Here is a 144179-nt window from a genome sequence, read left to right as displayed (position 1 = left end):
TGTAGGATTAACTGAGGGAGAGGCAAATAAAAGACAGTGTGCCATAGCGTAGTGTCGGTGTAGGATTGTCAGGGCTGTGAATAATTGAGGAGCCGCCAGGACAGACAGAGAGTAATGGCTGCAGCATAAACAACACCTCCGAAGTGGCGGCGGTCCTTTGGCCGTCTGGCGAGGGTCTCCCAGACTCTGAAAGCAGGTCCCAGGAACCGCGTGCGTCAGCACAGACGGATGCCGCGAACTCTCTCTGAACACGGAAAATAGTGGGATGGAAAGTCAGATCTTCTCCCAGTTTCCTTGCAAGTGACCAACTAAGAATCACTGCTCCTAATGCAGAATGTTCCAGCAACAACTGCATGATTTTCTGCATGGCAGATTTATTTCTCCCATCTTCAACTGGAAACACATGCAAATGTTTCCAGCGTTTGTAGGAGCAGCATGAAAATAATGTATAAAAACTATTTTGTGCAACAAAGTATTAGCAAGTATAAAAACATTTTTTTTACAAGTAAGAAAAAATGATTTGGAAAAAAATAAGAAAAATCATTTACTTTAACTTAAAAAAATAATTCGTAAATAGGAAAAAAAAATTCTGCAAGTAAAAAAACGTGTTAGCAATTATAAAAAAAAATATTTGAAAGGTAAAAACAGCTATTACCAATTAGGGAAAACAATTCTGCATATAAAAAAAAATTATTCGCAAGTATAACAACAATTTTCTGCAAGTAAAAACAGGATTTACAGGTGAAAAAAACATTTTTGCAAGTAAAAAAAAAAACGATTCGCAAGAAAATGTTCTGCTATTAGAAAATTATTAGCAATTATAAAAACATTTTTACAAGTAAAACCAAAATTTGCAAGTAAAATAAAACAATTTACTTTAATTTAAAAAAAAAAATTCTTAAGTAGGAAAAAACTATTTTCTGCAGGTAAAAAAACAATTTGCAAAATAATATTTTCTGCAAAGGAAAAAATTATTAGCAATTATAAAAAAAAAATATTTGAAAGGTAAAAACAACTATTACCAATTGGGGAAAAAAAATTCTGCCTATAAAAAAAATTGATTCGCAAGTATTACAACAATTTTCTGCAAGTAAAAACAGGATTTACAGCTGAAAAAACAATTTTTGCAAGTAAAAAAACAACAATTTACTTTATTTAAAAAAAAATTATTCTTAAGTAGGAAAAAAATATTTTCTGCAGGTAAAAAAACAATTAGCAAAATATTTTTTTCTGCAAAGGAAAAAATTATTAGCAACTATAAAAAAAAAATATTTGAAAGGTAAAAACAACTATTACCAATTAGGGGGAAAAAAATTCTGCTTATAAAAAAAATGTATTCGCAAGTATAACAACAATTTTCTGCAAGTAAAAACAGGATTTACAGGTGAAAAAAAATGTTTGCAAGTAAAAAAAAAATGATTCGCAAGAGAAAGAAAATTTATTAGCAATTATAAAAACATTTTTTACAAGTAAAACCAAAATTTGCAAGTAAAATAAAACAATTTACTTTAATTTAAATTTTTTTTATTCTTAAGTAGGAAAAAACTATTTTCTGCAGGTAAAAAAACAATTTGCAAAATAATATTTTCTGCAAAGGAAAAAATTATTAGCAATTATAAAAAAAAATATTTGAAAGGTAAAGACAACTATTACCAATTAGGGGAAAAACAAAATTCTGCTTATAAAAAAAATTTATTCGCAAGTATAACAACAATTTTCTGCAAGTAAAAACAGGATTTACAGGTGAAAAAAAATTTTTGCAAGTAAAAAAAAAATGATTCGCAAGAGAAAGAAAATTTATTAGCAATTATAAAAACATTTTTTACAAGTAAAACCAAAATTTGCAAGTAAAATAAAACAATTTACTTTAATTTAAAAAAAAAAAGATTCTTAAGTAGGAAAAAACTATTTTCTGCAGGTAAAAAAACAATTTGCAAAATAATATTTTCTGCAAAGGAAAAAATTATTAGCATTTATAAAAAAAAATATTTGAAAGGTAAAAACAACTATTACCAATTAGGGGAAAAAAATTCTGCTTATAAAAAAAATTGATTCGCAAGTATAATAACAATTTTCTGCAAGTAAAAACAGGATTTACAGGTGAAAAAAAAAAGTTTGCAAGTAAAAGAAAAAAAACGATTCGCAAGAAAATGTTCTGCTATTAAGAAAATTATTAGCAATTATAAAAACATTTTTTACAACTAAAACCAAAATTTGCAAGTAAAATAAATTAATTTACTTTAATTAAAAAAAAAAAGATTCTTAAGTAGGAAAAAACTATTTTCTGCAGGTAAAAAAAACAATTTGCAAAATAATATTTTCTGCAAAGGAAAAAATTATTAGCAATTATAAAAAAAAATATTTGAAAGGTAAAAACAACTATTACTAATTAGGGGAAAAAAATTCTGCTTATAAAAAAAATTGATTTGCAAGTATAACAACAATTTTCTGCAAGTAAAAACAGGATTTACAGGTGAAAAAAAAAAGTTTGCAAGTAAAAAAAAAAAACGATTCGCAAGAAAATGTTCTGCTATTAAGAAAATTATTAGCAATTATAAAAACATTTTTTACAACTAAAACCAAAATTTGCAAGTAAAATAAAACAATTTACTTTAATTAAAAAAAAAAAGATTCTTAAGTAGGAAAAAACTATTTTCTGCAGGTAAAAAAACAATTTGCAAAATAATATTTTCTGCAAAGGAAAAAATTATTAGCAATTATAAAAAAAAATATTTGAAAGGTAAAAACAACTATTACCAAATAGGGGAAAAAAATTCTGCTTATAAAAAAAATTTATTCGCAAGTATAACAACAATTTTCTGCAAGTAAAAACAGGATTAACAGGTGAAAAAAAATGTTTGCAAGTAAAAAAAAAACGATTCGCAAGAGAAAGAAAATTTATTAGCAATTATAAAAACATTTTTTACAAGTAAAACCAAAATTTGCAAGTAAAATAAAACAATTTACTTTAATTTAAAAAAAAAAGATTCTTAAGTAGGAAAAAACTATTTTCTGCAGGTAAAAAAACAATTTGCAAAATAATATTTTCTGCAAAGGAAAAAATTATTAGCAATTATAAAAAAAAATATTTGAAAGGTAAAAACAACTATTACCAATTAGGAGAAAAAATTCTGCCTATAAAAAAAATTGATTCGCAAGTATAACAACAATTTTCTGCAAGTAAAAACAGGATTTACAGGTGAAAAAAAATGTTTGCAAGTAAAAAAAAAACAATTCGCAAGAAAATGTTCTGCTATTAAGAAAATTATTAGCAATTATAAAAACATTTTTTACAACTAAAACCAAAATTTGCAAGTAAAATAAAACAATTTACTTTAATTAAAAAAAAAAAAGATTCTTAAGTAGGAAAAAACTATTTTCTGCAGGTAAAAAAAACAATTTGCAAAATAATATTTTCTGCAAAGGAAAAAATTATTAGCAATTATAAAAAAAAATATTTGAAAGGTAAAAACAACTATTACTAATTAGGGTAAAAAAATTCTGCTTATAAAAAAAATTGATTTGCAAGTATAACAACAATTTTCTGCAAGTAAAAACAGGATTTACAGGTGAAAAAAAAAAGTTTGCAAGTAAAAAAAAAAAAACGATTCGCAAGAAAATGTTCTGCTATTAAAACAATTATTAGCAATTATAAAAAAAAATTTACAAGTAAAACCAAAATTTGCAAGTAAAATAAAACAATTTACTTTAATTTAGAAAAAAATATTCTTAAGTAGGAAAAAACTATTTTCTGCAGGTAAAAAAACAATTTGCAAAATAATATTTTCTGCAACGGAAAAAATTATTAGCAATTATAAAAAAAAATATTTGAAAGGTAAAAACAACTATTACCAAATAGGGAAAAAAAATTCTGCTTATAAAAAAAATTGATTCGCAAGTATAACAACAATTTTCTGCAAGTAAAAACAGGATTTACAGGTGAAAAAAAATGTTTGCAAGTAAAAAAAACAACGATTCGCAAGAAACTGTTCTGCTATTAAGAAAATTATTAGCAATTCTAAAAACATTTTTACAACTAAAACCAAAATTTGCAAGTAAAATAAAACAATTTACTTTAATTTAAAAAAAAAAGATTCTTAAGTAGGAAAAAACAATTTTCTGCAGGTAAAAAAACAATTTGCAAAATAATATTTTCTGCAAAGGAAAAAATTATTAGCAATTATAAAAAAAAAATATTTGAAAGGTAAAAACAACTATTACCAATTAGGGGAAAAAAAAATTCTGCTTATAAAAAAAAATTGATTCGCAAGTATAACAACAATTTTCTGCAAGTAAAAACAGGATTTGCAGGTGAAAAAATTTTTTTGCAAGTAAAAAAAAAACGATTCGCAAGAAAATGTTCTGCTGTTAAGAAAAATATTAGCAATTATAAAAACATTTTTTACAAGTAAAACCAAAATTTGCAAGTAAAATAAAACAATTTACTTTAATTTAAAAAAAAAAATTCTTAAGTAGGAAAAAACTATTTTCTGCAGGTAAAAAAACAATTTGCAAAATAATATTTTCTGCAAAGGAAAAAATTATTAGCAATTATAAAAAAAAAATATTTGAAAGGTAAAAACAACTATTACCAATTAGGGAAAAAAAAATTCTGCTTATAAAAAAAATTGATTTGCAAGTATAACAACAATTTTCTGCAAGTAAAAACAGGATTTACAGGTGAAAAAAAATGTTTGCAAGTAAAAAAAAAAACGATTCGCAAGAAAATGTTCTGCTATTAACAAAATTATTAGCAATTATAAAAACATTTTTTACAAGTAAAACCAAAATTTGCAAGTAAAATAAAACAATTTACTTTAATTTAAAAAAAAAAATTCTTAAGTAGGAAAAAAAACTATTTTCTGCAGGTAAAAAAACAATTTGCAAAATAATATTTTCTGCAAAGGAAAAAATTATTAGCAATTATAAAAAAAAATATTTGAAAGGTAAAACAACTATTACCAATTAGGGAAAAAAATTCTGCCTATAAAAAAAATTGATTCGCAAGTATAACAACAATTTTCTGCAAGTAAAAACAGGATTTACAGGTGAAAAAATTTTTTTGCAAGTAAAAAAAAAACAATTCGCAAGAAAATGTTCTGCTATTAAGAAAAATATTAGCAATTATAAAAAAATTTTTACAAGTAAAACCAAAATTTGCAAGTAAAATAAAACAATTTACTTTAACTAAAAAAAAAAGATTCTTAAGTAGGAATAAACTATTTTCTGCAGGTAAAAAAACAATTTGCAAAATAATATTTTCTGCAACGGAAAAAATTATTAGCAATTATAAAAACTTTTTTTTACAACTAAAACCAAAATTTGCAAGTAAAATTAAAACAATTTACTTTAAAATTCTGGCCCAAGTTGTTAACTGTATTTTAAAATCTTCAAATGATGAAAATATGTAAATATTACATTATTGTTATATAATGTTACTACATGACATATATACTTACATCATGTATATATTACATGTTATTATGAATGTTACTACATGACATATATACTTACATCATGTATATATTACATGTTATTATGAATGTTACTACATGACATATATACTTACATCATGTATATATTACATGTTATTATGAATGTTACTAGATACTACATATATACTTACATCATGTATATATTACATGTTATTATGAATGTTACTACATGACATATATACTTACATCATGTATATATTACATGTTATTATGAATGTTACTACATGACATTTCCTTACATCATGTATATATTACATGTTATTATGAATGTTACTACATGACATATATACTTACATCATGTATATATTACATGTTATTATGAATGTTACTACATGACATATATACTTACATCATGTATATATTACCTGAATGTTACTACATGACATATATACTTACATCATGTATATATTACATGTTATTATGAATGTTACTACATGACATATATACTTACATCATGTATATATTACATGTTATTATGAATGTTACTACATGACATATATACTTACATCATGTATATATTACATGTTATTATGAATGTTACTACATGACATATATACTTACATCATGTATATATTACCTGAATGTTACTACATGACATATATACTTACATCATGTATATATTACATGTTATTATGAATGTTACCACATGACATATATACTTACATCATGTATATATTACATGTTGTTATGAATGTTACTACATGACATATATACTTACATCATGTATATATTACATGTTATTATGAATGTTACTACATGACATATATACTTACATCATGTATATATTACATGTTATTATGAATGTTACTACATGACATATATACTTACATCATGTATATATTACATGTTATTATGAATGTTACTACATGACATATATACTTACATCATGTATATATTACATGTTATTATGAATGTTACTACATGACATATATACTTACATCATGTATATATTACATGTTATTATGAATGTTACTACATGACATATATACTTACATCATGTATATATTACATGTTATTATGAATGTTACTACATGACATATATACTTACAGCATGTATATATTACATGTTATTATGAATGTTACTAGATACTACAAATATACTTACATCATGTATATATTACATGTTATTATGAATGTTACTACATGACATATATACTTACATCATGTATATATTACATGTTATTATGAATGTTACTACATGACATATATACTTACATCATGTATATATTACATGTTATTATGAATGTTACTAGATACTACATATATACTTACATCATGTATATATTACATGTTATTATGAATGTTACTACATGACATATATACTTACATCATGTATATATTACATGTTATTATAAATGTTGCTACATGACATATATACTTACATCATGTATATATGACATGTTATTATGAATGTTACTACATGACATATATACTTACATCATGTATATATTACATGTTATTATGAATGTTACTACATGACATATATACTTACATCATGTATATATTACATGTTATTATGAATGTTACTACATGACATATATACTTACATCATGTATATATTACATGTTATTATGAATGTTACTACATGACATATATACTTACATCATGTATATATTACATGTTATTATAAATGTTACTACATGACATATATACTTACATCATGTATATATTACATGTTATTATGAATGTTACTACATGACATATATACTTACATCATGTATATATTACATGTTATTATGAATGTTACTACATGACATATATACTTACATCATGTATATATTACCTGAATGTTACTACATGACATATATACTTACATCATGTATATATTACATGTTATTATGAATGTTACTACATGACATATATACTTACATCATGTATATATTACATGTTATTATGAATGTTACTACATGACATATATACTTACATCATGTATATATTACATGTTATTATGAATGTTACTACATGACATATATACTTACATCATGTATATATTACATGTTATTATGAATGTTACTACATGACATATATACTTACATCATGTATATATTACATGTTATTATGAATGTTACTACATGACATATATACTTACATCATGTATATATTACATGTTATTGTGAATGTTACTAGATACTACATATATACTTACATCATGTATATATTACATGTTATTATGAATGTTACTACATGACTTTTTTACTTACATCATGTATATATTACATGTTATATAATGTTACTACATGACATAAATACTTACATCATGTATATATTACATGTTATTATGAATGTTACTAGATACTACATATATACTTACATCATGTATATATTACATGTTATTATGAATGTTACTACATGACATATGTACTTACATCATGTATATATTACATGTTATTGTGAATGTTACTAGATACTACATATATACTTACATCATGTATATATTACATGTTATTATGAATGTTACTACATGACATATATACTTACATCATGTATATATTACATGTTATTATGAATGTTACTAGATACTACATATATACTTACATCATGTATATATTACATGTTATTATGAATGTTACTACATGACATATATACTTACATCATGTATATACTACCTGAATGTTACTACATGACATATATACTTACATCATGTATATATTACATGTTATTATGAATGTTACTAGATACTACATATATACTTACATCATGTATATATTACCTGAATGTTACTACATGACATATATACTTACATCATGTATATATTACATGTTATTATGAATGTTACTACATGACATATATACTTACATCATGTATATATTACATGTTATTTTGAATGTTACTACATGACATACATACTTACATCATGTATATATTACATGTTATTATGAATGTTACTACATGACATATATACTAACAGTGTGTATATAAAACCTTGATGGATGTTTTTAGAGTGCTTTATAGGCGGAATTGTTAGCTGACTTTTGCTCGCTTATATTGACGATTTAGAATGCATACTAAAAAGAGAAACATTTGTGTTCTTCTCCTACAAGAGGATGGTCAAAATCCCCTCCAAAAGCCTGAGTTTGTTGTTGTTTGTGGTGACAAAGATGTCAGCCAAATGAAAACATTTTGCTCTTCGGTAGAAAGGGAAAGTCCTCGTCTACATTAAAGGATCATGCTGCTCCCTGAAAATGACTATTGATCCTCTTAGGTGCAGCGTGGTTGAGGAGATTAATGTGAGAAGTGTTTGCGCTGCATAGTGCTCCACTCCGACCACAGGATCATCTTTGTGGGCCTGCGGGGGAGGGGGAGGAGGGGGCTGCACATCTAAAGTAGTGTAGACCATCTGGGCTGCCGGCTAACAGCATCCTCTGTGTGGAGGGATTTTACTGACACGACTCCACAAACACACACAAATGCCAGGTAAAACAAAAAAAAAAAACGGTTTGCAAGTAAAAAAGAAAAAAATCTCAAATAAAAAATAAAATTTTCAAGTAAAAATAACATCCATCCATCCATTTTCTACCGCTTATTCCCTTCGGGGTCGCGGGGGGTGCTGGAGCCTATCTCAGCTACAATCGGGCGGAAGGCGGGGTACACCCTGGACAAGTCGCCACCTCATCGCAGGGCCAACACAGATAGACAGACAACATTCACACTCACATTCACACACTAGGGACCATTTTCTTCAATTAAAACAACAATTTGAGGGTTAAGAAAGCATTTTTTCAATTACAAAAACGATTCCCAAGTAAAAAAAAAAGTTTTCTTTAATGATAAAAAGTATTAATAAGTAAATAAACTGTTTCATTCAATTATAAAAACGATTCCCAAGTTTAAAAAAAAAACTACTAAAAAAATGATTCGTAAATAAACAAACTTTTTCCTTGTAATTATAAAAAGAAAAACTATTTTAGAATCAGAATCAGAATCAGAATCAGCTTTATTGTCATTACGCAAGGTAACGAGATTGAGGCCATTCCATACAGTGCGATGTGTGCATGCTAGAAAAACAATGTGCAAATATATAAAAATATAAAAAATTTAGAAGTGCAATGAATATGGTGTGAAATGAATATATACATGAAAAAAACCAAACAAAAAAAACAGGGTGGTTGGTGGAATGGGTTATTGCACCGAAGAGAAGGCAGTTATGAGGGACAATAGGGCAGTCCGTTCAGGATGGTTATGGCCCTGGGGAAGAAGCTGTTCTTTAGCCTGTTTGTTTTGGTTTTAATGCACCTGTAGCGCTTCCCAGAGGGCAGCAGGTGGAACAGGTCAGAGCCAGGGTGGGTGCTGTCCTTGATGATGGCACTGGCTCTGTTGAGGCAGCGGGAGGTGTAGATGTCCGTCAGAGAGGGGAGAGGGCGGCCGATGATCTTCTGAGCCGTCTTGACCACTCTTTGCAGCCTCTCCCTGTCTGCTGCAGTGCAGCTGCCGTACCATACCGTAACACAGTAGGTCAGCAGGCTCTCGATGGACGAGCGGTAGAAGGTCAGCAGCAGGTCAGGCTTCAGGTTGTACTTCCCGAGGACTCTAAGGAAGTGTAGCCGCTGCTGAGCCTTCTTGATGATTGATGTGGTGTTGACTGTCCAGGAGAAGTCATTAGAGATGTGGACTCCAAGGTACCTGAAGGTGTGGACCCTCTCTACACGCTCGCCGTTGATGTAGAGGGGGACAGGGTCGGTGCTGCTCCTCCTGAAGTCGACGATGATCTCTCTGGTCTTGCTGGTGTTGAGAGCGAGGTTGTTCTCCGAAGACCAGGCCGTCAGCTTCAGGACCTCCTCTCTGTAGGCAGCCTCGTCACCCCTGGAGATGAGCCCGACCACTGTGGTATCGTCGGCGAACTTGACGGTAAGGTTGTCACTGTGGGCCGGACTGCAGTCATGGGTGTAAAGGCAGTAGAGGAGGGGGCTCAGCACACAGCCCTGTGGGGAGCCGATGCTCAGCGTGCGGGAGGATGAGAGGTGCGGGCCAAGTCTCACATTCTGGGGTCGGTCCGTTAGGAAGTCCCTTATCCAGGCGTTTGTGAGAGGGGGGAGGCCAAGAGTGTCCAGTTTATTGCAGAGTCTGTCCGGGATTATTGTATTGAAGGCAGAGCTATAGTCCACAGAGAGCATCCGGACGTAGCTCTGCTGCTGCTCCAGGTGGTTCAGAGCAGAGTGGAGAGCAACAGCGATGGCGTCCTCTGTGGACCTGTTCGCCCGGTATGCGAACTGGTGGGGGTCGAAGTCTGGAGGGATATGGTCCTTGATGTGCTGGAGAACAAGTCGCTCGAAGCACTTCATGATTACCAAAGTGAGGGCCACTGGTCGGTAATCATTCAGGCTGGTGATGGGAGACTTCTTCGGCACCGGGATTATTGTAGATGACTTCAGGCAGGATGGGATGACTGCCTGAGCCAGGGAGAGGTTGAAGATCCTGGTGAGTTTATTCAATTAAACAACGATTCGAGGGTGAAGAGAACATTGCTTCATTTTTAAAAACGATTCCCAAGTTAAAAAACTGTTTTCTTTAATTAATAAAAATGATTAATAAGCAAACAACCCATCGTATTCAATACAAAAATGATTCGTTAGTCATAAAAAATGTTTTCCTCAATTATAAAAACGATTCCCGAGTTAAAAAAAAAACTACTAAAAAAATGGTTCGTAAATAAACAAACTTTTTCCTTGTAATTATAAAAAGAAAAACTATTTTATTCAATTAAACAACAATTCGAGGGTGAAGAGAACATTGTTTCTTTTTTAAAAACGATTCCCAAGTTAAAAAACTGTTTTCTTTCATTAATAAAAATGATTAATAAGCAAACAACCCATCGTATTCAATACAAAAATGATTCGTTAGTCATAAAAAATGTTTTCCTCAATTATAAAAAACGATTCCCGAGTAAAAAAAAATCTATTTTCTTCAGTTTTAAAAAGATTCGCAAGTAAGAAAAAATATTTTCTGCAATTAAAAATATGATTCACATGAATGAAAACAATTATTTAAATAAAACAACGATTTGAGGGTTAAGAAAACATTACTTCATTTTTTAAAACGATTCCAAAGTTAAAAAACTATTTGATTTAATTATAAAAATTATTAATAAGTAAACAAACTATTTTCTTCTATTAAAAAACGATTCGCAAGTCAAAAAAACTATTTTCTTCAATTGTAAAAACAATTTTCTGTAAATAAAAAAACAAGACACATGTATGAAAACAATTATTTCAATTGAAATAACGATTCGAGGGTCAAGAGAACATTTTTTCATTTTTAAAAACGATTCCCAAGTTAAAAAACTATTTTCTTTGAGTATAAAATTATTAATAAATTAAAAAAAAAAATTTTTTTAATTATAAAAACGTTTCCCAAGTTTAAAAAACTATTTGATTTAATTATAAAAATGATTAATAAGTAAACAAACATGTTTCCTCAGTTATAAAATTGATTCCCAAGTTAAAAATTTTTTTTTTCTTCAATTTAAAAAATGATTCGTAAGTAAACAAACTATTTTCTTCAATTGTAAAAAAAATTTGCAATTAAGAATTTTTTTTCTGCAAATAAAAACGAGTCACATGTATGAAATTTTTTTTCAATAAAACAACAATTGGAGGGTTAAGAAAACATTTCTTCATTTTTAAAAATGATTCCCAAGTTAAAAAAATATTTTCTTTAATTATAAAAAATATTAATAAGTAAACAGACATTTTTCCTCAATTATAAAAACGATTCCCAAGTTTAAAATAACTATTTTCTTCAATTTAAAAAATGAATCGTAAGTAAACAAATTATTTTCTTCAATTGTAAAAAAACATTTGTGAGTAAGAAAAACTATTTTCTGCAATTAAAAAAAAACATTCACATGTATGAAAACAATTATTTCAATAAAACAACGATTGGAGGGTTAAGAAAATATTTCTTCATTTTAACAACGATTCCCAAGTTTAAAGAATATTTTCTTTAATTATAAAAATGATTAATAAGTAAACAAACATTTTTCCTCAATTATAAAACGACTTGCAATTTAAAAAATATATATTTTCTTTAATTAAAAAAATGATTCGCAAGTAAACAAACTTTTTTCTTCAGTTATAAAAAGATTTGCAAGTAAGAAAAACAATTTTCTGTTATTGAACAAAATTATTCACATGTATGGAAACAATTTTCTTCAATTAAAAAAATTTTTTTTGCAAGTACAAAAACAATTTTCTTCCATTAAAAAATGGATTCCCATGTAAACATTTTTTTCATGTTTTCAATTATAAAACAATTAGCCAGTAAAAAAAAAAAAAAAAATATATATATATATATATATTTGGAAGTCAAAAAAAAAAAAATTCAGCAAATAAAAAAGATATTCTGAAGTAAAAAAAATATATATTTATATAAGTTAAAAAAAAAATTCCGAAGTAAAAAATAAACATTTCTGCAAGTAAAAAAAAATACTCAGAAGTAAAAAAAAAAAAGAGTTTTCTGCAAGTAAAAAAAATTATTCGGAAGTTAAAAAAAAAACTGTTTTCTGCAAGTAAAAAAATAATTTGGAAGTAAAAAAAACAACAATTTGCCTATTTGAAAAATTTATTTTATTCAAGTTAACACTTTTGGCAGTAATATTCCACCCTGCGTGATCCACACCCTTGTACTCAGAGCAGCCGTAATTCACATTCTCCTTCAACAGGTGGTGCTGCTGAGTCTATTTAAGGTCGTCAGAGCTACTGTTATTCGCGCATGGTGCCTTCCACCGTAAATAAAGAAGAAGAAGCACAGGGTGCTCTGAGTGTGTGGATCGCTCAGGGTGGAATATTCCTGCCAAAAGTTTTAACTTGAAGATTGTTTTTATACTTGCGAATTGTTTTCTTAACTGAAGAAGATTACTGTACCTGCAAATCGTTTTTTTACTTGCAGAAAATTGTTTTTTTTACTTCCGAATAATTTTTTTACTAGCAGAAAATTCTTCTTTTTTTTTTTTTTTACTTCTGAATAGTTTTTTTACTTGCAGAAATGTTTATTTTTTACTTTGGAATTTTTTTTTTACTTCCGAATATTTTTTTTACTAGCAGAAAATTCTTCTTTTTTTTTACTTCTGACCTTCGTATTGTGAGGCAGACGCTCTAACCCTCTGCAACAATTTTCTTCACTTAAAACAACAATTTGAGGGTTAAGAAAACATTTTTTCAATTACAAAAACGATTCCCAAGTAAAAAAAAAAGTTTTCTTTAATTATAAAAAGTATTAATAAGTAAATAAACTGTTTCATTCAATTATAAAAACGATTCCCAAGTTTTTTTTAAAAACTACTAAAAAAATGATTCGTAAATAAACAAACTTTTTCCTTTCAATTATAAAAAGAAAAACTATTTTTTTCAATTAAACAACGATTCGAGGGTGAAGAGAACATTGCTTCATTTTTAAAAACGATTCCCAAGTTAAAAAACTGTTTTCTTTAATTAATAAAAATAATTAATATTCGCATAATTAATTAATAATAACATTTTTTTACTTGCAGAATTTTTTTTTTTTTTTCACTTACAAATAATTTTTTTACTTGCAGAATTTTTTTTTTTTTGCTTGAAAATATTTTTTTTACTTGCAGAAAGTGTTTTTTTTTCACTTCCGAATAGTTTTTTTTACTTGCAGAAAATTTTTCTTTTTTTTACTTCCAAATAATTTTTTTACTTGCAGAATTTTTTTTTTTTTTTTTTGCTTACAAATTATTTTTTTACTTGCAGAAAACTGTTTTTTTTTTTTTTACTTCTGAATAGTTTTTTACTTGCAGAACTTTTTTTTTTTTACTTCCGATTAATTTTTTTACTTATATAATTTTTTTTTTCCCTTCCGAATATTATTTTTACTTGCAGAAAATTTGTTTTTTTTCACTTCCAAATAATGTTTTTCTTGCAGAAAAATAAAAAAATGTCACTTCCAAATTATTTTCTTACTTGCAGAAATTTTTTTATTTTTTTTGCTTACAAATTATTTTTTTACTTGCAGAAAATTGTTATTTTTTTACTTCCGAATAGTTTTTTTACTTGCAGAAAATTGTTCTTTTTTTTTACTTCCGAATTATTTTTTTACTTGCAGAAAACTGATTTTTTTTAAACTTCTGAATAGTTTTTTTTCTTACATAAATTGTTTTTTTTTTACTTCTGAATATTTTTTTTTCACTTCCAAATTATTTTTTTACTTGCAGAAAATTGTTTTTTTTTGCTTACAAAATATTTTTTTACTTGCAGAATTTTTTTTTTTTTTTTTAAATCCGAATTGTTTTTTTTACTTGCAAAATTTTTTATTTTTTTTTACTTCCGAATTTTTTTTTTACGTGCAGAAAACTGTTTTTTTTAACTTCTGAATATTTTATTTACTTGCAGAAATTTGTTTTTTTTACTTCCGAATAATTTTTTTTACTAGCAGAAAACTCTTCTTCTTTTTTTTTTTAACTTCTGTATAGTTTTTTTACTTGCAGAAATGATTATTTTTTACTTTGGAAAATTGTTGTTTTTTTTTCACTTCCAAATACTTTTTTTACTGCAGAAAATTGTTGTTTTTTTGCTTACAAATAATTTTTTTACTTCTGAATTATTTTTTTACTTGCAGAGAACTGTTTTTTTTTTTACTTCAATAGTTTTTTTACTTGCAGAAATTTGTTTTTTTTACTTCCGAATAAATTTTTTACTTATATAATTTTATTTTTTTTACTTCCGAATATTTTTTTTACTTGCAGAAAATTGTTTTTTTTTCACTTCCAAATCATTTTTTTCTTGCAGAAAAAAAAAAAGTTCACTTCCAAATTATTTTTTTACTTGCAGAAAATTGTTTTTTTTTTTGCTTACAAATTATTTTTTTACTTGCAGAAAATTGTTTTGTTTTTTACTTCTGAATAGTTTTTTTACTTACATAATTCTTTTTTTTTTTACTTCCGAATTTATTTTTTTTCACTTCCAAATTTTTTGTTTTACTTGCAGAAAATTGTTTTTTTTTTTTTGCTTACAAATTATTTTTTTACTTGCAGAAAATTGTTTTTTTTTTAAATCCAAATTGTTTTTTTACTTGCAAAATTTTTTTTTTTTTTACTTCCGAATTTTTTTTTTACGTGCAGAAAACTTTTTTTAACTTCTGAATATTTTTTTTACTGGGAGAAATTTTTTTTTTTTACTTCCGAATAATTTTTTTACTTATATGATTTTTTTTTACTTGCAGAATTTTTTTTTTTTACTTCTGAATAGTTTTTTTACTTGCAGAAATTTTTTTTTTTCTTCCGAATAATTTTTTTACTTGCAGAAAACTGTTTTTTTTACTTCCGAATATTTTTTTTACTTGCAGAAAATGGTTTTTTTTTAACTTCTGAATAGTTTTTTTTCCTTCCGAATAATTTTTTTACTTACAATTTTTTTTAATTTTTTTTTACATCTGAATTTTTTTTTTTACTTGCAGAAAATTGTTTTTTTTTTTTACTTCCGAATAGTTTTTTTTAACTCGTGGAAAAATGTTTTTTTTTACTAGCAAATGGTTGGGCGTGTGTGTGGACTTTAGGCAGTATTTACAGAGCGCGTGGAATAGAAGGTGCCATGACACTACCATGACTACTCTCCTTCTCACTTGTGTTGCCAGTTATTTCCACATCTCACAGTGTAGGTGGCACTCGTGCACCCTCTGATCATGATGCTACCGCCAATATGCGAGACGGTTTGAACTTGTTACTCAGTTACGTAGCCGGATAATTGGAGAATAATGGCCGCACAGAGCCTGGATGAAGTGGTCGTACACCAACTTGTGTGTCGCAGGGAGGAATGAAGGTCAGCGAGCGGAGGAAATGAGAGTAGAAAAGAGGAAGAGAAAGCGGGTAAAAAGGAGAGATAAAGGTACACTCTGCTCCTGATAGAAAGAAGGAACTTGAAGCAGACACACTAAGACTGTTTTCCATACTTATTTCATACTTTTTGCACATACAAATATCAGGATGAGCTGCCAAGGAGTAAATAAACATTGAAAAAAGAACAGCGCTGTTCTATAACCTCAGTATATCATATCTAATAATAACATATCTCATAGCACAAAGAACAGAAGACAGTCATTTATTGATGTCAAACTCTGAAGTAGATTGAGGTGAATAACAAGAAAGCCAAGCTAATACAACAGGAAAAAACAAGAGGACAAAAACATACAAAGTACACAAATTATGTTTCCAACCATTCAAAGAAGTGAGATAAAAAAAGGTTGAAATTAAGTTCAGTAGAATTTAATATAACAGCTCAAACTGAATTTAATAAACAAGAAAGCAAAAAGTAGTGCAGCTGGGAGTGCACAGGAAGCACAGTTACAGGACAGGTAAGAGTTACAAGTTGAGGACAGGTAAGAGTTACAATTAGTGGACAGGGAAGAGTAACAGTTAGAGGACAGGTAAGAGTTACAATTAGAGGACAGGTAAGAGTTACAGTTAGCAGACAGGTGAGAGTTACAGTTAGCGGACAGGTAAGAGTTCCAGTTAGCAGGTACGAGTTACAGTTAGCGGACAGGTGAGAGTTACAGTTAGCAAACAGTTAAGAGTTACAATTAGTGTACAAGTAAGAATTACAATTAGTGGACAGGTAAGAGCGACAGTTAGCGGACAGGTGAGTGTTACAGTTAGCAAACAGATAAGGTTTAGAGTTAGCGGACAGGTAAGAGTTACATTTAGCGAACAGGCAAGAGTTACAGTTAGTGTACAAGTAAGAATTACAGTTAGCAAACAGGTAAGAGTTACAGTTAGAGGACAGGTAAGAGTTACAGTTAGCAAACAAACAAGAGTTACAGTTAGCAGACAGGTGAGAGTTACAGTTAGCGGACAGACAACAGTTACAGTTAGCGGACAGGTAAGAGTTACAATTAGAGGACAGGTAAGAGTTACAGTTAGAGGACAGGTAAGAGTTACAGTTAGAGGACAGGTAAGAGTTACAATTAGAGGACAGGTAAGAGTTACAGTTAGCAAACAGGTACGAGTTACAGTTAACAGACAGGTGAGAGTTACAGTTAGCAAACAGGCAAGAGTTACAATTAGTGTACAAGTAAGAGTTACAGTTAGCGGACAGGTAAGAGTTACAGTTAGAGGACAGGTAAGAGTTACAGTTAGAGGACAGGTAAGAGTTACAATTAGAGGACAGGTAAGATTTACAGTTAGCGGACAGGTAAGAGTTCGAGTTAGCAAACAGGTAAGGTTTAGAGTTAGCGGACAGGCAACAGTTACAGTTAGCGGACAGGTAAGAGTTACAGTTAGCGGACAGTAAGAGTTACAGTTAGCAAACAGGTACGAGTTACAGTTAACAGACAGGTGAGAGTTACAGTTAGCAAACAGGCAAGAGTTACAATTAGTGTACAAGTAAGAGTTACAGTTAGCGGACAGGTAAGAGTTACAGTTAGAGGACAGGTAAGAGTTACAATTAGAGGACAGGTAAGATTTACAGTTAGCGGACAGGTAAGAGTTCGAGTTAGCAAACAGGTAAGGTTTAGAGTTAGCGGACAGGCAACAGTTACAGTTAGCGGACAGGTAAGAGTTACAGTTAGCGGACAGTAAGAGTTACAGTTAGCAAACAGGTAAGAGTTTCACTTAGCGGACAGGTAAGAGTTACAGTTAGAGGACAGGTAAGAGTTACAATTAGAGGACAGGTAAGATTTACAGTTAGCGGACAGGTAAGAGTTCGAGTTAGCAAACAGGTAAGGTTTAGAGTTAGCGGACAGGCAACAGTTACAGTTAGCGGACAGGTAAGAGTTACAGTTAGCGGACAGTAAGAGTTACAGTTAGCAAACAGGTACGAGTTACAGTTAACAGACAGGTGAGAGTTACAGTTAGCAAACAGGCAAGAGTTACAATTAGTGTACAAGTAAGAGTTACAGTTAGCGGACAGGTAAGAGTTACAGTTAGAGGACAGGTAAGAGTTACAATTAGAGGACAGGTAAGATTTACAGTTAGCGGACAGGTAAGAGTTCGAGTTAGCAAACAGGTAAGGTTTAGAGTTAGCGGACAGGCAACAGTTACAGTTAGCGGACAGGTAAGAGTTACAGTTAGCGGACAGTAAGAGTTACAGTTAGCAAACAGGTAAGAGTTTCACTTAGCGGACAGGTAAGAGTTACAGTTAGAGGACAGGTAAGAGTTACAATTAGAGGACAGGTAAGATTTACAGTTAGCGGACAGGTAAGAGTTCGAGTTAGCAAACAGGTAAGGTTTAGAGTTAGCGGACAGGCAACAGTTACAGTTAGCGGACAGGTAAGAGTTACAGTTAGCGGACAGTAAGAGTTACAGTTAGCAAACAGGTACGAGTTACAGTTAACAGACAGGTGAGAGTTACAGTTAGCAAACAGGCAAGAGTTACAATTAGTGTACAAGTAAGAGTTACAGTTAGCGGACAGGTAAGAGTTACAGTTAGAGGACAGGTAAGAGTTACAATTAGAGGACAGGTAAGATTTACAGTTAGTGGACAGGTAAGAGTTCGAGTTAGCAAACAGGTAAGGTTTAGAGTTAGCGGACAGGCAACAGTTACAGTTAGCGGACAGGTAAGAGTTACAGTTAGCGGACAGTAAGAGTTACAATTAGAGGACAGGTAAGAGTTTCACTTAGCGGACAGGTAAGTGTTACAGTTAGAGGACAGGTGAGAGTTCCAGTTAGCAAACAGGCAAGAGTTACAATTAGAGGACAGGTAAGAGTTACCTGTAAACACACACACACACGCACACACACACACGCATACACACGCACACAAACACACACACACACACACACACATGCATACACACACGCACACTAACACACACACGCATACACACACAACAAAGTAGCATGAATGCTTTTTAGTGGCACACACACACACACACACACACATACACGCATGCACACAAACACGCACACACGCCTACACACACACATACACACACATCCAAAGTAGCATGAATGCATTTTAGTGGCACACACACACACATACACATACACGCACACACACGCGGACGCACACACACACACACATGCATACACACGCACACACATACAAACCCACACACACACTTACATACACACACACTTACACTTACACACACACACACTGCTGTCAGAAGGGATAAAGAGTGTGCAGTGAGAGTGTGTAACAGGACAAGACGTGAAGACCCTCAGGCTGACACTGCTAAACTAACAACACTTCACTGGCCAAGCAGCGCCATGACAACACTTTCACCTGTGGACTCTCACTGCACCCCTGTGGACCCTCACTGCACCCCTGTGGACCCTCACTGCACCCCTGTGGACTCTCACTGCACCCCTGTGGACCCTCACTGCACCCCTGTGGACCCTCACTGCACCCCTGTGGACCCTCACTGCACCCCTGTGGACTCTCACTGTACCCCTGTGGACCCTCACTGCACCCCTGTGGACTCTCACTGCACCCCTATAGACCCTCATTGCACCCCTGTGGACTCTCACTGCACCCCTATAGACCCTCATTGCACCCCTGTGGACTCTCACTGCACCCCTGTGGACCCTCATTGCACCCCTGTGGACCCTCACTGTACCCCTGTGGACTCTCACTGCACCCCTGTGGACTCTCACTGCACCCATGTGGACTCTCACTGCACCCCTGTGGACCCTCACTGCACCCATGTGGACCCTCACTGTACCCCTGTGGACTCTCACTGCACCCCTGTGGACCCTCACTGTACCCCTGTGGACTCTCACTGCACCCCTGTGGACTCTCACTGCACCCATGTGGACTCTCACTGCACCCCTGTGGACTCTCACTGCACCCCTGTGGACCCTCACTGTACCCCTGTGGACTCTCACTGCACCCCTGTGGACTCTCACTGCACCCATGTGGACTCTCACTGCACCCCTGTGGACCCTCACTGCACCCCTGTGGACTCTCACTGCACCCCTGTGGACCCTCACTGCACCCCTGTGGACCCTCACCGCACCCCTGCGACACCCCACCATCCTTACTGCTGCACCCATGAAATACTGCAGTGAGTACAAGACATGTACTTCTCTCTGACGCACGTCTTTACAGACTAAATAAACCAAAATTGTTGACGACCAGAGGTGCGCGTTTCCTATTGCAGTGTCAATACAGCTAGTGAGTGCTCCACACGCTCTCGTGGGCCTCATTTACCCAACACCTCATTAGTTTTGTCCATAACACCAAGCTAAGGTGTTTTGTTCAGATACGTTAATGTTTTTTTTTTTTTTTTTTGATCTTTAGCGTACAAAATGTTGCTTTCTTCAAGTTTGGAAAGATTTTGGACACGTCTGATGATGTATTTTCTTTTAATTATTACATTTTATTAATAATTTAAATACTTTAATTTCTCCACAATGAATTTTCAGCATTTTGGGATGAATAATCCTTTACAAATGTTTTTCTGTTTTGTATTCATGTAAAACGATCTTTATAGTTTTTTTTTTAGTTTTTTTATCAAAATTGAAATTATTTTGATGCATGTTTTGTATTAAAACTAATTCATGGGGAAGACATTGTACAATAATTGTTGTGTGCACAATAAGACTGTTTACAAGCCGAACACGAACGCAGCACACGTTACTTTTTTTTTTATTTTATTTATTTTTTTTTTTTTTTAGCAGCATAATCTAACTCGATGTTTTTCAACCACTGTGCCGTGGCACACTAGCGTGCCGTGAGATACAGTCTGGTGTGCCGTCTGGAGCTCGGCAGACTTACCACGTTATACTCTTCCATATCAGTAGGTGGCAGCAGGTAGCTAATTGCTTTGTAGATGTCAGAAACAGCGGGAGGCAGGGTGCAGGTAAAAAAGTGTCTAATGCTTAAACCAAAAATAAACAAAAGGTGAGTGCCCCTAAGAAAAGGCATTGAAGCTTAGGGAAGGCTATGCAGAACGAAACTAAAACTGAACTGGCTACAAAATAAACAAAAACATAATGCTGGACGACAGCAAAGACTTACTGTGGAGCAAAGACGGCGTCCACAAAGTACATCTGAACATGACATGACAATCAACAATGTCCCCACAAAGAAGGATAAAAACAACTGGAATATTCTTGATGGCTAAAACAAAGTAGATGCAGGAAATATCGCTCAAAGGAAGACATGAAACTGCTACAGGAAAATAAAGAGAAAAAGCCACCAAAATAGGAGCGCAAGACAAGAAGTAAAACACTACACACAGGAAAACAGTTAAAAAAAGTCCAAATAAGTCAGGGTGTGATGTGACAGGTGGTGACAGTACACCTACTTTGAGACAAGAGCTATAGTGGTGCATGCTTGGTTATGCTTTAAAGTCCATCCATCCATTCATCCATCCATCCATCCATCTTCTTCCGCTTATCTGAGGTCGGGTCGCGGGGGCAGCAGCCTAAGCAAGGAAGCCCAGACTTCCCTCTCCCCAGCCACTTCGTCCAGCTCCTCCCGGGTGATCCCGAGGCGTTCCCAGGCCAGCCGGGAGAGATAGTCTTCCCAGCGTGTCCTGGGTCTTCCCCGTGGCCTCCTACCGGTCGGACGTGCCCGAAACACCTTCCTAGGGAGGCGTTCGGGTGGCATCCTGACCAGATGCCCGAACCACCTCATCTGGCTCCTCTCCATGTGGAGGAGCAGCGGCTTTACTTTGAGCTCCCCCCGGATGACAGAGCTTCTCACCCTATCTCTAAGGGAGAGACCTGCCACTCGGCGGAGGAAACTCATTTGGGCCGCTTGTACCCGTGATCTTGTCCTTTCGGTCAAAACCCAAAGCTCATGACCATAGGTGAGGATGGGAACGTAGATCGACCGGTAAATCGAGAGCTTTGCCTTCCGGCTCAGCTCCTTCTTCACCACAACGGATCGATACAGCGTCCGCATTACTGAAGACGCCGCACCGATCCGCCTGTCGATCTCACGATCCACTCTTCCCTCACTCGTGAACAAGACTCCGAGGTACTTGAACTCCTCCACTTGGGGCAAGATCTCCTCCCCTACCCGGAGATGGCACTCCACCCTTTTCCGGGAGAGAACCATGGACTCGGACTTGGAGGTGCTGATTCCCATCCCAGTCGCTTCACACTCGGCTGCGAACCGATCCAGTGAGAGCTGAAGATCTTGGCCGGAGGAAGCCATCAGGACCACATCATCTGCAAATAGCAGTGACCTAATCCTGCAGCCACCAAACCAGATCCCCTCAACGCCCTGACTGCGCCTAGAAATTCTGTCCATAAAGGTTATGAACAGAATCGGTGACAAAGGGCAGCCTTGGCGGAGTCCAACCCTCACTGGAAACGTGTCCGACTTACTACCGGCAATGCGGACCAAGCTCTGACACTGATCGTACAGGGAGCGAACTGCCACAATAAGACAGTCCGTTACCCCGTACTCTCTGAGCACTCCCCACAGGACTTCCCGGGGTACACGGTCGAATGCCTTCTCCAAGTCCACAAAGCACATGTAGACTGGTTGGGCAAACTCCCATGCACCCTCAAGGACCCTGCCGAGAGTATAGAGCTGGTCCACAGTTCCACGACCAGGACGAAAACCACACTGTTCCTCCTGAATCCGAGGTTCGACTATCCGGCGTAGCCTCCTCTCCAGTACACCTGAATAGACCTTACCGGGAAGGCTGAGGAGTGTGATCCCACGATAGTTAGAACACACCCTCCGGTTCCCCTTCTTAAAGAGAGGAACCACCACCCCGGTCTGCCAATCCAGAGGTACCGCCCCCGATGTCCACGCGATGTTGCAGAGTCTTGTCAACCAAGACAGCCCCACAACATCCAGAGCCTTAAGGAACTCCGGGCGGATCTCATCCACCCCCGGGGCCTTGCCACCGAGGAGCTTTTTAACTACCTCGGCAACCTCAGCCCCAGAAATAGGAGAGCCCACCACAGATTCCCCAGGCCCTGCTTCCTCATAGGAAGACGTGCTGGTAGGATTGAGGAGGTCTTCGAAGTATTCTCTCCACCGATCCACAACATCCGCAGTCGAGGTCAGCAGAACACCATCCTCACCATACACGGTGTTGACACTGCACTGCTTCCCCTTCCTGAGGCGGCGGATGGTGGTCCAGAATTGCTTCGAAGCCGTCCGGAAGTCGTTTTCCATGGCCTCCCCGAACTCCTCCCATGTCCGAGTTTTTGCCTCCGCGACCGCTGAAGCCGCACACCGCTTGGCCTGTCGGTACCTGTCCGCTGCCTCAGGAGTCCTATGAGCCAAAAGAACCCGATAGGACTCCTTCTTCCTGCTTTAAAGTCATATCCAACAATTGCGACAACGACTTTTTACTGTCAACTGAGTTTCGTTTTTTAATGATTTCTGCTGGTGGTGTGCCTCCGCATTTTTTCAATGACACAAATGTGCCTTGGCTCAAAAAAGGTTGAAAAACACTGATCTAACTAAACAAGACTAAACAAGAACATTTTTAAAAAAAATACAACTTGACTAATAATTATCACTTTAAATGCACATGGTAAAACATGCTTTATAAATATATGCTGTAATAAAATATCCCGTATAAATATGCTGTGTAAATACATGCTATGTGAGTATCTGTGAAATATCATGTACAGGTAAAAGCCAGTAAATTAGAATATTTTGAAAAACTTGATTTATTTCAGTAATTGCATTCAAAAGGTGTAACTTGTACATTATATTTATTCATTGCACACAGACTGATGCATTCAAATGTTTATTTCATTTAATTTTGATGATTTGAAGTGGCAACAAATGAAAATCCAAAATTCCGTGTGTCACAAAATTAGAATATTACTTAAGGCTAATACAAAAAAGGGATTTTTAGAAATGTTGGCCAACTGAAAAATATGAGCATGTACAATACTCAATACTTGGTTGGAGCTCCTTTTGCCTCGATTACTGCATTAATGCGGCGTGGCATGGAGTCGATGAGTTTCTGGCACTGCTCAGGTGTTATGAGAGCCCAGGTTGCTCTGATAGTGGCCTTCAACTCTTCTGCGTTTTTGGGTCTGGCATTCTGCATCTTCCTTTTCACAATACCCCACAGATTTTCTATGGGGCTAAGGTCAGGGGAGTTGGCGGGCCAATTTAGAACAGAAATACCATGGTCCGTAAACCAGGCACGGGTAGATTTTGCGCTGTGTGCAGGCGCCAAGTCCTGTTGGAACTTGAAATCTCCATCTCCATAGAGCAGGTCAGCAGCAGGAAGCATGAAGTGCTCTAAATCTTGCTGGTAGACGGCTGCGTTGACCCTGGATCTCAGGAAACAGAGTGGACCGACACCAGCAGATGACATGGCACCCCAAACCATCACCCAACCATGCAAATTTTGCATTTCCTTTGGAAATTGAGGTCCCAGAGTCTGGAGGAAGACAGGAGAGGCACAGGATCCACGTTGCCTGAAGTCTAGTGTAAAGTTTCCACCATCAGTGATGGTTTGGGGTGCCATGTCATCTGCTGGTGTCGGTCCACTCTGTTTCCTGAGATCCAGGGTCAACGCAGCCGTCTACCAGCAAGTTTTAGAGCACTTCATGCTTCCTGCTGCTGACCTGCTCTATGGAGATGGAGATTTCAAGTTCCAACAGGACTTGGCGCCTGCACACAGCGCAAAATCTACCCGTGCCTGGTTTACAGACCATGATATTTCTGTTCTAAATTGGCCCGCCAACTCCCCTGACCTTAGCCCCATAGAAAATCTGTGGGCTATTGTGAAAAGGAAGATGCAGAATGCCAGACCCAAAAACGCAGAAGAGTTGAAGGCCACTATCAGAGCAACCTGGGCTCTCATAACACCTGAGCAGTGCCAGAAACTCATCGACTCCATGCCACGCCGCATTAACGCACTAATTGAGGCAAAAGGAGCTCCAACCAAGTATTGAGTATTGTACATGCTCATATTTTTCATTTTCATACTTTTCAGTTGGCCAACATTTCTAAAAATCCCTTTTTTGTATTAGCCTTACACAATATTCTAATTTTGTGACACACGGAATTTTGGATTTTCATTTGTTGCCACTTCAAATCATTAAAATTAAATGAAATAAACATTTGAATGCATCAGTCTGTGTGCAATGAATAAATATAATGTACAAGTTACACCCTTTGAATGCAATTACTGAAATAAATCAAGTTTTTCAAAATATTCTAATTTACTGGCTTTTACCTGTATGTTAAGCGTTAAAGCATATATATCCTACATAAAAGTGGAGTGTCTGAACGCATCACTGTTTTCTTTGGGAGCGTCACGTGACAGCAGCACAGCGGACGCTGATTGGTTGAAGCCTCAGCGTAGACGGACCGTACCATTTCCTCCTACGGGGGTCAGTAGTGGACGGAAGTGGCTATAAAGTATAATTTATGGACTTCTCTGACGTAATACAGGACTTCTTGACAAAATGTAAGAATTTTAATTTCACTTATAAAACGTATAGGAGCCAGTTTATTCATATTCCTCTAAAATAAATATATCTTAATCATATAAACAGCCCGATGAATGGCATTGAAGAGTTGGCCCAAAATGATGCAGGAGCTAAACAGAGATGAAAATGGAGGATTTATTTGCAAGTTTACTGGGAAATGATGCTGCTTAAAGAGTGAAGGCGTCCTCTCCGGCCGTCTGGAGCAGCAGGTGAGACTTTATCACACGAAGTCACGGCGCCCGCTGCCTTGTAAGCCGCGCTAAACGACGCCAAAGCGGGGCTAGTTTGCAGTGTTGTGGCCTTAGCTTCTCCGTGTTAGCTTCCATGTCTCACTTCCTGTTGCGAGTCAACGTCGTCAAAGGACACACACTACAGCGCCGCCGCCGGAAGTGCACACGCAGCAACCTCCTCGTCGGCCGGTGCTGCCAAAGTTAGCGTGTACACTTCGTGCAGGCCTGGTACACAAGCACATACGTCATCCGGGCAGGATTCCCGCGCGAAGCAGCCAAGAAGTGATGTCATTGATGTGACGTCACTGAAGTGGCAGGGCACTTGTTTACAACTTAAGCTAAAATTTTGCAGCCGAACACCTCGGAGTCACATAACTTAGTACTTGACACATGCTAACTGTTAGCATGCTGACGCTAACATGCTAGCGTCCTAACATGGGCATGCTAACATTTTTAAATGTGTATGCTTAACAGTCACCTGACGTGGTCCTTGACACATTCTAACTGTTAGCATGCTAACGCTAACATGCTAGCATAGCAACATAAGCATGTTAACTGTTTGCATGCTAACGCTAACATGCTAGCATAGCAACATAAGCATGTTAACATTTCGCCTAATATTACAACGATTTTGCAGCCAAACACCTCGGAGTCACATAACTTGGTACTTGACACACGCTAACTGTTAGCATGCTAACGCTAACATGCTAGCGTACTAACATGGGCATGCTAACTTTTTTACATGCGTATGCTTAACAGTCACCTGACGTGGTCCTTGACACCTTCTAACGGTTAGCATGCTAACGCTAACATGTTAGCATACTAACATAAGCATTTTAACTGTTAGCATGCTAACGCTAACATGCTAGCATGGCAACATAAGCATGTTAACTTTTCGCCTAATATTACAACGATTTTGCAGCCAAACACCTCGGAGTCACATAACTTGGTACTTGACACATGCTAACTGTTAGCATGCTAATGCTAACATGCTAGCGTACTAACATGGCATGCTAACTTTTTTACATGCGTATGCTTAACAGTCACCCGACGTGGTCCTTGACACCTAACAGTTAGCATGCTAACGCTAACATGCTAGCATAGCAACATAAGCATGTTAACTTTTCGCCTAATATTACAACGATTTTGCAGCCAAACACCTCGGAGTCACATAACTTGGTCCTTGACACATGCTAACTGTTAGCATGCTAATGCTCACATGCTAGCGTACTAACATGGGCATGCTAACTTTTTTACATGCGTATGCTTAACAGTCACCCGACGTGGTCCTTGACACCTTCTAACGGTTAGCATGCTAATGCTAACATGCTAGCATACTAACATAAGCATTTTAACTGTTAGCATGCTGATGCTAACATGCTAGCGTACTAACATGGGCATGCTAACGTGTGTGAATGTGAGTGTGAATGTTGTCTGTCTATCTGTGTTGGCCCTGCGATGAGGAGGCGACTTGTCCAGGGTGTACCCCGCCTTCCGCCCGATTGTAGCTGAGATAGGCTCCAGCGCCCCCCGTGACCCCAAAAGGGAATAAGCGGTAGAAAATGGATGGATGGATGCTTAACAGTCACCCGACGTGGTCCTTGACACATTCTAACTGTTAGCATGCTAACGCTAACATGCTAGCATAGCAACATAAGCATGTTAACTTTTCGCCTAATTTTACAACGATTTTGCAGCCGAACACCTCGGGAGTCACATAACTTAGTACTTGACACATGCTAACTGTTAGCATGCTAACTGTTAGCATGCTAACGCTAACATGCTAGTGTACTAACATGGGCATGCTAACTTTTTTAAATGTGTATGCTTAACAGTCACCCGACGTGGTCTTTAACACCTAACTGTTAGCATGCTAACGCTAACATGCCAGCATAGCAACATAAGCATGTTAACTGTTAGCATGCTAACGCTAACATGCTAGCATAGCAACATAAACACGTTAACTTTTCGCCTAATATTACAACGATTTTGCAGCCAAACACCTCGGAGTCACATAACTTGGTACTTGACACACGCTAACTGTTAGCATGCTAACGCTAACATGCTAGCGTACTAACATGGGCATGCTAACTTGTTTAAATGTGTATGCTTAACAGTCACCTGACGTGGTCCTTGACACCTTCTAACTGTTAGCATACTAACATAAGCATGTTAACTGTTAGCATGCAAACGCTGACATGCTAGCATAGCAACATAAGCATGTTAACTTTTCGCCTAATTTTACAACGATTTTGCATCCGAACACCTCGGAGTCACATAATTTAGTACTTGACACACGCTAACTGTTAGCATGCTAAGGCTAACATGCAAGCATGCTAACATGTGCATGCTAACTTTTTTTACATGCGTATGCTTAACAGTCACCCGACGTGGTCCTTGACACTTTCTAACTGTTAGCATGCTAACGCTAACATGCTAGCATAGCAACATAAGCATGTTAACTGTTAGCATGCTGATGCTAACATGCTAGCGTACTAACATGGGCATGCTAACTTTTTTAAATGTGTATGCTTAACAGTCACCTGACGTGGTCCTTGACACCTTCTAACTGTTAGCATACTAACATAAGCATTTTAACTGTTAGCATGCTAACATGCTAGCATAGCAACATAAGCACGTTAACTTTTCGCCTAATATTACAACGATTTTGCAGCCAAACACCTCGGAGTCACATAACTTGCTACTTGACACACGCTAACTGTTAGCATGCTAAGGCTAACATGCAAGCATGCTAACATGTGCATGCTAACTTTTTTTACATGCGTATGCTTAACAGTCACCCGACGTGGTCCTTGACACCTTCTAACAGTTAGCATGCTAATGCTAACATGCTAGCATACTAACATAAGCATTTTAACTGTTAGCATGCTAACGCTAACATGCTAGCATAGCAACATAAGCATGTTAACTTTTCGCCTAATATTACAACGATTTTGCAGCCGAACACCTCGGGAGTCACATAACTTAGTACTTGACACACGCTAACTGTTAGCATGCTAACGCTAACATGCTAGCGTACTAACATGGGCATGCTAACATTTTTACATGCGTATGCTTAACAGTCACCCGACGTGGTCCTTGACACCTTCTAACGGTTAGCATGCTAATGCTAACATGCTAGCTTAGCAACATAAGCATGTTAACTGTTAGCATGCAAACGCTGACATGCTAGCATAGCAACATAAGCATGTTAACTTTTCGCCTAATATTACAACGATTTTGCAGCCAAACACCTTGGAGTCACATAACTTGGTACTTGACACACGCTAACTGTTAGCATGCTAAGGCTAACATGCAAGCATGCTAACATGTGCATGCTAACTTTTTTTACATGCTTAACAGTCACCCGACGTGGTCCTTGACACCTTCTAACTGTTAGCATGCTAACGCTAACATGTTAGCATACTAACATAAGCATTTTAACTGTTAGCATGCTAACGCTAACATGCTAGCATGGCAACATAAGCATGTTAACTTTTCGCCTAATATTACAACGATTTTGCAGCCAAACACCTCGGGAGTCACATACCTTGGTACTTGACACACGCTAACTGTTAGCATGCTGATGCTAACATGCTAGCGTCCTAACATGGGCATGCTAACATTTTTAAATGTGTATGCTTAACAGTCACCTGACGTGGTCCTTGACACATTCTAACTGTTAGCATGCTAACGCTAACATGCTAGCATAGCAACATAAGCATGTTAACTTTTCGCCTAATTTTACAACGATTTTGCAGCCGAACACCTTGGAGTCACATAACTTAGTCCTTGACACACGCTAACTGTTAGCATGCTGATGCTAACATGCTAGCGTACTAACATGGGCATGCTAACTTTTTTAAATGCGTATGCTTAACAGTCACCTGACGTGGTCCTTAACACCTAACTGTTAGCATGCTAACGCTAACATGCCAGCATAGCAACATAAGCATGTTAACTGTTAGCATGCTAACGCTAACATGCTAGCATAGCAACATAAGCACGTTAACTTTTCGCCTAATATTACAACGATTTTGCAGCCGAACACCTCGGGAGTCACATAACTTAGTACTTGACACATGCTAACTGTTAGCATGCTAAGGCTAACATGCAAGCATGCTAACATGTGCATGCTAACTTTTTTTACATGCGTATGCTTAACAGTCACCCGACGTGGTCCTTGACACCTAACTGTTAGCATGCTAACGCTAACATGCTAGCATAGCAACATAAGCATGTTAACTGTTAGCATGCTAACGCTAACATGCTAGCATAGCAACATAAGCATGTTAACTTTTCGCCTAATTTCACAACGATTTTGCAGCCGAACACCTCGGAGTCACATAACTTAGTCCTTGACACACGCTAACTGTTAGCATGCTGATGCTAACATGCTAGCGTACTAACATGGGCATGCTAACATTTTTAAATGCGTATGCTTAACAGTCACCCGACGTGGTCCTTGACACCTTCTAACCTTTAAAGGGCAACTGCACGTTTTTTTGGAATTTTTGTCTATCATTCACAATCCTACTGTAAGACAACAACACTTGGGTTTTTGATTTTTTTATGCATTCTAAGTTGTAAAATATGGCAAGTACGAGGTGGCTAACGGAGTACACTTAAAGCCCTCTAAAAAATGCCATTCAGATCTGATTTGATTGATTGATTGAAACTTGTATTAGTAGATTGCACAGTACAGTACATAATCCGTACAATTGACCACTAAATGGTAACACTCCAATAAGTTTTTACACTTGTTTAAGTCGGGGTCCACGTTAATCAATTCCTGGTAACTTTAATGTGGGGATCGAACCCACGACCCTGAGATTAAGAGTCTCATGCTCTACCGACTGAGCTAACCGGGCCAATGATGACCTGAATATTAACCAAGTATTAGCATTATTGTTATTATTGACATACTGAGCTGCTGCATCGCCTCTGAGTTGGTGAAAGTTAAGTCTAGATTCCATACATCCATCCATTTTCTACCGCTTATTCCTTTATTCAAGCACGTGAAATTTCCGCATTTTTAAACATTAATTTTAGCGTCAAAATATGACTTTTGTGGCTTTAAAAAAATAATAAAAAATTCACACTAATTTTGTTGAACGCTCGCCTCGGATTTTGAAAAAAACAACAACAATTCCTTTTATATTTGTATGAATTTTGCGACATTCAAGTTGAACTGACTTGTAATTTAAATAATTTTGATTGTATGCATAAGTAATGCATTCAAAAAATAAGAAACAAAATACATTGTCATAATTATTGCAGCAATACAGAAAATGGAGAATATGCCATAAACGACTTGCTTGTGTCGTAATGTTTGGTGCTCATAATTCTGTGGGTTCATGAATGCACCTTGCTCTTCACAACTGTCTTTTGGTGCAGAATGAGGAAGTGCTGTGTCGTCGTCGTGGCGACTAGGGCTGCAGCTAACGATTATTTTTCTATCGATTAATCTATAGATTATTTTTTTCGATTAATCGGTTAATCTATAGATTATTTTTTCGATTAATCTATAGATTATTGTTCCTTTTACCGATTATTTTTTTTATTTAAAATGAAGAGGAAAAAATAAATGTAGGCCAGTTTTTTCAAAAGGCATGGCTTTTATTTACAAAAAAAAAAGTATGGCCACTCAGTCAACATTGACAACAACATGACAAAATATTCTGTAACAATGTAAACATTTAAAACTTTTAACATTTAACAAAATTAAAAGTAGCTTATTTGCTTTTTAATGTGCAAATATAAAAGTAAACATCCAGTGCAAATCTTAATATTCTGGAATAGTATAAGCATTTAAGAAGTAAAAGTATTGCTTATTTTGCTTTAAAATGTGCAAAAATAAAGATAAACATCCAATACAAAAAAGTGCAAAACGGAAATATTCTGTAACAAGTGTAAACATTTCAACAAAAGTAAAAGTATTGCTTATTTGCTAAAATGTGCAAAAATAAAGCTAAACATCCAATGCAAAAAAGTGTACAGTGTAAACATTTCAACAAAAGTAAAAGTATTGCTTATTTTGCTTAATAACACAACAATGATAGTATGATTAAAGTGAAAGTTAATTGTTGGTTTGTACATAGTATATGTAACTGTTAATGTTGTAAAAGGTATTTGCACAACTAATTAACGTTAGCGTTTGTGACACGTCTTGTGCCGTGGGGTTCTTTCAGGACCGACAGACTGAACGCCAGACGGCTTTGCCAGGTTTACAATCTTTTAATTTTACACAAAGTCTTTTCTCTTCCAACTCTTTTCTCTTTCTTTCCTCGCTTTTCAGCTCCTCTTCCTCGCTCGCTCGTCGTCCCCTGTCTCTTGCGGCGTCGCTCCCGGCGCGCCCCGCCTCGCCGCTCGCTCGCCGCCGCCGCCTCTCCACAGCGTTAAAGAGGAGCGCGTCTTTGTAAACACTGAACAGGCACGCCAAACGCGCCTCTCAGAGCGAAACGGTGCTTTAGTTTATGAATTTACAACGCAGATACAAATGACACATTCATGTTTTTGTGTAATGATGACAACGTATACGCACGCGGACGATTGACTTGTTGATGGTGATGGCAAGAACGCTGTCGGGGGTTTTCTTTTCAAATGTTCGTTCATAGCCGTTGTGCTGCTATGATAGGCCATTTCCGCTCGACACAGTGTGCATACAACAACATTATTAGGCCGTTTATTGAAATACTCCCACACTTTTGACGACTTTTGGCGTGCTTTTTTCCCCTCGCTCGCATCGTCTGCTTTGCGCTCCGCCATGACAGTAGTGTGACGTAAATATGCGACGCGCCGACGCACAAAAACGGCGTCGACGTAATTACGTAACCGATGACGTCGACGCGTCGTTTCAGCCTTAGTGGCGACCAATGAGCGCAACACGTATCAATTGTCACTATTACACGGAAGAACAATATAATGTATAAATTCATTAAAAGGAATAGGCGATAGATGATCAATTATTCACTTTAATAGTAAAAGCATGCAATTAACCACGTTAGTGCCGCATAAATTATTGTGTCGCTACTGGTCCCGTGTTTAAAATAAAAAATAATGGTGCCAAAAGCCTTGTCCAACTGACAAACTGTTCATGTTTAAATTCATTTTACTCAGTTATCAGCCTCCTTGACTACTACCGTATTTCCCGGGCTATAGAGTGTACTATTTAAGCTGCACACACCAAATTTCAGAAAAATAAACAGGTATACATATTAAGGCTGAAACGACGCGTCGACGTAGTCGACGTCATCGGTTACGTAAATACGTCGACGTCGTTTTTATGCTTCGACGCGTCGCATATTTACGTCACACTGCCGTCATGGCGGAGCGCAAAGCAGACGATGCGAGCGGTGCGAGCGAGGGGAAAAAAAGCACGCCAAAAGTCGTCAAAAGTGTGGGAGTATTTCAATAAACAAATGTATATAATTCGGCATTATTTCGGCCAGTCGGCTTATAAAATCAGAGCCGATCAGTTTACGTTCGCGCGCAGGTATAACGCGGCGCGCTCCCGTCTCATCTGCTGGTGCGCGAGCCCGGTAATTAGACCGCTGTGTCAAATCAAGGAGTACAAAAGACGCCAGCGCAGAGTGGAAAAAGGTTTAGTTCATTACAGATAACCCAGAGTTGTGCCAAAAGTATGTAAGATTTAATATTTTTACACACGCGGCGATTGAAATACGGACACAGATATTTTTTTTTTTTTTTTTTTTTTTTTTTTTTTTTACACACGTGGCGATTGAAATACAGACAGATATATTTACAGAATTTTTTTTTGTACACACGCGGCGATCGAAATACATATTTATATCAAATTTTTTTTTTTTTTTTTTTTTTTTTTTTTTACACACGCGGCGATTGAAATACGGAGACATATATTTATATATATATATATATTTTTTACACACGCGGCGATCGAAATACGGACACAGATATATTTATAAAAATGTTCTTTTTTTTTTTTTTACACATGCGGCGATTGAAATACGGACACAGATATACATATATATTTTTTTTTTACACAAGCGGCGATTGAAATACGGAGACAGATATATTTATATATATATTTTTTTTTTTACACACGCGGCGATCGAAATACGGACACAGATATATTTATATACATTTTTTTTTTTTTTTTTTTTTTACACACGTGGCGATTGAAATACGGACACAGATATATATTTTTTTGTTACACACGCGGCGATCAAAATACGGACACAGATATATTTATATACATTTTTTTACACACGCGGCGATTGAAATACAGACAGATATATTTATAGAATTTTTTTTTTTACACACGCGGCGATTGAAATAAGGACAGATATATTTATATCAATTTTTTTTTTTTTTTTTTTTTACACACGCGGCGATCGAAATACGGACACAGATATATTTATAAAAATGTTCTTTTTTTTTTTTTTTACACATGCGGCGATTGAAATACGGACACAGATATACATATATATTTTTTTTTTACACACGCGGCGATTGAAATACAGACAGATATATTTATATAATTAATTTTTTTTTTTTTTTTTACACGCGGCGATTGAAATACGGACACAGATATATTTATATATTTTTTTTATTTGTATTTTTACACACGCGGCGATTGAAATACGGACACAGATATATATATATATATTTTTTTTTACACACGTGGCGATTGAAATACAGACAGATATATTTACAGAATTTTTTTTTGTACACACGCGGCGATCGAAATACGGACACATATTTATATCAATTTTTTTTTTTTTTTTTTTTTTACACACGCGGCGATTGAAATACGGAGACATATATTTATATATATATATTTTTTTTTACACACGCGGCGATCGAAATACGGACACAGATATATTTATATAAATTTTTTTATTTATTTTTTTTACACACGTGGCGATTGAAATACGGACACAGATATATATTTTTTTTTAAATTTTTTTTTTACACACGCGGCGATCGAAATACGGACATAGATATATTTATATAAATTTTTTTACACACGCGGCGATTGAAATACAGACAGATATATTTATAGAATTTTTTTTTTACACACGCGGCGATTGAAATAAGGACAGATTTATTTATATCAATTTTTTTTTTTTTTTTTTACACACGCGGCGATTGAAATACGGACACAGGGGGGGGGGGGTTGTGTGCATGTAGCGTGCTTAGTCTGGAGGCTAAATACACACAGTGTGTTATGTAACTGTTGTTTAGTGTTGATATTCTTTGCTTAGTTTGATAAATGTTGGAGCAGTTTGCTTCATCAGGAGGGTGAAGTCGCTCAATTTAAAGTGTTGGATTTAACTGTTGGTGAGGGCGTAGAAAAAGGGGCATTTTTCTACCAGTAGACAGCGTTTAAGATTGAGTGTTTCACTGCTAAATTAATAATATATTTATATTGAATATGGATTTTAAATATGTATCTAAATAGGTGGTTAATTGGTTAGGTATTTATGTATTTGCATATTGGGTTTTCTGCTGCATTTATCTATTGTGTTTCTGGTGTTAAATGTATTTTATATGTATCTTGGTGCAATTATGTTGAGACAATTTATTTAAAATCTGTTTTAACGTAAAGGGAAAAGATGTGTCCATTTTCTTGCACTTGTTTAATGGTTAAGAGTTTGATAGCCTAATTAATAATTGTAAATTATGGTATTGATAATTGATTGATTTTTTTACAGCATGTTAATCTTGTGGTGTTTTGTCCTTAAAGGTTTTTCACCTACTAAAGAAGCTAAAGGCTACTAAAGGCTACTAATGACAGCTAAAGAAACTAAAGTCTACTAACACTGCTAAAGACTGCTAAAAAGACTAAAGAAGAAAAAAGAAGCTGTTTCTTCATTGGATAAACTGTTGCAAACTAAAGGAAAATAAAAGGAATAAGTAACTACGGTCTGGTCTTTTGAGTGAAATCCAGAAGCCACATTCAGCATTGGTACATCCCTTCAAGTGTGGGATAAGCACAGCGAAAAAAGCAAAACACTTGACAGTTGTTGTATGCACACTGTGTCGAGCGGAAATGGCCTATCATAGCAGCACGACGGCTATGAAGGAACATTTGAAAAGAAAACACCCGACAGCGTTCTTGCCATCACCATCAACTAGTCAATCGTCCGCGTGAGTATACGTTGTCATCATTACACAAAAACATGAATGTGTCATTTGTATCTGCGTTGTAAATTCATAAACTAAAACACTGTTTCGCTCTGAGAGGCGCGTTTGGCGTGCCTGTTCAGTGTTTACAAAGACGCGCTCCTCTTTAACGCTAACGTTAACTAGTTGTGCAAATACCTTTTACAACATTAACAGTTACATATACTATGTACAAACCAACAATTAACTTTCACTTTAATCATACTATCATTGTTGCGTTATTAAGCAAAATAAGCAATACTTTTACTTTTGTTGAAATGTTTACACTGTTACAGAATATTTCCTTTTGCACTTTTTTGTATTGGATGTTTATCTTTATTTTTGCACATTTTAAAGCAAAATAAGCAATGCTTTTACTTTTTAAATGCTTATACTATTGCAGAATATTAAGATTTGCACTGGATGTTTACTTTTATATTTGCACATTAAAAAGCAAATAAGCTACTTTTAATTTTGTTAAATGTTAAAAGTTTTAAATGTTTACATTGTTACAGAATATTTTGTCATGTTGTTGTCAATGTTGACTGAGTGGCCATACTTTTTTTTTTGTAAATAAAAGTCATGCCTTTTGAAAAAACTGGCCAACATTTATTTTTTCATCTTCATTTTAAATTAAAAAAAAAATCGGTAAAAGGAAAAATAATCTATAGATTAATAGAAAAAATAATCTATAGATTAACCGATTAATCGAAAAAATAATCTATAGATTAATCGATAGAAAAATAATCGTTAGCTGCAGCCTTAATTACGGAATTCCTGGAATTTCGGGAAAACCGGGAATTTTTCCAGTTCAAAAACAACTTTGTTTGTTTGTCCTGATTAAGAGGAATGTTTTGACGGTAGGACGGTTGAAGTGGGTTGAAAAATGTGGAAGGAGTAGTCGCCAGAAAAAAGGGTGGAAATAGAGCTTTGGAAAACCAGGAATTCTGGAAAATCCTGGAATTTTTTTTAACTCGGAAAAGGGGTACTTTGAGTTTCCAGAATGGTGGAATGGTTTGAATAGGTTGAAAATGTGGAACTATTGAAAGTTAGAAAAATGGGCAATTCATTTTGAATGGGAAAAATGTCCCGGAATTTGGGGAAATCTGGGAATTTTTGGAACTTGTCAATGGAAAGCCCGCAATTCCCAAACAAGCTGAACAGTTTGTCCATATTTGGAGCATTCACGCAATAATAAATAGATGAATTTTGTAGAAAAACATGTGTGAATGTTTTGAGCATTGACACAATGAAGATGTTTCATGAAAGTAGTGCCGCAGAGACGACACACTGACAGGAGAAGATGTGGGGCTTTAGTTTTCCTTTCCAGGTACAAAATATCATTCTCACTGCTGCCAGGAAGCCACTTTTTTGTCACATTAGCGAAGCTGTAAAGGTCAGCAAACCCCGCATGTTGCAACTCCTGCAGGAAGTTTGCATTTCACACCCTTCAGACCTTCTGAGCACTTTCCAACTGACTGGCTGGCTGTCATGGCGTGTTGACCCAAAGATGGTGAATTTAACCTGCACTTGCCCCAAATGGCGTGCAGGACACCCACCGCTGTCAGCCATTTTTATACTCTGGCTGATGGAGCACAAAGAACTGGAGAATTCTTCACCTCCTTCTTGAAAATAATGTACACATTCAAAAAACAAAAACAGTACAACTGTATTTTCCGGACTATCTATTACATTTTAGAAGAAATAAAAATATGTTCCATATATAAGCCGCACCGGACTATAAGTGGCAGATATATACGTTGTGAAATAAGTTATTTATACTAAGGCTGCAGCTAACGATTATTTTTCTATCGATTAATCTATAGATTATTTTTTCGATTAATCGGTTAATCTATAGATTATTTTTTCGATTAATCTATAGATTATTTTTCCTTTTACCGATTTTTTTTTAAATTTAAAATGAAGAGGAAAAAATAAATGTAGGCCAGTTTTTTCAAAAGGCATGGCTTTTATTTACAAAAAAAAAAGTATGGCCACTAGTCAGTCAACATTGACAACAACATGACAAAATATTCTGTAACAATGTAAACATTTAAAACTTTTAACATTTAACAAAATTAAAAGTAGCTTATTTGCTTTTTAATGTGCAAATATAAAAGTAAACATCCAGTGCAAATCTTAATATTCTGCAATAGTATAAGCATTTAAAAAGTAAAAGTATTGCTTATTTTGCTTTAAAATGTGCAAAAATAAAGATAAACATCCAATACAAAAAAGTGCAAAACGGAAATATTCTGTAACAAGTGTAAACATTTCAACAAAAGTAAAAGTATTGCTTATTTGCTAAAATGTGCAAAAATAAAGCTAAACATCCAATACAAAAAAGTGTACAGTGTAAACATTTCAACAAAAGTAAAAGTATTGCTTATTTTGCTTAATAACACAACAATGATAGTATGATTAAAGTGAAAGTTAATTGTTGGTTTGTACATAGTATATGTAACTGTTAATGTTGTAAAAGGTATTTGCACAACTAATTAACGTTAGCGTTTGTGACACGTCTTGTGCCGTGGGGTTCTTTCAGGACCGACAGACTGAACGCCAGACGGCTTTGCCAGGTTTACAATCTTTTAATTTTACACAAAGTCTTTTCTCTTCCAACTGCGCCGATCGCGCACCTGGGCACGATTGCGGCGTCGCTCCCGGCGCGCCCCGCCTCGCCGCTCGCTCGCCGCCGCCGCCTCTCCACAGCGTTAAAGAGGAGCGCGTCTTTGTAAACACTGAACAGGCACGCCAAACGCGCCTCTCAGAGCGAAACGGTGCTTTAGTTTATGAATTTACAACGCAGATACAAATGACACATTCATGTTTTTGTGTAATGATGACAACGTATACGCACGCGGACGATTGACTTGTTGATGGTGATGGCAAGAACGCTGTCGGGGGTTTTCTTTTCAAATGTTCGTTCATAGCCGTTGTGCTGCTATGATAGGCCATTTCCGCTCGACACAGTGTGCATACAACAACATTATTAGGCCGTTTATTGAAATACTCCCACACTTTTGACGACTTTTGGAGTGCTTTTTTCCCCTCGCTCGCATCGTCTGCTTTGCGCTCCGCCATGACAGTAAAGTAGTGTGACGTAAATATGCGACGCGCCGACGCACAAAAACGGCGTCGACGTATTTACGTAACCGATGACGTCGACTATGTCGACGCGTCGTTTCAGCCTTATTTACAAGTATGTTATGAAACCCGCGGGCCGCACTAACATTCAATTTATATATTAAGGTGTGGGCCGTGTGTCTGAAACCCTTGGTTTATACATAGCACAAAGCTAAAAAAAACTTTGTATGCAGTGTTATTTCATTTTAAAATTCAAAAGATTTTTGTGGCTCCCATTGTTTTCTTTGATTTGTGAAACTGGTCAAAATGGCTCTTTGACTGGTAAAGGTTGCCGACCCCTGGTCTAGTCTTTTACGTGAATGAGATCAATAATATTATTTCATATTTTACGCTAATGTGTTCATCATTTCACACATAAGTCGCTCCTGAGTATAAGTCGCACCCCTGGCCAAACTATGAAAAAAAACTGCGACTTATAGTCCAAAAAAATACGGTACCTTAATTGTTTCTAAACGGTGTCTGTAACAAGGCAGTAAAACGGCTGATCAAACAAAACAGAAGTCATGGTCATGGACCCACTAGCTGCGCAAGCTAGCTCTCCAATCAGCTAAACAGACTCAATAACTCCACGGTGACGTTTTGGTGAATTTACAAAAGTGAAACAATAACAAAAGAATGCCATTGTAAGTTAATAATACTAACACAGACACTTGTAAACCTGTTAGCATATTATGTATTGAAATACTTTTTGGTACCAGTACCAAAATATTGGTATCGGTACAACCTTACTGTACAGTACTGTAAACAAAACAAAAACATTAAAACAACAACCTGTAAACGGAAAAACATGCACAGTAAATGAAAAAAAAAAAAGTCCTGTAAATGAACAAAAACACAGATGAACGATGAGAAAAAACAACTTCTACTACACCAGTGGTTCTCAAACTTTTTTTGTCATCCCCCACTTTGGACAAGGGGGAGTTTTCAAGCCCCACCTGCCCCCATCGCCCCAACAGAGCGCTAATGCCAAGCTTTAACATTTTCAAATTTATTGAACATCAAGTTGTATACATTCAAACTCAATAACATAAAATAACATCAAGTTCAATAATAAATAAAATAACTTCCATCCAGTTCAATGATAAATAAAACAAAAGTGTTATAACTTGCATCAAGTTCAATAATAAATCAAAAAAGTGGTATAACTTGCATCAAGTTCAATAATAAATCAAAAAAAGTGTTATAACTTGCATCACGTTCAATAATAAATAAAAAAAAGTGTTATAACTTGCATCAAGTTCAATAATAAATCAAATAAAAGTGTTATAACTTGCATCAAGTTCAATAATAAATCAAAAAAAGTGTTATAACTTGCATCAAGTTCAATATTATAATATTAATATTATATAATATTATATATATTATATTATATATATTATATTATATATATTATATAATATTATATATATATATATATATATATATATATATATATATATATATATATATATATATATATATATAATAATATATAATAATATTATATTAATATTAATATAAAGCCTACAGTAAAAATAAGTACCGGTAATTTCCATTTATTTATATAGCGGATTTCACAGACAGAATCACAAAGTGATTTACAGTGTGTATAGAAAATGAAAGCATAGTAAAAAAAATAATCTAAGAATATAATAATAAAAAAAAAATTTAAAGTGAAATTTCCTCCCGTTCCTCGCGCCCCACCTGTCATGTCTCTATTCCCCACCAGTGGGGCGCGCCCCACACTTTGAGAAACACTGTACTACACAGATTTGACTTAAAGCGGGTCTTTTTTGTAACGTAACCCCCGCGTTAAAGGAGGGAACACTACTTTATTTACAATAACATTTACTCATGGATTTGACAAAGAAGTGATTACTGCCTCCACCTCCACGCCTCACACTACTTAATACATATCATCCACGGCCTGGCCAGGCACAGGACTCTCCACTTCTCCCACTACTTCAGAATCAGAATCAGAATCAGCTTTATTGTCATTACGCAAGGTAACGAGATTGAGGCCATTCCATACAGTGCGATGTGTGCATGCTAGAAAAACAATGTGCAAATATATAAAAATTTAAAAAAATGTAGAAGTGCAATGAATATGGTGTGAAATGAATATATACATGAAAAAACAAAACAAAAACAGGGTGGTTGGTGGAATGGGTTATTGCACCGATGAGAAGGCAGTTATGAGGGACAATGGGGCAGTCCGTTCAGGATGGTTATGGCCCTGGGGAAGAAGCTGTTCTTTAGCCTGTTTGTTTTGGTTTTTAATGCACCTGTAGCGCTTCCCAGAGGGCAGCAGGTGGAACAGGTCAGAGCCAGGGTGGGTGCTGTCTTTGATGATGGCACTGGCTCTGTTGAGGCAGCGGGAGGTGTAGATGTCCGTCAGAGAGGGGAGAGGGCGGCCGATGATCTTCTGAGATAGATATCTGAATAGATATCATCCACGGCCTGGCCAGGCACAGGACTCGCCACTTCTCCCACTACTTAATAGATATCATCCACGGCCTGGCCAGGCACAGGACTCGCCACTCCTCCCACTACTTAATACATATCATCCACGGCCTGGCCAGGCACAGGACTCGCCACTCCTCCCACTACTTAATACGTATCATCCACGGCCTGGCCAGGCACAGGACTCGCCACTCCTCCCACTACTTAATACATATCATCCACGGCCTGGCCAGGCACAGGACTCGCCACCTTCCCAAGAGTTCCTGATGGCAGCAAACATCCCCCGAACTCCTGCTTCTTGTCCAGAAAATCTTGCCAACTGAGTTGAGTCAATTTGATGAATATTTGGGTGCAAAAGGGAGGCAAGAAGCAAAGCAGGAGAGATCAGGGAGAGGGAAAGGAATGTGACCGCCTTCGCTGAGAGCCAGAGTGCTAAGTAAAAGTGTATTGTTGTTACTGCTCACTGAGACATGGAGGAGTGCGTCACAGTTGGACGGTGACAACATCGTTCATCATGTGTGCTCCCGCCTCTCAGGGGCGCGTCATGCACGATTGCTGTAAGCCAAGAGCCCCTCCCCTGTGTCACACTTTCATCCATGACTAAGGCTTGGCGTGTAACCGCGGCACCGTGCGTAAACATAACGGGGCGCCGCGCAGCTGCTTGTGATGTTGACTCTGGCTGGAGAGCAGCTACACCGCCACGTGTCATGTGGCGAGATGAGGACGGCAACTTTGATGATTGCCTTGTTTCCGCTCAGTCGTTACCAGCATCATGTTACCACCATCATGTTACCGCCATCATGTTACCACCATCATGTTACCGCCATCACGTTACCGCCATCACGTTACCGCCATCATGTTACCGCCATCATGTTACCGCCATCATGTTACCACCATCATGTTACCGCCATCATGTTACCAGCATCATGTTACCGCCATCACGTTACCGCCATCACGTTACAAGCATCATGTTACCGCCATCACGTTACCGCCATCATGTTACCACCATCATGTTACCACCATCACGTTACAAGCATCATGTTACCACCTTCATGTTACCACCATCATGTTACAAGCATCATGTTACCACCATCATGTTACCACCATCATGTTACAAGCATCATGTTACAAGCATCATGTTACCACCATCATGTTACCGCCATCATGTTACCGCCATCATGTTACCACCATCACGTTACAAGCATCATGTTACCACCTTCATGTTACCACCATCATGTTACAAGCATCATGTTACCACCATCATGTTACCACCATCATGTTACCAGCATCATGTTACAAGCATCATGTTACAAGCATCATGTTACCACCATCATGTTACCACCATCATGTTACCACCATCATGTTACCACCATCATGTTACAAGCATCATGTTACAAGCATCATGTTACAAGCATCATGTTACCGCCATCATGTTACCGCCATCATGTTACCGCCATCATGTTACCAGCATCATGTTACCGCCATCATGTTACCGCCATCATGTTACCGCCATCATGTTACCGCCATCATGTTACCGCCATCATGTTACCACCATCATGTTACCAGCATCATGTCACCAGCATCACGTCTCCACCATCATGTTACCGCCATCATGTTAGAAGCATCATGTTACACCATTATGTTACCAGCATCATGTTACCAGCATCATGTTACCAGCATCATGTTACCGCCATCATGTTACCACCATCATGTTACCACCATCATGTAACCAGCATCATGTTACCGCGATCATGTTACCGCCATCATGTTACACCATCATGTTACCGCCATCATATTACCCCCATCATGTTACCCCCATCATGTTACCAGCATCATGTTTCCGCCATCATGTTACCCCCATCATGTTACCGCCATCATGTTACCCCCATCATGTTACCAGCATCATGTTACCACCATCATGTTACCGCCATCACGTTACCACCATCACGTTACAAGCATCATGTTACCACCTTCATGTTACCACCATCATGTTACAAGCATCATGTTACCACCATCATGTTACCGTTATCATGTTACCACCATCACGTTACCACCATCACGTTACCGCCATCATGTTACCACCATCATGTTACCGCCATCACATTACCGCCATCACGTTACCGCCATCATGTTACCACCATCACGTTACCGCCATCACATTACCGCCATCACGTTACCACCATCATGTTACCACCATCATGTTACCACCATCATGTTACCACCATCATGTTACCATCATCATGTTAGAAGCATTATGTTACACCATTATGTTACCACCATCATGTTACCACCATCATGTTACAAGCATCATGTTACAAGCATCATGTTACCACCATCATGTTACCGCCATCATGTTACCGCCATCATGTTACCGCCATCATGTTACCACCATCACGTTACCACCATCATGTTACCGCCATCATGTTACCGCCATCACATTACCGCCATCACGTTACCACCATCATGTTACCAGCATCATGTTACCAGCATCATGTTACCGCCATCATGTTACCGCCATCATGTTACCACCATCATGTTACCACATCATGTTACTGCCATCATTTTACCGCCATCATGTTACCGCCATCATGTTACCACCATCATGTTACCATCATCACGTTACCACCATCACGTTACCACCATCACTTTACCGCCATCATGTTACCGCCCTCATGTTACCACCTTCATGTTACCAGCATCATGTTGCCGTTATCATGTTACCGTCATCATGTTACCACCATCATGTTACCACCATCATGTTACAGTTATCATGTTACCGCCATCATGTTACAAGCATCATGTTACCACCATCACGTTACCGCCATCATGTAACTGCCATCATGTTATCACCATCATGTTACCAGCATCATGTTACCACCATCATGTTACCACCATCATGTTACCACCATCATGTTACCGCCATCACGTTACCACCATCATGTTACCGCCATCATGTTACCACCATCATGTTACCACCATCATGTTACCACCATCATGTTACCACCATCATGTTACCGCCATCACGTTACCACCATCATGTTACCAGCATCATGTTACCACCATCATGTTACCACCATCATGTTACCACCATCACGTTACCGCCATCATGTAACTGCCATCATGTTATCACCATCATGTTACCAGCATCATGTTACCACCATCATGTTACCACCATCATGTTACCGCCATCATGTTACCGCCATCATGTTATCGCCATCATGATACCACCATCATGTTACCACCATCATGTTACCGCCATCACGTTACCGCCATCACGTTACCGCCATCATGTTACCACCATCATGTTACCGCCATCACATTACCGTTATCACGTTACCGTTATCATGTTACCGTTATCATGTTACCGCCATCATGTTACCACCATCATGTTACCAGCATCATGTTACCACCATCATGTTAATGTTATCATGTTACCACCATCATATTACCGTTATCATGTTACTGTTATTATGTTACTGTTATCATGTTACTGTTATCATGTTACAGTTATCATGTTACAGTTATCATGTTACTGTTATCATGTTACTGTTATCATGTTACCGCCATCATGTTACCAGCATCATGTTATTGCCATCATGTTACCACCATCATGTTACCGCCATCATGTTACCACCATCATGTATCATGTTATCGTTATGTTACCGTTATCATGTTACCGCCATCATGTTACCACCATCATGTTATCGCCATCACGTTAGACTGCCTACAATATTGTGTAGACTGCCTACAATATTGTGTAGACTGCCTACAATATTGTGTAGACTGCCTACAATATTGTGTAGACTGCCTACAATATTGTGTAGACTGTCTACAATATTGTGTAGACTGTCTACAATATTGTGTAGACTGCCTACAATATTGTGTAGACTGTCTACAATATTGTGTAGACTGCCTACAATATTGTGTAGACTGCCTACAATATTGTGTAGACTGCCTACAATATTGTGTAGACTGTCTACAATATTGTGTAGACTGTCTACAATATTGTGTAGACTGCCTACAATATTGTGTAGAACATTGCATGAGAAAACTGAATCAAACTTTAATTTCCAGACAAAATCTCTCTTTTGCAACTTGGGGAAGACAAGATGAAAAGTGATATCAAGTTTGCATGCTCTTTACTCTCCAATTGGTCCAAACTATTGAAGTAGTTAAAAATTTAAAAAAAAATGTATGTACTTTTTGTGTGAGTGAGTGTGTGCTGACGGTTAAGTGCTGCTGAAAGACGAGTGTGTGGAGTGCTGAAGTTGAACAAGGAAAGCACATCTGAAGTGTGAATAATGAATGGAGAGCATATGGTGGATGGAAAGAGGAGTCTGAGGTCTGCTAACAAACTAACACCACTTCATGTTTGAGGCCTAAACATAGACTTGACTGCAGTCATTTTATTGTCTTCATGCTTTGACATGTTGGTGCCTTTTGGGAACTCACTTTATTGTTTGTGTCGTAAATAGGGCTGCAGCTAACGATTATTTTTCTATCGATTAATCTATAGATTATTTTTTTTTCGATTAATCGGTTAATCTATAGATTATTTTTTCGATTAATCTATAGATTATTTTTCCTTTTACCGATTTTTTTTTAAATTTAAAATGAAGAGGAAAAAATAAATGTAGGCCAGTTTTTTCAAAAGGCATGGCTTTTATTTACAAAAAAAAAAAGTATGGCCACTCAGTCAACATTGACAACAACATGACAAAATATTCTGTAACAATGTAAACATTTAAAACTTTTAACATTTAACAAAATTAAAAGTAGCTTATTTGCTTTTTAATGTGCAAATATAAAAGTAAACATCCAGTGCAAATCTTAATATTCTGGAATAGTATAAGCATTTCAAAAGTAAAAGTATTGCTTATTTTGCTTTAAAATGTGCAAAAATAAAGATAAACATCCAATACAAAAAAGTGCAAAACGGAAATATTCTGTAACAAGTGTAAACATTTCAACAAAAGTAAAAGTATTGCTTATTTGCTAAAATGTGCAAAAAATAAAGCTAAACATCCAATACAAAAAAGTGTACAGTGTAAACATTTCAACAAAAGTAAAAGTATTGCTTATTTTGCTTAATAACACAACAATGATAGTATGATTAAAGTGAAAGTTAATTGTTGGTTTGTACATAGTATATGTAACTGTTAATGTTGTAAAAGGTATTTGCACAACTAATTAACGTTAGCGTTTGTGACACGTCTTGTGCCGTGGGGTTCTTTCAGGACCGACAGACTGAACGCCAGACGGCTTTGCCAGGTTTACAATCTTTTAATTTTACACAAAGTCTTTTCTCTTCCAACTGCGCGGATCGCGCACCTGGGCACGATTGCGGCGTCGCTCCCGGCGCGCCCCGCCTCGCCGCTCGCTCGCCGCCGCCGCCTCTCCACAGCGTTAAAGAGGAGCGCGTCTTTGTAAACACTGAACAGGCACACCAAACGCGCCTCTCAGAGCGAAACGGTGCTTTAGTTTATGAATTTACAACGCAGATACAAATGACACATTCATGTTTTTGTGTAATGATGACAACGTATACGCACGCGGACGATTGACTTGTTGATGGTGATGGCAAGAACGCTGTCGGGGGTTTTCTTTTCAAATGTTCGTTCATAGCCGTTGTGCTGCTATGATAGGCCATTTCCGCTCGACACAGTGTGCATACAACAACATTATTATGCCGTTTATTGAAATACTCCCACACTTTTGACGACTTTTGGCGTGCTTTTTTCCCCTCGCTCGCATCGTCTGCTTTGCGCTCCGCCATGACAGTAGTGTGACGTAAATATGCGACGCGCCGACGCACAAAAACGGCGTCGACGTATTTACGTAACCGATGACGTCGACTACGTCGACGCGTCGTTTCAGCCTTAATCGTAAATCTTCTGCAGCATTTAAGTTATGCACAATAGGTTTTTTTATGCATCCAACTACTAATACTCCGCTTATAAGAAAGTGATTCATGTGTTTTTGAAAAACTTGCTCAGGTGTCCTTGAACAAACTAATGTTGTTGACTGGCAAACATCTCCAAGCACAAACTTTTTAAGACCACTAAAAAACCCCCAAATATGACAATTACAGTTGATTTGTTCCAAGGAATTCCAAGCATCATGTAATCATCCCGACAACTCTTCTTGTACGCCATCGTCCTCCATCTAAAGCATGTTGTTTCAATTGAATATTGGTTTGATAATGACAACATTTCAACGGTCAAATCAACGTCAGAACCTGACATTGATTAAACGCTGTCAACAAACATGTTGTTTCAACGTTGTATTTGTGTTGTAGACAGAGGTGGGTAGTAACGCGCTACATTTACTCCGTTACATCTACTTGAGTAACTTTTGGGATAAATTGTACTTCTAAGAGTAGTTTTAATGCAACATACTTTTACTTTTACTTGAGTATATTTATAGAGAAGAAACGCTACTTTTACTCCGCTACTTTTATCTACATTCAGCTCGCTACTCGCTACTAATTTTTATCGATCTGTTAATGCACGCTTTGTTTGTTTTGGTCTGTCAGACAGACCTTCATAGTGCCTGCGTTTCAACAAATACAGTCACTGGTGACGTTCACTCCGTTCCACCAATCAGATGCAGTCACTGGTGACGTTGGACCAATCAAACAGAGCCAGTGGTCACATGACCCGACCTAAACAAGTTGAAAAACTTATTGGGGTGTTACCATTTAGTGGTCAATTGTACGGAATATGTACTGTACTGTGCAATCTACTAATAAAAGTTCCAATCAATCAATCAAAAATGTGAATGAAAAAAGACAATTTTTTTATTTCAACCGTACATCCCGTCAAAAGCCTAAAGACTGACCGCACAGTTCCTGTCTTCACAATAAAAGTGCCGCTCCATCGCGCCTGCGCTTTCAAAACAAGAGTCTCCGAAAGCCAGCGCAAACAAGCTAGCAAGCTACGGAGTTTGCCGCCAATGTATTTCTTGTAAAGTGTATAAAAACGAATATGGAAGCTGGACAAATAAGATGCCAAAAACCAACCACTTTCATGTGGTATTAGACAGAAAGGAGGAACTTTTACTTAATACTTAATACACCAACTTATATTCTTGTCTTCATGAAAGAAAGGAATCTATATGTGTTAAACATGCATGTATATTCATTAAAACACCTTTAACATGTAAACAAAAACGGCAAAATAAATAAATATAAATTATATACTATATATATATATATATGTGTGTATATACATATATTTATATATGTATATGTATATATATATAAATGTGTGTACATATATATATATATATATATATATATATATATATATATATATATATATGTGTGTGTATATATATATATATATGTGTGTATGTATATATATATGTGTGTGTGTGTATATATATATATATATATATATATATATGTGTGTGTATATATATATATATATATGTGTGTATGTATATATATATATATATATATGATATGTGTGTGTATGTTACTCATCAGTTACTCAGTACTTGAGTAGTTTTTTCACAACATACTTTTTACTTTTACTCAAGTAAATATTTGGGTGACTACTCCTTACTTTTACTTGAGTAATACATCTCTAAAGTAACAGTACTCTTACTTGAGTACAATTTCTGGCTACTCTACCCACCTCTGCTAGTAGTTGACTGGGAGGTGTTTATTATCATTTGGGGAGAGTCCGCTGCCTGATGATTACCTGCTAAATGCTAAGCACTGACTACATGCGCTCTGAATACACACTGCTGATTGGCTGTTACCGCTCTGTGTGTAACCAATCAGATGGTTGTGTGGGTGTGACAATGCTGGGTGTGTGTAGAGGACTGACAGAGACAGAGGCAGAAGGAAGCGGAGGCGGCTAATTAATATGTTCGTGTGGAAACTCGTTCGGTACACCTCCGAACCGAACCGAAACCCCCGGTTCAATACAAATACACGTACCGTTACACCCTTAGTAATTAGTTAATCAAGGTAATCTCTTCTTTGATTTCACCTAAAAATTGCTGAGAAAAGTTCTCAATATGTAGTACCGTATTTTCCGCACCATAAGCCGCCCTGGGTTATAAGCCGCGCCTTCAATGAACGGCATATTTCAAAACTTTGTCCACCTATAAGCCGCCCCGTGTTATAAGCCGCATCTAACTGCGCTAAAGGAATGTCAAAAAAACAGTCAGATAGGTCAGTCAAACTTTAATAATATATTAAAAACCAGCGTGATGTGGGCGCGCATGGAGTCGTATATCAACATGGACGGAGCTGCGTGAAAAAAGCCACCCGGCCTCTTCGCGTAAACTTAAACTTACCTTAACCACTCGCTCATCTTTTCTTCATCCATCCATCCCTTCGAGTTAGCTTTTATGATGACGCCGGCTGGAAAGGTCTCTTTTGGCAAGGTCTTCCTTTTGAATATCACCATGGGTGGAAGTTTCTGGCCATTAGCATGGCAAGCTAGAACCACAGTGAAGGATGACTTCTCATTCCCTGTGGTGCGAATATTCACCGTACGTGCTCCCGTTGTATCCACAGTGCGGTTCACAGGAATATCAAAAGTCAGTGGAACCTCGTCCATGTTGATAATGTTCTCTGGCCGGATCTTTTTTTCAGCTATCTTGTTTTTACAATATGCACAGAAAGTAGCCAGCTTTTCTTGAAAGTCTTTAGGCAGTTGCTGTGAAATAGTAGTCCGTGTGCGGATGGAGAGATTGCGTCTTTTCATGAACCGGAAACCTGTCGCTTAGTAGGAGCCATTTTGTGGTCTTTACAGATGTAAACACACAAAGGAAATGAAACGTAATATCCGCGCGCTTCTTCTTCTTCTTCTACGCGGGCGGGTGGTTGCTTACAGTAGAAGAAGAAGCGCTTCCTGTTCTATGGGGGCGGGTGCTTACCTTGGCGGTTGCTTGCGTAGAAGAAGAAGCACTTCCTCTTCTACGGGGAAAAAAGATGGCGGCTGTTTACCGTAGTTGCGAGACCGAAACTTTATGAAAATGAATCTTAATATTAATCCATATATAAAGCGCACCGGGTTATAAGCCGCACTGTCAGCTTTTGAGTAAATTTGTGGTTTTTTGGTGCGGCTAATAGTGCGGAAAATACGGTATTTTCTTTGAAATGTTTTACATTATCAGATCAAAGGTAGATTTTGTAAAGTTTGTAAGGTTTTCTACCACAAAAGTGTGACAAATTTACTGAGGGATTTGTGAAAGCGAAACAATACAAAAAGAATGTCATTGTAAGTTGACAATACTAACGCAGACACTCGTAAACGTGTTAGCATATTAGCTAACGCTAATGACGCTAGCTTGATTACATTACGATAGCACGAGCAAGTATGCCTGAAAACACTCCTACAGACATCACACACGGGACGCTTTATTTAGTAAGTAAGAATAGTTTTAGTTATATTGTAAAACTTACAAACGTCGCTTGGAGGGATGAATGAAGAATCCATACCAGTAGAAACGCTATGGTCGGCTAGAAGACAGAACGTCACTTCTACTTCCGGTTGAAAGCTCAGTGGGCAATGCAGCACATGCATTATTAGGCAAACTCGTCCAAAAGCTGGCGCCATAGCACAAACAAAACCTTTTTTTAAAAAACGATTTGCAATCCAGTAGTACCGGGGGCGGTACCACTGGATTGACAGACCGGGGTGGTGGTTCCTCTCTTTAAGAAGGGGAACCGGAGGGTGTGTTCTAACTATCGTGGGATCACACTCCTCAGCCTTCCCGGTAAGGTCTATTCAGGTGTACTGGAGAGGAGGCTACGCCGGATAGTCGAACCTCGGATTCAGGAGGAACAGTGTGGTTTTCGTCCTGGTCGTGGAACTGTGGACCAGCTCTATACTCTGGGCAGGGTCCTTGAGGGTGCATGGGAGTTTGCCCAACCAGTCTACATGTGCTTTGTGGACTTGGAGAAGGCATTCGACCGTGTACCCCGGGAAGTCCTGTGGGGAGTGCTCAGAGAGTATGGGGTATCGGACTGTCTGATTGTGGCAGTCCGCTCCCTGTATGATCAGTGCCAGAACTTGGTCCGCATTGCCGGCAGTAAGTCGGACACGTTTCCAGTGAGGGTTGGACTCCGCCAAGGCTGCCCTTTGTCACCCATTCTGTTCATAACTTTTATGGACAGAATTTCTAGGCGCAGTCAAGGCGTTGAGGGGATCTGGTTTGGTGGCTGCAGGATTAGGTCTCTGCTTTTTGCAGATGATGTGGTCCTGATGGCTTCATCTGGCCAGGATCTTCAGCTCTCACTGGATCGGTTCGCAGCCGAGTGTGAAGCGACTGGGATGAGAATCAGCACCTCCAAGTCCGAGTCCATGGTTGTCGCCCGGAAAAGGGTGGAGTGCCATCTCCTGGTTGGGGAGGAGATCTTGCCCCAAGTGGAGGAGTTCAAGTACCTCGGAGTCTTGTTCACGAGTGAGGGAAGAGTGGATGGTGAGATCGACAGGCGGATCGGTACGGCGTCTTCAGTAATGCGGACGCTGTATCGATCCGTTGTGGTGAAGCAGGAGCTGAGCCGGAAGGCAAAGCTCTCAATTTACCGGTCGATCTACGTTCCCATCCTCACCTATGGTCATGAGCTTTGGGTTATGACCGAAAGGACAAGATCACGGGTACAAGCGGCCGAAATGAGTTTCCTCCGCCGGGTGGCGGGGCTCTCCCTTAGAGATAGGGTGAGAAGCTCTGCCATCCGGGAGGAGCTCAAAGTAAAGCCGCTGCTCCTCCGCATGGAGAGGAGCCAGATGAGGTGGTTCGGGCATCTGGTCAGGATGCCAACCGAACGCCTCCCTAGGGAGGTGTTTAGGGCACGTCCGACCGGTAGGAGGCCGCGGGGAAGACCCAGGACACGTTGGGAAGACTATGTCTCCCGGCTGGCCTGGGAACGCCTCGGGGTCCCACAGGAAGAGCTGGACGAAGTGGCTGGGGAGAGGGAAGTCTGGGCTTCCCTGCTTAGGCTGCTGCCCCCGCGACCCGACCTCGGATAAGCGGAAGAAGATGGATGGATGGATTTGCATTATGACCCATCGGTGAAGACAAATCCCTGAATTAGCTGCGCTATTTTATAAGCCGCAGGGTTCAAAGTGTAGGAAAAAAAGTCCGGAATTTACGGTTATGTTTAAAAAAAAAAAATGGTGACATTGAAGAATAGGGCTGGGTGAGAAAACAATATCAAGTTATATCGAAATAGACACGTACACTCCTACAGACAGTACGGTTTAGTAAGTCAGAATTGTTGTAGTTATATTGTAAAACTTACAAACGTGGCTTGGAGTGATGAATCCATACGAGTAGAAACGCTATGGATGGAACGGCACTTGTATTTCCGGTTCACAGCAGAAAACACTTGTTGCTATTCACCCCGTGGCAACTGCAATGAGCAAGCCCGTCCACAAGATGGCACCACTTTAGGCAAGGCAACTTTATTTATATAGCACGTTTACAACAATTTTAAAATTGGACCAAAGTGCTTTACAGGTTAAAAAGCATAGAGCAAAAAACAAAAAAAAACAAAGATCATAAACAATGCATAAGCTAAACAAGAAGAAGTACGGTGAAAGGGTCCGGATAAAAAGTAAAATAGCAAGATAAAAAATAATGAAATAATTAAAGCTGCAAGCAGCATTGGTCGGGCCCGCATATTTGGCAGGTGCTAGTCCTAAGTGACCCAATACTTTTGTCTACTTTTAGTCTGAAGTGTCCCAAGACTTTTGTCTAGTGTACCTACCTTGTCTGCATTGTGTGGGCACGTTGGTGCTTCCTGCTTTTAAGCAGCCATCTTAAAAAAACAGCAGCGCAGCAGCATCAGCGCAGCGGTTCTTTGAAGGCTCATAAAATCAAAACCGGAGCAGTTATAAAAAAAGCGCTTTTGTCGTTGTAATCACAAGGGTTCAATCTCTCTCCTGTGTTAGTTTGAAGGCGAAACGACAAACGCGCTCAGAGGAGATCGTTTTTGAAGGAAGGTGACCGGTTTTTACAAAAATTTGTTTTGAAGGGGGAATAGCAAACTTCCTGTTGATTTTTGCTGGGGGTTGTCAATTTATGAAATGTAGGAGAGGTTTTTGTTTCATGTCTCTCCGACCTTCCCAGTGGGAGTTACAGGCAGTTTTGTCATTTTTTTTCTTCCGAGGAGCAGTTTTTTCTCCGTTTTATTCAAAAATTGCTGTAGAGCGCAATTTTTAAATTTGGGGTTAGGTTTTTTTATTAGATCGCAATTTTTGCCAGTCCTGATGTGTGCGTTCAGTTCGGTGAGTTTTGAAGCGTGTTAAGGGGGTCAAATTACAGCTCAAAGAGGCAAAAGTGACTGTTTTTTGTCTTGAAGGGGGAATTGCCAACTTCCTGTTGATTTCTGCCCGATGATAGACAATTATGAAAACTAGGTCTAAGTCAGACCTACATACAGGTTTTTGTTTCATGTCTCTCCGATCTTCCTAGTGGGAGGTATAGGCAGTCTAGTTTTTTTTTTTCCTAGGGGGCGCTAAAGCGCAATTTTGAGTTTTGGGGTTCGTTTTTTTTTTAAAAAAAGGTAATTTTCGCAGGTCCTGGTGTGTGGGTCAAATATGGTGAGTTTTGAAGCATGTTAAGTGGGTCAAATTACAGTTTGTTGTGGCGGCGGAAGAATAAAGAATAATAATTAAAGCTGCAAGCAGCGTTGTTCGGGCCCGCGTATTTGGCAGGTGCTAGTCCTAAGTGTCCCAATACTTTTGTCTACTTTTAGTCTGAAGTGTCCCAAGACTTTTGTCTAGTGTACCTACCTTGTCTGCATTGTGTGGGCACGTTGGTGCTTCCTGCTTTTGAGCAGCCTTCTTAAAAAAACAGCAGCGCAGCAGCATCAGCGCAGCGGGTCTTTGAAGGCTCATAAAATCAAAACCGGAGCAGTTAGAAAAAAAGCGCTTCTGTCATTGTAATCACAAGGGTTCAATCTCTCTCCTGTGTTAGTTTGAAGGCGAAACGACAAACGCGCTCAGAGGAGATCGTTTTTGAAGGAAGGTGACCGGTTTTTACAAAAATTTGTTTTGAAGGGGGAATAGCAAACTTCCTGTTGATTTTTGCTGGGGGTTGTCAATTTATGAAATGTAGGAGAGGTTTTTGTTTCATGTCTCTCCGACCTTCCCAGTGGGAGTTACAGGCAGTTTTGTCATTTTTTTCTTCAGAGGAGCAGTTTTTTTTCCGTTTTATTCAAAAATTGCTCTAGAGCGCAATTTTTAAATTTGGGGTTAGGTTTTTTTATTAGATCGCAATTTTTGCCAGTCCTGATGTGTGCGTTCAGTTCGGTGAGTTTTGAAGCATGTTAAGGGGGTCAAATTACAGCTCAAAGAGGCAAAAGTGACTGTTTTTTTGTCTTGAAGGGGGAATTGCCAACTTCCTGTTGATTTCTGCCCGATGATATACAATTATGAAAACTAGGTCTAAGTCAGACCTAGTGGGAGATATAGGCAGTCTAGTTTTTTTTTTTCCCTAGGGGGCGCTAAAGCGCAATTTTGAGTTTTGGGGTTCGTTTTTTTTTTTTTAAAAAAGGTAATTTTCGCAGGTCCTGATGTGTGGGTCAAATATGGTGAGTTTTGAAGCATGTTAAGTGGGTCAAATTACAGTTTGTTGTGGCGGCGGAAGAATAAAGAATAATAATTAAAGCTGCAAGCAGCGTTGGTCGGGCCCGCGTATTTGGCAGGTGCTAGTCCTAAGTGTCCCAATACTTTTGTCTACTTTTAGTCTGAAGTGTCACAAGACTTTTGTCTAGTGTACCTACCTTGTCTGCATTGTGTTGGTGCTTCCTGCTTTTAAGCAGCCATCTTAAAAAAACAGCAGCGCAGCGGGTCTTTGAAGGGTCATAAAATCAAAACCGGAGCAGTTAGAAAAAAAGCGTTTCTGTCATTGTAATCACAAGGGTTCAATCTCTCTCCTGTGTTAGTTTGAAGGCGAAACGACAAACGCGCTCAGAGGAGATTGTTTTTGAAGGAAGCTGACCGGTTTTTACAAAAATTTGTTTTGAAGGGGGAATAGCAAACTTCCTGTTGATTTTTGCTGGGGGTTGTCAATTTATGAAATGTAGGAGAGGTTTTTGTTTCATGTCTCTCCGACCTTCCCAGTGGGAGTTACAGGCAGTTTTGTCATTTTTTTCTTCCGAGGAGCAGTTTTTTCTCCGTTTTATTCAAAAATTGCTGTAGAGCGCAATTTTTAAATTTGGGGTTAGGTTTTTTTATTAGATCGCAATTTTTGCCAGTCCAAGTTCAGTTCGGTGAGTTTTGAAGCGTGTTAAGGGGGTCAAATTACAGCTCAAAGAGGCAAAAGTGACTGTTTTTTTGTCTTGAAGGGGGAATTGCCAACTTCCTGTTGATTTCTGCCCGATGATATACAATTATGAAAACTAGGTCTAAGTCAGACCTACATACAGGTTTTTGTTTCATGTCTCTCCGATCTTCCTAGTGGGAGATATAGGCAGTCTAGTTTTTTTTTCCTAGGGGGCGCTAAAGCGCAATTTTGAGTTTTGGGGTTCGGTTTTTTTTTTTAAAAAAAGGTAATTTTCGCAGGTCCTGATGTGTGGGTCAAATATGGTGAGTTTTGAAGCATGTTAAGTGGGTCAAATTACAGCTCAAAGAGGCAAAAGTGACTGTTTTTAGTACATTTTTGTCTTGAAGGGGGAATTGCCAACTTCCTGTTGATTTCTGCCCGATGATATACAATTATGAAAACTAGGTCTAAGTCAGACCTACATACAGGTTTTTGTTTCATGTCTCTCCGATCTTCCTAGTGGGAGATATAGGCAGTCTAGTTTTTTTTTTCCCTAGGGGGCGCTAAAGCGCAATTTTGAGTTTTGGGGTTCGGTTTTTTTTTTTTAAAAAAAGGTAATTTTCGCAGGTCCTGATGTGTGGGTCAAATATGGTGAGTTTTGAAGCATGTTAAGTGGGTCAAATTACAGCTCAAAGAGGCAAAAGTGACTGTTTTTAGTACATTTTTGTCTTGAAGGGGGAATTGCCAACTTCCTGTTGATTTCTGCCCGATGACATACAATTATGAAAACTAGGTCTAAGTCAGACCTACATACAGGTTTTTGTTTCATGTCTCTCCGATCTTCCTAGTGGGAGATATAGGCAGTCTAGTTGTTTTTTTCCCCCTAGGGGGCGCTAAAGCGCAATTTTGAGTTTTGGGGTTCGGTTTTTTTTTTTTAAAAAAAAGGTAATTTTCGCAGGTCCTGATGTGTGGGTCAAATATGGTGAGTTTTGAAGCATGTTAAGTGGGTCAAATTACAGCTCAAAGAGGCAAAAGTGACTGTTTTTAGTACATTTTTGTCTTGAAGGGGGAATTGCCAACTTCCTGTTGATTTCTGCCCGATGATATACAATTATGAAAACTAGGTCTAAGTCAGACCTACATAGAGGTTTTTGTTTCATGTCTCTCCGATCTTCCTAGTGGGAGATATAGGCAGTCTAGTTTTGTTTTTTTCCTAGGGGGCGCTAAAGCGCAATTTTGAGTTTTGGGGTTCGGTTTTTTTTTTTAAAAAAAGGTAATTTTCGCAGGTCCTGATGTGTGGGTCAAATATGGTGAGTTTTGAAGCATGTTAAGTGGGTCAAATTACAGTTTGTTGTGGTGGCGGAAGAATAAAGAATAATAATTAAAGCTGCAAGCAGCGTTGGTCGGGCCCGCGTATTTGGCAGGTGCTAGTCCTAAGTGTCCCAATACTTTTGTCTACTTTTAGTCTGAAGTGTCCCAAGACTTTTGTCTAGTGTACCTACCTTGTCTGCATTGTGTGGGCACGTTGGTGCTTCCTGCTTTTAAGCAGCCATCTTAAAAAAACAGCAGCGCAGCAGCATCAGCGCAGCGGGTCTTTGAAGGGTCATAAAATCAAAACCGGAGCAGTTAGAAAAAAAAGCGCTTCTGTCATTGTAATCACAAGGGTTCAATCTCTCTCCTGTGTTAGTTTGAAGGCGACACGACAAACGCGCTCAGAGGAGATCGTTTTTGAAGGAAGCTGACAGGTTTTTACAAAAATTTGTTTTGAAGGGGGAATAGCAAACTTCCTGTTGATTTTTGCTGGGGGTTGTCAATTTATGAAATGTAGGAGAGGTTTTTGTTTCATGTCTCTCCGACCTTCCCAGTGGGAGTTACAGGCAGTTTTGTCATTTTTTTTCTTCCGAGGAGCAGTTTTTTCTCCGTTTTATTCAAAAATTGCTGTAGAGCGCAAATTTTAAATTTGGGGTTAGGTTTTTTTATTAGATCGCAATTTTTGCCAGTCCTGATGTGTGCGTTCAGTTCGGTGAGTTTTGAAGCGTGTTAAGGGGGTCAAATTACAGCTCAAAGAGGCAAAAGTGACTGTTTTTTTGTCTTGAAGGGGGAATTGCCAACTTCCTGTTGATTTCTGCCCGATGATATACAATTATGAAAACTAGGTCTAAGTCAGACCTACATACAGGTTTTTTGTTTCATGTCTCTCCGATCTTCCTAGTGGGAGATATAGGCAGTCTAGTTTTTTTTTTTTCCTAGGGGGCGCTAAAGCGCAATTTTGAGTTTTGGGGTTCGGTTTTTTTTTTTAAAAAAAAGGTAATTTTCGCAGGTCCTGATGTGTGGGTCAAATATGGTGAGTTTTGAAGCATGTTAAGTGGGTCAAATTACAGTTTGTTGTGGCGGCGGAAGAATAAAGAATAATAATTAAAGCTGCAAGCAGCGTTGGTCGGGCCCGCGTATTTGGCAGGTGCTAGTCCTAAGTGTCCCAATACTTTTGTCTACTTTTAGTCTGAAGTGTCCCAAGACTTTTGTTTAGTGTACCTACCTTGTCTGCATTGTGTGGGCACGTTGGTGCTTCCTGCTTTTAAGCAGCCATCTTAAAAAAACAGCAGCGCAGCAGCAGCAGCGCAGCAGCATCAGCGCAGCGGGTCTTTGAAGGGTCATAAAATCAAAACCGGAGCAGTTAGAAAAAAAAGCGCTTCTGTCATTGTAATCACAAGGGTTCAATCTCTCTCCTGTGTTAGTTTGAAGGCGAAACGACAAACGCGCTCAGAGGAGATCGTTTTTGAAGGAAGCTGACCGGTTTTTACAAAAATGTGTTTTGAAGGGGGAATAGCAAACTTCCTGGGGGGCGCTAAAGCGCAATTTTGAGTTTTGGGGTTCGTTTTTTTTTTTTAAAAAAGGTAATTTTCGCAGGTCCTGATGTGTGGGTCAAATATGGTGAGTTTTGAAGCATGTTAAGTGGGTCAAATTACAGCTCAAAGAGGCAAAAGTGACTGTTTTTAGTACATTTTTGTCTTGAAGGGGGAATTGCCAACTTCCTGTTGATTTCTGCCCGATGATATACAATTATGAAAACTAGGTCTAAGTCAGACCTACATACAGGTTTTTTGTTTCATGTCTCTCCGATCTTCCTAGTGGGAGATATAGGCAGTCTAGTTTTTTTTTTTCCCTAGGGGGCGCTAAAGCGCAATTTTGAGTTTTGGGGTTCGGTTTTTTTTTTTTAAAAAAGGTAATTTTCGCAGGTCCTGATGTGTGGGTCAAATATGGTGAGTTTTGAAGCATGTTAAGTGGGTCAAATTACAGTTTGTTGTGGCGGCGGAAGAATAAAGAATAATAATAAAACCTTACAAATACAATAGGTCCTTATGCAATGGGCCATGCGGGCCCTAATAAAAGTGCGACAAATTGAAAAAGCAAACAAAAAAAACATTACAAACAATAGCACACCTTTTCAATGTAACTGCTTGTATTTTATGAAAACTATTTGGATTATGGTCGTCAGTGAAGAAACACGCAGGGTTCAAAGCGTAGGTAAAAACTGGCGTCTTATAGTGGAGAATGTCCCGTATATTCCCCTGAAAAGCCACGTGTTCCCCCACAGGACACTTTGTTTGTTTTTCAACTGTGCTCCTTTCTAAAGGGCTTCATAAACAAACGTTGGTGTGCTATGAGAACCACAGAAGAGGCTTTTCGAGGTCTGGACTCTGATTGGCAGCTCTGCTCGCCAAAGACTGCGCTCCTTTCCCAAGTAGAGGCAGATTGATTACGTTGTTGTTGTTGTTCTGCTAAGTCATGTTGGACCTGAATCATGTCTGAAACCCAAGCCACACCTTGTCATTCCCACCAGGGTCCAACGTGATCCTCCTCCTCCTCTTGCGAGCCTGTTAATTGGTTCCGTGAGCCCCGCCCTCGGTCTCCCGCGTGTCCGTCCTGCAAAGACATTTGGTGTCGGCGCCTCTCAGCCAGGGTTCAGATCACGTTACCTCGCCATTACTCAGTCCTTCCCTGCCAGGGTGCTCCGGTGTCAGGAGCCGGCCCGCCTCCCCCCCGGACCAGTAGACCAGCACGAGTCCACCACAGACGCCCCCGGTATGGCACGGCTCCTCTGGAAAGTCGGCAGGCGGCGTCACGGTTTTGCCTTTTCTAATTCAAGCCGGGACTTTTTCCGGAGATCGGATTTCAGATCTGTCAGAACTGAGTCTGGTTTTTTTTTGCATAAAAGATGGAATTTATAGCCCTGACTATTTTCTACTGCATGTACTACAACATTAAATACAGTAGCGTAGTAGACCTAAGTATTCATCAAGTACCACCATAATGACAACATTAAATACAGTAGCGTAGTAGACCTAAGTATTCATTAAGTACCACCATAATGACAACATTAAATACAGTAGTGTAGTAGACCTAAGTATTCATTAAGTACCACCATAATGACAACATTAACATACAGTAGTGTAGTAGACCTAAGTATTCATTAAGTACCACCATAATGACAATATTAAATACAGTAGTGTAGTAGACCTAAGTATTCATTAAGTACCACCATAATGACAACATTAAATACAGTAGCGTAGTAGACCTAAGTATTCATTAAGTACCACCATAATGACAACATTAAATACAGTAGCGTAGTAGACCTAAGTATTCATCAAGTACCACCATAATGACAACATTAACATACAGTAGTGTAGTAGACCTAAGTATTCATTAAGTACCACCATAATGACAACATTAAATACAGTCGTGTAGTAGACCTAAGTATTCATTAAGTACCACCATAATGACAACATTAAATACAGTAGTGTAGTAGACCTAAGTATTCATTAAGTACCACCATAATGACAACATTAAATACAGTAGCGTAGTAGACCTAAGTATTCATTAAGTACCACCATAATGACAACATTAAATACAGTAGTGTAGTAGACCTAAGTATTCATTAAGTACCACCATAATGACAACATTAAATACAGTAGTGTAGTAGACCTAAGTATTCATTAAGTACCACCATAATGACAACATTAAATACAGTAGTGTAGTAGACCTAAGTATTCATTAAGTACCACCATAATGACAACATTAAATACAGTAGTGTAGTAGACCTAAGTATTCATTAAGTACCACCATAATGACAACATTAAATACAGTAGTGTAGTAGACCTAAGTATTCATTAAGTACCACCATAATGACAACATTAAATACAGTAGTGTAGTAGACCCAAGTATTCATTAAGTACCACCATAATGACAACATTAAATACAGTAGCGTAGTAGACCTAAGTATTCATTAAGTACCACCATAATGACAACATTAAATACAGTAGCGTAGTAGACCTAAGTATTCATTAAGTACCACCATAATGACAACATTAAAACACAGTAGTGTAGTAGACCTAAGTATTCATTAAGTACCACCATAATGACAACATTAAATACAGTAGTGTAGTAGACCTAAGTATTCATTAAGTACCACCATAATGACAACATTAAATACAGTAGTGTAGTAGACCTAAGTATTCATTAAGTACCACCATAATGACAACATTAAATACAGTAGTGTAGTACACCAAAGTATTCATTAAGTACTATCATAATGACAACATTAAATACAGTAGTGTAGTAGACCTAAGTATTCATCAAGTACCACCATAATGACAACATTAAATACAGTAGCGTAGTAGACCTAAGTATTCATTAAGTACCACCATAATGACAACATTAAAATACAGTAGTGTAGTAGACCTAAGTATTCATTAAGTACCACCATAATGACAACATTAAATACAGAAGCGTAGTAGACCTAAGTATTCATTAAGTACCACCATAATGACAACATTAAATACAGTAGTGTAGTAGACCTAAGTATTCATTAAGTACCACCATAATGACAACATTAAATACAGTAGCGTAGTAGACCTAAGTATTCATTAAGTACCACCATAATGACAACATTAAAATACAGTAGCGTAGTAGACCTAAGTATTCATTAAGTACCAGCATAATGACAACATTAAATACAGTAGCGTAGTAGACCTAAGTATTCATCAAGTACCACCATAATGACAACATTAAATACAGTAGCGTAGTAGACCTAAGTATTCATTAAGTACCACCATAATGACAACATTAAAATACAGTAGCGTAGTAGACCTAAGTATTCATTAAGTACCAGCATAATGACAACATTAAATACAGTAGTGTAGTAGACCTAAGTATTCATTAAGTACCACCATAATGACAACATTAAATACAGTAGTGTAGTAGACCTAAGTATTCATCAAGTACCACCATAATGACAACATTAAATACAGTAGTGTAGTAGACCTAAGTATTCATCAAGTACCACCATAATGACAACATTAAATACAGTAGTGTAGTAGACCTAAGTATTCATTAAGTACCACCATAATGACAACATTAAAATACAGTAGCGTAGTAGACCTAAGTATTCATTAAGTACCACCATAATGACAACATTAAAATACAGTAGCGTAGTAGACCTAAGTATTCATTAAGTACCACCATAATGACAACATTAAAATACAGTAGCGTAGTAGACCTAAGTATTCATTAAGTACCACCATAATGACAACATTAAAATACAGTAGCGTAGTAGACCTAAGTATTCATTAAGTACCATCATAATGACAACATTAAATACAGTAGCGTAGTAGACCTAAGTATTCATTAAGTACCACCATAATGACAACATTAAATACAGTAGCGTAGTAGACCTAAGTATTCATTAAGTACCACCATAATGACAACATTAAATACAGTAGCGTAGTAGATCTAAGTATTCATTAAGTACCACCGTAATGACAACATTAAATACAGTAGCGTAGTAGACCTAAGTATTCATTAAGTACCACCATAATGACAACATTAAAATACAGTAGCGTAGTAGACCTAAGTATTCATTAAGTACCATCATAATGACAACATTAAATACAGTAGCGTAGTAGACCTAAGTATTCATTAAGTACCACCATAATGACAACATTAAATACAGTAGCGTAGTAGACCTAAGTATTCATTAAGTACCACCATAATGACAACATTAAATACAGTAGTGTAGTAGACCTAAGTATTCATTAAGTACCACCATAATGACAACATTAAAATACAGTAGCGTAGTAGACCTAAGTATTCATTAAGTACCAACATAATGACAACATTAAATACAGTAGCGTAGTAGACCTAAGTATTCATTAAGTACCACCATAATGACAACATTAAATACAGTAGTGTAGTAGACCTAAGTATTCATTAAGTACCACCATAATGACAACATTAAAATACAGTAGCGTAGTAGACCTAAGTATTCATTAAGTACCATCATAATGACAACATTAAATACAGTAGCGTAGTAGACCTAAGTATTCATTAAGTACCACCATAATGACAACATTAAATACAGTAGCGTAGTAGACCTAAGTATTCATTAAGTACCACCATAATGACAACATTAAATACCGTAGCGTAGTAGACCCAAGTATTCATTAAGTACCATCATAATGACAACATTAAATACAGTAGTGTAGTAGACCTAAGTATTCATTAAGTACCACCATAATGACAACATTAACATACAGTAGCGTAGTAGACCTAAGTATTCATTAAGTACCACCATAATGACAACATTAAATACAGTTGCGTAGTAGACCTAAGTATTCATTAAGTACCACCATAATGACAACATTAAATACAGTAGCGTAGTAGACCTAAGTATTCATCAAGTACCAACGTAATGACAACATTAAATACAGTAGTGTAGTAGACCTAAGTATTCATTAAGTACCACCATAATGACAATAAATATAGTAGTGTAGTAGACCTAAGTATTCATTAAGTACCTCCATAATGACAACATTAAATACAGTAGCGTAGTAGACTTAAGTATTCATTAAGTACCACCATAATGACAACATTAAATACAGTAGTGTAGTAGACCTAAGTATTCATTAAGTACCACCATAATGACAACATTAAATACAGTAGTGTAGTAGACCTAAGTATTCATTAAGTACCACCATAATGACAACATTAAATACAGTAGCGTAGTAGACCTAAGTATTCATTAAGTACCAACATAATGACTGGGGGCGGGGCCAGTAAGTGAATGTAGGAGTGGGGGCGGGGCCAGTAAGTGAATGTCGGAGTGGGGGCGGGGCCAGTATGTGAATGTAGGACTGGGGGCGGGGCCAGTAAGTGAATGAAGGAGTGGGGGCGGGGCCAGTAAGTGAATGTAGGACTGGGGGCGGGGCCGGTAAGTGAATGTAGGAGTGGGGGCGGGGCCAGTAAGTGAATGTTGGAGTGGGGGCGGGGCCAGTAAGTGAATGTAGGTGTGGGGGCGGGGCCAGTAAGTGAATGTAGGAGTGGGGGCGGGGCCAGTAAGTGAATGTAGGTGTGGGGGCGGGGCCAGTAAGTGAATGTAGGTGTGGGGGCGGGGCCAGTAAGTGAATGTAGGAGTGGGGGCGGGGCCAGTAAGTACTGCGATACTATACCAGTACCGCTATACCGTACAACACTAGTAACGATATCATATTTTCCTCTCTAAAACCTTGTGAGTGTCAAATGAAGTGAAGTTGGTGATGAGATTTGTCTTAAAATTCACTCCATTCCATTTGAAGTTTTTTTTCCATGATAACTTATATATTTGCTTATATATTTTCCATGATAACTTATATATTTGCTTATATATTTTCCATGATAACTTATATATTTGCTTATATATTTTCCATGATAACTTATATATTTGCTTATATATTATCCATAACTTATATATTTGCTTATATATTTTCCATGATAACTTATATATTTGCTTATATATTTTCCATGATAACTTATATATTTGCTTATATATTTTCCATGATAACTTATATATTTGCTTATATATTTTCCATGATAACTTATATATTTGCTTATATATTTTCCATGATAACTTATATATTTGCTTATATATTTTCCATGATAACTTATATATTTTCCGTGATAACTTATATATTTGCTTGTATATTTTCCATTATAACTTATATATTTGCTTATATATTTTCCATAACTTATATATTTGCTTATATTTTTTCCATGATAACTTATATATTTGCTTATATATTTTCCATGATAACTTATATATTTGCTTATATATTTTCCATGATAACTTATATATTTGCTTATATATTTTCCATGATAACTTATATATTTGCTTATATATTTTCCATAACTTATATATTTGCTTATATATTTTCCATGATAACTTATATATTTGCTTATATATTTTCCATGATAACTTATATATTTGCTTATATATTTTCCATGATAACTTATATATTTGCTTATATATTTTCCATGATAACTTATATATTTGCTTATATATTTTCCATGATAACTTATATATTTGCTTATATATTTTCCATGATAACTTATATATTTTCCGTGATAACTTATATATTTGCTTGTATATTTTCCATTATAACTTATATATTTGCTTATATATTTTCCATAACTTATATATTTGCTTATATTTTTTCCATGATAACTTATATATTTGCTTATATATTTTCCATGATAACTTATATATTTGCTTATATATTTTCCATGATAACTTATATATTTGCTTGTATATTTTCCATGATAACTTATATATTTGCTTATATATTTTCCATGATAACTTATATATTTGCTTATATATTTTACATGATAACTTGTATATTTGCTTATATATTTTCCATGTTAACTTATATATTTGCTTATATATTTTCCATGATAACTTATATATTTGTCATGATAACTTATATATTTGCTTATATATTTTCCATGATAACTTATTTATTTGCTTATATATTTTCCATGATAACTTATATATTTGCTTATATATTTTCCATGATAACTTATATATTTGCTTATATATTTTCCATGATAACTTATATATTTGCTTATATATTTTCCATGATAACTTATATATTTGCTTATATATTTTCCATGATAACTTATATATTTGCCTGTAAACCTTTGAAAGTACGCCCACATCTGCACTGATGACATCTATTAAACAGACAAGAAGCAAGGAATCATGCAGAGACAGAGTTGAATTTAGCTGAATGAGGAGAGACGTATGGGGCTGTACACTTAGCACAGCCCTCGTGCTCTTCTATTTATTTGGGAGGTCCCTGGTTACATCACTGAGGCTGCTTCTGAAGGAAGCGGGGTCATTAGACACAATAGATGATTTTTCATGAAATGGAAATGAGCTGACACTCGTGATATCGCCCTGTCTCTGCTTTGTCTGCGTCACGGTACTCGATGTTCTGGACACAAACACCGATACGAGACGACTCGCAATCTTGGGTTGCCAGTTGTCCCTTTGCACAGATGGAAAAGTACAACTTCAGCACAATTGATCATAACTATAGCAACGGCCTTTAAGCGTAAGAGTTGTGTGATAACTTACACATAATTATTCTAACTAGGGCTGCAGCTAACGATTATTTTTCTATCGATTAATCTATAGATTATTTTTTTCGATTAATCGGTTAATCTATAGATTATTTTTTCGATCAATCTATAGATTATTTTTCCTTTTACCGATTTTTTTTTAATTTAAAATGAAGAGGAAAAAATAAATGTAGGCCAGTTTTTTCAAAAGGCATGGCTTTTATTTACAAAAAAAAAAGTATGGCCACTCAGTCAACATTGACAACAACATGACAAAATATTCTGTAACAATGTAAACATTTAAAACTTTTAACATTTAACAAAATTAAAAGTAGCTTATTTGCTTTTTAATGTGCAAATATAAAAGTAAACATCCAGTGCAAATCTTAATATTCTGGAATAGTATAAGCATTTCAAAAGTAAAAGTATTGCTTATTTTGCTTTAAAATGTGCAAAAATAAAGATAAACATCCAATACAAAAAAGTGCAAAACGGAAATATTCTGTAACAAGTGTAAACTTTTCAACAAAAGTAAAAGTATTGCTTATTTGCTAAAATGTGCAAAAATAAAGCTAAACATCCAATACAAAAAAGTGTACAGTGTAAACATTTCAACAAAAGTAAAAGTATTGCTTATTTTGCTTAATAACACAACAATGATAGTATGATTAAAGTGAAAGTTAATTGTTGGTTTGTACATAGTATATGTAACTGTTAATGTTGTAAAAGGTATTTGCACAACTAATTAACGTTAGCGTTTGTGACACGTCTTGTGCCGTGGGGTTCTTTCAGGACCGACAGACTGAACGCCAGACGGCTTTGCCAGGTTTACAATCTTTTAATTTTACACAAAGTCTTTTCTCTTCCAACCGCGCGGATCGCGCACCTGGGCACGATTGCGGCGTCGCTCCCGGCGCGCCCCGCCTCGCCGCTCGCTCGCTCGCCGCCGCCGCCTCTCCACAGCGTTAAAGAGGAGCGCGTCTTTGTAAACACTGAACAGGCACGCCAAACGCGCCTCTCAGAGCGAAACGGTGCTTTAGTTTATGAATTTACAACGCAGATACAAATGACACATTCATGTTTTTGTGTAATGATGACAACGTATACGCACGCGGACGATTGACTTGTTGATGGTGATGGCAAGAACGCTGTCGGGGGTTTTCTTTTCAAATGTTCGTTCATAGCCGTTGTGCTGCTATGATAGGCCATTTCCGCTCGACACAGTGTGCATACAACAACATTATTAGGCCGTTTATTGAAATACTCCCACACTTTTGACGACTTTTGGCGTGCTTTTTTCCCCTCGCTCGCATCGTCTGCTTTGCGCTCCGCCATGACAGTAAAGTAGAGTGACGTAAATATGCGACGCGCCGACGCACAAAAACGGCGTCGACGTATTTACGTAACCGATGACGTCGACTACGTCGTTTCAGCCTTCTAACAGCAGGTAAATAAAGAGTAGCCTAATGGGACTGGAGGTCATTTGATTGCAACCCACCTGTAAGATTTGTGGATTGTATGTCAAAAATCCAATGAACGGATGTTTAAAAGAATTTAAAAAAAAAATATGTTGCTCCTTATTTTCCATAGGCCATTAAAAAAAAAGGATACCGACCGATATAAAACACTGATATCGCGATACAGTTTTGTGCCATGTTGGTGCAATGAGATTGGCGATGTTGCTATTTGGTGGAAATTGCTTTTGAAAAAGTTGTGTGGGTGAATTGTCGCCATGGCAACGTGAACTGACGACCCTTGGCTCGCGAGAGCGCTCAGGTTAGCATTAAAGCGCCGTAATCCCCGAATCTGCTGGGTTGGCGAGCGCAGCTAGCATGTACCTGTCAGCGCTAAATGATTGCTCATTTCCTGCCAGAGGCTGAGGAGTAATAGCAAGCAGCTGGACTTCGCCTTTCCCTCGCTCTCAGCTGCTTCTCCCCTCCACGCAGTCCGGGGGGGTGCCAATACGCCCACTTTCTCTTCATCTTGCAGGATTCCACTTTTCTGATTTTTTTGGCAAGAAAATACCTGCTTTCCTCCCACTCGCGCCTTCAAAATGGCGTCTCTCTCCTGGTTGATTAGCTAAATGTTTGGTCCGTACGTCAATGCTGGAGGAGTCACTAACATAAATCAGACATGCGTTTATGTGATGTCAGTGGACTGAGGAGGAGGAGGAGGAGGGAGCTCTCTGGGGGAAAGTCTTGATTGGACCGCACTAAACATGACAGTTAATGTACTCCCGTGGAGGGCGATACGGCTGAAAACTGTATCGGTGTTATATAACGTCCATAGGACTAGGCGAAAAGGATATCATTATATAATGGTGATAGACATGTAATATAGCGATACCAATACATCATAATTGGTACAATACCGCCTCTAAAAGTACCGGTTGTCATGTCTGTGTAATCATGTTTTGTTTTAAGTCATGTTTTGTTTAGTTATAGGACTCTTTAGTTTCTGTCTTTTCACTCCCTTGTCTTGTTTCCATGATTACCCCATTAGTTTCACCTGTTCCACGTTTGGACTCATTGTGCACTCTTGATTGTCACCATAGCAACCCATTAGTTTTCACCTGTCACGTCACGCACCTGTTTCACGTCTTGAGTCACGCACCTGTTTTCGTTAATCATGTCTGTAGTATTTAAGTTCAGTGTTTTTCCGTTTGTCTTCCTGACGACCTCACCGCATTTATGCCCCCTGTCACACTCTGTCCACCTCTGCGCAGTTCATGTCCATGCCAAGTAAGTTTGTTTATTATTGCCACAGTTAGTGTTTTTTTGTTGTTCATAGTTTTTTGCCCCCGTGCAAGTCTTTTGTTTTCGTTAGTCAAGTTTGTACATCCGTCTTGAGCGCGCCTTTTGTTCCTTTGAGTGTTATTATTAAAAATGTATTTACCTTCACGCCATGACCAGTCCAATTCACTTGCACCTCGGGAGAACAAACCAAGCCACAGTCCAAGTCTTGACACCGGTTCTCTTTTTTTGTTTTTATTAACAGGTACAATCACTTATGTGATTTGATATACAGGTAAAAGCCAGTAAATTAGAATATTTTGAAAAACTTGATTTATTTCAGTAATTGCATTCAAAAGGTGTAACTTGTACATTATATTTATTCATTGCACACAGACTGATGCATTCAAATGTTTATTTCATTTAATTTTGATGATTTGAAGTGGCAACAAATGAAAATCCAAAATTCCGTGTGTCACAAAATTAGAATATTACTTAAGGCTAATACAAAAAAGGGATTTTTAGAAATGTTGGCCAACTGAAAAATATGAGCATGTACAATACTCAATACTTGGTTGGAGCTCCTTTTGCCTCAATTACTGCGTTAATGCGGCGTGGCATGGAGTCGATGAGTTTCTGGCACTGCTCAGGTGTTATGAGAGCCCAGGTTGCTCTGATAGTGGCCTTCAACTCTTCTGCGTTTTTGGGTCTGGCATTCTGCATCTTCCTTTTCACAATACCCCACAGATTTTCTATGGGGCTAAGGTCAGGGGAGTTGGCGGGCCAATTTAGAACAGAAATACCATGGTCCGTAAACCAGGCACGGGTAGATTTTGCGCTGTGTGCAGGCGCCAAGTCCTGTTGGAACTTGAAATCTCCATCTCCATAGAGCAGGTCAGCAGCAGGAAGCATGAAGTGCTCTAAAACTTGCTGGTAGACGGCTGCGTTGACCCTGGATCTCAGGAAACAGAGTGGACCGACACCAGCAGATGACATGGCACCCCAAACCATCACTGATGGTGGAAACTTTACACTAGACTTCAGGCAACGTGGATCCTGTGCCTCTCCTGTCTTCCTCCAGACTCTGGGACCTCGATTTCCAAAGGAAATGCAAAATGTGCATGGTTGGGTGATGGTTTGGGGTGCCATGTCATCTGCTGGTGTCGGTCCATAATAATTATCCGTTCCAAAAAGGGTGAAATCTACGCGAATTGCACCTTGTGCAGACAAGATTTTTCGATCGGACACGGAGGAATTAGCGATGTAAAAGACCACGTTGGGACAAAAAAACACAAGTCTAATGCCGTTGCTAGCGATACAAGTGGAAAACTTTCAACGTTTTTCGTCGCTCAAACAGATTCTTTGGATGTGATAAATGCCGAAGTTTTATTTACGGATGCAATAATTGAGCAAACAAAAAGGTAATGACACCAATGTTATCTATTGGAATTGTTTAGTACTGTTATACTGTTAAAAGTGTTTATACTATTTATGCTTTCAAGTCCAAGTTGAAGAAATCTTGTTAAATGTTGACAGCATAACTACCAAAATACAGAAGTATGTCCTTAATATTTTTGCAGTGCTATTTCTGTTGAAAAGTTCAAATGATTACATTAGAGATGTGATGTGCCACTTTTCAAGTGTCTGATGGCTTCAATTAATTTTCATTCATTTTTCACATTTTGAATTCTTTTGAAAGGCTTACAAAAAAACTACATTTGAATTGTAATTCCATGCTATTAACAGGACTATTAATTTTAATGAAGTTAGCTTACCATGTTTACAGTATGATAATTGTGATAGAAATGTGAATTTTAGGCACAGAATATTTTTTACAATTGAACAAGGCAGTAGATTATACAAGCTTGGACAGAAAGTTAATAATGACACCAATTTTTTTTTTTTATGGAATTGTTTAGTACTGTTTTACCATTTGTTTACTGTAAAAAGTGTTTATACTTTCAATGAACAAATTGAAGTCTTGTGAAAGGTTGACAGGATAACTGGCATTAACTGTCAAAATAATTTCAAACTATTGAAGTTAGCTTACAGAATAAACATGTCAATCAACCCATATGATTTTTGCTGTAATATTTTTGTTTTGAAAAGTCACTGTGACTGATAGAAAAGTGATGGTTTTAGCAACATTTTAACCTGTCTGAATGCAATCAATCATTTTGCGTCGGGGGGCGAAGGAACCCCCCACCAGGACTTTGTCCTGGACCTACCGGGGCCTGCGGCCCTTGGACCCTGGCTACTAGGTTTTTCTGATTTCAAAAGTTGGCAGGTATGGTTTACACTTATTTAATCCCACCCCTTTTCTTTTAATCAGAAATGACTCTGCGTCACGTCTAGGACTGTGGCGTTGGTTCGTTCTCCCGAGGTGCAAAAGATTTGGACCAGATATGACTTGCAGGTGAATACATATTTAATTTTACAATAACAAAAGGAACAAACAAAAGGCGCGCACAAGGGCGGAAGTACAAACCTTGACTATAAACACAAAACTTGCACAAGGGCAGAAACTATGAACAATTAAACAAAACTTGCAAACTATGGCATGAACAGAGTGTGACAGGGGTATGAATCCGGATGTCGCCAGAAAGACAAACTGAAAACAATGAACTTAAATACGACAGACATGATTAACTAAAACAAACTAATGGGTTGCTATGGTGGCAAACAAGAGTTCACAATGAGTCCAAACGTGGAACAGGTGAAACTAATGGGTAACCATGGAAACAAGACAAGGGAGTGAAAAGCCAGAAACTAAAGAGTCCAATAACTAAACAAAACAAAACGTGACTAATACAAAACATGGTCACACAGACATGACACTCTGAGCTAGAACTACCTGTTCACTCTATGTACAAACTTCAATCAATGTTTACTTATATAGCCCTAAATCAGGAGTGTCTCAAAGGGCTGCACAAGCCACAACCACATCCTGGGCTCAGATCTTAATGAACTTGTATGTACATCAATTATAAACTTACAAGCAGAAAAGGGAGAATGGACGCATTTTGAGTTAAAAGGTGAAGCTATAACACCGAAACTCCGCCCTACAAGTGGTGTTTTAAATCATGGCTAGCTGGCTCGCGGCTAACACCCATCCTCAGTGTTTTAGCTACTTCTAAATGACTAATCCTCGTCGTCTCCATGGGGACAAATATAGTCATTTTTTTGTACAAATGCAAATATCCTAGCTAAACACGCACCCTAGGAGGATACAATAGCTCACCGCTAAAAGCAAGCTAGCACCCCATCAATGTAAACAAATGGGTGGATCTACACCTGACATCCACTGTAATGATACCAAGTACAATAGCGTATCTAGTCGATACTACTATGATTACATCAATAGTTTTTAGCATCACAAAATGTACATTTTGTTTATAATCTCTGGAAATATGTCCCTTTGGATCGATACCTAAATGCGTGGTATCATCCAAAACTAAAATCAAGTATCAAAGAAGAGAAGAATAAGTGATTATTACATTTTAACAGAAGTGTAGATAGAACATGTTCAAAGAGAAAACAGCGCGACACCTACCCTTTATATCAGTATTTCTTAACCATGTTATTATTGGTTTATTAGGTATTATATTTTATTGTATGATCCTGTAACTACTTGGTATCGGTTCGATACCTACATGTGTGGTATCATCCAAAACTAATGTCAAGTATCAAAGAAGAGAAGAATAAGTGATTATTACATTTTAACAGAAGTGTAGATAGAACATGTTAAAACAGAAAATTAGCAGATATTAACAGTAAATGAACAAGTGGATTAATAATATTTTTTTACAGTTTGTCCCTCATAATGTGTACAAAATAATAGGTGTATAAATGACACAATATGTTACTGTAGACTAATTAGGAGTCTTTGTTTGTTTACTTACTACTAAAAGACAAGTTGTCTAGTATATTCACTATTTTATTTAAGGACTAAATGACAATAATAAACATTTTTTGTTACAATAAAGACAATAATTAACTTTTTTTGTGACTTCATTACAAAAGTGAAAGTAAATAAGCAGTTAGTGAAGTAAATATTAATAACACAGAAATGACAATGAACATTATTGCACTACAAATAATCACCTCTATTATCAACAATACAATTGTTTCAAATGCAACAATACATGTTTGTAATGATAACTTGAAACACAAAAGATAGCAGATAAATGGAGGGGAAGGAAGAGAAAAAACAACTGTTTTAACCTTGTAGATTGTTATAGTACTAATCTTGTTTCAAAATGCTTCAAATGCAACAATACATATTTGTAATGATAACTTGAAACACAAAAGAACGCAGATAAATGGAGGGGAAGAAATAGAAAACTAACTGTTTTAACCTTGTAGATTGTTATAGTACTAATCTTGTTTCAAAATGCTTCAAATGCAACAATACATATTTGTAATGATAACTTGAAACACAAAAGATAGCAGATAAATGGAGGGGAAGGAATAGAAAACTAACTGTTTTAACCTTGTAGATTGTTATAGTACTAATCTTGTTTCAAAATGCTTCAAATGCAACAATACATATTTGTAATGATAACTTGACACACAAAAGAACGCAGATAAATGGAGGGGAAGGAAGAGAAAACTAACTGTTTTAACCTTGTAGATTGTTATAGTACTAATCTTGTTTCAAAATGCTTCAAATGCAACAATACATATTTGTAATGATAACTTGAAACACAAAAGATAGCAGATAAATGGAGGGGAAGGAAGAGAAAAAACAACTGTTTTAACCTTGTAGATTGTTATAGTACTAATCTTGTTTCAAAATGCTTCAAATGCAACAATACATATTTGTAATGATAACTTGAAACACAAAAGAACGCAGATAAATGGAGGGGAAGGAATAGAAAACTAACTGTTTTAACCTTGTAGATTGTTATAGTACTAATCTTGTTTCAAAATGCTTCAAATGCAACAATACATATTTGTAATGATAACTTGAAACACAAAAGATAGCAGATAAATGGAGGGGAAGGAATAGAAAACTAACTGTTTTAACCTTGTAGATTGTTATACTACTAATCTTGTTTCAAAATGCTTCAAATGCAACAATACATATTTGTAATGATAACTTGAAACACGAAAGATAGCAGATAAATGGAGGGGAAGGAATAGAAAACTAACTGTTTTAACCTTGTAGATTGTTATAGTACTAATCTTGTTTCAAAATGCTTCAAATGCAACAATACATATTTGTAATGATAACTTGAAACACGAAAGATAGCAGATAAATGGAGGGGAAGGAATAGAAAACTAACTGTTTTAACCTTGTAGATTGTTATAGTACTTATCTTGTTTCAAAATGCTTCAAATGCAACAATACATATTTGTAATGATAACTTGAAACACAAAAGATAGCAGATAAATGGAGGGGAAGGAAGAGAAAACTAACTGTTTTAACCTTGTAGATTGTTATAGAAAACTAACTGTTTTAACCTTGTAGATTGTTATAGTACTAATCTTGTTTCAAAATGCTTCAAATGCAACAATACATATTTGTAATGATAACTTGAAACACAAAAGAACGCAGATAAATGGAGGGGAAGGAATAGAAAACTAACTGTTTTAACCTTGTAGATTGTTATAGTACTAATCTTGTTTCAAAATGCTTCAAATGCAACAATACATATTTGTCATGATAACTTGAAACAAAAGAACGCAGATAAACGGAGGGGAAGGAAGAGAAAACTAACTGTTTTAACCTTGTAGATTGTTATAGTACTAATCTTGTTTCAAAATGCTTCAAATGCAACAATACATATTTGTAATGATAACTTGAAACACAAAAGAAAGCAGATAAATGGAGGGGAAGGAATAGAAAACTAACTGTTTTAACCTTGTAGATTGTTATAGTACTAATCTTGTTTCAAAATGCTTCAAATGCAACAATACATATTTGTCATGATAACTTGACACACAAAAGATAGCAGATAAATGGAGGGGAAGGAAGAGAAAACTAACTGTTTTAACCTTGTAGATTGTTATAGTACTAATCTTGTTTCAAAATGCTTCAAATGCAACAATACATATTTGTAATGATAACTTGAAACACAAAAGATAGCAGATAAATGGAGGGGAAGGAAGAGAAAACTAACTGTTTTAACCTTGTAGATTGTTATAGTACTAATCTTGTTTCAAAATGCTTCAAATGCAACAATACATATTTGTAATGATAACTTGAAACAAAAGAAAGCAGATAAATGGAGGGGAAGGAAGAGAAAACTAACTGTTTTAACCTTGTAGATTGTTATAGTACTAATCTTGTTTCAAAATGCTTCAAATGCAACAATACATATTTGTAATGATAACTTGAAACACAAAAGAAAGCAGATAAATGGAGGGGAAGGAAGAGAAAACTAACTGTTTTAACCTTGTAGATTGTTATAGTACTAATCTTGTTTCAAAATGCTTCAACTGCAACAATACATATTTGTAATGATAACTTGAAACACAAAAGATAGCAGATAAATGGAGGGGAAGGAATAGAAAACTAACTGTTTTAACCTTGTAGATTGTTATAGTACTTATCTTGTTTCAAAATGCTTCAAATGCAACAATACATATTTGTAATGATAACTTGAAACACAAAAGATAGCAGATAAATGGAGGGGAAGGAATAGAAAACTAACTGTTTTAACCTTGTAGATTGTTATAGTACTTATCTTGTTTCAAAATGCTTCAAATGCAACAATACATATTTGTAATGATAACTTGAAACACAAAAGAAAGCAGATAAATTGAGGGGAAGGAATAGAAAACTAACTGTTTTAACCTTGTAGATTGTTATAGTACTAATCTTGTTTCAAAATGCTTCAAATGCAACAATACATATTTGTAATGATAACTTGACACACAAAAGATAGCAGATAAATGGAGGGGAAGGAAGAGAAAACTAACTGTTTTAACCTTGTAGATTGTTATAGTACTAATCTTGTTTCAAAATGCTTCAAATGCAACAATACATATTTGTAATGATAACTTGAAACGCAAAAGAACGCAGCAGATAAACGGAGGGGAAGGAATAGAAAACTAACTGTTTTAACCTTGTAGATTGTTATAGTACTAATCTTGTTTCAAAATGCTTCAAATGCAACAATACATATTTGTAATGATAACTTGAAACACAAAAGAACGCAGATAAATGGAGGGGAAGGAATAGAAAACTAACTGTTTTAACCTTGTAGATTGTTATGGTACTAATCTTGTTTCAAAATGCTTCAAATGCAACAATACATATTTGTAATGATAACTTGAAACACAAAAGAACGCAGATAAAAGGAGGGGAAGGAAGAGAAAACTAACTGTTTTAACCTTGTAGATTGTTATAGTACTAATCTTGTTTCAAAATGCTTCAAATGCAACAATACATATTTGTAATGATAACTTGAAACAAAAGAACGCAGATAAATGGAGGGGAAGGAATAGAAAACTAACTGTTTTAACCTTGTAGATTGTTATAGTACTAATCTTGTTTCAAAATGCTTCAAATGCAACAATACATATTTGTAATGATGACTTGAAACACAAAAGATAGCAGATAAATGGAGGGGAAGGAAGAGAAAACTAACTGTTTTAACCTTGTAGATTGTTATAGTACTAATCTTGTTTCAAAATGCTTCAAATGCAACAATACATATTTGTAATGATAACTTGAAACAAAAGAACGCAGATAAATGGAGGGGAAGGAATAGAAAACTAACTGTTTTAACCTTGTAGATTGTTATAGTACTAATCTTGTTTCAAAATGCTTCAAATGCAACAATACATATTTGTAATGATAACTTGAAACACAAAAGAACGCAGATAAACAGAGAGGAAGGAATAGAAAACTAACTGTTTTAACCTTGTAGATTGTTATAGTACTATTCTTGTTTCAAAATGCTTCAAATGCAACAATACATATTTGTAATGATAACTTGAAACACAAAAGATAGCAGATAAATGGAGGGGAAGGAATAGAAAACTAACTGTTTTAACCTTGTAGATTGTTATAGTACTAATCTTGTTTCAAAATGCTTCAAATGCAACAATACATATTTGTAATGATAACTTGACACACAAAAGATAGCAGATAAATGGAGGGGAAGGAATAGAAAACTAACTGTTTTAACCTTGTAGATTGTTATGGTACTAATCTTGTTTCAAAATGCTTCAAATGCAACAATACATATTTGTAATGATAACTTGAAACACAAAAGAACGCAGATAAAAGGGGAAGAAAGAGAAGCAAACTGTATTAACCTTGTAGATTGTTATAGTAACATTAGGTTAAGCTGTGTGTTACCCAAAATGTATTCATAATTAAATGTACTTTTGCATTGACTAATTATTATTTGTTTGACCTTACACAAATAAACGCTGACTATTGTCGTATTAAACTGAAGGATATTAGTGAGTCACAAATATTGAAATGCACAAAATGATGCACAAAGCAAACTGTAACCTACTATCAATTATGAAATGAGATCTGCTTCTTCCTACTCCTTTTCGGACGTGTAATGTAATGAAACAACTGTAAAGATATGATGTCATGTAGGAGATCAACTGAAGGAAGAGCCTGCTGACTCAGCATATTGGTGCTTGACCTAGTGAATACAGAGCAGAGCGTGTGAGGATCCGTGGGTCTTTCCCGTGGGCCAGGAAAGGGTTACTCTGTGCACTTCCTGTCCAAGTCCCCCAGCAGCCAAACATTCCCAGGCTCTCCTAACCTCCAGTCTGCCTGGGCCATGCAAGTCCTGTCCCAGGTGAAGACACCTCCTGGTTCTCACAGACCATCCTTCCTGGGCTCAGTGTGGGAAAGAATAGTTTGGAGAAGAGACAAGTCCAGAATGATGAGGGACATCTGAGTTGTGAGTCACGTGCAGCCTGGACTTGACCCAGGACCAGAACTATATTTAGCCTCGCAGGACTAATCAGTTCCAGGCTCGCAAGCCACTAAACGGGAGGCCAAGCACCCCCCCGACCTCATCTTGGAGACATCAATAAGACAAACTGGCTCTTCTATTCTATTATCTGTGAGACCTCATGTTGGAGACATCAATAAGACACACTGGCTCTTCTATTCTATTCTATTATCTGTGAGACCTCATGTTGGGAGACATCAATAAGACACACTGGCTCTTCTATTCTGTTATCTGTGAGACCTCATGTTGGAGACATCAATAAGACACACTGGCTCTTCTATTCTGTTATCTGTGAGACCTCATGTTGGAGACATCAATAAGACACATTGGCTCTTCTATTCTGTTATCTGTGAGACCTCATGTTGGAGACATCAATAAGACACACTGGCTCTTCTATTCTATTATCTGTGAGACCTCATGTTGGAGACATCAATAAGACACACTGGCTCTTCTATTCTATTATCTGTGAGACCTCATGTTGGAGACATCAATAAGACACACTGGCTCTTAAATTCTGTTATCTGTGAGACCTCATGTTGGAGACATCAATAAGACACATTGGCTCTTCTATTCTATTATCTGTGAGACCTCATGTTGGAGACATCAATAAGACACACTGACTCTTCTATTCTATTATCTGTGAGACCTCATGTTGGAGACATTAATAAGACACACTGGCTCTTCTATTCTATTATCTGTGAGACCTCATGTTGGAGACATCAATAAGACACACTGGCTCTTCTATTCTGTTATCTCTGAGACCTCATGTTGGAGACATCAATAAGACACACTGGCTCTTCTATTCTGTTATCTGTGAGACCTCATGTTGGAGACATCAATAAGACACACTGGCTCTTCTATTCTATTATCTGTGAGACCTCATGTTGGAGACATCAATAAGACACACTGACTCTTCTATTCTATTATCTGTGAGACCTCATGTTGGAGACATCAATAAGACACACTGGCTCTTCTATTCTATTATCTGTGAGACCTCATGTTGGAGACATCAATAAGACACACTGGCTCTTCTATTCTGTTATCTGTGAGACCTCATGTTGGAGACATCAATAAGACACACTGGCTCTTCTATTCTATTATCTGTGAGACCTCATGTTGGAGACATCAATAAGACACACTGGCTCTTCTATTCTGTTATCTGTGAGACGTCATGTTGGAGACATCAATAAGACACATTGGCTCTTCTATTCTGTTATCTGTGAGACCTCATGTTGGAGACATCAATAAGACACACTGGCTCTTCTATTCTGTTATCTGTGAGACCTCATGTTGGAGACATCAATAAGACACACTGGCTCTTCTATTCTATTCTATTATCTGTGAGACCTCATGTTGGAGACATCAATAAGACACATTGGCTCTTCTATTCTATTCTATTATCTGTGAGACCTCATGTTGGAGACATCAATAAGACACATTGGCTCTTCTATTCTATTATCTGTGAGACCTCATGTTGGAGACATCAATAAGACACATTGGTTCTTCTATTCTATTATCTGTGAGACCTCATGTTGGAGACATCAATAAGACACACTGGCTCTTCTATTCTATTCTATTATCTGTGAGACCTCATGTTGGAGACATCAATAAGACACACTGGCTCTTCTATTCTATTCTATTATCTGTGAGACCTCATGTTGGAGACATCAATAAGACACATTGGCTCTTCTATTCTGTTATCTGTGAGACCTCATGTTGGAGACATCAAAAAGACATATTGGCTCTTCTATTCTGTTATCTGTGAGACCTCATGTTGGAGACATCAATAAGACACACTGGCTCTTCTATTCTATTATCTGTGAGACCTCATGTTGGAGACATCAATAAGACACACTGGCTCTTCTATTCTATTCTATTATCTGTGAGACCTCATGTTGGAGACATCAATAAGACACATTGGCTCTTCTATTCTGTTATCTGTGAGACCTCATGTTGGAGACATCAATAAGACATATTGGCTCTTCTATTCTGTTATCTGTGAGACCTCATGTTGGAGACATCAATAAGACACACTGGCTCTTCTATTCTGTTATCTGTGAGACCTCATGTTGTAGACATCAATAAGACACACTGGCTCTTCTATTCTGTTATCTGTGAGACCTCATGTTGGAGACATCAATAAGACACACTGGCTCTTCTATTCTATTATCTGTGAGACCTCATGTTGGAGACATCAATAAGACACATTAGCTCTTCTATTCTGTTATATTATCTGTGAGACCTCATGTTGGAGACATCAATAAGACATACTGGCTCTTCTATTCTGTTATCCGTGAGACCTCATGTTGGAGACATCAATAAGACACACTGGCTCTTCTATTCTGTTATCTGTGAGACCTCATGTTGGAGACATCAATAAGACACATTGGCTCTTCTATTCTGTTATCTGTGAGTCCTCATGTTGGGAGACATCAATAAGACACACTGGCTCTTCTATTCTATTCTATTATCTGTGAGACCTCATGTTGGAGACATCAATAAGACACATTGGCTCTTCTATTCTGTTATCTGTGAGACCTCATGTTGGAGACATCAAAAAGACATATTGGCTCTTCTATTCTGTTATCTGTGAGACCTCATGTTGGAGACATCAATAAGACACACTGGCTCTTCTATTCTATTATCTGTGAGACCTCATGTTGGAGACATCAATAAGACACACTGGCTCTTCTATTCTATTCTATTATCTGTGAGACCTCATGTTGGAGACATCAATAAGACACACTGGCTCTTCTATTCTGTTATCTGTGAGACCTCATGTTGTAGACATCAATAAGACACACTGGCTCTTCTATTCTATTATCTGTGAGACCTCATGTTGGAGACATCAATAAGACACACTGGCTCTTCTATTCTATTATCTGTGAGACCTCATGTTGGAGACATCAATAAGACACATTAGCTCTTCTATTCTGTTATATTATCTGTGAGACCTCATGTTGGAGACATCAATAAGACACACTGAGTTACATTTCAAATAAATAATATTATTCTCCTGGTCCTTATTTTTCATAAGTCAGAAAAAAATGTCAATAATTATCAATATCGACCGATATTTTAATAATATTTAAACAATTACTGCATAACAAAAAATATTTTCCATAGTTAAATAAGAATAACAGGGCAAATTCATGTTACACAGACGTCATTTATGTTATTTTCCTACTGCCCGAATGCAGCTGGGGTAGGCTCCAGCACCCCCTGCGACCCCAAAAGGGACAAATGGTAGAAAATGGATGGATGGTTAAATGTTCAATGTGATTTGACTATTTTGTTGACATTGTTTGTTTTCCATGCTTGTGTTGACATTTCCTTTCTGCCTTGATAGCTGAGGGATTATAATCACAGGAAGTTACATTTCTAATCAAATATATTATTCTCCTGGTCCTTATTTTTCATAAGTCAGAAGAAAATGTCAATAATTATCAATATCGACCGATATATTAATAATATTTAAACAATTACTGCAGAACAAATATTCCTTTCCATAGTTAAATAAGAATAACAGGGCAAATGAATGTTACACAGCCGATATTTCTGTTATTTTTAAGAGATTATTGTTAAGTGTTCAATGTGATTTTACTGCTTTGTTGACATTGTTTGTTTTCCATGTTTGTGTTGACATTTCCTTTCTGCCTTGATGGCTGATTGAAACCTTTATTAGTAGATTGCACAGTACAGTACATATTCCGTACAATTGACCACTAAATGGTAACACCCCAATAAGTTTTTACACTTGTTTAAGTCGGGGTCCAGTTGAGGGATTATAGTCATAGGAAGTTACATTTCTAATATTATTCTCCTGCTCTTTATTTTTCCATAAGTCAAAAACATTTTTAATAATGATCAATATCGACCAATATATTAATAATCTTTAAACAATTACTTCATAACAAAAACTCATTTCCATAGTTAAATAAGAACAGGGCAAATTAATGCTACACAGCCGTTATTTCTGTTATTTTTAAGATCTTATTGTTAAGTGTTCAATGTGATTTGACTATTTTGTTGACATTGTTTGTTTTCCATGCTTGTGTTGACATTTCCTTTCTGCCTTGATAGCTGAGGGATTATAATCACAGGAAGTTACATTTCTAATAATACTATTCTCATGCTCTTTATTTTCCATAAGTCATAAAAATGTCAATAATGATCAATATCGACCGATATTTTAATAATATTTAAACAATTACTGCACAACAAAAAATAATTTCCATAGTTAAATAAGAATAACAGGGCAAATTAATGTTACACAGCCGATATTTCTGTTATTTTTAAGAGATTATTGTTAAGTGTTCAATGTGATTTTACTGCTTTGTTGACATTGTTTGTTTTCCATGTTTGTGTTGACATTTCCTTTCTGCCTTGATGGCTGATTGAAACCTTTATTAGTAGATTGCACAGCACAGTACATATTCCGTACAATTGACCACTAAATGGTAACACCCCAATAAGTTTTTACACTTGTTTAAGTCGGGGTCCAGTTGAGGGATTATAGTCATAGGAAGTTACATTTCTAATATTATTCTCCTGCTCTTTATTTTTCCATAAGTCAAAAACATTTTTAATAATGATCAATATCGACCAATATATTAATAATCTTTAAACAATTACTTCATAACAAAAACTCATTTCCATAGTTAAATAAGAACAGGGCAAATTAATGTTACACAGCCGTTATTTCTGTTATTTTTAAGATCTTATTGTTAAGTGTTCAATGTGATTTTACTATTTTGTTGACATTGTTTGTTTTCCATGCTTGTGTTGACATTTCCTTTCTGCCTTGATAGCTGAGGGATTATAATCACAGGAAGTTACATTTCTAATAATACTATTCTCATGCTCTTTATTTTCCATAAGTCATAAAAATGTCAATAATTATCAATATCGACCGATATTTTAATAATATTTAAACAATTACTGCACAACAAAAAATAATTTCCATAGTTAAATAAGAATAACAGGGCAAATTAATGTTACACAGCCGATATTTCTGTTATTTTTAAGAGATTATTGTTAAGTGTTCAATGTGATTTGACTATTTTGTTGACATTGTTTGTTTTCCATGTTTTTGTTGACATTTCCTTTCTGCCTTGATAGCAGGAAGTTACATTTCAAATAAATAATATTTTTCTCCTGGTCCTTATTTTTCATAAGTCAGAAAAAAATGTCAATAATTATCAATATCGACCGATATATTAATAATATTTAAACAATTACTGCATAACAAAAAATATTTTCCATAGTTAAATAAGAATAACAGGGCAAATTAATGTTACACAGCCGTCATTTATGTTATTTTCCTACTGCCCGAATGCAACTGGGATAGGCTCCAGCACCCCCCCGCGACCCCAAAAGGGACAAGTGGTAGCAAATGGATGGATGGTTAAATGTTCAATGTGATTTGACTATTTTGTTGACATTGTTTGTTTTCCATGTTTGTGTTGACATTTCCTTTCTGCCTTGATAGCTGAGGGATTATAATCACAGGAAGTTACATTTCAAATTAAAACGTTTATGTTTTATATATTTAGTCCTTATTTTTTCTAGATCATGAAAAACATCATATATACACACACACACACACACACACACACACTGCAGTGTGTACTGTGTGCACTTGGTATCTGCGTGTTGCTTGGCAGGCGTTGGGGTCTCTGGGCCGCTCTGATAGCGGATGTTCCTCGGAGTGTCCAGGGTCTGATCCCAGGCCAGCAGGAAGCCTTCCAGTCTCCTGTGCCGAAACCAGGCCATAGTAGAGATAAGACTCCTGATTGTTTGTCATCACTACCCCTTGTTCACATTCACCTGCATGCTCGTCCTCCACTGATAATGCTACTTGGAATACATTTGTTTATTTGCTGCCGTGGAGGCGAGGTCTAGGGACCAATTAGATACGGCTTCACACTGTGGAGGGACGTTAGCCGCGAGCGAGGCCGCTATAGTGCGGCCGTTGGCTTGTGGCTGTCAAACGTGCGGGACATTATCAGGATATCAGTGCGATCTCTATCGCTGGCCGTGTTGATATCATTTGTATCGTACATCACTACATGCTGGTAGCTTCAGGTCAAATCACGAAGTGTCTTCTTCTACGGCACACGTGTCTAACTCAAGGCCCAGGGGCCAAATCTGGCTCGCCACATCATTTTAAGTGGCCTGCTGCATCATTGTATGTTATATGCCGTTTTAATTCAAGTGGCCTGACACATTATTTCACCTGATATGCCACTTCATTTTACGTGGCCTGCCAGGTCATTTTATGTGGTCTTGCTGCGTTATTTAAGTGGCCCACCACTTCATTTCATGTGATACGCCACATTATTTTATGTGGCCTGCCATATCATTTCGTGTGGTCCTGCCGCTTTATTTTACGTGGCCAGCAATGTCATTTATATGGCCCGCCACGTCATTTTATGTGGTCCTGCCGTTTGATCTAATTGTGATATGTTGCATCATTTTATGTGGCCCACCACATCATTTTATGTGATACGCCGCTTAATTTATATGGCCTGCCACATTATTTGTGATATGCCACATTATTTTACGTGGCCGCATTGTCATTTATGTGGCCCGATATGCCGCATCGCTGTATATGGTTCGACATTGATATGATGTCATATTAACTCATGTGGCCCGCCACATCATTTTATGTGATATAACACATTAATATAAGTGGCCCGCCACATCATTTTGTGATATGTCACATTAACTCATGTAGCCTGCCACATCATTTTATGTGATATGTCACTTTAATTTATGCGGCTCGCCACATCATTTTATGTGATATGTCACATTAATATATGTGGCCCGCCACATCATTTTGTAATATGTCACATTAACTCATGTGGCCCGCCACATCATTTTGTCATACGTCACATTAACTCATGTGGCCCGCCACATCATTTTATTTGATATGTCACATTAATTTACGTGGCCCACCACATCATTTTATATGATATGTCACATTAATATACATGGCCCGCCACATCATTTTGTGACATGTCACATTAATATACGTGGCCCGCCACATAATTTTATGTGATACGTCACATTAATTTACGTGGCCCGCCACATCATTTTGTGATACGTCACATTAACTCGTGTGGTCCGCCACATCATTTTATGTGATATGTCACATTAATTTATATGGCCCGCCACATCATTTTATGTGGTCCTGCCGTTTGATCTAATTGTGATATGTTGCATCATTTATGTGGCCCACCACATCATTTTATGTGATACGCCGCTTAATGTATATGGCCTGCCACGTTATTTGTGATATGCCACATTATTTTACGTGGCCCGCATTGTCATTTATGTGGCCCGATATGCCGCATCACTGTATATGGTTCGACATTGATATGATGTCATATTAACTCATGTGGCCCACCACATCATTTTATGTGATATGTCACATTAATATATGTGGCCCGCTACATCATTTTATGTGATATGTCACATTAATATATGTGGCCCGCCACATCATTTTATGTGATATGTCACATTAATATATGTGGCCCGCCACATCATTTTATGTGATATGTCACATTAATTTATGCGGCCCGCCACATCATTTTATGTGATATGTCACATTAATATATGTGGCCCGCCACATCATTTTATGTGATATGTCACATTAATATATGTGGCCCGCCACATCATTTTATGTGATATGTCACATTAACTCATGTGGCCCGCCACATCATTTTATGTGATACGTGGCATTCATTTACGTGACCCGCCACATCATTTTGTGATATGTCACATTAATTTATGTGGCCCGCCACATCATTTTATGTGATATGTCACATTAATTTACATGGCCCGCCACATCATTTTATGTGATACGTCACATCATTTTGTAATATGTCACATTAACTCATGTGGCCCGCCACATCATTTTATGTGATGTGTCACATTAATTTACGTGGCCCGCCACATCATTTTATGTGATATGTCACATTAATTTACGTGGCCCGCCACATCATTTTATGTGATATGTCACATTAATATATGTGGCCCGCCACATCATTTTGTGATATGTCACATCAACTCATGTGGCCCGCCACATCATTTTATGTGATATGTCACATTAATTTACGTGGCCCGCCACATCATTTTATGTGATATGTCACATTAATTTATGTGGCCCGCCACATCATTTTATGTGATACGTCACATTAATTTATGCGGCCCGCCACATCATTTTATGTGATATGTCACATTAATATATGTGGCCCGCCACATCATTTTGTGATATGTCACATTAACTCATGTAGCCTGCCACATCATTTTATGTGATATGTCACATTAATTTACGTGGCCCGCCACATCATTTTGTGATACGTCACATTAACTCATGTGGACCGCCACATCATTTTATGTGATATGTGGCATTAATTTACGTGGCCCGCCACATCATTTTATGTGATATGTCACATTAATATACGTGACCCGCCACATCATTTTATGTGATATGTCACATTAATATATGTGGCCCACCACATCATTTTATGTGATATGTCACATTAATATATGTGGCCCGCCACATCATTTTGTGATACGTCACATTAACTCATGTGGACCGCCACTTCATTTTATGTGATATGTGGCATTAATTTACGTGGCCCGCCACATCATTTTATGTGATATGTCACATTAATATACGTGGCCCACCACATCATTTTATGTGATATGTCACATTAATATACGTGGCCCGCCACATCATTTTGTGATATGTAACATTAACTCATGTGGCCCGCCACATCATTTTATGTGATATGTCACATTAATTTAAGTGGCCCGCCACATCATTTTGTGATACGTCACATTAACTCATGTGGCCCGCCACATAATTTTATGTGATATGTCACATTAATTTACGTGGCCCACCACATCATTTTATGTGATATGTCACATTAGTATACGTGGCCCGCCACATCATTTTATGTGATATGTCACATTAACTCATGTGGCCCGCCACATCATTTTATGTGATATGTCACATTAATTTAGGCGGCCCGCCACATCATTTTGTGATATGTCTCATTAATATATGTGGCCCGCCACATCATTTTATGTGATATGTCATATTAACTCATGTGGCCCGCCACATCATTTTATGTGATATGTCACATTAACTCATGTGACCCGCTACATCATTTTATGTGATATGTCACATTAATATACGTGGCCCGCCACATCATTTTGTGATATGTCACATTAATTTACGTGGCCCGCCACATCATTTTATGTGATATGTCACATTAATTTATGTGGCCCGCCACATCATTTTATGTGATATGTCACATTAATTTATGTGGCCCGCCACATTATTTTATGTGATATGTCACATTAATTTATGCGGCCCGCCACATCATTTTGTGATATGTCTCATTAATATATGTGGCCCGCCACATCATTTTATGTGATACGTCACATTAATATACGTGGCCCACCACATCATTTTGTGATATCTCACATTAACTCATGTGGCCCGCCACATCATTTTATGTGATATGTCACATTAATTTACGTGGCCCGCCACATCATTTTATGTGATATGTCACATTAATATATGTGGCCCGCCACATCATTTTATGTGATATGTCACATTAATATATGTGACCTGCCACATCATTTTATGTGATATGTCACATTACAATATGTGGCCCGCCACATCATTTTATGTGATATGTCACATTAACTCATGTGGCCCGCCACATCATTTTGTGATACGTCACATTAACTCATGTGGACCGCCACATAATTTTATGTGATATGTGGCATTAATTTACGTGACCCGCCACATCATTTTATGTGATATGTCCCATTAATTTACGTGGCCCGCCACATCATTTTATGTGATATGTCACATTAATATATGTGGCCCACCACATCATTTTGTGATGTGTCACATTAACTCATGTGGCCCGCCACATCATTTTATGTGATATGTCACATTAATTTACATGGCCCGCCACATCATTTTATGTGATATGTCACATTAATATATGTGGCCCGCCACATCATTTTGTAATATGTCACATTAACTCATGTGGCCCACCACATAATTTTGTGTGATATGTCACATTAATATACATGGCCCGCCACATCATTTTATGTGATATGTCACATTAATATATGTGGCCCGCCACATCATTTTATGTGATATGTCACATTAATTTACGTGGCCCGCCACATCATTTTATGTGATATGTCACATTAATTTACGTGGCCCGCCACATCATTTTGTGATATGTCACATTAACTCATGTGGCCCGCCACATAATTTTATGTGATATGTCACATTAATTTACGTGGCCCACCACATCATTTTATGTGATATGTCACATTAATATACGTGGCCCGCCACATCATTTTATGTGATATGTCACATTAATTTACGTGGCCCACCACATCATTTTATGTGATACGTCACATTAATATATGTGGCCCGCCACATCATTTTGTGATATGTCACATTAATTTATGTGGCCCGCCACATCATTTATTGTGATGTCACATTAATATATGTGACCCGCCACATCATTTTATGTGATATGTCACATTAATATATGTGGCCCGCCACATCATTTTATGTGATACGTCACATTAACTCATGTGGCCCGCCACATCATTTTGTGATACGTCACATTAACTCATGTGGACCGCCACATCATTTTATGTGATATGTCACATTAACTCATGTGGCCTGCCACATCATTTTGTGATACGTCACATTAACTTATGTGGACCGCCACATCATTTTATGTGATATGTCACATTAATTTATGTGGCCCGCCACATCATTTTATGTGATATGTCACATTAATATATGTGGCCCGCCACATCATTTTGTAATATGTCACATTAACTCATGTGGCCCACCACATTTTATGTGATATGTCACATTAATATACATGGCCCGCCACATCATTTTATGTGATATGTCACATTAATATACGTGGCCTGCCACATCATTTTATGTGATATGTCACATTAATTTACGTGGCCCGCCACATCATTTTATGTGATATGTCACATTAATTTACGTGGCCCGCCACATCATTTTATGTGATATGTCACATTAATATACGTGGCCCGCCACATCATTTTATGTGATATGTCACATTAATATATGTGGCCCACCACATCATTTTATGTGATATGTCATATTAATTTACGTGGCCCACCACATCATTTTGTGATATCTCACATTAACTCATGTGGCCCGCCACATCATTTTATGTGATACGTCACATTAATTTACGTGGCCGGCCACATCATTTTATGTGATATGTCACATTAATATATGTGGCCCGCCACATCATTTTGTCATACGTCACATTAACTCATGTGGCCCGCCACATCATTTTATTTGATATGTCACATTAATTTACGTGGCCCACCACATCATTTTATATGATATGTCACATTAATATACATGGCCCGCCACATCATTTTGTGACATGTCACATTAATATACGTGGCCCGCCACATAATTTTATGTGATACGTCACATTAATTTACGTGGCCCGCCACATCATTTTGTGATACGTCACATTAACTCGTGTGGTCCGCCACATCATTTTATGTGATATGTCACATTAATTTATATGGCCCGCCACATCATTTTATGTGGTCCTGCCGTTTGATCTAATTGTGATATGTTGCATCATTTATGTGGCCCACCACATCATTTTATGTGATACGCCGCTTAATGTATATGGCCTGCCACGTTATTTGTGATATGCCACATTATTTTACGTGGCCCGCATTGTCATTTATGTGGCCCGATATGCCGCATCACTGTATATGGTTCGACATTGATATGATGTCATATTAACTCATGTGGCCCACCACATCATTTTATGTGATATGTCACATTAATATATGTGGCCCGCTACATCATTTTATGTGATATGTCACATTAATATATGTGGCCCGCCACATCATTTTATGTGATATGTCACATTAATATATGTGGCCCGCCACATCATTTTATGTGATATGTCACATTAATTTATGCGGCCCGCCACATCATTTTATGTGATATGTCACATTAATATATGTGGCCCGCCACATCATTTTATGTGATATGTCACATTAATATATGTGGCCCGCCACATCATTTTATGTGATATGTCACATTAACTCATGTGGCCCGCCACATCATTTTATGTGATACGTGGCATTCATTTACGTGACCCGCCACATCATTTTGTGATATGTCACATTAATTTATGTGGCCCGCCACATCATTTTATGTGATATGTCACATTAATTTACATGGCCCGCCACATCATTTTATGTGATACGTCACATCATTTTGTAATATGTCACATTAACTCATGTGGCCCGCCACATCATTTTATGTGATGTGTCACATTAATTTACGTGGCCCGCCACATCATTTTATGTGATATGTCACATTAATTTACGTGGCCCGCCACATCATTTTATGTGATATGTCACATTAATATATGTGGCCCGCCACATCATTTTGTGATATGTCACATCAACTCATGTGGCCCGCCACATCATTTTATGTGATATGTCACATTAATTTACGTGGCCCGCCACATCATTTTATGTGATATGTCACATTAATTTATGTGGCCCGCCACATCATTTTATGTGATACGTCACATTAATTTATGCGGCCCGCCACATCATTTTATGTGATATGTCACATTAATATATGTGGCCCGCCACATCATTTTGTGATATGTCACATTAACTCATGTAGCCTGCCACATCATTTTATGTGATATGTCACATTAATTTACGTGGCCCGCCACATCATTTTGTGATACGTCACATTAACTCATGTGGACCGCCACATCATTTTATGTGATATGTGGCATTAATTTACGTGGCCCGCCACATCATTTTATGTGATATGTCACATTAATATACGTGACCCGCCACATCATTTTATGTGATATGTCACATTAATATATGTGGCCCACCACATCATTTTATGTGATATGTCACATTAATATATGTGGCCCGCCACATCATTTTGTGATACGTCACATTAACTCATGTGGACCGCCACTTCATTTTATGTGATATGTGGCATTAATTTACGTGGCCCGCCACATCATTTTATGTGATATGTCACATTAATATACGTGGCCCACCACATCATTTTATGTGATATGTCACATTAATATACGTGGCCCGCCACATCATTTTGTGATATGTAACATTAACTCATGTGGCCCGCCACATCATTTTATGTGATATGTCACATTAATTTAAGTGGCCCGCCACATCATTTTGTGATACGTCACATTAACTCATGTGGCCCGCCACATAATTTTATGTGATATGTCACATTAATTTACGTGGCCCACCACATCATTTTATGTGATATGTCACATTAGTATACGTGGCCCGCCACATCATTTTATGTGATATGTCACATTAACTCATGTGGCCCGCCACATCATTTTATGTGATATGTCACATTAATTTAGGCGGCCCGCCACATCATTTTGTGATATGTCTCATTAATATATGTGGCCCGCCACATCATTTTATGTGATATGTCATATTAACTCATGTGGCCCGCCACATCATTTTATGTGATATGTCACATTAACTCATGTGACCCGCTACATCATTTTATGTGATATGTCACATTAATATACGTGGCCCGCCACATCATTTTGTGATATGTCACATTAATTTACGTGGCCCGCCACATCATTTTATGTGATATGTCACATTAATTTATGTGGCCCGCCACATCATTTTATGTGATATGTCACATTAATTTATGTGGCCCGCCACATTATTTTATGTGATATGTCACATTAATTTAAGCGGCCCGCCACATCATTTTGTGATATGTCTCATTAATATATGTGGCCCGCCACATCATTTTATGTGATACGTCACATTAATATACGTGGCCCACCACATCATTTTGTGATATCTCACATTAACTCATGTGGCCCGCCACATCATTTTATGTGATATGTCACATTAATTTACGTGGCCCGCCACATCATTTTATGTGATATGTCACATTAATATATGTGGCCCGCCACATCATTTTATGTGATATGTCACATTAATATATGTGACCTGCCACATCATTTTATGTGATATGTCACATTACAATATGTGGCCCGCCACATCATTTTATGTGATATGTCACATTAACTCATGTGGCCCGCCACATCATTTTGTGATACGTCACATTAACTCATGTGGACCGCCACATAATTTTATGTGATATGTGGCATTAATTTACGTGACCCGCCACATCATTTTATGTGATATGTCCCATTAATTTACGTGGCCCGCCACATCATTTTATGTGATATGTCACATTAATATATGTGGCCCACCACATCATTTTGTGATGTGTCACATTAACTCATGTGGCCCGCCACATCATTTTATGTGATATGTCACATTAATTTACATGGCCCGCCACATCATTTTATGTGATATGTCACATTAATATATGTGGCCCGCCACATCATTTTGTAATATGTCACATTAACTCATGTGGCCCACCACATAATTTTGTGTGATATGTCACATTAATATACATGGCCCGCCACATCATTTTATGTGATATGTCACATTAATATATGTGGCCCGCCACATCATTTTATGTGATATGTCACATTAATTTACGTGGCCCGCCACATCATTTTATGTGATATGTCACATTAATTTACGTGGCCCGCCACATCATTTTGTGATATGTCACATTAACTCATGTGGCCCGCCACATAATTTTATGTGATATGTCACATTAATTTACGTGGCCCACCACATCATTTTATGTGATATGTCACATTAATATACGTGGCCCGCCACATCATTTTATGTGATATGTCACATTAATTTACGTGGCCCACCACATCATTTTATGTGATACGTCACATTAATATATGTGGCCCGCCACATCATTTTGTGATATGTCACATTAATTTATGTGGCCCGCCACATCATTTATTGTGATGTCACATTAATATATGTGACCCGCCACATCATTTTATGTGATATGTCACATTAATATATGTGGCCCGCCACATCATTTTATGTGATACGTCACATTAACTCATGTGGCCCGCCACATCATTTTGTGATACGTCACATTAACTCATGTGGACCGCCACATCATTTTATGTGATATGTCACATTAACTCATGTGGCCTGCCACATCATTTTGTGATACGTCACATTAACTTATGTGGACCGCCACATCATTTTATGTGATATGTCACATTAATTTATGTGGCCCGCCACATCATTTTATGTGATATGTCACATTAATATATGTGGCCCGCCACATCATTTTGTAATATGTCACATTAACTCATGTGGCCCACCACATTTTATGTGATATGTCACATTAATATACATGGCCCGCCACATCATTTTATGTGATATGTCACATTAATATACGTGGCCTGCCACATCATTTTATGTGATATGTCACATTAATTTACGTGGCCCGCCACATCATTTTATGTGATATGTCACATTAATTTACGTGGCCCGCCACATCATTTTATGTGATATGTCACATTAATATACGTGGCCCGCCACATCATTTTATGTGATATGTCACATTAATATATGTGGCCCACCACATCATTTTATGTGATATGTCATATTAATTTACGTGGCCCACCACATCATTTTGTGATATCTCACATTAACTCATGTGGCCCGCCACATCATTTTATGTGATACGTCACATTAATTTACGTGGCCGGCCACATCATTTTATGTGATATGTCACATTAATATATGTGGCCCGCCACATCATTTTGTCATACGTCACATTAACTCATGTGGCCCGCCACATCATTTTATTTGATATGTCACATTAATTTACGTGGCCCACCACATCATTTTATATGATATGTCACATTAATATACATGGCCCGCCACATCATTTTGTGACATGTCACATTAATATACGTGGCCCGCCACATAATTTTATGTGATACGTCACATTAATTTACGTGGCCCGCCACATCATTTTGTGATACGTCACATTAACTCGTGTGGTCCGCCACATCATTTTATGTGATATGTCACATTAATTTATATGGCCCGCCACATCATTTTATGTGATATGTCACATTAATATATGTGGCCCGCCACATCATTTTATGTGATACGTCACATTAACTCATGTGGCCCGCCACATCATTTTGTGATACGTCACATTAACTCATGTGGACCGCCACATCATTTTATGTGATATGTCACATTAACTCATGTGGCCTGCCACATCATTTTGTGATACGTCACATTAACTTATGTGGACCGCCACATCATTTTATGTGATATGTCACATTAATTTATGTGGCCCGCCACATCATTTTATGTGATATGTCACATTAATATATGTGGCCCGCCACATCATTTTGTAATATGTCACATTAACTCATGTGGCCCACCACATTTTATGTGATATGTCACATTAATATACATGGCCCGCCACATCATTTTATGTGATATGTCACATTAATATACGTGGCCTGCCACATCATTTTATGTGATATGTCACATTAATTTACGTGGCCCGCCACATCATTTTATGTGATATGTCACATTAATTTACGTGGCCCGCCACATCATTTTATGTGATATGTCACATTAATATACGTGGCCCGCCACATCATTTTATGTGATATGTCACATTAATATATGTGGCCCACCACATCATTTTATGTGATATGTCATATTAATTTACGTGGCCCACCACATCATTTTGTGATATCTCACATTAACTCATGTGGCCCGCCACATCATTTTATGTGATACGTCACATTAATTTACGTGGCCGGCCACATCATTTTATGTGATATGTCACATTAATATATGTGGCCCGCCACATCATTTTGTCATACGTCACATTAACTCATGTGGCCCGCCACATCATTTTATTTGATATGTCACATTAATTTACGTGGCCCACCACATCATTTTATATGATATGTCACATTAATATACATGGCCCGCCACATCATTTTGTGACATGTCACATTAATATACGTGGCCCGCCACATAATTTTATGTGATACGTCACATTAATTTACGTGGCCCGCCACATCATTTTGTGATACGTCACATTAACTCGTGTGGTCCGCCACATCATTTTATGTGATATGTCACATTAATTTATATGGCCCGCCACATCATTTTATGTGGTCCTGCCGTTTGATCTAATTGTGATATGTTGCATCATTTATGTGGCCCACCACATCATTTTATGTGATACGCCGCTTAATGTATATGGCCTGCCACGTTATTTGTGATATGCCACATTATTTTACGTGGCCCGCATTGTCATTTATGTGGCCCGATATGCCGCATCACTGTATATGGTTCGACATTGATATGATGTCATATTAACTCATGTGGCCCACCACATCATTTTATGTGATATGTCACATTAATATATGTGGCCCGCTACATCATTTTATGTGATATGTCACATTAATATATGTGGCCCGCCACATCATTTTATGTGATATGTCACATTAATATATGTGGCCCGCCACATCATTTTATGTGATATGTCACATTAATTTATGCGGCCCGCCACATCATTTTATGTGATATGTCACATTAATATATGTGGCCCGCCACATCATTTTATGTGATATGTCACATTAATATATGTGGCCCGCCACATCATTTTATGTGATATGTCACATTAACTCATGTGGCCCGCCACATCATTTTATGTGATACGTGGCATTCATTTACGTGACCCGCCACATCATTTTGTGATATGTCACATTAATTTATGTGGCCCGCCACATCATTTTATGTGATATGTCACATTAATTTACATGGCCCGCCACATCATTTTATGTGATACGTCACATCATTTTGTAATATGTCACATTAACTCATGTGGCCCGCCACATCATTTTATGTGATGTGTCACATTAATTTACGTGGCCCGCCACATCATTTTATGTGATATGTCACATTAATTTACGTGGCCCGCCACATCATTTTATGTGATATGTCACATTAATATATGTGGCCCGCCACATCATTTTGTGATATGTCACATCAACTCATGTGGCCCGCCACATCATTTTATGTGATATGTCACATTAATTTACGTGGCCCGCCACATCATTTTATGTGATATGTCACATTAATTTATGTGGCCCGCCACATCATTTTATGTGATACGTCACATTAATTTATGCGGCCCGCCACATCATTTTATGTGATATGTCACATTAATATATGTGGCCCGCCACATCATTTTGTGATATGTCACATTAACTCATGTAGCCTGCCACATCATTTTATGTGATATGTCACATTAATTTACGTGGCCCGCCACATCATTTTGTGATACGTCACATTAACTCATGTGGACCGCCACATCATTTTATGTGATATGTGGCATTAATTTACGTGGCCCGCCACATCATTTTATGTGATATGTCACATTAATATACGTGACCCGCCACATCATTTTATGTGATATGTCACATTAATATATGTGGCCCACCACATCATTTTATGTGATATGTCACATTAATATATGTGGCCCGCCACATCATTTTGTGATACGTCACATTAACTCATGTGGACCGCCACTTCATTTTATGTGATATGTGGCATTAATTTACGTGGCCCGCCACATCATTTTATGTGATATGTCACATTAATATACGTGGCCCACCACATCATTTTATGTGATATGTCACATTAATATACGTGGCCCGCCACATCATTTTGTGATATGTAACATTAACTCATGTGGCCCGCCACATCATTTTATGTGATATGTCACATTAATTTAAGTGGCCCGCCACATCATTTTGTGATACGTCACATTAACTCATGTGGCCCGCCACATAATTTTATGTGATATGTCACATTAATTTACGTGGCCCACCACATCATTTTATGTGATATGTCACATTAGTATACGTGGCCCGCCACATCATTTTATGTGATATGTCACATTAACTCATGTGGCCCGCCACATCATTTTATGTGATATGTCACATTAATTTAGGCGGCCCGCCACATCATTTTGTGATATGTCTCATTAATATATGTGGCCCGCCACATCATTTTATGTGATATGTCATATTAACTCATGTGGCCCGCCACATCATTTTATGTGATATGTCACATTAACTCATGTGACCCGCTACATCATTTTATGTGATATGTCACATTAATATACGTGGCCCGCCACATCATTTTGTGATATGTCACATTAATTTACGTGGCCCGCCACATCATTTTATGTGATATGTCACATTAATTTATGTGGCCCGCCACATCATTTTATGTGATATGTCACATTAATTTATGTGGCCCGCCACATTATTTTATGTGATATGTCACATTAATTTAAGCGGCCCGCCACATCATTTTGTGATATGTCTCATTAATATATGTGGCCCGCCACATCATTTTATGTGATACGTCACATTAATATACGTGGCCCACCACATCATTTTGTGATATCTCACATTAACTCATGTGGCCCGCCACATCATTTTATGTGATATGTCACATTAATTTACGTGGCCCGCCACATCATTTTATGTGATATGTCACATTAATATATGTGGCCCGCCACATCATTTTATGTGATATGTCACATTAATATATGTGACCTGCCACATCATTTTATGTGATATGTCACATTACAATATGTGGCCCGCCACATCATTTTATGTGATATGTCACATTAACTCATGTGGCCCGCCACATCATTTTGTGATACGTCACATTAACTCATGTGGACCGCCACATAATTTTATGTGATATGTGGCATTAATTTACGTGACCCGCCACATCATTTTATGTGATATGTCCCATTAATTTACGTGGCCCGCCACATCATTTTATGTGATATGTCACATTAATATATGTGGCCCACCACATCATTTTGTGATGTGTCACATTAACTCATGTGGCCCGCCACATCATTTTATGTGATATGTCACATTAATTTACATGGCCCGCCACATCATTTTATGTGATATGTCACATTAATATATGTGGCCCGCCACATCATTTTGTAATATGTCACATTAACTCATGTGGCCCACCACATAATTTTGTGTGATATGTCACATTAATATACATGGCCCGCCACATCATTTTATGTGATATGTCACATTAATATATGTGGCCCGCCACATCATTTTATGTGATATGTCACATTAATTTACGTGGCCCGCCACATCATTTTATGTGATATGTCACATTAATTTACGTGGCCCGCCACATCATTTTGTGATATGTCACATTAACTCATGTGGCCCGCCACATAATTTTATGTGATATGTCACATTAATTTACGTGGCCCACCACATCATTTTATGTGATATGTCACATTAATATATGTGGCCCGCCACATCATTTTATGTGATATGTCACATTAATTTACGTGGCCCACCACATCATTTTATGTGATACGTCACATTAATATATGTGGCCCGCCACATCATTTTGTGATATGTCACATTAATTTATGTGGCCCGCCACATCATTTATTGTGATGTCACATTAATATATGTGACCCGCCACATCATTTTATGTGATATGTCACATTAATATATGTGGCCCGCCACATCATTTTATGTGATACGTCACATTAACTCATGTGGCCCGCCACATCATTTTGTGATACGTCACATTAACTCATGTGGACCGCCACATCATTTTATGTGATATGTCACATTAACTCATGTGGCCTGCCACATCATTTTGTGATACGTCACATTAACTTATGTGGACCGCCACATCATTTTATGTGATATGTCACATTAATTTATGTGGCCCGCCACATCATTTTATGTGATATGTCACATTAATATATGTGGCCCGCCACATCATTTTGTAATATGTCACATTAACTCATGTGGCCCACCACATTTTATGTGATATGTCACATTAATATACATGGCCCGCCACATCATTTTATGTGATATGTCACATTAATATACGTGGCCTGCCACATCATTTTATGTGATATGTCACATTAATTTACGTGGCCCGCCACATCATTTTATGTGATATGTCACATTAATTTACGTGGCCCGCCACATCATTTTATGTGATATGTCACATTAATATACGTGGCCCGCCACATCATTTTATGTGATATGTCACATTAATATATGTGGCCCACCACATCATTTTATGTGATATGTCATATTAATTTACGTGGCCCACCACATCATTTTGTGATATCTCACATTAACTCATGTGGCCCGCCACATCATTTTATGTGATACGTCACATTAATTTACGTGGCCGGCCACATCATTTTATGTGATATGTCACATTAATATATGTGGCCCGCCACATCATTTTGTAATATGTCACATTAACTCATGTGGCCCGCCACATCATTTTATGTGATATGTCACATTAATATACGTGGCCCGCCACATCATTTTGTAATATGTCACATTAACTCATGTGGCCCACCACATCATTTTATGTGATATGTCACATTAATATATGTGGACCGCCACATCATTTTATGTGATACGTCACATTAATATATGTGGCCCACCACATCATTTTGTGATATCTCACATTAACTCATGTGGCCCGCCACATCATTTTATGTGATATGTCACAATAATATATGTGGCCCGCCACATCATTTTGTAATATGTCACATTAACTTATGTGGCCCACCACATCATTTTATATGATATGTCACATTAATTTACGTGGCCCGCCACATCATTTTATGTGATATATCACATTAATATACATGGCCCGCCACATCATTTTGTAATATGTCACATTAACTCATGTGGCCCGTCACATCATTTTATGTGATATGTCACATTAATTTACGTGGCCCGCCACATCATTTTATGTGATATGTCACATTAATATATGTGGCCCGCCACCTCATTTTGTGATGTGTCACATTAACTCATGTGGCCCGCCACATCATTTTATGTGATATGTCACATTAATTTACGTGGCCCGCCACATCATTTTATGTGATATGTCACATTAATATATGTGGCCCGCCACATCATTTTGTAATATGTCACATTAACTCATGTGGCCCACCACATAATTTTGTGTGATATGTCACATTAATATACATGGCCCGCCACATCATTTTATGTGATATGTCACATTAATATATGTGGCCCGCCACATCATTTTATGTGATATGTCACATTAATTTACGTGGCCCGCCACATCATTTTATGTGATATGTCACATTAATTTACGTGGCCCGCCACATCATTTTGTGATATGTCACATTAACTCATGTGGCCCGCCACATAATTTTATGTGATATGTCACATTAATTTACGTGGCCCACCACATCATTTTATGTGATATGTCACATTAATATACGTGGCCCGCCACATCATTTTATGTGATATGTCACATTAATTTACGTGGCCCACCACATCATTTTATGTGATACGTCACATTAATATATGTGGCCCGCCACATCATTTTGTGATATGTCACATTAATTTATGTGGCCCGCCACATCATTTATTGTGATGTCACATTAATATATGTGACCCGCCACGTCATTTTATGTGATATGTCACATTAATATATGTGGCCCGCCACATCATTTTATGTGATACGTCACATTAACTCATGTGGCCCGCCACATCATTTTGTGATACGTCACATTAACTCATGTGGACCGCCACATCATTTTATGTGATATGTCACATTAATTTACGTGGCCCGCCACATCATTTTATGTGATATGTCACATTAATATATGTGGCCCGCCACATCATTTTGTAATATGTCACATTAACTCATGTGGCCCACCACATCATTTTATGTGATATGTCACATTAATATACATGGCCCGCCACATCATTTTATGTGATATGTCACATTAATATACGTGGCCCGCCACATCATTTTATGTGATATGTCACATTAATTTACGTGGCCCGCCACATCATTTTATGTGATATGTCACATTAATTTACGTGGCCCGCCACATCATTTTATGTGATATGTCACATTAATATATGTGGCCCGCCACATCATTTTGTAATATGTCACATTAACTCATGTGGCCCGCCACATCATTTTGTGATACGTCACATTAACTCATGTGGACCGCCACATAATTTTATGTGATATGTGGCATTAATTTACGTGACCCGCCACATCATTTTATGTGATATGTCACATTAATTTATGTGGCCCGCCACATCATTTTATGTGATATGTCACATTAATTTACGTGGCCCGCCACATCATTTTATGTGATATGTCACATTAATTTATGTGGCCCGCCACATCATTTTATGTGATATGTCACATTAATTTACGTGGCCCGCCACATCATTTTATGTGATATGTCACATTAATATACGTGGCCCGCCACATCATTTTATATGATATGTCACATTAATATATGTGGCCCGCAACAACATTTTATGTGATATGTCACATTAATATATGTGGCCCGCCACATCATTTTATGTGATATGTCACATTAATATACGTGGCCCGCCGCATCATTTTATGTGATATGTCACATTAATTTACGTGGCCCGCCACATCATTTTGTGATATGTCACATTAACTCATGTGGCCCGCCACATCATTTTATGTGATATGTCACATTAATATATGTGGCCCACCACATCATTTTATGTGATATGTCACATTAATATACGTGGCCCGCCACATCATTTTATATGATTTGTCAAATTAATATATGTGGCCCGCCACATCATTTTGTAATATGTCACATTAACTCATGTGGCCCGCCACATCATTTTATGTGATATGTCACATTATTTTATGTGGCCCGCCACATCATTTTATGTGATATGTCAAATTAATATACGTGGCCCGCCACATCATTTTGTAATATGTCACATTAACTTATGTGGCCCACCACATCATTTTATATGATATGTCACATTCATTTACGTGGCCCGCCACATCATTTTATGTGATATGTCACATTAATATACATGGCCCGCCACATCATTTTGTAATATGTCACATTAACTCATGTGGCCCGTCACATCATTTTATGTGATATGTCACATTAATTTACGTGGCCCGCCACATCATTTTATGTGATATGTCACATTAATATATGTGGCCCGCCACATCATTTTGTGATGTGTCACATTAACTCATGTGGCCCGCCACATCATTTTATGTGATATGTCACATTAATTTACGTGGCCCGCCACATCATTTTATGTGATATGTCACATTAATATATGTGGCCCGCCACATCATTTTGTGATGTGTCACATTAACTCATGTGGCCCGCCACATCATTTTATGTGATATGTCACATTAATTTACGTGGCCCGCCACATCATTTTATGTGATATGTCACATTAATATATGTGGCCCGCCACATCATTTTATGTGATATGTCACATTAATATATGTGACCTGCCACATCATTTTATGTGATATGTCACATTAATATATGTGGCCCGCCACATCATTTTATGTGATATGTCACATTAACTCATGTGGCCCGCCACATCATTTTGTGATACGTCACATTAACTCATGTGGACCGCCACATAATTTTATGTGATATGTGGCATTAATTTACGTGACCCGCCACATCATTTTATGTGATATGTCACATTAATTTATGTGGCCCGCCACATCATTTTATGTGATATGTCACATTAATTTACGTGGCCCGCCACATCATTTTATGTGATATGTCACATTAATTTATGTGGCCCGCCACATCATTTTATGTGATATGTCACATTAATTTACGTGGCCCGCCACATCATTTTATGTGATATGTCACATTAATATACGTGGCCCGCCACATCATTTTGTGGTATGTCACATTAATATACGTGGCCCGCCACATCATTTTGTGACATGTCACATTAATATACGTGGCCCGCCACATCATTTTATGTGATATGTCACATTAATATACGTGGCCCGCCACATCATTTTGTGGTATGTCACATTAATATACGTGGCCCGCCACATCATTTTGTGACATGTCACATTAATATACGTGGCCCGCCACATCATTTTATGTGATATGTCACATTAATTTACGTGGCCCGCCACATCAGTTTGTGATATGTCACATTAACTCATGTGGCCCGCCACATCATTTTATGTGATATGTCACATTAATTTATGCGGCCCGCCACATAATTTTGTGATATGTCACATTAATATATGTGGCCCGCCACATCATTTTATGTGATATGTCACATTAATTTACGTGGCCCGCCACATCATTTTATGTGATACGTCACATCAATATACGTGGCCCGCCACATCATTTTATGTGATATGTCACATTAACTAATGTGGCCCGCCACATCATTTTATGTGATATGTCACATTAATATACGTGGCCCGCCACATCATTTTATGTGATATGTCACATTATATATGTGGCCCGCCACATAATTTTTTGTGATATGTCACATTAATTTGTGTAACGGTACACATCATTTTATGTGATACGTCACATCAATATACGTGGCCCGCCACATCATTTCGTAATATGTCACATTAACTCATGTGGCCCGCCACATCATTTTATGTGATATGTCACATTAATTTACGTGGCCCGCCACATCATTTTATGTGATATGTCACATTATTTTACGTGGCCCGCCACATCATTTGATTTGATTAGTCACAGTAATTTGTGGCCCGCCACATCATTTGAGTTGATTAGTCACATTAATATATCAATTTTATGTGATTATGTGGCATTGATTTAGGGCCCTTTGAAGGCAGACATAATTGCGATGTGGCCCTCAATAAGAAACCGTTCTAGAATGTTCTTATTAATAAAGGTGTAGTTATTAAGTCCACATGTTGACTATCATGCTTGGTGACCATCAGTATGGTCATGGACACTGATGCATGCTGGGAAATGACGTCCATACTTGTTGATCAATGTGCTGCAGATAGTTGCTGGAAAAGTTGGCCTGTTGTCTTTGTAATCTTCTTAAAGTGCACACTTCCTCCTCCTGGTGTTCCTCACTCTTCATCTGCTCCTCCACCTCTCTTCTTCTTCCTCCTGGTGGTCCTCACTCTTCATCTGCTCCTCCACCTCTCTTCTTCCTCCCTGTTCCTCCTCCAGGTGTTCCTCGCCTTTCATCCGCTCCACCTCTCTGTTCCTCCTCAGATCCACGGGGCCATATTTTGATGACTCTCCTGGGAGTCCTTGGAGGGGAACCTTGAGGGTCTCAGTGGGATCAATTTAAAAGGGAAGCCCTGGTGTTTCCTCCTCTGAGGTGCGCTCTCCTCCAAGTTGGGCTTTTGATCTCAGCCTGGACAAACACCTCCTCTCAGTTTTGTTCTGGAAAAGAAAAGAAGTGTGCTCCACTTTGCTGGCACCTGAGAGATACAAGATGGTGTCTGCAGGAACTTGCTGATGTTTTTCTTCTGCAGGACATAGAAGATGTTTCTGTTTAGGGACGACTACTACTCACTCCTGTCATGCATTATTCATCATCTTGGCCTCAACGATCCTTCTATACCATCACATTCTCTTACCTCATATTAACTACTTCTTACCTTTTCTTACCTCATATTAACTACTTCTTACCTTCTCTTACCTCATATTAACTACTTCTTACCTTTTCTTACCTCATATTAACTACTTCTTACCTTTTCTTACCTCATATTAACTACTTCTTACCTTCTCTTACCTCATATTAACTACTTCTTACCTTTTCTTACCTCATATTAACTACTTCTTACCTTTTCTTACCTCATATTAACTACTTCTTACCTTTTCTTACTTCCTATTAACTACTTCTTACCTTTTCTTACCTCATATTAACTACTTCTTACCTTTTCTTACCTCTTATTAACTACTTCTTACCTTTTTTACCTCGTATTAACTACTTCTTACCTTCTCTTACCTCATATTAACTACTTCTTACCTTTTCTTACCTCTTATTAACGACTTCTTACCTTTTTTACCTCATATTAACTACTTCTTACCTTTTCTTACCTCATATTAACTACTTCTTACCTTCTCTTACCTCATATTAACAACTTTTTACCTTCTCTTACCTCATATTAACTACTTCTTACCTTTTCTTACCTCATATTAACTACTTCTTACCTTCTCTTACCTCCTATTAACTACTTGATATCTTTTCTTACGTTTTTTACCTCCTATTAACTATTTCTTACCTTCGTTTACCACATATTAACTACTTCTTACCTTCTCTTACCTCCTATTAACTACTTGATATCTTTTCTTACCTTTTTTTACCTCTTAACTACTTCTTCTCTTCTCTTACCTCCTATGAACTACTTATTACCTTTTCTTACCTCCTATTGATTACTTTTTACATTTTGCTACCTTCCCGTACCTCCTATTAACTACTTCTTACCTTCTAATTACTTCTTACCTTTCTTAGCTACTTCTTACGTTATCTTACATTATTTTACCGCTTCTTACTTTCTCTTACCTTCTGTTATCTACTTCTTACCTTCTTTTACCTTTTGTTACACTTCTTACCTTCGCTCAGATTCTTTTATTGTTCTTACCTTCTCTTACTTAGATCGGTCACATCAAGTCTTAGACTTAGATTGTCACATCTAGTCTTAGACTTGGATTCGTTATATCTAGTCTTAGCCTTTGATTGGTCACATCTAGTCTTAGACTTAGATTGGTCACATCTAGTCGTAGACTTAGATTGGTCACATCTAGTCTTAGACTTAGATTGGTCACATCTAGTCTTAGACTTAGATTGTCACATCTAGTCTTAGACTTGGATTGGTCACATCTAGTCTTAGCTTTTGATTGGTCACATCTAGTCTTAGCTTTTGATTGGTCACATCTAGTCTCAAACTTAGATTGATCAGATTTTGTATTTGATTTAGATTGGTCACATCTAGTCCTTGACGAAGATTGGTCAGATCTTAGACTTTGATCGGTCAGATCTTGTCTTACACCTGGATGGGTCAGATCTAGTCTTTGACTAAGATTAGTCAGATTTAGTCTTCTTGATCTCGACTTCTTCCCAATGATTTTGGGGCCACATTACCAGAGAGCTAAGGACTTGTGGGCCCTTTGTTCTTATTTTGTGTATTCAAGAGTAGATTTTTGTCTATTTTGTCCGAGTGATACAATGTGTGTAAGCAACAGGAGTGATTAAGGACCTACCGTACTCCTAAAAAGCTTGTCAAAGATCATCTATACGACAGATCCTCAGTGACGGTTATTAGGGCCCGCATGGCCCATTGCATAAGGACTCCCGGGAGTCCTTATGCAATGGGACATAAGGACCTATTGAATTTCTAAGGTTTTATTATTATTATTATTCTTCCGCAACTTTGCGCTGTAATTTGACCCCCTTAACATGCTTCAAAACTCACCAAATTTTACACACACATCAGTAATATACGGCAAAACTTTTTATCAAAAAACCAAACCTCAAAACTCAAAATTGCGCTCTAGCGCCCCCTAGGACAAAAAAAAACCAGACTGCCTGTAACTCCCACTAGGAAGGTCGGAGAGACATGAAACAAAAACCTCTATGTAGGTCTGACTCAGATCTAGATTTCATAATAGTACATTCTCGGGCTAAAATCAACAGGAAGTTGGCAATTCCCCCTTCAAGACAAAAAAGTACTAAAAACAGTCACTTTTGCCTCTTTGAGCTGTAATTTGACCCCCTTAACATGCTTCAAAACTCACCAAACTGAACGCACACATCAGGACTGGCAAACATTGCCATCTAAAAAAAAAACCTAACCCCAAATCTCAAAATTGCGCTCTACTGCAATTTTTTAATAAAGCGCAAAAAAAAACTGCTCCTCGGAAGAAAACAATGACAAAACTGCCTGTAACTCCCACTGGGAAGGTCGGAGAGACATGAAACAAAAACCTACAGGAAGTTTGCTATTCCCCCTTCAAAACAAATTCTTTGTAAAAACCGGTCACCTTCCTTCAAAAACGAATTCCTCTGAGCGCGTTTGTCGTTTCGCCTTCAAACTAACACAGGAGAGAGATTGAACCCTTGTGATTACAATGACAGAAACGCTTTTTTTTCTAACTGCTCCGGTTTTGATTTTATGACCCTTCAAAGACCCGCTGCGCTGATGCTGCTGCGCTGCTGTTTTTTTAAGATGGCTGCTTAAAAGCAGGAAGCACCAACGTGCCCACACAATGCAGACAAGGTAGGTACACTAGACAAAAGTATTGGGACACGTACTACTAAAACTGAACAAAAGTATTGGGACACTTAGGACTAGCACCTGCCAAATACGCGGGCCCGAACAACGCTGCTTGCAGCTTTAATTATTATTATTATTCTTCCGCAACTTTGCGCTGTAATTTGACCCCCTTAACATACTTCAAAACTCACCAAATTTTACACACACATCAGTAATATACGGCAAAACTTTTTATCAAAAAACCAAACCTCAAAACTCAAAATTGCGCTCTAGCGCCCCCTAGGACAAAAAAAAACCAGACTGCCTGTAACTCCCACTAGGAAGGTCGGAGAGACATGAAACAAAAACCTCTATGTAGGTCTGACTCAGATCTAGATTTCATAATAGTACATTCTCGGGCTAAAATCAACAGGAAGTTGGCAATTCCCCCTTCAAGACAAAAAAGTACTAAAAACAGTCACTTTTGCCTCTTTGAGCTGTAATTTGACCCCCTTAACATGCACACACATCAGGACTGGCAAACATTGCGATCTAAAAAAAAAACCTAACCCCAAATCTCAAAATTGCGCTATACTGCAATTTTTTAATAAAACGCAAAAAAAACTGCTCCTCGGAAGAAAAAAATGACAAAACTGCCTGTAACTCCCACTGGGAAGGTCGGAGAGACATGAAACAAAAACCTACAGGAAGTTTGCTATTCCCCCTTCAAAACAAATTCTTTGTAAAAACCGGTCACCTTCCTTCAAAAACGAATTCCTCTGAGCGCGTTTGTCGTTTCGCCTTCAAACTAACACAGGAGAGAGATTGAACCCTTGTGATTACAATGACAGAAGCGCTTTTTTTCCTAACTGCTCCGGTTTTGATTTTATGACCCTTCAAAGACCCGCTGCGCTGATGCTGCTGCGCTGCTGTTTTTTTTAAGATGGCTGCTTAAAAGCAGGAAGCACCAACGTGCCCACACAATGCAGACAAGGTAGGTACACTAGACAAAAGTCTTGGGACACTTCAGACTACAAGTAGACAAAAGTATTGGGACACTTAGGACTAGCACCTGCCAAATACGCGGGCCCGAACAACGCTGCTTGCAGCTTTAATTATTATTATTATTCTTCCGCAACTTTGCGCTGTAATTTGACCCCCTTAACATACTTCAAAACTCACCAAATTTTACACACACATCAGTAATATACGGCAAAACTTTTTATCAAAAAACCAAACCTCAAAACTCAAAATTGCGCTCTAGCGCCCCCTAGGACAAAAAAAACCTAGACTGCCTGTAACTCCCACTAGGAAGGTCGGAGAGACATGAAACAAAAACCTCTATGTAGGTCTGACTCAGATCTAGATTTCATAATAGTACATTCTTGGGCTAAAATCAACAGGAAGTTGGCAATTCCCCCTTCAAGACAAAAAAGTACTAAAAACAGTCACTTTTGCCTCTTTGAGCTGTAATTTGACCCCCTTAACATGCTTCAAAACTCACCAAACTGAACGCACACATCAGGACTGGCAAACATTGCGATCTCAAAAAAAACAACCTAACCCCAAATCTCAAAATTGCACTCTACTGCAATTTTTTAATAAAACGCAAAAAAAACTGCTCCTCGGAAGAAAAAAATGACAAAACTGCCTGTAACTCCCACTGGGAAGGTCGGAGAGACATGAAACAAAAACCTACAGGAAGTTTGCTATTCCCCCTTCAAAACAAATTCTTTGTAAAACCCGGTCACCTTCCTTCAAAAACGAATTCCTCTGAGCGCGTGTGTCGTTTCGCCTTCAAACTAACACAGGAGAGAGATTGAACCCTTGTGATTACAATGACAGAAGCGCTTTTTTTTCTAACTGCTCCGGTTTTGATTTTATGACCCTTCAAAGACCCGCTGCGTTGATGCTGCTGCGCTGCTGTTTTTTTAAGATGGCTGCTTAAAAGCAGGAAGCACCAACGTGCCCACACAATGCAGACAAGGTAGGTACACTAGACAAAAGTCTTGGGACACTTCAGACTACAAGTAGACAAAAGTATTGGGACACTTAGGACTAGCACCTGCCAAATACGCGGGCCCGAACAACGCTGCTTGCAGCTTTAAATATTATTATTATTCTTCCGCAACTTTGCGCTGTAATTTGACCCCCTTAACATACTTCAAAACTCACCAAATTTTACACACACATCAGTAATATACGGCAAAACTTTTTATCAAAAAACCAAACCTCAAAACTCAAAATTGCGCTCTAGCGCCCCCTAGGACAAAAAAAAACCAGACTGCCTGTAACTCCCACTAGGAAGGTCGGAGAGACATGAAACAAAAACCTCTATGTAGGTCTGACTCAGATCTAGATTTCATAATAGTACATTCTCGGGCTAAAATCAACAGGAAGTTGGCAATTCCCCCTTCAAGACAAAAAAGTACTAAAAACAGTCACTTTTGAGCTGTAATTTGACCCCCTTAACATGCTTCAAAACTCACCAAACTGAACGCACACATCAGGACTGGCAAACATTGCGATCTAAAAAAAAAAACCTAACCCCAAATCTCAAAATTGCGCTCTACTGCAATTTTTTAATAAAACGCCAAAAAAACTGCTCCTCGGAAGAAAAAAAATGACAAAACTGCCTGTAACTCCCACTGGGAAGGTCGGAGAGACATGAAACAAAAACCTACAGGAAGTTTGCTATTCCCCCTTCAAAACAAATTCTTTGTAAAAACCGGTCACCTTCCTTCAAAAACGAATTCCTCTGAGCGCGTTTGTCGTTTCGCCTTCAAACTAACACAGGAGAGAGATTGAACCCTTGTGATTACAATGACAGAAGCGCTTTTTTTTCTAACTGCTCCGGTTTTGATTTTATGACCCTTCAAAGACCCGCTGCGTTGATGCTGCTGCGCTGCTGTTTTTTTAAGATGGCTGCTTAAAAGCAGGAAGCACCAGCGTGCCCACACAATGCAGACAAGGTAGGTACACTAGACAAAAGTCTTGGGACACTTCAGACTACAAGTAGACAAAAGTATTGGGACACTTAGGACTAGCACCTGCCAAATACGCGGCCCCGAACAACGCTGCTTGCAGCTTTAAATATTATTATTATTCTTCCGCAACTTTGCGCTGTAATTTGACCCCCTTAACATGCTTCAAAACTCACCAAATCTTACACACACATCAGTAATATACGGCAAAACTTTTTATCAAAAAACCAAACCTCAAAACTCAAAATTGCGCTCTAGCGCCCCCTAGGACAAAAAAAAACTAGACTGCCTGTAACTCCCACTAGGAAGGTCGGAGAGACATGAAACAAAAACCTCTATGTAGGTCTGACTCAGATCTAGATTTCATAATAGTACATTCTCGGGCTAAAATCAACAGGAAGTTGGCAATTCCCCCTTCAAGACAAAAAAGTACTAAAAACAGTCACTTTTGCCTCTTTGAGCTGTAATTTGACCCCCTTAACATGCTTCAAAACTCACCAAACTGAACGCACACATCAGGACTGGCAAACATTGCGATCTAAAAAAAAAAACCTAACCCCAAATCTCAAAATTGCGCTCTACTGCAATTTTTTAATAAAACGCAAAAAAAAACTGCTCCTCAGAAGAAAAAAATGACAAAACTGCCTGTAACTCCCACTGGGAAGGTCGGAGAGACATGAAACAAAAACCTACAGGAAGTTTGCTATTCCCCCTTCAAAACAAATTATTTGTAAAAACCGGTCACCTTCCTTCAAAAACGAATTCCTCTGAGCGCGTTTGTCGTTTCGCCTTCAAACTAACACAGGAGAGAGATTGAACCCTTGTGATTACAATGACAGAAGCGCTTTTTTTTCTAACTGCTCCGGTTTTGATTTTATGAGCCTTCAAAGACCCGCTGCGCTGATGCTGCTGCGCTGCTGTTTTTTTAAGATGGCTGCTTAAAAGCAGGAAGCACCAACGTGCCCACACAATGCAGACAAGGTAGGTACACTAGACAAAAGTCTTGGGACACTTCAGACTAAAAGTAGACAAAAGTATTGGGACACTTAGGACTAGCACCTGCCAAATACGCGGGCCCGAACAACGCTGCTTGCAGCTTTAATTATTATTATTATTCTTCCGCAACTTTGCGCTGTAATTTGACCCCCTTAACATGCTTCAAAACTCACCAAATTTTACACACACATCAGTAATATACGGCAAAACTTTTTATCAAAAAACCAAACCTCAAAACTCAAAATTGCGCTCTAGCGCCCCCTAGGACAAAAAAAAACTAGACTGCCTGTAACTCCCACTAGGAAGGTCGGAGAGACATGAAACAAAAACCTCTATGTAGGTCTGACTCAGATCTAGATTTCATAATAGTACATTCTCGGGCTAAAATCAACAGGAAGTTGGCAATTCCCCCTTCAAGACAAAAAAGTACTAAAAACAGTCACTTTTGCCTCTTTGAGCTGTAATTTGACCCCCTTAACATGCTTCAAAACTCACCAAACTGAACACACACATCAGGACTGGCAAACATTGCGATTTAAAAAAAAAACCTAACCCCAAATCTCAAAATTGCGCTCTACTGCAATTTTTTAATAAAACGCAAAAAAAACTGCTCCTCGGAAGAAAAAAAATGACAAAACTGCCTGTAACTCCCACTGGGAAGGTCGGAGAGACATGAAACAAAAACCTACAGGAAGTTTGCTATTCCCCCTTCAAAACAAATTCTTTGTAAAAACCGGTCACCTTCCTTCAAAAACGAATTCCTCTGAGCGCGTTTGTCGTTTCGCCTTCAAACTAACACAGGAGAGAGATTGAACCCTTGTGATTACAACAACAGAAGCGCTTTTTTTTATAACTGCTCCGGTTTTGATTTTATTAGCCTTCAAAGACCCGCTGCACTGATGCTCCTGCGGTGCTGTTTTTTTAAGATGGCTGCTCAAAAGCAGGAAGCACCAACGTGCCCACACAATGCAGACAAGGTAGGTACACTAGACAAAAGTCTTGGGACACTTCAGACTAAAAGTAGACAAAAGTATTGGGACACTTAGGACTAGCACCTGCCAAATACGCGGGCCCGAACAACGCTGCTTGCAGCTTTAATTATTATTATTATTCTTCCGCAACTTTGCGCTGTAATTTGACCCCCTTAACATACTTCAAAACTCACCAAATTTTACACACACATCAGTAATATACGGCAAAACTTTTTATCAAAAAACCAAACCTCAAAACTCAAAATTGCGCTCTAGCGCACCCTAGGACAAAAGAAAACTAGACTGCCTGTAACTCCCACTAGGAAGGTCGGAGAGACATGAAACAAAAACCTCTATGTAGGTCTGACTCAGATCAAGATTTCATAATAGTACATTCTTGGGCTAAAATCAACAGGAAGTTGGCAATTCCCCCTTCAAGGCAAAAAAGTACTAAAAACAGTCACTTTTGCCTCTTTGAGCTGTAATTTGACCCCCTTAACATGCTTCAAAACTCACCAAACTGAACGCACACATCAGGACTGGCAAACATTGCGATCTAAAAAAAAAACCTAACCCCAAATCTCAAATTTTTTTAATAAAACGCAAAAAAAACTGCTCCTCGGAAGAAAAAAAATGACAAAACTGCCTGTAACTCCCACTGGGAAGGTCGGAGAGACATGAAACAAAAACCTCAGGAAGTTTGCTATTCCCCCTTCAAAACAAATTCTTTGTAAAAACCGGTCACCTTCCTTCAAAAACGAATTCCTCTGAGCGCGTTTGTCGTTTCGCCTTCAAACTAACACAGGAGAGCGATTGAACCCTTGTGTATAAAAGTATAGAACAGCATTTTTCTAACTGCTCCGGTTTTGATTTTATGACCCTTCAAAGACCCGCTGCGCTGATGCTGCTGCGCTGCTGTTTTTTTTAAGATGGCTGCTTAAAAGCAGGAAGCACCAACGTGCCCACACAATGCAGACAAGGTAGGTACACTAGACAAAAGTCTTGGGACACTTCAGACTAAAAGTAGACAAAAGTATTGGGACACTTATGACTATCACTGGACAAAAGTATTGGGACAGTTAGGACTAGCACCTGCCAAATACGCGGGCCCGACCAATGCTGCTTGCAGCTTTAATTTGAACTGAAGTCGTGGTACTTCCCTGGGTTGCCAGTTGAACAGCTTTGTTTTGGTAACACAACACTTTACTGAGTTGTGATTGCAGCCTGGAATGAAAACCTTTTATTTTGTACCTTTGACTTCCTGTCAGGTTACTAGAAGTCAAACTGCTTCTTTCGGTCTCACCTCACCAACTTTCCTTCTGTCGGGGAAAAACCCCTCTTAGAATATTACCAGTCTTGGTAAATTTAGCTCCAGCAGGCCACAAGTTTCTGTGTTTTTGTTTTGTTTTGAAGAACATCACCTTACTTGTGGGAGTGGAGCTCCAAAGGGTCTAATTCCATCCCGGCCTAATTGAGGTTTAATGCTAGAGTAGAGCAGCAGGCCTGTCATTTTCAGAAGAGTGTTCTTCATGTGGTCTCAGCACATTTAGACTGCAGCTGTGGAACATCTCCTCACACTTGAGTGTTTCTCCCTCTGCTCTCGCTGTGGAACATCTTGCCAGAACCAATACTGAGCTTTGAAGGTGCAGCTTCTACGAGATCATTACACAGGAATCCTGGCTAGGATGAAGATGAAGAAACATGGACTAGGACTTGTGGATTCTTACACGCATCACTATTCAAAATGTTTCGGAATTAATGGACGTTATTCAATTCCTCGGGGAACAACTTTTTCCACTACAAAGGGGCCCGGGGCACACTCATACACTTGTATAGAACATCATCTCATGGCTGTCTTGACTTTACAATCATTTCTATGTTTTTGTGATGTAGTGATTGGAGCACATACAGGTAAAAGCCAGTAAATTAGAATATTTTGAAAAACTTGATTTATTTCAGTAATTGCATTCAAAAGGTGTAACTTGTACATTATATTTATTCATTGCACACAGACTGATGCATTCAAATGTTTATTTCATTGAATTTTGATGATTTGAAGTGGCAACAAATGAAAATCCAAAATTCCGTGTGTCACAAAATGAGAATATTACTTAAGGCTAATACAAAAAAGGGATTTTTAGAAATGTTGGCCAACTGAAAAGTATGAAAATGAAAAATATGAGCATGTACAATACTCAATACTTGGTTGGAGCTCCTTTTGCCTCAATTACTGCGTTAATGCGGCGTGGCATGGAGTCGATGAGTTTCTGGCACTGCTCAGGTGTTATGAGAGCCCAGGTTGCTCTGATAGTGGCCTTCAACTCTTCTGCGTTTTTGGCTCTGGCATTCTGCATCTTCCTTTTCACAATACCCCACAGATTTTCTATGGGGCTAAGGTCAGGGGAGTTGGCGGGCCAATTTAGAACAGAAATACCATGGTCCGTAAACCAGGCACGGGTAGATTTTGCGCTGTGTGCAGGCGCCAAGTCCTGTTGGAACTTGAAATCTCCATCTCCATAGAGCAGGTCAGCAGCAGGAAGCATGAAGTGCTCTAAAACTTGCTGGTAGACGGCTGCGTTGACCCTGGATCTCAGGAAACAGAGTGGACCGACACCAGCAGATGACATGGCACCCCAAACCATCACCTAACCATGCAAATTTTGCATTTCCTTTGGAAATCGAGGTCCCAGAGTCTGGAGGAAGACAGGAGAGGCACAGGATCCACGTTGCCTGAAGTCTAGTGTAAAGTTTCCACCATCAGTGATGGTTTGGGGTGCCATGTCATCTGCTGGTGTCGGTCCACTCTGTTTCCTGAGATCCAGGGTCAACGCAGCCATAGTGATGTTAGTAGTAGTTGACTGGGAGGTGTTTATTATCATTCGGGGAGAGTCCGCTGCATGATGATTACCTGCTAAACGCTAAGCACTGACTACATGTGCTCTGAATACGCACTGCTGATTGGCTGTTACCGCTCTGTGTGTAACCAATCAGATGGGTGTGTGGGTGTGACAATGCTGGGTGCTGAGACAGAGGCAGAAGAAGCAAAGCAGTTTAAGACTTTAGCTTAAAAACTCGTTCGGTACACCCCCGTACCGAAACGGTTCAATACAAAACACATACCGTTGTCCTGTTGGAACACCCAACTGCGCCCAAGACCCAACCTCCGGGCTGATGATTTTAGCTTGTCCTGAAGAATTTGGAGTTACCGTATTTTCCGCACCATAAGGCGCCCTGGGTTATAAGCCGCGCCTTCAATGAACGGCATATTTCAAAACTTTGTCCACCTATAAGCCGCCCCGTGTTATAAGCCGCATCTAACTGCGCTAAAGGGAATGTCAAAAAAACAGTCAGATAGGTCAGTCAAACTTTAATAATATATTAAAAACCAGCGTGATGTGGGCGCGCATGGAGTCGTATATCAACATGGACGGAGCTGCGTGAAAAAAGCCACCCGGCCTCTTCGCGTAAACTTAAACTTACCTTAACCACTCGCTCATCTTTTCTTCATCCATCCCTTCGAGTTAGCTTTTATGATGACGCCGGCTGGAAAGGTCTCTTTTGGCAAGGTCTTCCTTTTGAATATCACCATGGGTGGAAGTTTCTGGCCATTAGCATGGCAAGCTAGAACCACAGTGAAGGATGACTTCTCATTCCCTGTGGTGCGAATATTCACCGTACGTGCTCCCGTTGTATCCACAGTGCGGTTCACAGGAATATCAAAAGTCAGTGGAACCTCGTCCATGTTGATAATGTTCTCTGGCCGGATCTTTTTTTCAGCTATCTTGTTTTTACAATATGCACGGAAAGTAGCCAGCTTTTCTTGAAAGTCTTTAGGCAGTTGCTGTGAAATAGTAGTCCGTGTGCGGATGGAGAGATTGCGTCTTTTCATGAACCAGATCCCTGTCGTTTAGTAGGAGCCATTTTGTGGTCTTTACAGATGTAAACACACAAAGGAAATGAAACGTACGGTGATATCCGCGCGCTTTTTCTTCTTCTACGCGGGCGGGTGGTTGCTTACAGTAGAAGAAGAAGCGCTTCCTGTTCTATGGGGGCGGGTGCTTACCTTGGCGGTTGCTTGCGTAGAAGAAGAAGCGCTTCCTGTTCTACGGGGAAAAAAGATGGCGGCTGTTTACCGAAGTTGCGAGACCGAAACTTTATGAAAATGAATCTTAATATTGATCCATATATAAAGCGCACCGGGTTATAAGGCGCACTGTCAGCTTTTGAGAAAATTTGTGGTTTTTAGGTGCGCCTTATAGTGCGGAAAATACGGTATATAAAAATGACGTTAAGGTTGAGGGGTGCACACTGTGACCCCTCAATCATCATCAAAACCAAAAGTCCATTTAACAACATTTTCTTCACGTCAAAGAAGGCTGGGCTTCCAAACACGTCTTCTTCCAAACAGGACGTGTGTTTTGATGGCACTATTGTGTTGCCATGACTGCAGTAATGTGCAATAAAAGCAGTTTGTGGGGTGAAAATGGCTATTTAATAAGCCGTTAAAGAGGCTGCAGCCACTTTTTGGCTGCGGGGTCTGACATGTTAATGAGAGGAAGATGTGGATGTCGTCACATATTTGCACATGGCTGGGTGGAATCTACCTCCTTGGCAGAAGGTGTGTGTAGTACTGAAGTAGTACGAAGGCTTGTTTCCATTGTGGTCCATGAAATATTCATCACATTTGATACATTCAATAATAAAAGATATATAACCTGTAACATGTATATTTAAAAAAAATGACGTTAAGGTTGAGGAGTGCACATTGTTAGACTGTATTTATATTATTCACATGTGAATAATGCTGTATAATAGACTATATTTATATTATTCACATGTGAATAATGCTGTATAATAGACTATACTTATGTTATTCACATGTGAATAATGCTGTATAATAGACTATACTTATGTTATTCACATGTTAATAATGCTGTATAATAGACTATATTTATATTATTCACATGTGAATAATGCTGTATAATAGACTATACTTATGTTATTCACATGTGAATAATGCTGTATAATAGACTGTATTTATGTTATTCACATGTAAATAATGCTGTATAATACTGTATTTATATTATTCACATGTGAATAATGCTGTATAATAGACTATACTTATGTTATTCACATGTGAATACTGCTGTATAATAGACTGTATTTATATTATTCACATGTGAATAATGCTGTATAATAGACTATACTTATGTTATTCACATGTGAATAATGCTGTATAATAGACTATATTTATATTATTCACATGTGAATAATGCTGTATAATAGACTGTATTTATGTTTTTCACATGTGAATAATGCTGTATAAAGACTATATTTATATTATTCACATGTGAATAATGCTGTATAATAGACTATATTTACATTATTCACATGTGAATAATGCTGTATAATAGACTATATTTATATTATTCACATGTGAATAATGCTGTATAATAGACTATACTTATGTTATTCACATGTTAATAATGCTGTATAATAGACTATATTTATATTATTCACATGTGAATAATGCTGTATAATAGACTGTATTTATATTATTCACATGTGAATAATGCTGTATAATAGACTGTATTTATGTTATTCACATGTGAATAATGCTGTATAATAGACTATATTTATATTATTCACATGTGAATAATGCTGTATAATAGACTATACTTATGTTATTCACATGTGAATAATGCTGTATAATAGACTGTATTTATGTTATTCACATGTGAATAATGCTGTACAATAGACTGTATTTATATTATTCACAGGTGAATAATGCTGTATAATAGACTGTATTTATGTTATTCACATGTGAATAATGCTGTATAATAGACTGTACTTATGTTATTCACATGTGAATAATGCTGTATAATAGACTGTACTTATGTTATTCACATGTGAATAATGCTGTATAATAGACTGTATTTATGTTATTCACATGTGAATAATGCTGTATAATAGACTGTATTTATATTATTCACATGTGAATAATGCTCTATAATAGACTGTATTTATGTTATTCACATGTGAATAATGCTGTATAATAGACTGTATTTATATTATTCACATGTGAATAATGCTCTATAATAGACTGTATTTATGTTATTCACATGTGAATAATGCTGTATAATAGACTGTAATTATATTATTCACATGTGAATAATGCTGTATAATAGACTGTATTTATATTATTTACATGTGAATAATGCTGTATAATTGACTGTATTTATGTTATTCACATGTGAATAATGCTGTATAATAGACTATATTTATATTATTCAAATGTGAATAATTCTGTATTATAGACTGTATTTATGTTATTCACATGTGAATAATGCTGTATAATAGACTGTATGTATATTATTCACATGTGAATAATGCTGTATAATAGACTGTATTTATGTTATTCACATGTGAATAATGCTGTATAATAGACTATACTTATGTTATTCACATGTGAATAATGCTCTATAATAGACTGTATTTATGTTATTCACATGTGAATAATGCTGTATAATTGACTGTATTTATATTATTCACATGTAAATAATGCTGTATAATACTGTATTTATATTATTCACATGTGAATAATGCTGTATAATAGACTGTATTTATATTATTCACATGTGAATAATGCTGTATAATAGACTGTATTTATATTATTCACATGTGAAAAATGCTGTACAATAGACTATACTTATGTTATTAACATGTGAATAATGCTGTTTAATAGACTGTATTTATGTTATTCACATGTGAATAATGCTGTATAATAGACTGTATTTATATTATTCACATGTGAATAATGCTGTATAATAGACTGTATTTATGTTTTTCACATGTGAATAATGCTGTATAAAACACTGTATGTATATTATTCACATGTGAATAATGCTGTATAATTGACTGTATTTATATTATTCACATGTAAATAATGCTGTATAATACTGTATTTATATTATTCACATGTGAATAATGCTGTATAATAGACTGTATTTATATTATTCACATGTGAATAATGCTGTATAATAGACTGTATTTATATTATTCACATGTGAAAAATGCTGTACAATAGACTATACTTATGTTATTAACATGTGAATAATGCTGTATAATAGACTGTATTTATGTTATTCACATGTGAATAATGCTGTATAATAGACTATATTTATATTATTCACATGTGAATAATTCTGTATTATAGACTGTATTTATGTTATTCACATGTGAATAATGCTGTATAATAGACTGTATGTATATTATTCACATGTGAATAATGCTGTATAATAGACTGTATTTATGTTATTCACATGTGAATAATTCTGTATAATAGACTGTATTTATGTTATTCACATGTGAATAATGCTGTATAATAGACTATACTTATGTTATTCACATGTGAATAATGCTGTATAATAGACTGTATATATATTATTCACATGTGAATAATGCTGTATAATAGACTGTATTTATGTTATTCACATGTTAATAATGATGTATAATAGACTGTATTTATATTATTCACATGTGAATAATGCTGTATAATAGACTATACTTATGTTATTCACATGTGAATAATGCTGTATAATAGACTGTATTTATATTATTCACATGTGAATAATGCTGTATAATAGACTGTATTTATATTATTCACATGTGAATAATGCTGTATAATAGACTGTATTTATATTATTCACATGTGAATAATGCTGTATAATAGACTGTATTTATATTATTCACATGTGAAAAATGCTGTACAATGGACTGTATTTATATTATTTACATGTGAATAATGCTGTATAATAGACTATATTTATATTATTTACATTTGAATAATGCTGTATAATAGACTGTATTTATATTATTCACATGTGAATAATGCTGTATAATAGACTGTATTTATATTATTCACATGTGAATAATGCTGTATAATAGACTGTATTTATGTTATTCACATGTGAATAATGCTGTATAATAGACTATACTTATGTTATTCACATGTGAATAATGCTCTATAATAGACTGTATTTATGTTATTCACATGTGAATAATGCTGTATAATTGACTGTATTTATATTATTCACATGTAAATAATGCTGTATAATACTGTATTTATATTATTCACATGTGAATAATGCTGTATAATAGACTGTATTTATATTATTCACATGTGAATAATGCTGTATAATAGACCGTATTTATATTATTCACATGTGAAAAATGCTGTACAATAGACTATACTTATGTTATTAACATGTGAATAATGCTGTATAATAGACTGTATTTATGTTATTCACATGTGAATAATGCTGTATAATAGACTGTATTTATATTATTCACATGTGAATAATGCTGTATAATAGACTGTATTTATGTTTTTCACATGTGAATAATGCTGTATAAAACACTGTATGTATATTATTCACATGTGAATAATGCTGTATAATTGACTGTATTTATATTATTCACATGTAAATAATGCTGTATAATACTGTATTTATATTATTCACATGTGAATAATGCTGTATAATAGACTGTATTTATATTATTCACATGTGAATAATGCTGTATAATAGACTGTATTTATATTATTCACATGTGAAAAATGCTGTACAATAGACTATACTTATGTTATTAACATGTGAATAATGCTGTATAATAGACTGTATTTATGTTATTCACATGTGAATAATGCTGTATAATAGACTATATTTATATTATTCACATGTGAATAATTCTGTATTATAGACTGTATTTATGTTATTCACATGTGAATAATGCTGTATAATAGACTGTATGTATATTATTCACATGTGAATAATGCTGTATAATAGACTGTATTTATGTTATTCACATGTGAATAATTCTGTATAATAGACTGTATTTATGTTATTCACATGTGAATAATGCTGTATAATAGACTATACTTATGTTATTCACATGTGAATAATGCTGTATAATAGACTGTATATATATTATTCACATGTGAATAATGCTGTATAATAGACTGTATTTATGTTATTCACATGTGAATAATGATGTATAATAGACTGTATTTATATTATTCACATGTGAATAATGCGTATAATAGACTATACTTATGTTATTCACATGTGAATAATGCTGTATAATAGACTGTATTTATATTATTCACATGTGAATAATGCTGTATAATAGACTGTATTTATATTATTCACATGTGAATAATGCTGTATAATAGACTGTATTTATATTATTCACATGTGAATAATGCTGTATAATAGACTGTATTTATATTATTCACATGTGAAAAATGCTGTACAATAGACTATACTTATGTTATTAACATGTGAATAATGCTGTATAATAGACTGTATTTATGTTATTCACATGTGAATAATGCTGTATAATAGACTATATTTATATTATTCACATGTGAATAATTCTGTATTATAGACTGTATTTATGTTATTCACATGTGAATAATGCTGTATAATAGACTGTATTTATATTATTCACATGTGAATAATGCTGTATAATAGACTGTATTTATATTATTCACATGTGAAAAATGCTGTACAATAGACTATACTTATGTTATTCACATGTGAATAATGCTGTATAATAGATTTTAACTGTAAAATTAAATAAAAATATTTGCAAAAAAAAAAAAAGAAAAGCGCTTAAAAATGTATTTTTATAAATTGATTCGTATAAAAATAAAATTAGGAATTACAACAAAAAGTTGTTTTTTTTATCCATTTTTGAAAATTCTGAAAAAAAAATTATAATCAGGATTGAAAAGAATCGTGATTTGGATGTGAATCCGTTTTTTGTGCACCCTTATTAGGGATATGAGTCTTTGGGTACCTAACGATTCAATCTGATTCCATTCAGAATCGATTCTCCATTCAAGCCAATCGTATTATTTGTCATTAAACAGGTTACAGGTTAGAAAAGATCTTAAAAACGTATTTTAAAAAATTGATTCGTATAAAAATAAAATGGGAAATTACAACAAAAAAATGTTCCATACATTTTTGAAAGTTCAGAAAAAAATTTGAATTGGGATGAAAAAGAATCGTGATTTTTATGTGAATCAATTTTTTGTGAACCCCTATTAGGATGTGAATCTTTGGGTACCTAACCATTCCATTCCATTCCTGGGGTGATGATTCCATTCAGAATTGATTCTCCATTCGAGCCAATCGTATAAAGTATTATTTGGCATAAAACAGGTTATGGGTTGGAAAAGCTTCTAAAAATTTATTTTTAGAAATTGATTCGTATAAAAATAAAATTAGGAATTACAACAAAACATTTTTTTAATACATTTTTGAAAATTCCCCAAAAAATTATTTTGGCATAAAAAATGTTGCAGGTTAGAAAAGCGCTAATTTTAACTGTAAAAATCAATAAAAATATTTGCAAAAAAAAAAAAAAAAGCGCTTAAAAATTTATTTTTAGAAATTGATTCGTATAAAAATAAAATTAGGAATTACAACAAAACATTTTTTTAATACATTTTTGAAAATTCCAAAAAAAAATTATATTGGGATGAAAAAGAATCGTCATATGGATGTAAATCCATTTTTTGTGAACCTTTGGGCATCTAATGATTCAATCTGATTCCTGGGGGGATGATAATAATAAAAATAATAATCATAGATTTTATTTGTAAAAAGCACTTTACATTGAGCAAACAACCTCAAAGTGCTACAGTGTATTAAAAAAATAAAAAGATAATAAAAATAAAAAAAACGGAACAGCCTAATAGCTAGAACTAGCACGCATATATCTAAAAATTTTTTTAAAAAAAGGCTTTTTTAAAAGCATCCACAGTCTGAGGTGCCCTCAGGTGGTCAGGGAGAGCGTTCCACAGACTGGGAGCGGTGGAGCCAGGCCCGGCCCTCACCAATCTGGCGCCCTAGGCAAGATTTTAGGTGGCGCCCCCCCCCCCCCCCCCACATCGGCAGTGAAGTGTATATACTCACAAGAAACTGAATAGCTTTGTCTTTGACCTTTTTTTTTACTTACAACTATACCTAATATATAAAGGGGTGGAAAAGTGACTATTACCTGCAGGGCAAACATTAGCTAACCAGAAGGCAAAAACAATGTAAACAAAAAACACCTGCTTAAAAGATCTAATACAAATGTCCCTGAGGAATGTAAGGTGGGAGTACTGTAATTACCTAACGTTACATTATTATTTTCCATAACAATTTAGCCCCCTCCAACAATATTAACCCGACGTTAAAACAGAACTAGCTATTTATTGATTAGCAATTGCCGAATCATGTAACATTAGCTTAATGCTAAAAAGCCAGCTACTATCACATTCTGTGACAGACAAATAATTTCATGTAGGCTAACGTTACCTACCTGCTACCTCTTGTCTTTTTCTCGTTTCTCCTCTTCTTTTCTCTTTTTTCTTCCCTGGGCACCTGACAGTTTTGGCCGTTTTGACATCTTGTGTTGATTTTTTTGATGTGGTGACGTCCACAAAGAGTCATGATACGGGAAGGGAGGGGGCGCACCGTGCGGGGGGGGGGGGGGGGCGTAATGTTGTAACAAATAATATTTCTATTAATTAGGCTTTACTTTGCATTTTAATTAACGTGGGATTATTTTTTGTATTTAGAAATAATAGTACCAACTTTTTTTTTCTTTTTTTCTTTTTTTTTTCTCCAACATTTGTGGCACTGGCGTGGCGCCCCCTGATGGACGGCGCCCTTAGCATTTGCCTATACGGCCTATGCCACGGGCCGGCCCTGGGTGGAGCACAAAGCCCGGTCTCCCATAGTTTGTAGCTTTGTCCTCGGAGGTTGGAGGAGATTAGTCCGGCCGGAGCGGAGGTGATGATTCCATTCAGAGTGGATTCGCCATTCAAGCCAATCGTATTATTTGGCATAAAACAGGTTACAGTTTAGAAAAGATCCTGAAAACATATTTTTAGGGCCCGCATGGCCCATTGCATAAGGACTCCCCCAGGGAGTCCTTATGCAATGGGACATAAGGACCTATTGTATTTGTAAGGTTTTATTCTTTCTTTCTTATTCTTCCGCCGCCTCTTTGAGCACTAATTTGACCCACTTAACATGCTTCAAAACTCACCATATTTGACCCACACATCAGGACCTGCGAAAATTGTCTTTTAATAAAAAACCGAACCCCAAAACTCAAAATTGCGCTCCCTAGGAAAAAAAAAAAACAGACTGCCTGTAACTCCTACTAGGAAGATCGGAAAGACATGAAACAAAATCCTCTATGTAGGTCTGACTTAGACCTAGTTTTCATAATTGTATATCCTTGGGCTAAAATCAACAGGAAGTTGGCAATTCCCCCTTCAAGACAAAAAAGTACTTTTGCCTCTTTGAGCTGTAATTTGACCCCCTTAACATGCTTCAAAACTCACCGAACTGAACACACACATCAGGACTAGCAGAAATTTGTGATCTAATAAAAAAACCTAACCCCAAATTTAAAAATTGCGCTCTAGAGCAATTTTTTAATAAAACGGAGAAAAAACTGCTCCTCGGAAGAAAAAAATTACAAAACTGCCTGTAACTCCCACTGGGAAGGTCGGAGAGACATGAAACAAAAACTTCAATGTAGGTCTCACTTAGACCTACATTTCATAAATTGACAACCCCCAGCAAAAATCAACAGGAAGTTTGCTATTCCCCCTTCAAAACAACATTTTTGTAAAAACCGGTCAACTTTTGCCTCTTTGAGCTGTAATTTGACCCCCTTAACATGCTTCAAAACTCACTGAACTGAACACACACATCAGGACTAGCAGAAATTGCGATCTAATAAAAAAACCTAACCCCAAATTTAAAAAGTGCGCTCCAGAGCAATTTTTTTAATAAAACGGAGAAAAAACTGCTCCTCGGAAGAAAAAAATGACAAAACTGCCTGTAACTCCCACTGGGAAGGTCGGAGAGACATGAAACAAAAACTTCAATGTAGGTCTCACTTAGACAACCCCCAGCAAAAATCAACAGGAAGTTTACTATTCCCCCTTCAAAACAAAATTTTTTGTAAAAACCGGTCATCTTCCTTCAAAATCTATCTCCTCTGAGCGCGTTTGTCGATTAGGCTTCAAACTAACACAGGAGAGAGATTGAACCCTTGTGTATAAAAGTATAGAACAGCGTTTTAATACCTGCTCCGGTTTTGATTTTATGACCCTTCAAAGACCCGCTGCGCTGCTATTTTTTTAAGATGGCTGCTCAAAAGCAGGAAGCACCAACGTGCCCACACAATGCAGACAAGGTAGGTACACTACACAAAAGTCTTGGGACACTTCAGACTACAAGTAGACAAAAGTATTGGGACACTTAGGACTAGCACCTGCCAAATACGCGGGCCCGACCAACGCTGCTTGCAGCTTTAATTTCAATTGATTTGTATAAAAATTGGAAATAAAAATAGGAATTTTAAAACAAACATTTTTAATACATTTTATAAAGTAGTGAATAATTATGAATGTGTAATTAGTGTGCACCTGACAGTCGCTATGAAGAAGAAGGTGTGTGTGAAGTGTCCTGTTTTTTCCTTTTGGAATTCAGCCGACGCGGCAAAACACAAACCGTCTTCAATAATTGACCTGACAAGTCCAGCCATGACTCCATGAATATGCCATAAAAAGGCATTTCTTCTCCGCGTGTGCCGACGTGAGCGTGTGAACGCCGCTGCTTCCTGATGGAAACAAAGGAGGTGTCACCTCACGTTAGCCCCAACACCCCCCCTCTCACAACCACCCCCCCCCCCCCCGCAGGTTCCGCTGAGTCGTCGCCGCCGCCGCTTTGCTCCTGACTTGCTCTAACAAGCTTGTTGGAGGAGCATCAAGTGTGTTCAATGAATAATTCACTCATTTATTTCATGTGACTGAGTGTGTGTGTGTGTGTGTGTGTGTGTGTGTGTGTGTGTGTGTGTGTGTGTGTGTGTGTGTGTGTGTGTGTGTGTGTGTGTGTGTGTGTGTGTGTGTGTGAGAATGCTCTCATGCAAGCAAGAGATGTTTCACCTCCTTTCTTTTCATGGATTTATCGTTGAACAATTTCACGACCAAACACACTCGGCGCTTCCCATTGGTTTATAGCCTTGAGGGGGCGGGGCTTTGACCGTCATCGACGCAAACACACACACCATTAATAATAATCATTCATTATTATGATAAATAATATTCATTCATAATGTAGACTAATTAGGAGTCTACTGATGAAAGTTCTGTGTGACACCTTCTTTAGGAAATCAACTTGTTGCCATTTTACTGCCATGGGGATGTGAAAGTAAATATGTGGTGTGTTTGCAGGGCAGTAAGTAAATATGTGGTGTGTTTGCAGGGCAGTAAGTGAATATGTGGTGTGTTTGCAGGGCAGTAATTAAATATGTGGTGTGTATGTAGGGCAGTAAGTAAATATGTGGTGTGTTTGCAGGGCAGTAAGTAAATAGGTGGTGTGTTTGCAGGGCAGTAAGTAAATATGTGGTGTGTTTGCAGGGCAGTAAGTAAATATGTGGTGTGTTTGGAGGACAGTAAGTAAATATGTGGTGTTTGCAGGGCAGTAATTAAATATGTGGTGTGTTTGCAGGGCAGTAATTAAATACGTGGTGTGTTTGCAGGGCAGTAAGTAAATATGTGGTGTGTTTGCAGGGCAGTAAGTAAATATGTGTTGTGTTTGCAGGGCAGTAAGTAAATATGTGGTGTGTTTACAGGGCAGTAATTAAATATGTGGTGTGTTTTCAGGGCAGTAAGTAAATATGTGTTGTGTTTGCAGGGCAGTAAGTAAATATGTGTTGTGTTTGCAGGGCAGTACGTAATTATGTGGTGTGTTTGCAGGGCAGTATTTAAATATGTGTTGTGTTTGCAGGGCAGTAATTAAATATGTGGTGTGTTTGCAGGGCAGTAAGTAAATATGTGGTGTGTTTGCAGGGCAGTAAGTAAATATGTGGTGTGTTTGCAGGGCAGTAAGTAAATATGTGGTGTGTTTGCAGGGCAGTAAGTAAATATGTGATGTGTTTGAAAGGGCAGTAATTAAATATGTGTTGTGTTTGCAGGGCAGTAAGTAAATATGTGTTGTGTTTGCAGGACAATAAGTAAATATGTGGTGTGTTTGCAGAGCAGTAATTACATATGTGGTGTGTTTTCAGGGCAGTAAGTAAATGGGTGGTGTGTTTGCAGGGCAGTAAGTAAATATGTGTTGTGTTTGCAGGGCAGTAATTAAATATGTGTTGTGTTTGCAGGGCAGTAAGTAAATATATGGTGTGTTTGCAGGGCAGTAAGTAAATATGTGTTGTGTTTGCAGGGCAGTAAGTAAATATGTGTTGTGTTTGCAGGGCAGTAATTAAATATGTGTTGTGTTTGCAGGGCAGTAATTAAATATGCGTTGTGTTTGCAGGGCAGTAAGTAAATATGTGATGTGTTTGAAAGGGCAGTAATTAAATATGTGGTGTGTTTGCAGGGCAGTAATTAAATATGTGTTTTGTTTGCAGGGCAGTAAGTAAATATGTGTTGTGTTTGCAGGGCAGTAAGTAAATATGCGTTGTGTTTGCAGGGCAGTAATTAAATATGCGTTGTGTTTGCAGGGCAGTAAGTAAATATGTGATGTGTTTGAAAGGGCAGCAATTAAATATGTGTTGTGTTTGCAGGGCAGTAAGTAAATATGTGGTGTGTTTGCAGGGCAGTAAGTAAATATGTGTTGTGTTTGCAGGGCAGCAATTAAATATGTGTTGTGTTTGCAGGGCAGTAAGTAAATATGTGGTGTGTTTGCAGGGCAGAGTGCAGATGTGCAGCAGCAACATGAATGAGGATGACATCATCCACAGGTAAAGTTGTGGTCAATAATTCCTAAGAAGAATGATTTTGATTGATGATTATTTTTTGGAGTCAGTTTGAAATGAAAAAGTTTGTAATGAGAGTCAACATTGAACTCTTCCAATGTGTGACGGGCAAGTACAAAATGAACCTTTTTTTTACTTTGGTCTTCTTCTTGACGGACTTGGACCTTCTTGACGTGTCCGTGTCCAGGTGTCAGTTACCATAGCAACAGGGATGGCCACAGGTGAAGCCCCCCCCCCCCCCCCCCCCCCCCCTCCTGGTGATGGAGGTCACAAAGCACAACAAAATACATCACAGCTTGTGTTTTCTCCATTTCCCAGGAGAGAAAAACATCCCTCAGCTCGCGCTGACCTGGTTATAAAAATAGCTCATTTATCCACACATCACGCTTTTTTTTTTCAATTTCCTGCCATCCTTCCTCCTCTCCTATCCTCTCCTCCTTCCTCCTCTCCTCCTTCCTTCCTTCTGTTTGCTGGGGATTTAGCGGCAGATTAAAAGCTTAGGCAAGACTTTGCAACATGAAGGTTTCTCCTGCACTTCATCATTGTCCATCTTCTTTTTTTTTTACTTTTAATACGTATAAAGTTCAGTAACAAATAAGGGTCTGTATTTTTTTTTTTTTTAAAAGGTTCATTTACAAAAATGTTTCTTCACAAATAAGATTCAGTCAGAAAAATGATCAGTTACAAAAACAGTTTAGTTACAAAAAAAGGTTCAGTTACCAAAAAGATTCAGTCACAAATAAGGTTCCGTTACAAAAATATTCCGGTACAAAAAGGTTCAGTTACAAAAAAAAAAATGGTTAAGTTACAAAAAATGTTCAGTTACAAAAACGGCTTAATTACAAAAAGGTTCAGCTACAAAACGGTTCAGTCACAAATAAGGTTGTTACAAGAATATTTAGTTACAAAAATATTCAGTTACAAAAAATGGTTTAGTTACAAAGAAGATTCTGCTACAAATAAGGTTCAGTCACAAAATAGGTTCAGTCACAAAAAAGGTTGTGCGACAAATAAAGTTCAGTCAGAAATAAGGTTCAGTTACATAAATGTTCAATGACAAACAAGGTTCAAAAATATTCCGGTACAAAAAGGTTCAGTTACCAAAAAAATGGTTAAGTTACAAAAAATGTTCAGTTACAAAAACGGCTTAATTACAAAAAGGTTCAGCTACAAAACGGTTCAGTTCCAAAAAAGGCTCAGTCACAAATAAGGCTGTTACAAGAATATTTAGTTACAAAAATATTCAGTTACAAAAAATGGTTTAGTTACAAAGAAGATTCTGCTACTAATAAGGTTCAGTTACAAAAAAGGTTCAGTCACAAATAAGGTTGTGCTACAAATAAAGTTCAGTCAGAAATAAGGTTCAGTTACATAAATGTTCAATGACAAACATGGTTCAGTTACAAAAAACAGTTCTGTTACAAGTAAAGTTCAGTTACAAATAAGGTTCGGTTACATAAATGTTACAAAAATGTTCAGTTACAAAGAAGGTTCCATTACAAAAAAGGCTGAGTCACAAATAAGGTTCAATTAAAAAAAAAAAAAAGTTCAGTTAAAAAAATGGCTTAGTTACAAAAAAGGTTCTGCCTCAAATAAGGTTTAGTTGCAAATAAGGTTCATTTACAAAAATGTTCAGTTACAAAAGAGTTTAGTTACAAAAAAGGTTCAGTTACCAAAAAGATTTAGTCACAAATAAGGTTCAGTTACAAAAATATTCCAGTACAAAAAGGTTCAGTTACAAAAAAAAGGTTAAGTTACAAAAAATGTTCAGTTACAAAAACGGCTTAATTACAAAAAGGTTCAGCTACAAAACGGTTCAGTCACAAATAAGGTTGTTACAAGAATATTTAGTTACAAAAATATTCAGTTACAAAAAATGGTTTAGTTACAAAGAAGATTCTGCTACAAATAAGGTTCAGTCACAAAATAGGTTCAGTCACAAAAAAGGTTGTGCGACAAATAAAGTTCAGTCAGAAATAAGGTTCAGTTACATAAATGTTCAATGACAAACAAGGTTCAAAAATATTCCGGTACAAAAAGGTTCAGTTACAAAAAAATGGTTAAGTTACAAAAAATGTTCAGTTACAAAAACGGCTTGATTACAAAAAGGTTCAGCTACAAAACGGTTCAGTTCCAAAAAAGGCTCAGTCACAAATAAGGTTGTTACAAGAATATTTAGTTACAAAAATATTCAGTTACAAAAAATGGTTTAGTTACAACGCAGATTCTGCTACTAATAAGGTTCAGTTACAAAAAAGGTTCAGTCACAAATAAGGTTGTGCTACAAATAAAGTTCAGTCAGAAATAAGGTTCAGTTACATAAATGTTCAATGACAAACATGGTTCAGTTACAAAAAACAGTTCTGTTACAAGTAAAGTTCAGTTACAAATAAGGTTCGGTTACATAAATGTTACCAAAATGTTCAGTTACAAAGAAGGTTCCATTACAAAAAAGGCTGAGTCACAAATAAGGTTCAGTTAAAAAAAAAAAAGTTCAGTTAAAAAAAAATGGCTTAGTTACAAAAAAGGTTCTGCCTCAAATAAGGTTTAGTTGCAAATAAGGTTCATTTACAAAAATGTTCAGTTACAAAAGAGTTTAGTTACAAAAAAGGTTCAGTTACCAAAAAGATTCAGTCACAAATAAGGTTCAGTTACAAAAATATTCCGGTACAAAAAGGTTCAGTGACAAAAAAAATGGTTAAGTTAAAAAAAATGTTGAGTTACAAAAACGGCTTAATTACAAAAAGGTTCAGCTACAAAACGGTTCAGTCACAAATAAGGTTGTTACAAGAATATTTAGTTACAAAAATATTCAGTTACAAAAAATGGTTTAGTTACAAAGAAGATTCTGCTACTAATAAGTTTCAGTTACAAAAAAGGTTCAGTCACAAAAAAGGTTGTGCTACAAATAAAGTTCAGTTACAAATAAGGTTCGGTTACATAAATGTTACAAAAATGTTCAGTTACAAAGAAGGTTCCATTACAAAAAAAGGCTGAGTCACAAATAAGGTTCAGTTAAAAAAAAAAAAGTTCAGTTAAAAAAAAATGGCTTAGTTACAAAAAAGGTTCTGCCTCAAATAAGGTTTAGTTGCAAATAAGGTTCATTTACAAAAATGTTCAGTTACAAAAGAGTTTAGTTACAAAAAAGGTTCAGTTACCAAAAAGATTCAGTCACAAATAAGGTTCAGTTACAAAAATATTCTGGTACAAAAAGGTTCAGTGACAAAAAAAATGGTTAAGTTACAAAAAATGTTCAGTTACAAAAACGGCTTAATTACAAAAAGGTTCAGCTACAAAACGGTTCAGTCACAAATAAGGTTGTTACAAGAATATTTAGTTACAAAAATATTCAGTTACAAAAAATGGTTTAGTTACAAAGAAGATTCTGCTACTAATAAGTTTCAGTTACAAAAAAGGTTCAGTCACAAAAAAGGTTGTGCTACAAATAAAGTTCAGTTACAAATAAGGTTCGGTTACATAAATGTTACAAAAATGTTCAGTTACAAAGAAGGTTCCATTACAAAAAAAGGCTGAGTCACAAATAAGGTTCAGTTAAAAAAAAAAAGTTCAGTAAAAAAAAAATGGCTTAGTTACAAAAAAGGTTCTGCCTCAAATAAGGTTTAGTTGCAAATAAGGTTCATTTACAAAAATGTTCAGTTACAAAAGAGTTTAGTTACAAAAAAGGTTCAGTTACCAAAAAGATTCAGTCACAAATAAGGTTCAGTTACAAAAATATTCCGGTACAAAAAGGTTCAGTGACAAAAAAAATGGTTAAGTTACAAAAAATGTTCAGTTACAAAAACGGCTTAATTACAAAAAGGTTCAGCTACAAAACGGTTCAGTCACAAATAAGGTTGTTACAAGAATATTTTGTTGCAAAAATATTCAGTTACAAAAAATGGTTTAGTTACAAAGAAGATTCTGCTACAAATAAGGTTCAGTTACAAAAAAGGTTCAGTCACAAATAAGGTTGTGCTACAAATAAAGTTCAGTCAGAAATAAGGTTCAGTTACATAAATGTTCAATGACAAACAAGGTTCAGTTTTAAAAAAGGCTCAGTCACAAATAAGGTTGTTACAAGAATATTTAGTTACAAAAATATTCAGTTACAAAAAATGGTTTAGTTACAAAGAAGATTCTGCTACAAATAAGGTTAAGTTACAAAAAAGGTTCAGTCACAAAAAAGGTTGGGCTACAAATAAAGTTCAGTCAGAAATAAGGTTCAGTTACATAAATGTTCAATGACAAACAAGGTTCAGTTACAAAAATATTCCGATACAAAAAGGTTCAGTTACAAAAAAAATGGTTAAGTTACAAAAAATGTTCAGTTACAAAAACGGCTTAATTACAAAAAGGTTCAGCTACAAAACGGTTCAGTTCCAAAAAAGGCTCAGTCACAAATAAGGTTGTTACAAGAATATTTAGTTACAAAAATATTCAGTTACAAAAAATGGTTTAGTTCCAAAGAAGATTCTGCTACTAATAAGGTTCAGTTACAAAAAAGGTTCAGTCACAAAAAAGGTTGTGCTACAAATAAAGTTCAGTCAGAAATAAGGTTCAGTTACAAAAAAACAGTTCTGTTACAAGTAAGATTCAGTTACATAAAAGTTTAGTTACAAAAAACAGTTCTTTTAAAATAAGGTTGAGTTACAAATAAGGTTCAGTCACAAAAAAGATCCTGTTAGGAATAGTACACACACATTGCATGTTTACTCTGTAAGAAGTCATGTACTAGATGATATTTAATAGTACTCTGTAAGAAGTCATGTACTAGATGATATTTAATAGTACTCTGTAAGAAGTCATGTACTAGATGGTATTTAATAGTACTCTGTAAGAAGTCATGTACTAGATGATATTTAATAGTACTCTGTAAGAAGTCATGTACTAGATGATATTTAATAGTACTCTGTAAGAAGTCATGTACTAGATGATATTTAATCGTACTCTGTAAGAAGTCATGTACTAGATGATATTTAATAGTACTCTGTAAGAAGTCATGTACTAGATGATATTTAATAGTACTCTGTAAGAAGTCATGTACTAGATGATATTTAATAGTACTCTGTAAGAAGTCATGTACTAGATGATATTTAATAGTACTCTGTAAGAAGTTGTGTACTAGATGATATTTAATAGTACTCTGTAAGAAGTCATGTACTAGATGATATTTAATGTAAGAAGTCATGTACTAGATGATATTTAATGTAAGAAGTCATGTACTAGATGATATTTAATGTAAGAAGTCATGTACTAGATGATATTTAATGTAAGAAGTCATGTACTAGATGATATTTAATAGTACTCTGTAAGAAGTCATGTACTAGATGATATTTAATAGTACTCTGTAAGAAGTCATGTACTAGATGATATTTAATAGTACTCTGTAAGAAGTCATGTACTAGATGATATTTAATAGTACTCTGTAAGAAGTTGTGTACTAGATGATATTTAATAGTACTCTGTAAGAAGTCATGTACTAGATGATATTTAATGTAAGAAGTCATATACTAGATGATATTTAATGTAAGAAGTCATGTACTAGATGATATTTAATGTAAGAAGTCATGTACTAGATGATATTTAATGTAAGAAGTCATGTACTAGATGATATTTAATGTAAGAAGTCATGTACTAGATGATATTTAATAGTACTCTGTAAGAAGTCATGTACTAGATGATATTTAATAGTACTCTGTAAGAAGTCATGTACTAGATGATATTTAATAGTACTCTGTAAGAAGTCATGTACTAGATGATATTTAATGTAAGAAGTCATGTACTAGATGATATTTAATGTAAGAAGTCGTGTACTAGATGATATTTAATGTAAGAAGTCGTGTACTAGATGATATTTAATGTAAGAAGTCATGTACTAGATGATATTTAATGTAAGAAGTCATGTAGTAGATGATATTTAATGTAAGAAGTCATGTACTAGATGATATTTAATGTAAGAAGTCATGTACTAGATGATATTTAATGTAAGAAGTCATGTAGTAGATGATATTTAATGTAAGAAGTCATGTACTAGATGATATTTAATGTAAGAAGTCATGTAGTAGATGATATTTAATGTAAGAAGTTGTGTACTAGATGATATTTAATGTAAGAAGTCATGTACTAGATGATATTTAATGTAAGAAGTCATGTACTAGATGATATTTAATGTAAGAAGTCATGTACTAGATGATATTTAATGTAAGAAGTCATGTACTAGATGATATTTAATGTAAGAAGTCATGTACTAGATGATATTTAATGTAAGAAGTCATGTACTAGATGATATTTAATGTAAGAAGTCATGTACTAGATGATATTTAATGTAAGAAGTCATGTACTAGATGATATTTAATGTAAGAAGTCATGTACTAGATGATATTTAATGTAAGAAGTCATGTACTAGATGATATATAATGTAAGAAGTCATGTACTAGATGATATTTAATGTAAGAAGTCATGTACTAGATGATATTTAATGTAAGAAGTCATGTACTAGATGATATTTAATGTAAGAAGTCATGTACTAGATGATATTTAATGTAAGAAGTCATGTACTAGATGCTATTTAATGTAAGAAGTCATGTACTAGATGATATTTAATGTAAGAAGTCATGTACTAGATGATATTTAATGTAAGAAGTCGTGTACTAGATGATATTTAATGTAAGAAGTCATGTACTAGATGATATTTAATGTAAGAAGTCATGTACTAGATGATATTTAATGTAAGAAGTCATGTACTAGATGATATTTAATGTAAGAAGTCATGTACTAGATGATATTTAATGTAAGAAGTCATGTACTAGATGATATTTAATGTAAGAAGTCATGTACTAGATGATATTTAATGTAAGAAGTCATGTACTAGATGATATTGTCAGGCAGGAAGATGTCATCAATGAAGACGATCACACATGAGAACACATTTGGAACTTCTCAAGAGAAATTCTCCATCTTGTTTTTATTCCAACTTTAAGCCGACTCAGCATGTTGTTAAAGTCTCGTCTGCCATCTTCTTATTTTATTCTTTTACATGTCAGCCAAACTTTTATATGCTCACTACATGCATGCCCCCCCCCCCCCCCCCCCACACACACACTAGACACACACACACACACACACACACACACACACACACACACTAGACACACACACACACACGTGCGTGTCCTCCTGGTGAACTGTGACCTCCAGCACACATCAATATGCACACATCAACATGCTTCCTCACCTTTTGACTTCATCTGATCATCTGTCTCCTCTTTCTCTTTCTCTCTCTGCTCTACATTCTTTATAACAACTCTTCCTGTTGCAGGACACTCCACTATCCTTTACTTGCACAGAGGTCTGCCTTTGAGAACTTAGGCCAGTCCTAGAACAAGTTTCAGAACATAAACAAGTCTTAGAACAAGTTTGAGAATATAAGTGAGTTTGAGAACATAAGCAAGTCTTAGAACAAGTTTGAGAACATAAGCAAGTCTTAGAACAAGTTTGAGAACATAAACAAGTCTTAGAACAAGTTTCAGAACATAAGTGAGTTTGAGAACATAGGCCAGTCTTAGAACAAGTTTCAGAACATAAACAAGTCTTAGAACAAGTTTCAGAACATAAACAAGTCTTACAACAAGTTTCAGAACATAAGTGAGTTTGAGAACATAGGCCAGTCTTAGAACAAGTTTGAGAACATAAGCAAGGCTTAGAACAAGTTTGAGAACATAAACAAGTCTTAGAACAAGTTTCAGAACATAAGTGAGTTTGAGAACATAGGCCAGTCTTAGAACAAATTTGAGAACATAAACAAGTCTTAGAACAAGTTTGAGAACATAAGCAAGTCTTAGTACAGATTTGAGAACATAACCAAGTCTTAGAACAAGTTTGAAAACATAAGCAAGTCTTAGAACAAATTTGAGAACATAAACAAGTCTTAGAACAAGTTTGAGAACATAAGCAAGTCTTAGAACCAGTCCTAGAGCATAAGCAAGTCTCAGAACGAGTTTGAGATATAAACAAGTTTTAGAACAAGTTTGAGAACATAAGTGAGTTTGAGAACATAAGCAAGTCTTAGAACAAGTTTGAGAACATAAGTGAGTTTGAGAACATAAGCAAGTCTTAGAACAGGTTTGAGAACATAAACAAGTCTTAGAACAAGTTTGAGAACTTAAGCAAGTCTTAGAACAAGTTTCAGAACATAAACAAGTCTTAGAACAAGTTTGAGGACATAAGTGATTTTGAGGACATAGGCCAGTCTTAGAACAAATTTGAGAACATAAACAAGTCTTAGAACAAGTTTGAGAACATAAGCAAGTCTTAGAACAAATTTGAGAACATAAACAAGTCTTAGAACCAGTCCTAGAGCATAAGCAAGTCTTAGAACAAGTTTGAGATATAAACAAGTTTCAGAACATAAGTGAGTTTGAGAACATAGGCCAGTCTTAGACCAAATTTGAGAACATAAACAAGTCTTAGAAAAAGTTTGATAACATAAGCAAGTCTTAGAACAAATTTGAGAACATAAACAAGTCTTAGAACAAGTTTGAGAACATAAGCAAGTCTTAGAACCAGTCCTAGAGCATAAGCAAGTCTTAGAACAAGTTTGAGATATAAACAAGTTTCAGAACATAAGTGAGTTTGAGAACATAGGCCAGTCTTAGAACATAAACAAGTCTTAGAACAAGTTTCAGAACATAAACAAGTCTTAGCACAAGTTTGAGAACATAAGTGAGTTTGAGAACATAGGCCAGTCTTAGACCAAATTTGAGAACATAAACAAGTCTTAGAAAAAGTTTGATAACATAAGCAAGTCTTAGAACAAATTTGAGAACATAAACAAGTCTTAGAACAAGTTTGAGAACATAAGCAAGTCTTAGAACCAGTCCTAGAGCATAAGCAAGTCTCAGAACGAGTTTGAGATATAAACAAGTTTGAGAACATAAGTGAGTTTGAGAACATAAGCAAGTCTTAGAACAGGTTTGAGAACATAAACAAGTCTTAGAACAAGTTTGAGAACATAAGTGAGTTTGAGAGCATCAGCAAGTCTTAGAACAGGTTTGAGAACATAAACAAGTCTTAGAACAAGTTTGAGAACATAAGTGAGTTTGAGAACATAAGCAAGTCTTAGAACAGGTTTGAAAACATAAACAAGTCTTAGAACAAGTTTGAGAACATAAGTGAGTTTGAGAACATAAGCAAGTCTTAGAACAGGTTTCAGAACATAAACAAGTCTTAGAACAAGTTTGAGAACATAAGTGAGTTTGAGAACATAAGCAAGTCTTAGAACAGGTTTGAGAACATAAACAAGTCTTAGAACAAGTTTGAGAACATAAACAAGTCTTAGAACAAGTTTCAGAACATAAACAAGTCTTAGAACAAGTTTGAGAACATAAGTGAGTTTGAGAACATAGGCCAGTCCTAGAACAAGTTTCAGAACATAAACAAGTCTTAGAACAAGTTTGAGAACATAAACAAGTCTTAGAACAAGTTTCAGAACATAAGTGAGTTTGAGAACATAGGCCAGTCTTAGAACAAATTTGAGAACATAAGTGAGTTTGAGAACATAAGTAAGTCTTAGAACAGGTTTGAGAACATAAACAAGTCTTAGAACAAGTTTGAGAACATAAACAAGTCTTAGAACAAGTTTCAGAACATAAACAAGTCTTAGAACAAGTTTGAGAACATAAGTGAGTTTGAGAACATAGGCCAGTCCTAGAACAAGTTTCAGAACATAAACAAGTCTTAGAACAAGTTTGAGAACATAAACAAGTCTTAGAACAAGTTTCAGAACATAAGTGAGTTTGAGAACATAGGCCAGTCTTAGAACAAATTTGAGAACATAAACAAGTCTTAGAACAAGTTTGAGAACATAAGCAAGTCTTAGAACCAGTCCTAGAGCATAAGCAAGTCTTAGAACAAGTTTGAGATTATAAACAAGTTTTAGAACAAGTTTGAGAACATAAGTGAGTTTGAGAACATAAGCAAGTCTTAGAACAGGTTTGAGAACATAAACAAGTCTTAGAACAAGTTTGAGAACATAAGTGAGTTTGAGAACATAAGCAAGTCTTAGAACAAATTTGAGAACATAAACAAGTCTTAGAACAAGTTTGAGAATATAAGCAAGTCTTAGAACCAGTCCTAGAGCATTAGCAAGTCTTAGAACAAGTTTGAGATTATAAACAAGTTTTAGAACAAGTTTGAGAACATAAGTGAGTTTGAGAACATAAGCAAGTCTCAGAACATGTTTGAGAACATAAGTGAGTTTGAGAACATAAGCAAGTCTTAGAACCAGTCCTAGGGCATTAGCAAGTCTTAGAACCAGTCCTAGAACATAAGCAAGTCTTAAAACAAGTTTGAGAACATAGGTGAGTATTAGAACAAGTCCTAGAACTTAAGCGAATCTTTGAAAAGTTTCACAACATAAATGAGTTTGAGAACATAAGTGAGTTTGAGAACATAAGCAAGTCTTAGAACAAGTTTGAGAACATAAGTGAGTTTGAGAACATAAGCAAGTCTTAGAACCAGTCCTAGGGCATTAGCAAGTCTTAGAACCAGTCCTAGAACATAAGCAAGTCTTAAAACAAGTTTGAGAACATAGGTGAGTATTAGAACAAGTCCTAGAACCTAAGCGATTCTTTGAAAAGTTTGACAACATAAACGAGTTTGAGAACATAAATGAGTTTGAGAACATAAGTGAGTTTGAGAACATAAGCAAGTCTTAGAACAAGTTTGAGAACATAAGTGAGTTTGAGAACATAAGCAAGTCTTAGAACCAGTCCTAGGGCATTAGCAAGTCTTAGTACCAGTCCTAGAACATAAGCAAGTCTTAAAACAAGTTTGAGAACATAGGTGAGTATTGGAACAAGTCCTAGAACTTAAGTGATTCTTTGAAAAGTTTGACTACATAAACGAGTTTGAGAACATAAGTGAGTCTTACAACAAGTTTGAGAACATAAACTAGTTTGAGAAAATAAGCAAGTCTTAGAACAAGTTTGAGAACATAAGCGAGTCTTAGAACAAGTTTGAGAACATAAACAAGTCTTAGAACAAGTTTGAGAACACAAGTGAGTTTGAGAACATAAACGAGTTTGAGAACATAAGCAAGTCTTAGAACACGTTTGAGAACATAAACGAGTTTGAGAACATAAGCAAGTCTTAGAACACGTTTGAGAACATAAACGAGTTTGAGAACATAAGCAAGTCTTAGAACACGTTTGAGAACAAGCGAGTTTTATAACAACTTTGAGAACATAAAATAGTCTTAGAATGTTAACAAGTTTGAGAACATAATCGAGTTTTATAACAAGTCATTTTGATAGTAGGCTAATATAGACACTTACATCATGTGTTGCCTTCATTATAACACTTATATAAGACTTTTAAAGTCATTTTGATAGTAGGCTAATATAGACACTTACATCATGTGTTGCCTTCATTATAACACTTATATAAGACTTTTAAAGTCATTTTGATAGTAGGCTAATATAGACACTTACATCATGTGTTGCCTTCATTATAACACTTATATAAGACTTTTAAAGTCATTTTGACAGTCTGCATCTTTGAGCCTTTCTGCCAAGTCATGCTGCTCCCGTGTCTTTGTATCTTTCAGCTGCTAGCCAGCAAATCCAGCCCTTCAAATGAAGAGCCTTCAGTTCCGTAGCATCGCCCCCAAGGCCTCGGTCCTTGTGCCTTCCCCGGCGGCCTCTGCCGTCCTCTCCTGCCAGCCTCCCCCTGCCCTCCCTGAAGCTACCGGAGGCTCTGGCCCTCAATCCATCGTGGTGCCCGCCCAAAACTATGCACTGATGCGAATAGCTGGTCAGGATGGCACCTTCTCTCTGGTGGCGCTGCCCCCTTCTGTCTCATCTCAGACACCACAGCAACCTCAACATAGCCAGTCGGTTCAGAAGAATCTCAAGCTGCCCATTCCCAGATACAAGCCAGTGAGGAGAGCTGGGACCACAGACAAGGTGAGGCCACCGCCCATAACTGCAAGGGGGGACACTGCCTCAAGGCTTGCTGAGGCATCGCCTGCGAGTGGAACCTCATCGTTGTTGAAGACAAAGAAACGGGAGTGCAAGGTGACTCCAAAGGAGGAAGTCTCGGAGAAAGTCCTTGTCCTTGACCACGCCCGCTCTGACTTATCCGTCACTGCGGTGCTACCGGACAACGCCGTCCTGTACTCGGGGTCGCAGTTGGAGCCAGAGAACGCCGAGCATCCTGCTACATTAATTATTCCAAGTCCGACAACTGCACTCAAAGTGTCTCCAGGAAAGCCTCAGGACCAAAGTGGCTCGATGATGCGAATGTGTCAGTCCAAGGCTCCTGCAGCTCAGCCTCCAAAAAGCATTGCCGTTCTATCTCCAGCCATCTTCAGCAAAGCGTTGCAAATCATCCCGTCTCCTCCTAAAGGTAAACTGCCCATCCTCCCTTACTCCAAAGCAAAGACTACTCTCATTCCAACGGCCAAGCTCAACCTCTCCCAAGACAAGGATTTATTAAACCAGGCTGGTCCGAGGAGCCCCAAAGATCCAACATCTGAGGCCTCATCTCCGCGAGCTCAAACCAAGAGCTCACTTGTGTCGGGAACGTTCCAGAAGCTGCCGGGAAAGAAGAGAGGACGCAAGAGAAAGACCGCGGAAGACTTGGCATATGAGGCCCGGAAGAAGAGGTCTTTGTCCTTCTTCCGTAGGAGGGTACCTGAAAAACCACCACTCGTTGTTTCAAGTTCCAAGCAAGAATTAGAGATTTCAAAGAAGTACCGCACCATCCGACCCAAACCAGTGTTGCTGATGGAGACCGTGCCCCAGCTAGTTAGTTTACCCGCTAGTTCCTTGGACGGTCAAGAAGTTGAGCTGGTACAAACTCCCAAAGCGACCAAGGACTTGGATTGTCCTCCCCAACAACACCCGGTCACCTTGCAGCTGAAAGGAGCCTACCATCCCAGAGTCCTTGTGGCCGGCCGCACGCTTCATCGTTGTTCCACCTGCAGCTGCTGCTTCCAGTTCAAGCACCACCTGCAGACCCACATGAACACTCACTCCAGCACCCGGCCGTACGTCTGCCCCGTGTGCCGCAAGGCGTACGCCCATTCCGCCAGCCTGAGCACACACATGAAGCTCCAGCATTCTGAGGCCCGACCGCGCCGGTCTCTGTGCTGCGAGTTCTGCGAAAAGTCCTTTGGCTACGTGGGCGTGTACTTCAGTCATCTGCGCGAGGTGCACAAGGTCTTGCTCACGGTGGAGCCGTCTATCAGACATCACGAGGACCACGCGGCCGTGGAGGGGTGAGACCATTGTTGCTCGGTACGGTTCTTTCCGTCTGTCCGCGTGAACCACCTCATCACCGCTTCTCTCGCCCAAGCAGGGACAACTCGGAGACGTCGGACGAGGACCGCGAAGAACCGGTGGAGCTGCAGATCAAATGCGGCCGCTGCCAGGTGGTCACCCCCACTTTTGCTGACATGAAGATGCACCTCCTGTACGTCCACGGCGAGGAGGTCCTGATCCGACTTCAAGAGGGGCAACCCACGCCGGGCGGCCTGGAGCCGGAGAAGGAGCTGGTCAAACGCGCCGCGCACTACTGGCGGCAGCTCAACGAGAAGAAGTGCAACCTGGTCAAATGCGGCAGCTGCGACGAGGAGTTCTTCTCCTTCGCCAAACTGAAGAGGCACATCGTCTTCCAGCACCGCGGGACCGGAGGCGACGACGGCGGCGTCAAAGGCTTCCGGATGCTGGCGGGAGCTTCCGCCTTCAACTGCGTGCTGTGCAGCCAGGTGTTGGACTGCAAGGACCAGGTTCTGGAGCACTGGAGGCGGCACCATCACTGCGAGCAGCCCGGCCTGCTGTGGGCCGCCCTCAGCTCCTTCTGCGGCCTGGAAGACGAGGACGCCTACGAGGATCTGGACTCGGCTTTGAGTCCGCACGAACCTTCTCCGTCCTCGCTATGAACCCAACTCATTTCTTGCTTTTTCCCCTCACCAGAAAGTGAAAAATCACTTTTAGTGAAGTCTGAAAATATAAATTAGTTTTCTCTTCATTTGGTTGTTTTTAATTTAAGGCTTATTTAAATATCGTTCAATAATTTAAATTCTCACGTCATTAATTATTGTGGATGTGATCTACTATTGACCTTTAATCCACTTGATTATATTCATCGTTGATTTGATCGAGCCTTTTCGCAGACTGCAAGGATCAAACCACAGAAATCTGAATTATTTTGAAAGAAATTCAGTGCACAATTTTGAATTTGTTTAGGATTTTATGTCAAATGGATACAAATATATATTTACTGTACATACACTAATATTGGCTTGAATGTCTCTGGAATTAGTCTGCAAAAAGAATATTTGAAAAAGTTGATGACCCAGGATGACGACATCTTACCAATACTCTCGTGTCCTAAATGTACACAAACCTTCTTTTCATACTTGGCCCAACTAAAAGTCAAATGTAAAAATAGCCCCTGTTACATTATGTAAACAAAAATACAATTATTTAATTAAATATAATTAAATCATTCCAATTAATTATTTGATTGAATAATTAGATAGATAATTGAATACATTTTTTTAATTTAATTGACTAACTGAATCAAAGGGATGAATCAAATATTTAAATCAAATTATGAAATTAAATATTTTTAGTCAATCTGACTTTGAAACATTGAATTAAAAAAAAGTAAAATATTAAATAATTGAATCAAAAAAAGTAATTTAATAATTAATTTAAATATTTGGGTCGAATAATACAATGGAACGATTGAATCAACAACTTGAATCAAATATTGTAATTGAATTAAATATTTGAATCAATATTTGACTCAAATATTTTATTTAAATGAAATATTTTCCTCAAATAGTTTGATTTAACAATCAAATTGTATCATTGAATCAAACATTTTAGTCAAATAATTGAAATAAATATTTGAATCAATAATTGACTCAAATATTTTCCCCAAATAGTTGAATTGAACAATCAAGTTGTATCATTGAATCAAACATTTTAGCCAAATAATTGAATTCAATATTTGAATCAAATGATTTAATTGAATATTTAAATAACATAATTGAATCAAACATTTAAACCAAATACTGGAGTCAAAATATTTAATTAAATAATTGAATTGAATTATTGAATATTAAACTCAAATTATCGAAATTAATAATTGAATTAAATGATTTAATTGAATATTTAAATAACATAATTGAATCAAACATTTAAACCAAATATTTGAATCAATAATTGACTCAAATATTTTTCCCAAATAGTTGAATTGAACAATCAAATTGTATCATTGAATCAAACATTTTAGTCAAATAATTGAATTCAATGTTTGAATCAAATGATTTAATTGAATATTTAAATAACATAATTGAATCAAGCATTTAAACCAAATACTGGAGTCATATAATTTAATTAAATAATTGAATTTAATTATTGAATATTAAACTCAAATTATCGAAATTAATAATTGAATCAAATGATTTAGTTATATTTAAATAATATAATTGAATCAAACATTTAAACCCAATACTGGAGTCAAATAATTTAATTAAATAATTGAATTTAATTATTGAATATTAAACTCAAATTATCTAAATTAATAATTGAATCAAATGATTTAATTATATTTAAATAATATAATTGAATCAAACATTTAAACCAAATACTGGAGTCAAATAATTTAATTAAATAATTGAATTTAATTATTGAATATTAAACTCAAATTATCTAAATTAATAATTCAATCAAATGATTTAATTATATTTAAATAATATAATTGAATCAAACATTTAAACCAAACACTGGAGTCAAAATATTTAATTAAATTATTTAATTGAATTATTGAATATTAAACTCAAATTATCGAAATTGATAATTGATTTAAATGATTTATTTAAATATTTAAATAACATATTTGAATCAAACATTTAAACCAAATACTGGAGTCAAATAATTTAATTAAATAATTGAATTTAATTATTGAATATTAAACTCAAATTACCAAAATTAATAATTGAATCAAATGATTTAATTATATTTAAATAATATAATTGAATCAAACATTTAAACCAAATACTGGAGTCAAAATATTTAAT

The 144179-nt window shown here is 36.8% G+C and overlaps 1 protein-coding gene across 3 annotated transcripts; it reads left to right on the top strand.

Moving 5' to 3' along the window:
* The first annotated feature begins 25785 nt into the window (after positions 1 to 25785).
* znf438 (zinc finger protein 438) lies at positions 25786 to 142671 on the top strand. Of its 3 annotated transcripts, XM_061965951.1 has the most exons (5): positions 25786 to 26027; positions 128019 to 128071; positions 128274 to 128307; positions 139692 to 141365; positions 141446 to 142671. In XM_061965951.1, exons 4-5 carry the CDS (start codon positions 139720 to 139722, stop codon positions 142026 to 142028), a joined length of 2229 nt encoding a protein of 742 aa, XP_061821935.1. In that variant the 5' UTR covers positions 25786 to 26027; positions 128019 to 128071; positions 128274 to 128307; positions 139692 to 139719; the 3' UTR covers positions 142029 to 142671. The 3 variants fall into 3 exon arrangements, with proteins under 3 accessions (XP_061821935.1, XP_061821934.1, XP_061821937.1); XM_061965950.1 differs by lacking the exon at positions 128274 to 128307; XM_061965953.1 differs by lacking the exons at positions 128019 to 128071; positions 128274 to 128307.
* The last annotated feature ends 1508 nt before the right edge of the window (positions 142672 to 144179 follow it).

This window comes from Nerophis lumbriciformis, linkage group LG07, assembly GCF_033978685.3.
Source record: "Nerophis lumbriciformis linkage group LG07, RoL_Nlum_v2.1, whole genome shotgun sequence".
Classification (NCBI taxonomy): Eukaryota; Metazoa; Chordata; class Actinopteri; order Syngnathiformes; family Syngnathidae; genus Nerophis; species Nerophis lumbriciformis.
This window is presented reverse-complemented; position numbering and strand designations above follow the sequence as displayed.

What these genes read in the sequence shown, in the direction of transcription:
- znf438 (XM_061965953.1), top strand. Translation starts at nt 139,720, where the DNA reads ATGAAGAGCCTTCAGTTCCGTAGCATCGCCCCCAAGGCCTCGGTCCTT. An exon ending in GACCACGCGGCCGTGGAGGG is followed by an intron (nt 141,366 to 141,445) that starts GTGAGACCATTG and finishes TCGCCCAAGCAG; the next exon opens with GGACAACTCGGAGACGTCGG.